Consider the following 136,869-nt stretch of genomic DNA (forward strand, 5'->3'; position numbering starts at 1 on the left):
ACTCTACGGAAAGCGCTCAGGGAACAAAAGCTCCTGAAAGCAAAGCCGAGCGGATTACTCACCCCGGCCCCTGGTAAGGGCGGTGTAATTCCGCCTGGGGCAAAGACACTTGAGAATCACTACACCAGACCCCTCCCCCAGAAGATCAACAAGAAATCCAGCCAAGACCAAGTTCACCTACCAAGGAATGCGGTTTCAATACCAAGGAGAGCAGCAGAATTCCAGAGGAGGAGAAAGCAAAGCACGGAATTCATGGCTTTCTCCCTGTGATTTTTTTTAGTCTTGCAGTTAATTTAATTTTTTTTCTTTTTCATTTTTTGTTTTTTTTTTTTTCTCGCCTTCTGGTAAAATTTTTTTTAACTTTTACCCTTTTCCTTTTTAACGTTTTTTAACTAGTTTATCTAATATATATTTTTTTCTGTTTTATATTTTTCTTTATTCGTTATCTTATTTTTTTAATTCTTTTCTTTTTTTTTTTTCTTTCTCCCTTTTTGAACCTCTTTTTATTCCCTTTCTCCGCCCTCACGATTTGGGATCTCTTCTGATTTGGTTAAAGCATATTTTCCTGGGGTTGTTGCCACCCTTTTAGTATTTTACTTGCTCCTTCATATACTCTTATCTGGATAAAATGACAAGACGGAAAAATTCACCACAAAAAAAAGAACAAGAAGCAGTACCAAAGGCTAAGGACCTAATCAATACAGACATTGGTAATATGTCAGATCTAGAGTTCAGAATGACAATTCTCAAGGTTCTAGCCGGGCTCGAAAAAGGCATGGAAGATATTAGAGAAACCCTCTCGGGAGATATAAAAGCCCTTTCTGGAGAAATAAAAGAACTAAAATCTAACCAAGTTGAAATCAAAAAAGCTATTAATGAGGTGCAATCAAAAGTGGAGGCTCTCACTGCTAGGATAAATGAGGCAGAAGAAAGAATAGTGATATTATTAGTGATATAGAAGACCAAATGACAGAGAATAAAGAAGCTGAGCAAAAGAGGGACAAACAGCTACTGGACCACGAGGGGAGAATTCAAGAGATAAGTGACACCATAAGACGAAACAACATTAGAATAATTGGGATTCCAGAAGAAGAAGAAAGAGAGAGTGGAGCAGAAGGTTTACTGGAGAGAATTATTGGGGAGAATTTCCCCAATATGGAAAAGGGAATGAGCATCAAAATTCAGGAGGTTCAGAGAACGCCCCTCAAAGTCAATAAGAATAGGCCCACACCCCGTCACCTTATAGTAAAATTTACAAGTCTCAGTGACAAAGAGAAAATCCTGAAAGCAGCCAGGGAAAAGAAGTCTGTAACATACAATGGTAAAAATATTAGATTGGCAGCTGACTTATCCACAGAGACCTGGCAGGCCAGAAAGAGCTGGCATGATATTTTCAGAGCACTAAACGAGAAAAACATGCAGCCAAGAATACTATATACAGCTAGGCTATCATTGAAAATAGAAGGAGAGATTAAAAGCTTCCAGGACAAACAAAAACTGAAAGAATTTGCAAACACCAAACCAGCTCTACAGGAAATCTTGAAAAGGGTCCTCTAAGCAAAGAGAGAGCCTACAAGTGTTAGATCAGAAAGGAACAGAGACAATATACAGTAACAGGCACCTTACAGGCAATACAATGGCACTAAATTCATATCTCTCAATAGTTACCCTGAATGTTAATGGGCTAAATGCCCCTGTCAAAAGACACAGGGTACCAGAATGGATAAAAAAACAAAACCCATCTATATGTTGCCTCCAAGAAACGCATTTTAAGCCCAAAGACACCTCCAGATTTAAAGTGAGGGGGTGGAAAAGAATTTACCATGCTAATGGACATCAGAAGAAATCAGGAGTGGCAATCCTTATTTCAGATCAATTAGATTTTAAGCCAAAGGCTATAGTAAGAGATGAGGAAGGACACTATATCATACTCAAAGGGTCTGTCCAACAAGAAGATCTAACAATTTTAAATATCTATGCCCCCAACGTGGGAGCAGCCAACTATATAAACCAATTAATAACAAAATCAAAAAAACATATCAACAACAATACAATAATAGTAGGGGAGTTAACACTCCCCTCACTGAAATGGACAGATCATCCAAGCAAAAGATCAGCAAGGAAATAAAGGCCTTAAACGACACACTGGACCAGATGGACATCACAGATATATTCAGAACTTTTCATCCCAAAGCAACAGAATACACATTCTTCTCTAGTGCACATGGAACATTCTCCAGAATAGATCACATCCTCGGTCCTAAATCAGGACTCAACCGGTATCAAAGATTGGGATCATTCCCTGCATATTTTCAGACCACAATGCTCTGAAGCTAGAACTCAACCACAAAAGGAAGTTTGGAAAGAACCCAAATACATGGAAACTAAACAGCATCCTTATAAAGAATGAATGGGTCCACCGGGAAATTAAAGAAGAATTGAAAAAAATCATGGAAACAAATGATAATGAAAATACAATGGTTCAAAATCTGTGGGACACAACAAAGGCAGTCCTGAGAGGAAAATATATAGCGGCACAAGCCTTTTTCAAGAAACAAGAAAGGTCTCAGGTACACAACCTAACCCTACACCTAAAGGAGCTGGAGAAAGAACAAGAAAGAAACCCTAAGCCCAGCAGGAGAAGAGAAATCATAAAGGTCAGAGCAGAAATCAATGAAATAGAAACCAAAAAGACAGTAGAGCAAATCAATGAAACTAAGAGCTGGTTCTTTGAAAGAATTAATAAAATTGATAAACCCTTGGCCAGACTTATCAAAAAGAAAAGAGAAAGGACCCAAATAAATAAAATCATGAATGAAAGAGGAGAGATCACAACTAACACCAAAGAAATACAAACAATTATAAGAACATACTATGAGCAACTCTATGCCAACAAATTTGACAATCTGGAAGAAATGGATGCATTCCTAGAAACATATAAACTACCACAACTGAACCAGGAAGAAGTAGAAAGCCTGAACAGACCCATAACCAGTAAGGAGATTGAAACAGTCATTCAAAATCTCCAAACAAACAAAAGCCCAGGGCCAGATGGCCTCCCGGGGGAATTCTACCAAACATTTAAAGAAGAACTAATTCCTATTCTCCTGAAACTGTTCCAAAAAATAGAAATGGAAGGAAAACTTCCAAACTCATTTTATGAGGCCAGCATCACCTTGATCCCAAAACCAGACAAGGATCCCATCAAAAAAGAGAGCTATAGACCAATATCCTTGATGAACACAGATGCGAAAATACTCAACAAAATACTAGCCAATAGGATTCAACAGTACATTAAAAGGATTATTCACCACGACCAAGTGGGATTTATTCCAGGGCTGCAAGGTTGGTTCAACATCCGCAAATCAGTCAATGTGATACAACACATCAATAAAAGAAAGAACAAGAAACATATGATACTCTCCATAGATGCTGAAAAAGCATTTGACAAAGTATAGAATCCCTTCCTGACCAAATCTCTTCAAAGTGTAAGGATAGAGGGCACATAACTCAATATTATCAAAGCCATCTATGAAAAACCCACCGCAAATATCATTCTCAATGGAGAAAACCTGAGAGCTTTTCCGCTAAGGTCAGGAACATGGCAGGGATGTCCACTATCACCACTGTTTTTCAACATAGTACTAGAAGTCCTAGCCTCAGCAATCAGACAACAAAAATAAATTAAAGGCATCCAAATAGGCAAAGAAGAAGTCAAACTATCACTCTTCGCAGATGATATGACACTATATGTGGAAAACCCAAAAGACTCCACTCTAAAACTGCTAGAACTTGTACAGGAATTCAGTAAAGTGTCAGGATATAAAATCAATGCACAGAAATCAGTTGCATTTCTCTACACCAACAACAAGACAGAAGAAAGAGAAATTAAGGAGTCAATCCCATTTACAATTGCACCCAAAACTATAAGATACCTAGGAACAAATCTAACCAAAGAGGCACAGAATCTATACTCAGAAAACTATAAAGTACTCATGAAAGTAATTGAGGAAGACACAAAGAAATGGAAAAACATTCCATGCTCCTGGATTGGAAGAACAAATATTGTGAAAATGTCTATGCTACCTAAAGCAATCTACACATTTAATGCAATCCCTATCAAAATCCCACCCATTTTTTCACAGAAATGGAACAAATAATCCTAAAATTTATATGGAACAAGAAAAGACCTCGAATAGCCAAAGGAATATTGAAAAAGAAAGCCAAAGTTGGTGGCATCACAATTCCAGACTTCAAGCTCTATTACATAGCTGTCGTCATCAAGACAATATGGTACTGGCACAAAAACAGACACATAGATCAATGGAACAGAATAGAGAGCCCAGAAATAGGCCCTCAACTCTATGGTCAACTAATCTTCAACAAAACAGGAAAGAATGTCCTATGGAAAAAAGACAGCCTCTTCAATAAACAGTGTTGGGATAATTGGACAGCCACATGCAGAAAAAAAAAAAATTGGACCATTTCCTTACACCACACATGAAAATAGACTCAAAATGGATGAAGGATTCAATGTGAGAAAGGAATCCATCAAAATCCTTGAGGAGAACACAGGCAGCAACCTCTTCCACGTTAGCCTCCGCAAATTCTTCCCAGAAACATCACCAAAGGCAAGGGAAGCAAGGGCAAAAATGAACTTTTGGGACTTCATCAAGTTTAAAAGCTTTCGCACAGCAAAGGAAACAGTTAACAACACCAAAAGACAACTGACAGAATGGGAGAAGACATTTGCAAACGACATATCAGATAAAGGGCTAGTGTCCAAAATCTATAAAGAACTTAGCAAACTCAACACCCAAAGAACAAATAATCCAATCAATAAATGGGCAGAAGACATGAACAGACATTTCATGAAAAAGTGCTCCAGATGGCCAACAGACACATGAAAAAGTGCTCCACATCACTTGGCATCAGGGAAATACAAATCAAAACCACAATGAGATATCACCTCACACTAGTCAGAATGGCTAAAATTAACAAGTCAGGAAATGACAGATGCTGGTGAGGATGTGGAGAAAGGGGAGCCCTCCTACACTATTGGTGGGAATGCTAGCTGGTACAACCGCTCTGGAAAACAACATGGAGTTTCCTCAAAATGTTGAAAATAGAGCTACCCTATGACCCAGCAATTGCACTACTGGGTATTTACCCTAAAGATACAAATGTAGTGATCCGAAGGGGCACATGCACCCGAATGTTTATAGCAGCAATGTCTACAATAGCCAAACTATGGAAAGAACCTAAATGTCCATCAACAGATGAATGGATAAAGAAGTTGTGGTATATATACACAGTGGAATACTATGCAGCCATCAAAAGAAATGAAATCTTGCCATTTGTGATGACGTGGATGGAACTAGAGGGTATCATGCTTAGCAAAATAAGTCGCAGAAAAACAACAATCATATGATCTCCCTGATATGATGAAGTGGAGATGCAACATGGGGGGTTATGGGGGTAGGAAAGCATAAATGAAACAAGATGGGATTGGGAAGGAGACAAACCATAAGTGACTCTTAATCTCACAAAACAAACTGAGGGATGCTGGGGGTGGGGGGTTGGGAGACGGGGATGGGGTTATGGACATTGGGGAGGGTATGTGCTATGGTGAATGCTGTGAAGTGTGTAAACCTGGTGATTCACAGACCTGTACCCCAGGGATAAAAATACATTATATGTTTATTTTAAAAAATAAATAAATAGATATATAAATTTTATTTTTTTTAATTTTTTATTTTTTATTTATTTTCAGCATAACAGTATTCATTATTTTTGCACCACACCCAGTGCTCCATGCAATCCATGACCTCTATAATACCCAGCACCTGGTTCCCCCAACCTCCCATCCCCCACCACTACAAACCCCTCAGATTGTTTTTTCTGAAAAACAATCCATAGTCCATAGTCTCTCATGGTTCACCTCCCCTTCCAATTTCCCCCATCTCCCTTCTCCTCTCTAACTTTCCATGTCCTCCATGCTATTTGTTATGCTCCACAAATAAGTGAAGCCATATGATAATTGACTCTCTCTGCTTGACTTATTTAAAAAAAAATAAAAAAGGAAACTTCTATTAGAAAGCTTTGAACTTAACTTTCTTAACATGTTTGAATTTCTTTTTATAATCTGTATAATGTCTATACATATTTATTAGCTGCATATTGAAAACATATTCTGAAAGGAGTAGATGATCCAAAGAGTTCATTGTTCTACTTGTGTTTCTCCAGTGTTCCCAGCACCATTTCTTGAAGGGACTATCATTTTCATTGGGTGTTACTGGCTTCCTTACCTATTATTGGTTGACCACAAGTGTTGGGATTTAATTCTGGGCTCTCTATTCTGTTGTATTTGTGCATATGTTGCTTTTGGTGCCATTACCACGTTGTATCCTGTTACTATGGCTTTGGGGTATGGTTTGAAATGAGGAAAGAAGCTCCTTCCAGCTTTGCTCTCCTTTTGCAGGAATACTTGGGCTATTTAGAGTCTCCTATGCTCCCACACAAATTTTAGAATTATTTCTTCTATTTCTCTAAAGAACGCCTTTGGTATTTTGATTAAGATCACATTGACTCTGTAAATGGCTTCGTGTAATATAGTCATTTCAACAGTATTAATTCTTCATATCATAAACATGGGATGTATTTCCATTTGTTTGTGTCTTCAACTTCTTTCAGGAAAGTCTTATAGTTTTCATTGTACAGGTCCTTCACTGCCCTGGTTACTTATATTCATATTTTGTTGCTTTTGATGCTATTTTCATGTTCTGATGCTTCAGTATTAGTGTAAAAGGATGCCTCTGATTTTTGTAAGTCAATTTGTAATATGTCACTTCATTGGATCATTGATTACGTTCAACAGATATTTTTATTGACTCCAGATTTTTCTGTATGTAAGATGATATTTGCAAAGAGTGACATTTTCACTTCTTCCTTCCTGATGTGGAAGGCTTTTATTTCTTTCTCTTGCCTAATTGCTCTAGCTAGGACTTCCGCTACTATATTGAATAGAGGTGGGGAGAGTGTCCTTCCTTGTTATGTTCCTGTTCTTAGAGGAAATGCTTTCAATTTTTCTTCATTGAGTAGGATGTTTGCTGTGGGGTTCCTGTAGGTGGCCTTTGTTATGTAGAGGTATGCTCCTTCTATACCCAATCTGTTAAGAGTTTTTGTCATAAAAGAATGGTATATTTTGTCTAATTTCTTTGGGCAACTTTTGAGATGATCATGTGATTTTTATCTTTCATTTTCTTGATGTACTAAATTACACTTTTTGACCTTTGTAGGTTCAACTACCTTTGCATCCCACAGATAAATTCCATTTAGCCATAATTTGTTTAATGTGTGAACTCAGTTTGATAATGTTTTGCTGAGAATTTTTCTATCTGTATTAATCAAGGATACTGGTTTATTGCTTTTTTGTTGTGGTGGTATCCTTTTCCGGTTTGCTATCAAAATAATACTGCCTTTGTAGAATATATTTGAAATTGTTGCCTCTTCCTTAACATTCTGGAAGAGTTTGAGGAGTATTGATATTAGTTTTCCATTGCATGTTCATTAGAATTCACTAGTGAAGCCATTTGACCATGAGATTTTCTTTTGGGAGTTTTTTGATTGCTTACTCCATCTCTTGAGTTACAAGTTTTAAGTGTTAGGCCCTCCTTGAGTTTCACTGGACCCAACCCTTGTGCAGAATTCAGGGGCCACCAGGACAAACCCCTGGCTTTTCCTCATTCTTCAGTACCCTCATTCAGGTTAGAAAGAGGCTCTGTGGGCAGAGTGGAGTCTCTCCTGACCCAGGGGAATGGAGAAAAGGAACAGTGATGGGGCAGGGCCAAGAAGAGGGAGGCTGATGAGGCTCCTCACTGCAGATGCTGACTTTGGAATGAGTCCTCTACAACAGGATCACACAGCAAGCCATAGGGGTCTCTCAGCATGTGGAATCATTCCAGGCCCAGTGATTCCATGTGCAACAACCTCCAGCCCCAACCCCGGCAACAGCCAGGTTGCTGACACCTCAAAGCCAGGCACTCCAGGCAGGGCTGCCAAAATCTCCTTACAATAACTTGGGGAGGACTCTCCTGGGAGGATGATGTTGGGCCCTGAGCCATGGCAGGAACAGAGAGTCAAGTCCTGGTGGTTGAGGGCATGGGGTTCCTGGAGGCCACTAATTGGCCATTTGTCTCCTAAAAATAAAGGCCCCTCAGAAAAGCTGGGGGATCCAACACCAGGCTGGTTGATGGGTTTCCATGCTAAACCGTTCTTGCTGCTGAGACAGAGTGTGTGCATGCCAGGGGACAAACAAGTCCTAGCAGCAGTCATCAAAGAGCACACTGTGAGGAAACAGGTTCCCCAGGCTGAAGTCCCTCACTAGCTGATGGTAAATGTCTTGCTCATGCCCATTGACCTGGGTGGGTATAGTGTCCAACAGTGTGATGGGCTTCCCAGGGGCTGCCCACCTGAAGGTTACATTGGACAGGCCTAAGAGGACATCGCTGGATGCTATAGAGGCTTTGGGGTAGGTGGCTGGGTGGGCAGAACCAAATTTGGGGGGCTGCATGGGTATGGAGGCAGCCTCTGGTCAGTGGACAATTTGCTGGTATCCAGGAGGACACCCTGAGTGATGCAGGACAAGGCATGAGACATTGTTGCCAAAAACTTTTTAGGCAGCTGCTCTTGGGTGTCAGCTGGGCCTTTGGGCAAGCTCAGGAGACTAAGGGGCACATGGTGTTGGCGGGAAGGGATTCCAGGGGAAGAAGTTGGGTAAGGGGGGTACACAGCACAGGAGAGGAAGCAGAGGGGCAGGAATTGGAGGATGGGAGAGCCAGAGCACTGAGTGAGGGGTGGCCCATGGAGGAGGCTAACAGTGAGAGGTGGCTATCAGAGCCTTGAACATAGGGATGGGGACTGCTCCAGGAAGCCTAGGGGTTGGGATTGCTCAGGGAAGACCACAGGATGGGTAGCTGAGCAGGGAGTAAAGTCCTGCCTCATCATAGCCCAGTCCAGGCACTGGCTCCCACTGATCCTGAAGTGGATCATACTGTGTCTTAATTTGGAGGATGCCCTCACTCAGGCTGGGGTAGGCTGTCTCCTTAGGGCCCTGGGGCGTGGGAAGTGCCAGGGAAAGTGCAGGTTGGTGAGATCAGGTAGGGAGCTTCCTGTGTTCGTGGCTGGTGGAAAGGCAGGCACATTGGCAGGCTGGTCAGGGAGCGCATGGTGCTCTAATTAACATCAGATAAGTGATAATTGCAGGGAGTTCACAGGACTAAGATAGGAAGAACATAAGGACAGCTTCCAAGCATGGCATGGCTTCAACAAATCTTTGTCCTCTAACAAGTTCTCTTCAATAACAGGGACTTTGGAGTCCACTTTACCATTCAGAAAACCTCAATGGTGGCTGAGCAGGATGCTAGGAGGGGCGGGGCCTGGATAAATGTCCTGAGGGCTGGGGTTCCTCACACTGGTGTGAAGGCAGAGCCAGTACTTGTCCTATTCAGTTAGATGGTAATAGAAAGACATGCCCCTTCTCTGCAGGGACATTGTCCCAGGGTACATCCTCCACCAGCTGGGCTCTGGGGGAAGAGACAAATAGGCAGGACCACAGGGAGAGTTGTCTTTCTGGAAGGGACAGCAATGGAATGGGGACGCCATTTTTCTGGAATCTCACTGTAACTGTTCCAAAGTTCCTGGTGCCCAGGGCTCCACAATGAATACAGAGGCAAGTTGAGGGGGCTCTTGGAACTCAGCCAGGTCAGAGCTAATCTGGTTATCAGTGGGCAGAGAATAGCCATAAGGAGAGCTCCTTGTGTATGCCAGTCGCAATGTGGGGACCTATAGGCCCCATGTGTTCCTCAACCCCAGGCTCTCTGGTATCTGCGCCTCCTCTACAAGCCTGTCTTCCTGCCCTTCAGCCTCCACCTGTGCCTCTCAGATGACTAGACTGGTCTGTTCAGGTTGTCTACATCTTCCTAAGTCAGTCTTGGTCAGTTGTGCATTTCTAGGAATGGACCCTTTACATATATATGTATATGTTCCTTATATGTATATGTTCCATATATATGTTTCTTTACATATATAATTTGTTGGTATGCAATTATTCATAGTCTTTCATGATTCTACATATTCCTGTCTTATCCATTGTAATAACCCTCTTTTATTTCTTTTTTAATTTTGTATTAGTCACCATACAGTACTATGTCTCTTTTTTTCTTAGACTAGCTAACTTTTTGCCAGTTTGTGTTCATCATCTTCTAGAACCAGCTTTTAGTTTCACTGATCCTTTCTATTGTTTTTCTGGCCTCTATTTCATTTACTTCTGCTTTGATTTTTATTATTTCTTTCCTTTTGTTAACTTTGGGCTTAATTTTTCCTCTTTTTCTAGTTCATTGAAGTATAAAGGTAGATTGTTTGACATCTTTCTAATTTTTTGTTGCTCTAAACTTCCTCTCAGAACTGCTTTTACTGCAACCCACAAAATTTGATATATTGTATTTTCATTTTCACTTGAGACCATTATTTTATTTCTCTTTTGATTTCCTCTTTGACCTATTGATTGTGTTACCAAACTTAGACTAGTTGAGCACCCAATGCCCAGTAAGCCAATGTTTGAGACATGGGTTTTGAGGCAAAGGAAGCTTCCTTATCGCAAGAAAAACCAAGTGAGAAGGCTGGCTATCATTCCCAAAGCTGCATTGCCCTCTGGAGGAAAATGGACAGCCACTACTTGTTTGGGGAAGGAGGTGAATGTATGAGAGGAGGATGAAGTGTTTCTGGAAACCTTGAGAGGGTGGGCCTTGAAACAATCTGGAGCTCTATATTTTTCCAGAAAATAAGGTACCCCATTCAGGACCTGGAAAGATCAGGTATGTCAGATAATTTTGAGACAAATGTTTCTTTCCACTCCCCATTAGGTTTCTATAATCAGTGGGTAAACAGGGAGTAGGGGTAAAAAGCAAAGTAAATGATTGATCATGCATGAGGTTAAGAGATGCAAAAATGTCCTCAGTAGGGAATAAAACGTGACGTGCAGCTAAGGTCATAATGCAACTAATACAATATAGTTCTGCATATGCTTTCAAGACTAGTCCAGGAACCAGGTGTCTGGCCTCAGTTGTTTAAAATTAGAATTAGAATCTTGCTGATTCTGCATCTGGATAATAAAACTATTGTGGACCGTCAGGTATTGAGGTCCCCTGCTATTATTGGATTATTGTCTATCTCTCCCTTAAGATCTGTATTTGTTTAATGTATTTCAATACTCAGGTATTGAGGGCACATGTATTTACAACTGTTATATCTTCTTTTTGGCTTGAAGTCTATCTTGTCTAATACTCACATGACTACACCTTCTTTCTTTTTTGGTACCATTTGCTTGGGTTATCCACATCCATTCCTTCACTATAAACCTACATTTGTCCTTAAAGCTAAAATGAGCCTTCTGAAAGCATCACATAGTTGGGTCTATGTTTTTAATTTATCAAGGCACTATCTGTCATTTGATTGGTAAAGTCAACCCACTTACCTTTAAGTGATTATTGATATGAAAGGACTTACTATTGTCACTTTATCTTTTCTTTTCTGGTTGTTTTATATCTTTATTATTTCTTCTTCTTTGTGTTTCTGTCTACTTTTATCACTTGCTGGTTTTCCATGATGATTCCCTCAGTTTGCCCTTTTTTAAGGTTCTCTCTGCTCTAGATATTGTTTTGTCTTACCATGAGGTTTGTATAAACTGTCTCATAGATTAAATGGTGCTTTTCCTGCTGTTGGCAACTTTTTGTCATTTGCCTACATGGCTGTCCTCTTCCCCTTTTACATTTTTGCTGTCACAAACTCTTTTCCTGGTATGGGTTTGTTACAAACTGTAGTAGCTCTAGTTATTTTTCATAACTTTAGCCATTGCTGTTATCATTAAGTGTTTAATGCCCTATTCTAAAATAAGGTTACAGTTTCTCACTCAGAGTCTCTGTACCTTCATCTTTTCATTGCAGTATTAAAGTTCCGCCCAATATGTCTTGGAGGCAGGACTAGTGCTGGGGAATTCCCTCAAGTTTTTTTGTCTGGGAAAGTCTCTATTCTCCTTCATGTCTGAAAGAGAAATCCTGGATACAGATTTCTTGTCTGGCAATATTTATTTGTCAATGCTATGAGTATGTCATTCCACTCTCTCCTGGCCTACAGAGTTTCTGCTGAGAAATCTGCTCATGATCTCTCCTATGGGAGCTCATTTTTAGGTTACTTTCTTTTATACTTTCAAGATTCCTTCTTTATCATTGACATTTGACAGTGTCTTCGGAAAGTGTCTTGGAGATGGTATTTTGTATTGAGATAATAAGGTTATATATTAACTTCACAGACGTCTATGTCCACTTCTTTCCCCAGAATTGGGAAGTTCTCAGTCAACACTTTTGTAATAACAACTCTGCTTCTCTTCTCCTTTTGGTATACCCACTATTCTTAACTGGCTCTCCTAATGGAGACTGGTAGCTCTTGAAGGATTTCTTCATTTTTTAACCTTGTTTTTCTTTTAAGTAATCTCTACATGCAACGTAGAGCTCCAGGTCACAATCCAAAGATCAAGAGTCGGATGTTCCACTAACTGAAGCAGCCAGGCACCCCAGGGTTTCTTCACTTTGAAATAAAATAATAAACCTTAGTTCTCTTCACTTCCACCTGAATCATTTCTAGATTCCACCTTTCAGACCATGTATTCTCCCTTCCACCTCATCTGCTCTATTTCCAATGTTTCTAATGCATTCTTCATCTCATTTACTGAGTTCAGCTCCAGAATTTTGGTTTGGTGCTTTTTTAGAAATTTGATCTCTTGGGTAAAGTACTCCTTCTATCCTTTTATTTTATTTCTGAGTTCACTGAATTGCCTGATTCTCTTGTATCTTGCTGAATTCTGTTCTGACAATTATTTTGAATTCTCTATTACTTAGATCACAATCTTCTGTAAATGTAGGGTTGGTGGCTGGAGAACTGTCATTTTCTTTTAGCAAAGCCATATTACCATGATTTTTCATACTATTTAATGAGATTTTCCTTAGCTGAATACTTTGAAGTAGCCAACACCTTTTGTAGGTAAAAATGTGTTAACTTTGATTCTAACAGTTCATGGGTAGGAGGTTAGAGGCCCGTCTTTAGTATTACAGCAGGTGACAGAAGAGAACAAGTTTCTGATTTCTCTTACCAGAGTAGCCCTGGTAGCTGTATAGACCAAGTTTAAAGAAAAAAAAAAAAAAAAGTAGGAGGCTGGCACTCTGCAGGGGCCAGTATGTACTAAGCCCTTGGGCTTTCGGTGTGCCCCACACTCCAGGAGGAGGATCCTCAAGTTCAGGATTCCCAGGGACCTGGGAGTTCTCTTGCTGAACTCTCAGGACAGACAGTGCATAAAGTGTTTCTTCTTCTCTGCCTCCCTCCCTTGCCTTTTCCTTCCCCCCACTGTCCCCTCCTGGTCACAGATACCCTACCTCAGAGGACACTGCTCTATGGCTTCATAACTAGGGGGTCCTCCAGCCACAGCTCACAGGACCAAGTAGCCTTTCAGTCACTCCTTTCCAACCCCAGCTCCTCGGCCACAGGAGTCACAAGTGAACATTTCCACCACTGTAGAAGCCAGGATAGCAGGCCCCACCAAGCTGCCTGGGCTCTGGTCTCCATGAGGCCCAATACAGCCTTCTTCAGATGTAAACATGGATGGATCTCTTTGGCATCTGGTGTGCTGTGCAGAGGAAACTTTGTTGGGTTTTGGAATCCTACTAGTTGTAAACAGAAAGGGGGAGACAAATGGAAGGACTCATTCTGCCATGATGCTGACCTCACTCCTCCCAAGAATGATGGTTTTAACCATTCTTTTTGGAATTACATGGGCAACTGGTGCACTTGTTTCAAAAGACTCCTCTTTTTTGTGTGGATAATTCATATCACATCCATACCTTCCTTTCCCCTCCATTTCAAAGGAAATATATCCATAGCCCATCTAAGGAATCCAGTGTCATAAAGCCACAAGCCATATGGAAAGAGGAGATGAACATGTCAGATAATGTATTAACATATAGAGCATTTAAAATATATGTACAGATCCCAAAGAGTATATTTATGGCTTTATTGGTTTGTTGTTGTTGTTGTTGTTTGGTAAATTTGAAAATTCTTCCACTACCCTTTCCTATATACTATGAGAAGTGTAGTGCCCTGTTCCAACATACAGTTCAGTTTAGACATTTGTATCAGCCAGTGTCCAGTCAGGAGGCAGAAGCCACATCAGTCATTTTAACAGGGAAAATCTGATAGAAAGAATTACTAAGAAAGAGGTATTTAATTATGAAAGAGATAAAAGAAAGCTCTATGGAAACCAGAAGTAGAAGATACAGTAAGCAGACATTTCCTCTAGAACTGAGGTAGAGCATCCAAAATATGGAATACATTTTAAAGAATAAGACTGACATTCTGTTTATTGGACCAGGTGGGACCAGAGTCCCCAGAAAGGAAAAAAATTCACCAACATGCTGCAGACCAAGCCTGTTGGGCAGGAAAACCCTCACCAGAGAACTGGCAAGATTCTTGGGAGGCAGCCCTCTAGAACACAACCTGCTACGATGCCATACTCATTCACCCAAAGGCAAGAGAAGCTAAGTCTTCTCCAGGGCACTGTCAGCAGCATTATAAGATCAAGGGGGAAATGACACCAAAACTAGGACACCTACGTGGCTCACTCAGTTACATGTCTTCCTTCAGCTCAGGTCATGATCCCAGGGTCCTGGGATTAAGTCCTGCTTTGGGTTCTCTGCTCCGCAGGGAGTCTGCTTTTCTCTCTCTGCCTGCAACTCTCCCTACTTGTGCTGACTCAATCTCTCTCTGACAAATACATAAACAAAATCTTTTTTAAAAAACACAAAGAGTCCTTCTTGCTGCTGGGCCGTGCATCGAGCCAACATTAAGGCATCCTCATGATTCGACCCGACATGCCCACCCTCGCGACATCAAGGTGGGGTACTGACGACAGGCTGGACTCAGCTACATCCAGTACTCCCAGATCTGTGCAAAAGCAGTGAGAGATGCACTGAAGGTCGAGTTCAAAGCAAATGCTGAGAAGACTTCTGACAGCACTGCAAAAATTGTGAAACTGAAAAAAGAGTAATCTACCCTGGCTAAAGCTTGAAATGCTACATTTTCCAAGGTGAAGATGTGTGGATCCATGTTACAACAGATTGAAAACTATCTCCCGGGGCGCCTGGGTGGATCAGTGGGTTAAAGCCTCTGCCTTTGGCTGGGGTCATGATCCCGGGGTCCTGGGATCGAGCCGCACATCGGGCTCTGCTCGGAGGGGAACCTGCTTCCCCCTCTCTCTCTGCCTGCCTTCCTGCCTGCTTGTGGTCTCTGTCTGTCAAATAAATTAAGAAAAAAAAAAATCTAAAAAAAAAAGAAAGAAAGAAAACTATCTCCCTGCATGAAAAGAAATCCTGTCTTGTTCTCGATTGACAATGCCAATAAATTAAAATATGATTCAAAAAAAAACCCAAAAGAGAAAAGCTTTTACCCCTGCTACATCTTGCTGTGCTCCTTCTGGTGCCCTGTAGGAATTCAGTGTCTGCATTCACAAAATCTGACTTGCATACACCTCCCTGGATGAGTCTAATTGAAAAACAAAGGAAGAATGCCCAGAGAGTTAGGCCTCCATTGAAATTTCTTGGCTGAAAGTGGCCACATTCTTACTGCAGCTCAAGGCTCTCATCTAGGGAGTAAATGTTTAAATTTTGAGGAGAAATAGACCCATGTGGTGCTCATGTACTTCATGAGCTCCTAGCCTCCTTGTCCTTACCACACGCTGCCCCACATATTATTGTCCTGACCATTAAGGCTACACTTTCCTCCTTGCTTTGTGCTTGTGCTTGGTGTATTGATATGACCCCCAATGAAACTAGAGATAAAGCTTGGTTGGAGGCCTTTTGCCACTAGAGTGTCTGGTCCCCAGGCCTCTCCTTTCTCCTATGAAGGTATCTGGAGTAAACTTTTCATTCACCATCTCAGGGTTTGATGGCCAAACCCAACAGTTCACTAACTGACAAAGACTGTGCCAAATGTGCCACATGGCAAAAATGAAACATTTATGGCATCTGGTATCAACAAATATGGCACATACAGGGTAGATTTGAATCAAAAGACAATGATTCGATAATGAGCAGTCTTTACACTTTCAGTTCCTCAACTTCCACATACACCATTTTACTCACATTGGAACTTCCAAATAACAAAACAACTGCACATTTTCACCCATCTACAGGGCTACACTTAAACAAGTGAAAAAGTTCTCACTCTTTCCCCAAAATGGAATAAACAGGCAGTCTCAGGCATTGAATCAGTTATATTTATTCCTTAATCCAGCCACACTCATTTGACTAATCTGTTACCTAGAGATTATATTTGAAATATTACCGTGGACAACTTGCATAAAATCACACTGGCAAGAAGGGAGAAGGAAAATAGATAATTAATACAAAGGACACATCTACGTGACAAGAAAGAAATATGCAACCCTGACTCCAGTCCTTTTCCTATTTTTGGTCACAGGCAGGAACTGAGATCTGTGACCTCCTGCTCCCACTTCCAATTCAGTGTCTTCCTCATCTCTCCCAGAACCACAACAGGTCGGTGTTCTAGTTCAGGAGCCAACAAAACTTTCTTCATTAAGGTCTGAGTCCTCAGCAGTCTGGCTTCCTTGTGTTTCCTGTGGGTTATATCCACCTTTGCAATTGGACTAGAAGTACTCAGAAGCCGTACATAGATTCTGGAACTGTGCTCATGGACAAAGCTTTCTGCAATTCATCCAGGGTCTGAAAACACTCATCTTCATTTACCTCTTTGTTCTGGTAGCAGTTCTGTTCTCTCCAACTGCTGTTGACTCACAAGGAAACCCAAACTCTCATTTCCCATTCCCTGAATTAATGCAGCACCAGTGTTTAAAAAATAACAGATATTTACTAAGGTTCATTAAGATAAGTATTCCAGAATAGGAAGCACATACAATAGAATATTACACTCCAATCTTCTTCAAGTCCATTAGCCATACATTTCTTCAGAAATGTTCAGATGGACAATGTTTTTTAGTCAGAGTGTGCATTTCCTAAAATAGAGCTGGTAACCCAATGTAGCCTCTGGGTTCATCTGCACAACTCAAACCATATAAAATAAACACCATTTAATTTTTCAGAATAATTCAGACATCTTATTTCATATCAAAACAATACAAAGACTCCATGAAATAATGTTCATGATCAAAAGAAACATGACTTCCAATAGCAAAATTCAGCCAACCCCATTACAGCTGAAAAAGTCAATATTTATCTTCCAATACCTGAGCATAAGACATGAACCAACTATTCTCATAAACTCACCCCAGCAGTCTATATCCAGAAAAGAAGGGCAAGCCACCCGGTCATTCAGGACTAACTTCAAAGGCTATTACCCCTGGGAATGCGCAGCTCCAGGAGGAGCCACAATGAGGAATCTGGGACAGGGTTGAAGCATTATGGGGACATAGCTTCAGGACCACAGGGGAGTAATGGAGATTCAGCCTCTGGGAGATCACCATCAACACCACAGCCTGAACTGAACCCCTGTCTTGAGAGGCTCGCAGGATCCTCTGAAGAACAAGGAGGGTTGTTAACAGGTACAGAGGTCTGCACAGGCCCACCCACCCCAGAGCAGATGGTCAGGGACACATCTCCTGACCTCAACCTGAAGTATGGAAACAGAGTCCCAGAGGAGGAAGCAAGAGGGAAGGAGAAAAGGTGGGAACCATCAGTCATGTTGTAGAATGAGACATCCCCTTCCTTCAGGTCCAGGAAAACCCCTACCCTCTGGGGAATTGGCACAAGGAGTTCTGAATTATCAGGGAGGGAAGAGAATGTATATCCATACATCCCCACAACCCAGAACCCCTTTCTTGGGCATTCCTGGTACCAGCCTTTCCTCTCCACATCTCTCCTACAGACCCCCAGGGCCCACTGACTTCTATCTGCATTCCTGATCTCCACCTCCCAGTAACAGCACCCTGATGTGATGCCTTCATGACCCAAGATGCTATAGAACCCAAATTCTGTGTATTTGGTTGAGTCCTTCAAGGTCACAGTAGTCTTGTCATCAGAGACATCAAGGCTGGAATGGGCAGACTCTGGATCCAGACTGACAGACACTGCAGAGACAGTTACCAATCATTCAAGGACTTGCCTTACCACATAACAAGGCACACAACCACCACCCCACCCCCAGACACCTAGCTGCATTCAGGGAGGACCAAAGCTCCTGAGATGAGAGCCTTCTGGCTCAAGCACACAGCCTTCCAACCAGAAGAAGTAAGCATAAGACTGATCTGGGGGTTAGACATGTCACAGGGCCCTTGAGGGCCAGACTGGACTCCAACACTAAAGAATACCCATTTATATCCAGTATCAGTCACACCCAGTATTCCCAGCTTCATGACCTTCACCACCCCATCCCACCCCACCACCATTGATGATGCCAGCATCTGTATCACCACAGCAAGCGGAAGGAGTTGTCAGCAGCCATGGGATAGCAGTAGGAGCAACCAAACAACTGAAGTAACTCACAGGCCTGAAACTTCTCCTTCCGCCAATCTACAAGAAAACCACATTGCACAAATGTGAAAAACAAATCAGATACTTGAGGAGACTGTACAAACCAGTGTTAGTACCTATCTCTGAAATACACTGAACCAAGACTTATAGGGGAAAATGTTTTGGAAGCTTTCACCTGATAAATTTATTTTTCACACACATTAATTCTCTCTCTCTATCTCTCTCTCTCTCTCTTTTTCACACACACACCACATACACACACACACACACACACACATGCACACTCTCTCTATCATACACCCACAGCTGTCATGTTACAATGTTCCCATGAAACCCAAACCATAAAGCTTAACACCACTGAGGGGCTGGATACTGACCTAAAAAGAAGGCTTTTTGCACAGATTTCATTATCAAAATAGGCTTTCTCAATTTCTAGCCACATATCCAATCCTGAAAGCTAAGTTTTCTTGAGAAAGAACCGAAGAGATCAAAATTTATGAGGCCTCCATTTACTTATAAAGAACTGGCTGAACTGAACTTGCAGGTTGACTCAAAGCCATGGTAGAGGCAATAGAACTTGGTGGATCTGCACTTGGAGAATGACTCTCAGCCATGGGTGAGGAGAACTCAGGATATGGCACCAGAGAAATCTTCCCTATCAAGAGGTAATGGAGAAGATTCAAGGAAGGAGAGAGAGAAGTTCAAAGCAAGAAAGACATTCATCTAGTGAAAGAAAGTAATGAATTTTCTTCCCTATATCATGGAGCATTGCAAGGAAAAAACCCCTGCTTCTCCCTATAATCACCTAGAGAGATCAAAAGCAGCAGGAGACACCACACATGATCAGCCCCCAAGTATGGCTGTGTCCTATCCCCAGAAACTGTGAATAAGTTTTGGCAGAGAGGACTTTACAGATGTGAGTAAGATTAAGGAACTGAAGATACAAATGCAGCAGGGGTGGAATAACAGTTTCTCCAAAACCCTAGATGGAACCTCAAACCCAATTATCCTAAGGACCACATCAAGCTACCCTCTATAAAGTGAGGTCCTGAAATGAACAAGAGAAAAATAGAGGGACCCCATCCCTCAGTAACACAAAGCATAAACTCTCCAAACTTCATACTCCCTTTTGGGAAGAAGAAAAGTCAACTGATCACAGCAAATGTGTATCTGTCATTAGACCCTGAAAAGTCCTCACGGTAAAGCTGTTACCTCCGACAGGACAGAGACTCCAGAACAAAATTAGAACAATTATAAAATAAGAACAGGACACTTTCTCTAATATTTGCCGACAACATGGGACCCATATTCTGCAACCCTAGGATCACACTCCTCCCCCGACAACTTTGGAAGAGTGAGATGGTCTCATTATGTGAAGCAAACCCAGTTAGAGAATTAATTCAAAACACATTAAAATAAATATAAGTCTTTTAAGATATCTCTCAAACATGTATCAAGGAGTTTATTACTTTTTGTGCACCCAATAACTTGCATGTCCTCTGTGTACTTCCAACTCTAACCACCATGGCTTTCATTTGTGGTCTCTCTCCTACCCAAAGCCACCCAAACTGTCTCTTCTACTCTCAGTCACCCAAAGTGTCTTTGAGAGGAATCACAGGCTCTCTACTTTCCTTATGTTCTTCTCTCTTCTCCAGTCAGCTTTTTTTCCCTGATTTACTCCCAAATTTTCTCTGGTAAACAATTTTCACTCCTCTGAGCTTCTCCTATTGAAATCCTCACACATTGCCCCTAATAAATCTAACAAGTACTGAGCCCATCAGGTAAATCCAGAATTCTCCTAAAAGGAGTGATAATTGTTGTGAACAATTATAAGTTACTGTCCTTTAAAAAATCAATTTCTTAAAAAAAAAATCAATTTCTTAATGCTATAATACAAACACGTACATAAGATTTTGTATATAATGGTCAGAATCTCACAAACCCATTACCAGAACTCCCTACACATCCTGGAGGCTCTGGATCTGAGAATCAGAACAGCTGACCTAAAGAAAACTACTTCCAAAACAATCATGGAGGTTTAGAGGAAGATACCTGGCTTGGACAAGGAGTCAGAGCATGCAGAAGCAAAATGAAGACCATCACTCCAGAGAAACAGGGGAAAAAAAAAAAAAACAGGAAAACCAAAGCAAGATCCAAAAAGAGGTAGGAATTTCAGGACAAAATGGATTCAGAAACAAGGATCCCTTAAGGAAGACTTGAGTCCTAAGCAGGTAAGCTTGATTTCTGAAATCTTCCAGAGACAGCAAATTCTGAAGTACACCGTCAATGCCATGGTCCAACTGTCCTTACAAATGACCACTCTGTTGTCACTGTACCAACAAAACTATTAGTGAACAAGGTACGTTCAGAGGGTGTTGCTAATTCTAACAGCAACCTACAGTAGAGGATGGGTCAGAATAGAGGCAGATCTGTGTTCCCAAGGACAGTCCCTGCAGTCTTCAGAAGGACACAACACACATAACAAGGAGATCAGGGACACCAACCCCATCCTGTTGTGAGGTCCAATGACAGAGAAGGTGGCACAGTGGAGGCTGGGAAGGTAAAGCCATGGGAAACTGAGTCACTTACCTGCATACAGTTTAGCCTTCTTCAAGGCTGAAAGGGAAGACACCGTGGTGAGACCTAAGCCAGAACAAGTCTGCATAGTAATGATCTACTGGCACTTGCCTCCTCTCTGTGCTACAGGTGACACTATAACAGAGTAAGGAGAGAGGCTAGAGAGAAGATACCCTCCTGACATGGGCAGACAATAGGATGTTCTGGGAAATTCCCTAGACCACAGGTCAGAGAGCCGGCATTGCAGGCTGAGTTCCATGCCTGCCAATTGCTTCTGTGTGACCTTTGCCAAGTTAGTGTCCTGAGTCTTAAAAACCACAACATTAAAATAAAAACTCTGAGAAACAAACGAAGGGTTTTGGAGGGGAGAGGGTTGGAGGTTGGGTGAGCTTGGTGGTGGGTATTATGGAGGGCACATAATACATGGAACACTGGGTTTACTGTATAAACAATGAATTCTGGAACACTGAAAAGAAATTTAAAAAAAAGATACATGTGGTTGAATACTAAAACCATCAAAATGACAATTAAATTAAAAATCAAAAGCACTTTTAACTATTCAACTTCTATTCTCCTACAGACAAGTGGACTCAAGAGTCAACCAAGAAAAACAATTCTAACCAGAAGAGACAAAATTTTAAAAATAAACAGTTAAATTTAGCAGAGTCCAAAGAGACAATGAAAATAACACAGAATTGAACGACTGATTATAACATTAAGAATCTCTAAGGTAGGGGTGCCTGGGTGGCTCAGTGGGTTAAAGCCCCTGTCTTCAGCTCAGGTCATGATCCCAGAATCCTGGGATCGAACCCCAAGTCAGGCTCTCTGCTTGGCGTGGAACCTGCTTCCCTTCCTCTCTCTCTGCCTGCCTCTCTGCCTACTTGTGATCTCTGTCTGTCAAATAAATAAATTAAATCTTTTTTAAAAAATCTCTAAGGTGAAAAAACTCAAGTTATTCATTCAATTTTATGCACAAAAGCATTGCAAGGCCAGTTATCTATATGCATTTAGTTTTCTGAATAGAAGAGACACAGCTTCTGCAGAAACACTAAACCCATAAGAGTCAGGTAGGCCTCCTGGGGCCAGTGGAGAAGAATTTTAATCTCTAAAGAAATTTCATGTTTAAAAAGTTGGTAGCAGTGTGGGAGATACTCAGCATAAATACAGTCAACATCTAAATTTGTTTCTTCTTTTTTTTAAGGGGTGCAGGGGGATTCAACAATAAGTCAAAATGTGCATTTCAAATAAATTTTCAATAGAAAATAGTACTCCTTCAAAGAAAAATACACTGTGTCCAACCATTCTTGATTACCAAAAGAAAATGCCTAATACTAACAAATTTCATCCACAGAATTTTTCTAAAATGAATTCCAATATCAATCGCATCCCAAAATAAAGAAATTTTCACATTAAAAAATGCAAAATTTTTATTCCATCTGCTTTCAATTGCTTTAAAGTTCAAAAATTATGCAATGTATGAAAATGTTTTAGGGAGTAATGTATACATTATTACATGAGTGTAAGAAATCATTATTACATCCAATGATTTCCAGGAAAGAGAGAGATGGGAAATAACACAAAAGAGGAGATTAATTAAGGACCAGGATGTTAGGTGAGCTCTAGCATAAAAGTGGCCAACGTTCTCTGAAAACATATCACTGGATCACTGACAGCTTATCCCACGACATTCCCACCCAAGCTCTGCCCAGTCCTCTACCCAACACTTTGTGATCAGTACCTCCAGGAACAGGAAAGAAAAGACTCTCCCACGATGGTGTTATGTGTAGGGATCACACCCCTAAATTTAATGACCCCATTTATTTATATAGTTTCTCTAAAATGTTCCAGAGTATTCAAGTTGACTGAGAACCAGTTGCATTGAAGACTAAAATCCTACAAAGGAGGCGGGTAGATCAACCCAAGATGCACCACGGACTCCAGTGACCACCATCATTTCAGGTTTCAAAGCATCATGTGCAAACCAATAGCCCAGTTGGGGAAAGCCCATGGAGCAAATTCTGCCTCCCACCAGTTTCCACCTCTGCACCAGGGATGGGTCCACATGTCTCTGCATGAAACGGAGAGGGAAAGCTATGGCTTAGGGGGCAAGAGACCCAAGGACATCCGGACAGTCACTCACCAACCAGGTAAACAGATTTCCTCCAATCTGAAAGGCAACATAGGAAACAAGTGAGCTAAGAACCAGAATGTCTCCTACAAATGTGACACAGAAACTTCTGGGAAAAGGACACAACATACCAAGATCTGCTTGGAGTTCATCTGAAAAAAAGTGAAAAATACACATAAACTCCCATCACTAAGAGCATCAAAGACTGCACCTGGAAAACCCGCAAGAGCATATATATGTCTCCTTGAATATCTAACTCCAGACCCCTCGAGCCTCCACAGCCCCACCTGTCCTCTCTGGTCCTCCTCAACACCCTGCTCCTGGCCAAGGGCCTACTGTCTGCTTCTCCTCTGCACCAGCTTCCACACTTGTCTGCCTTGGCCCTGTCCTGCCTTACCTCTGGCCTTCAGTGCCTCCTCCTTTATCTGCTGGATCTCCTCCTTGTCTCTGTGCAATTTCTTCCATTCCTGTGTCTCCTGGAGCTTTGCAGTATGTTCTCTCATGATGTAAAATGCAGCCCCAAGGATTGGGAGCATCAGAACAGTCAGGATCACCATGAAAACTGGCTTCCAGGGAGAACTCTGAGGGAAGAAAGGTTCTGTGCCCCGCCAGACACCCCATCAGGGCACTGCTCTGACAGCCCAGCCCAGCACACACAGGGACCCCCAATCAGACCATCCCACCCTTGTAGGAGTGGGAAGTAATACTGACCTGGGATGAAAATGGCCATTGCCTTCTCCTGGCCCAGGATGGGGTTGAGGACTGAGCAGGTCACATTCCCTGAAGAGCTGTCCCTCACCACAAGAGTGGTCTCTATGGTGAACAGCCCTTCACCGTCTTGGGCTTGGGTCTCAGAGAACATCAGGAACTTCTCTCCACTGAGAGCTCTCCACTGCACTTGGGGCTTTGGGAACCACCCCGAGGCCATGCACACAACTCGGACCCCGTCCTCCTCTGGCCCTGTGATGTGCACTTGAGGGGCAGAGCCCACACCTAAAGAGAGAAGCTGGAGAGCACAAGGAGGCCACCCAGAGCTCAGGGATTCCAGCAGAACCTTCCTGTACACAATACCATCCACAGCACTGAGTTTTGGGGGCTCCTTGGGGGAGTGGTCCCTACAAGGATTAATGTAAGGGGTCCTGCCATGGAGAACAGAAGGAAGGAACATGGGGACCTGTGGCAGGCACAGAGAGCAGGCTCTTCTCCCCAACCATGAGGGTGGGAATTCCATCACCCAGAGGGATAGAAGGAGAAATTTGGTTCCAGGATCATTCCTTCTCTGCTCTTCTCAACTCACACACTCTCCAGGGCATCTGCAGGCAACCCCACTGCCACTTGGTCATCACTTCCACCAACTACATACCTCCTCATCTCACTCCCTAATATCTACATCTCTGGTTTAGCTGTGCCAGGATTCCTCACAGATGCTTCAGACTCAAATCCTGAGCTAATTCATGTTTGGCCCCAACTTTGATAGGATAATGATGAAAATACCCCCAATCTTTCAGCCTTCTTTACATCCAGCCAGCCCTCTGCCACCTCTTGTGGCCTTCACACTCTGCTTCTGGGCTCCATCCTGTGACTTGACTCAGTCCCTGAAAGCTCAGGGAATGTGACTCTAGCAGAGATTGGAAACTGCTTCCGCCATTGCCTTGTCCTCTGCCACAGGACAGACATCTTCAGGCTAGCACAGCCTTTCCAGCTGAAGCTGTCCTAGATCAATCAATAGCCACCTGGACAACACCAGCTGAGCAAACCCAGCCAAGGTCCACTGTCAGGACAAAATATATTAAAATAAGAGGCGTATTGTCCCTGTTGAAAATAGGGAAAGAGAGCCCCCTCCCAGCCTTTTCTTATAGCATTTACTTGAGGAAACTTGTGGTTCTGGGTGATTTCTCTCCTCTTTGAAATGTATATAAGTACTTTAAAAATAATAATAATTGGGCCTTTTGCCAGCTCTGTGATCCAAGAATGTGTTTCTCAAGGACCTGGGAGCCCTCGCTTTGAACTGCTCACACCAAGGAAGACAGCAGCCCTCTCTCCCCCTTCTCTGCCAGGGTAGGAACCTAACCTCAGTGTACACCACGATCCACATGTAACATCACCGCCTGTCATCATGATGGGAGAATTGGTTAAAAAAAAAAAAAAACACTACTTTAACTTTTATTTGTCTGTAAAACTCTTCATCTCTACTTCTATTCTGAATGATCCCCTTGCTGGATTCTTGGCTGCAGATTTTTTTTTTTCCTTTTAGCACACTGAATATATCATACCACTCCATTCTGGCCCCAGAGTTTCTGTTGAAAATTCCACTGAGTATATGTAAAAATGTTGAATCACTATATTGAACACCTGAAATGAGTATAACACTCTATGTTAACTACACTGGAATTTTTTTTTTTTAAGGTAGGAGAATTTAGTTTTCCTTGGAATAAAGCCAATTAGCTAACTTACGTGATCACCCAATTTCCAAGAAAAAATTAGGTGCCCATCTAGGACAAACAGTGCTGGCAAGTCTACCTACTTGAGAGCTCATAACTGTTGATCCTGAGAACGTGTATGGAATGAGTTCTGTCTGCATATGGAAAAGATGAGATTTCTTCTGTCTTTGCATTTCTGGATAGAATCTCTGTGATGCACAGCACATTGTACTTAATGCTATTTTAATAATAAAAGGACCTTTCTTCCTACTATCTTAGAGACAAGATTCTGAGTTGGAAGATTATGTTTTTAACTATATTTCCCTACGTGACTGAAGGTTTATGAGTAAGACCTAATAAGATTAGCCAAACACAGCCCAGATGAGCAGAACTCCCTGAATGCCAGATTAAATACGTTTGGTGTTATAGACCACTGAGATTTCTATGTCTGTGTTACACAGCATTATGGCAGCAATCTGCAGCTTACACATAAAATCAATATTTCTACCACTAAAAAACCAATTTTAAAAAAATCTGTGAGTACCTGAAGTCCCTTCTCTCCACACCTCTAAACCCTCCTTGTCCCCAAATCTCCTCACTCAGCTGGGTCTACTTTCCAAAACTCTCCAGTGCTGGAGTGGTCCCTTCCCACCACACTGCCCCTACATGAATGCAGGAGGCCTCTCTACCCCATAACTACATCCAGGCCTCCAGCCTTGCTCACCTTCCATACACCTTCCATTACAGCTGCCAAAGCAAACCTGCCCTCACACACCTCGCTCCACTGCTCTGTTGAAAACTCCCTCAGCCCTGAATCTAAATGGCATAAGAGCACACAAAGCCTTTGATGATCTGGTATTACCACTCCCACTACCCCAAAAACAAAACTCCTATCCAATTCCTCCTCATCCCACCATCAGCATCCATCAGGGAGTACACAGTCCAGGCCCGGGACAATTCAGTTGACTGCTCAGACCCACAATCACCATGCTGTGTATGCGCCACACAGATCCATCAACCAAAGGCCATTTCAGAACACTGTCTGCTTCACTCAAATATCTGCTCAAGTGTGTGTTACTCATGGGCTTCTCCTGATAAATCCCATCTCTGGGCACCTGGACCAGGAATACCTCTATATTCCGGAGAGTCACCTCTCACCACCCTCCCATTCACCTCCACACCAATCATGTGGCCTCGCTCTCTGCCCAGACTCACCAGCCACACTCCTCCCTCAGGTGTCTCGTGTGAATGTTCTTCTGCTTGGAAATCTCATCCCTACAATATTAATTTGGCTAAGTCTCTACTCATTACCTTCTAATGTTGTCTATAACCTATTTGGCTATTTATTGTCTGTATAATATAAACTCTACAGGGCAGGGACCTTTATTTGTTACACTGAGATATCCAGGTGCAGACAACAATAGCTATCACGTACCAGAAGTTCTATATATTTAAACTGAATAAATGAAGAGTGAAAGACCACTTTCCCTCTTGTATAAATTGAGGGCTATTAACTTGGACCCTGAGGTGGCTCTGAACGCCAATACTGCAGGTCTCTAAATATCGATCATCAACCCACCTGCCACCTTGAGTTCCACACTGGCCTCTTCATGGAAGATTCCCATTCGGAAGAAGCAGGTATACAGCCCATTGTCAAAAGCCTGGACGTTGTGGATGCGCACTGCAGCCTCCCCCTGGAAGAGGAAATCCCTTCACCAGTGAGGTTCGCCCTCTGTACTGAGCCAACTGCTCTTCTCTCTGCTCCCGCTGGTTTTTGATAGATGAACACTGCTTCTGAGAACTTGGAGCGGAACCCACCGCAGCTCCATATTCCCACATCCATGGCCGGGGACACAAGACATGGCAGTGTGACGTCCGCACCCAGCACTGCCACAATGGGTTTGGAGGGGCCAATCACCATAAACTCCTCTGTGGACACGGACATAGGAGTGAGAAAGCTGGAGAGATGCAGGACAGGGAAGAGAAACACATTGGCAGGAGGGAGGCCCTGACTGAGGACTAAACTGTGACAACTCCTAATGGGACAACTTTATCTTACAACAATTTTTGAAATCACAGAAATGGTGTCAAAGAGTCTCCTCAGAAGCCTGTGCTCCTGACTCCAGGTCCTTCCAGGAAGGACTCTCTAACTTAGTAGGTCCAACCTTCCACAGGCATCACAATCACCAGGAAGGCCTGTGGAACACAGACTGCTGGGCTTTACCCGCAGACCTCCTGGTTCAGTAGATCTGGAGTGAGTCCAAAAACGTGCATTTCTGAGGAGGTGGTGAGAAGCTGATACTGATGTTCCAGGGACCACACTCTGAGAACCACAGCTCTAACATGCCTCCTCTTAGGACAGGACTGAAAACTCACCAAAGAGCACTACTGTGGCCTAGTGGTAACATCCTCCTCATTGCAGCACACCTGAAACTTTCCTACACCTGCTCCTAAAGTTATTGTTTTTGCCCACGTCTTTGTCTTCTACTGAATTATATGTGTGCTAGAAACTAGACCTCACAGCTACTTCCATTAAAACCTGCCTTCAGGGGCACCTGGGTGGCTCAGTGGGTTGGAGCCTCTGCCTTCGGCTTGGGTCGTGGTCCTGGAATCTTGGGATCGAGCCCCGAGTCGGGCTCTCTGCTCGGCGGGGAGCCTGCTTCCTCCTCTCTCTCTGCCTGCCTCTCTGCCTACTTGTGGTCTCTGTCTGTCAAATAAATAAATAAATAGACAAAAACCTGCCTTCACTCTACTGCTCACAGGACCCAAATTACTACCTGTTACCAAAGAGGGTTCATCCCACTGCCCCCAGCCCCTCGCAGGCCTTGGTCTTCTAAGACCTGGTAGATATGTCACACCAGGATACTTCTGCAGGACAAACACCTGACAACCAAACACTGACTTCTCAGTCCTTGTGCTACTCAAATTTGGCTGAGTCACCATCTGTCTCACCTGGGGATGACAATTACTAGTTTCCCTGTGACATCCTCCCTCCAGTCAATGTCTGTGAACCTTTAAACCTGGAACCAAACCAGTCCCTCCTCTACCAAAGCCCTTCAATGATTCTGCAGTTGCCCAAGTGATCCTGAGCCCATTAAGGAAGACCCTCCCTGCTCTCTGATCCCAACTCCTGCTTCTCTCCCCCTCATTCACCCTGCTCCGGCCAACACTCGCCTCCTCTGCTCCTTGAACACCGAGGCACTCTGCCAGCTTTGTCTGGCTGCTCCTCACTGTGGAGAACCTCTTCCCATGGGATCCAGACAGGCTCTTCCCACCTCTTCCATGTATTTGTTCCCATCTCACTACATACAGTGACCACCTTATGAGCACTGCTGCTGCCCACTTGCCATCCTGCAGCCCTGACTGGCCCTCCTGCTCTACGTCCTTGTCCCATGCTCTCCACTCCTCTAACAGACATAGACTGTACGCGGTTCTGGTACAGGACAGGTACTCACTGTCCCTGCCAGAATGTAAGCTCTGTAAAGAAAGAGACTGTCTGCTTTGTACACAGAGTAGCACCTAACATGTACTCAGTGCCTTATAAATATTTGTGAAATAGAAGTACCAGTAAATCCAGGAAAGAAAAAATAAAGACAATTATTTTCACACTTTTCATAGTGCAATTCACATTTTTTACTTTAGAGACTTAAACTCATTAGAGAACTGTCATGCTCCCATGCCCTTATTTTGCAGTTCTGGGATTCTTCTTATGTGTTTAATTTCAAATAGCAATTGGGGGATCTCCAGAATCTGGGTAGAGCCAGGGACTCCACCAATAGCCATCTGTCCTGATGGAGACAGCAGCAGAGCTCTGGGGGCTCTCACCCACCCCAGGGAGACACAGGGAGGGGGAAGGGACACACTCACCTGCAGAGCCCCCAGCAGGCAGCTGCAAGAGGAGAAGCAGGGAGGGGAGATGGGCAAGCAAGGAGTCCCTGCAGCAATCCTCCATTTCCTCAGAGCTGGGGAGACACAGGGCAGGAGGCAGGTGACACATCCAGAGAAGAAGCAAGGCCAGCCCACAGTTCTGGGCCTCAGAGCAGACAGCGTGGCTCAGGGCTGGCGACAGTCCCCAGCAGGAGCACAGCCTTTTCTACTGCTCAGTATGCTGATGGGTGGGGACCCCACAAACCGGATGCCAAAAAAGCCCTCCTAACCCTTTGGAAACTTCCCAACCTGCTCTGCCCACAGGACCAGACCCTTCCCACCTCAGCACAGAGGCCTCCTCCACATCTGCATGAGTCACAGGACACCACAGATGTCTGGGAACAAAAGGCGTAGACTCAGGGCCCTCCCCATGAAGGACACACCAGCTCCTGTGTGCTGTTCTTCTGCTGCCCCCTTATTATGACCAGAGAATGACTGAGAAGCATGAGAAGACTGCGTCCTCCTCAAGGACACTGTGGCTCCCACCACAGGCACGTTGTTCTGGGTCCTTGATAGGTGAGTTCACCCTGATTTCAGCTCTTGTCTCCTGCAGCCCTTTTCTGCTCAGGACCAAGGACGTGGACTTGCTCATAGCTGAAGCCAGACAATTCCCCATGAATGGTTAATCCTCATCTTTTCTATCTTTGAGGAGTTTCTGACTCAGGATAAAGGATCCCAGCAGAGCAGTGGGAAGCACAGGATAAAATGAGACCTGGTCAGAAAGAAGGGCTCAAACCACTGACTTTGAGGGGGGATGGGGGCAGCCAGTGGTCCTGGGAAGGACAGATTCTGGGGCTGACTGCTAAGGTCTCCTCCACACTCAGCCACCTGCTGTGGGAATCACCTGAGGCAAGTTTCTTGACCTGCTCTGCCCCAAGTCCTATCTGCAATGTGGAGAGAGTAATAAGATCTCATCCCACGGTATAAGAAGTATCCTATGAATTTATGTATGGAGAGTCAGTGCACATTAGAACAGTGCCTGTTCCTAGGAATGCTACAGAAATGTCATTAAGTAAATGAGTAAAGTGGAGTCCCCACTGTAGTTGTCCTGGGTCATCTCAGAGCCTCATTATTATTCACTCCAGCTCCCCAGCCCCACCATGATCTTGTCTACCTCTTCCCAAGCATCTGCTCCCCACTTACCTCTTCTTGTCCAGCAAGTATCTTCAGAACCCACTCACCTGCTTGAAAACCTGGGGCTTCTGGAGCGTCTCTAACTCAGTACTGTGAGACCTCAGCCAGCCCCAAATCTGCTCTCAGAGATTGCACATGCAGTTCACTGCTCAAGCCCCAAAGCCTGCTCCTGCTCCAGGTGCCACAGGCTCCTCTTGTCTGAGAGGCAGCTGGTTCCAGGAGAGTGGAGAAGCACAGCCTGGCACAGGTTGCAGAGGTCTCAGCTGAAACAGGGACCTGGGGCACTCAGCACTCCCAGATAGAAGAATCCTGCGCTGACTCCTTCCACCATTTGAAAGTGAAAGCTTACAAAATGCAACCCTAGCAGACTCTGCCCTGCCCTCTGGACGGTGCACCCTAGTTACCAGGAAGGAAACAGTATGATCAGAGCCACAGAAACAGGGCAGGTACAGATACACGGACCCACTCTGCAGGGGGACACAGAGACGGAGACTCCGTAATCCTTTGTTGAACAACTGCCACTCTCCATGTTGGCTAGCTTCTATACCAGAAGTAAGGAGTGTGTGTGGCACAGCCAAGATTAAGAAAGCCCTATGCTTGGGGCTACTTGTACTTTCTGTTCACTACCAAAACTATTCTGTTCATTGGTAAATCCTGTCAGCTGGTGAATGCTATGTGGCGGGAGCCTTTGAAAAGCCCCCAGTGTAGCTGCTTTGCTTTTTATCACCAGGAGGTAATCCAGGTGCTCCCCACAGCGTAGCAACAGAGGGGTTAAACCTGAGCATCACAGAATCTTCCAGGACCAGCTATAGGACCCTGGCCCTGCCCCAGCTGATTGGACAGCACCCTGTGGCTTCTTAATACTGTACTATCACACAAGGCTGAGTACACCACTTTTTTTTTTTTAAGGTTTTATTTATTTATTTGACAGACAGAGATCACAAGTAGGCAGAGAGGCAGGCAGAGGGGCGGGGGCGGGGGCGGGGGGAGCAGGCTCCCTGCTGAGCAGAGATCCCGATTGGGATTCGATCCCAGGACTCTGGGATCATGACCTGAGCAGAAGGCAGAGGCTTTAACCCACTGGGCCACCCAGGTGCCCCACTGTGTACATCATTCAGCCCCTCCCCGCCAGGCCACAGTGTGCAGCAGGAAAGGCAGATTCCGTGGTCTCTGAAGGAACACTGTGGAGCACTAGGGCTTCCTTTCCAGCCCCTCCCTTCCTGCAGTTCCCCATCTCAGTGAAGGACACCTGGGGTCACCCAGTTATGTCTGCCAGAAACTGGAGGGTCATTCCACCACACACTTCACTTTCCCACACACTTCCACTTTCTGCTGTCAGTGCACCAGAAAGTTCAAGACTTTTCTCTAATCCATATCCATGGCTACCTTCTAGCTCCACACCCATCTCACTTCCCCCCTCACCCGGACACGGTGTCCCTGCTTCCCCATGGACTTCTCCGCCCACCTCCAGCCCCACCCTCTCAAGTTCATTTTCCATCCAAGGTTGTAACCTCTCAAAACATCTTGTATCAGCTCTGCTTCACCCCTTCCAGGGATCCTCCTGCTAAACCTCTTGTCTGTGGCTCCCGGGCCCAGCTTCCTCTCTGACTTCATTCCACTGCTCCCAGTGCTCCCTCCTGGCCTGGCAGCACTCCTCCAGTTCACAGAGCTTTCCTAGCCTCAGGCCTTCTCACAAGCCCCGGGATGTCCTGTTCTCTCTCATCCCCCAAACTGGTCACCATTCCAGTCTCACCTAAAGTGACCTCCCTCAGAGGGGCCTTCGTCTACCTGCTCATCCCCATCTGAGCCCCATACACGTGCTTGTTGGGGTTTAGTGGTGCCCTGTCCTACCCCACAGCCCTGACATGTGATCTTCTGTGGAATGTCCGTGGCATCCACAAAGGGAGGCACTGTGTGCCCTGGTCATGTGTCCAGCGCACAGCAAACACTCGGGAAACTTTGCCTGAACTCATGTGCAGAGAAGTCACCACAGCAGCACGTTGGCTTCTCTGTCCAATTTGGAAAACACTTCAGTCCACTGAGAAACAGGAAGACTCTTAACTCTGGTCTGAACAAATCAGCCCCTGCATAGATACAACAACTCGTCTTCTCTGCTCTTTATTTCTTCCTACCTCAAACATATATGCATCCCTGAAACATCACTGGAATAGAACCATCAGACTCAACCGCCTTGTTTGCTCCCTCAAGCCCCCGAGTCCTTGAGTGTTCATGTGCTAAGTGACTGGTGTTAAGACACCAGTTTGATCTAGAGCCTCCCTAGCCCCACTTCTGACAGGTTGTTGTCATTATTGTCTTCATTCTATGGGTGAGGAAACCATTCTCTCAGAGTCCAATCACAATCACACACCCAGCAAAACCTCTCCCAGTCTGTGTTCACTTTCAATTTTTCTGAGTGATCCACTAAATTTTTTTCATGAAGAAATGACTGATGGCCCCACTGATGCATGGGAGTGATTGCTTTATTTCCGAATGTGTGCTCTAAAATCTTAAAAACTCTGGGCAGCAGCGCCTGGGTGGCTCAATTGTTAAGCTTCCAACTCAGCTCAGGTCATGATCTCAGGATCCTTGGAACAAGATCAGTGTTGTACTCCCCACTGGGCGCTGAGTCTGCTTGTCCTTCTCCCTCCCTGTCCACACACTCCCGACTGCCCCGCTCCCCTCCCAAATAAATAAATAAATAAACTTTTTTAAAAAGATTTAATTTTATTATTTATTTGACAGACAGAGTTCACAAGTAGGCAGAGAGGTAGGCAGAGAGAGAGGGGGAAGCAGGCTCCCTGCTGAGCAGAGAGCCCGATGCGAGGCTCAATCCCAGGATCTTGGGACCATGACCTGAGCCAAAGGCAGAAACTTTAACCCACTGAGCCACCCAGGCGCCCCAAATAAATAAACTTTTTAAATGAAATAAAAGATAAAACTCTGGGCAAACCCCAGACATCTAGATATACCTGAACACATCCCCTGCAGTCATCCCCAAAGGTCCATTTCCACTTACACATGGGAATATTGGGGAAATCCATCTTTATTCAAAAATTATGAATGAAAAAGGACCAATATCAGTCTCCAAGTCCTCCCCCCACTGCCACCACCAATCCCTGCCCATGAGGGAGACTCCTCAAGGCCTGAGAATATCAGAGGAATTTTGTGAAAAGTCAGAGGGGAAAAAATCAAATTTATTGAGTACCTAAGTGCCAGAACCTGGCCTACACAATTTGTATTTATGACACTTCATTCTCACACATGGAACAGAGATGAAGGCAGACATGAACCCTGCCATCTAGTAAACTTTCATCCAGGAACTTCCCAGAGAAGGTAGGGCTAGAGCTGCAAGGACAATGCCCTGCACAACTCTACACACCCCAGCCCTCAAGCCCAGCCCAGCCCCCAGCTCCACACAACTCAGCATGAAAGAGGAGCAGAAAGGGGATCTTGGACTCAGCAATGGTCCAGTGTGATATGGCCAGAAAGGTTATTTGCCCTGAATGCAGCCCTAGGATCCCATGTTGGGAGGGAAGGGGAAGGAATGACCAAACACAAGGAATATTTTCCTGAAGGACAGAGGAAGGACACCTGGAAACACTGCAGGAGGGACACTAAACAGCAAACTTCGCTGCCTCCCCCAGCTCATCAGGTTCATGGTCCAGCTGTTTATCTATAAATACTATTAATTGTCCATGAATGATTTTTCTTGCTATGGTATAGCTGGGGTGCCTGGGTGGCTCAGTGGGTTAAAGCCTCTGCCTTTGGCTCAGGTCATGGTCCCAGGATCCTGGGATCAAGCCCTGCCTCAGGCTCTCTGCTCAGTGGGGAGCTTGCTTCCCTTCCTCTCTCTCTCTGCCTGCCTCTCTGCCTACTTGTGATCTCTATCAAGTAAAATTAAAAATTAAAAATTAAAAAATTTAAATTACCCTGATGCTAATCGGGTTAATATTATACTTTCTACTTTAACAACCATGTATTACCTCTTACCTTTGGTTGCTTCAAGTGCTTTTGAAACAGTTTCAGATAAATACTGAAGCCATAAGACAATGGCTAATGTAAAAAGAATTGTAATTTTAGGGACTCCTGGGTGACTCAGTCAGTTTAAGCGTCCTACTCTTGATTTCGGCTCAGGTCATGATCTCGGGGTCCTGGGACTCTCCATGTTCAGTGTGGAGTCTGCTTGAGACTCTCTCTCCCTCTCTTTCTGCCTCTCCCCTACTCTTGTGTACATGTGCACACTCTCTCTCTCAAATAAATAAATAAATCTTTTAAAAAAAGAACTATAGGGGCACCTGGGTGGCTCAGTGGGTTAAGCCTCTCCCTTCAGCTCAGGTCATAATCTCAGGTTCCTGAGATCAAGTCCCACATCAGGGTCTCTGCTCAACAGGGAGCCTGCTTCCCCACTCCCCCACTCTCTGCCTACTTGTGATCTCTCTCTCTGTGTGTCAAATAAATAAATAAAATCTTTTAAAATACATATAAATATAAATAAATAAATAAAATTTTAAAAAGAATTGTAATTTTATTTTTTTTTAAAGATTTTATTTATTTATTTGACAGAGAGAGATCACAAGTAGGCAGAGAGGCAGGCAGAGAGAGAGAGAGGAGGAAGCAGACTCCCTGCCGAGCAGAGAACCCGATGTGGGACTCGATCCCAGGACCCTGAGATCATGACCTGAGCCGAAGGCAGCGGCTTAACCCACTGAGCCACCCAGGCACCCAAGAATTGTAATTTTAAAATGTGATATTTGGTGGAAAGGATTAAACCCCATTTTTAGATACCTACAATCTGATGAATCTTAATTTATTTTGACATTGTAAGATGAAGGTCCATTGGGTTATCCTCTACAGCACAGAAAAGCTTTTTTTTTTAATTTTTATCTTTTTTTTAAATTTTTTATTAACATATAATGTATTATTAGCCCCAGGGGTACAGGTCTGTGGATCACCAGGTTTACATACTTCACAGCACTCAGCATAGCACATACCCTCTCCAATGTCCATAATCCCACCACTCTCTCCCTACCCCCCACCCCCCAGCAACCTTCAGTTTGTTTTGTGAGATTAAGAGTCTCTTATGGTTTGTCTCCCTCCGGATCCCATCTTGTTTCATTTCTTCCTTCCCTACTCCCCAAACCCCGCATGTTGCCTCTCCACTTCCTCATATTACGAAGATCATATGATAGTTGTCTTTCTCTGACTTATTTCACTCAGCATAATACCCTCCAGTTCAATCCACATCGTTGCAAATGGCAAGATTTCATTTCTTTTGATGGTTGCATAGTATTCCATTATATATATATACACACACACATATATATACATATGTATATATGTATATATATGTGTGTGTGTGTATATATATATATATATATATATATATATATATCACTTCTTCTTTATCCATTCATCTGTTGATGGACATCTAGGTTCTTTCCATAGTTTGGCTATTGTGGACACTGCTGCTATAAACATTTGGGTGCATGTGTCCCTTCGGATAACTATATTTGTATCTTTAGGGTAAATACCCAGTAGTGTGATTGCTGGGTCATAGGGTAGCTCTATTTTCAACTTTTTGAAGAACCTCCATGGTGTTTTCCAGAGTGGTTGTACCAGCCTGCATTCTTACCAACAGTGTAGGAGGGTTCCCCTTTCTCTGCAGTCTTGCCAGCACCTGTCATTTCCTGACTTGTTAATTTTAGTCATTCTGACTGGTGTGAGGTGGTATCTCATTGTGGTTTTTATTTGTATTTCCCTGATACCGAGTGGTGTGGAGCACTTTTTCATGTCTGTTGGCCATATGGATGTCTTCTTTGCAGAAATGTCTGTTCACATCCTCTGCCCACTTCTTGATTGGATTATTGGTTCTTTGGGTGTTGAGTTTGAGAAGTTCTTTATAGATTTTATAGATTTTGGATACCAGCCCTTTATCTGATATGTCATTTGCAAATATCTTCTCCCATTCTGTCAGTTGTATTTTGGTTTTCTTGACGGTTTCCTTTGCTGTACAAAAGCTTTTGATCTTGATGAAATCGCAATAGTTCATTTTTGCCCTTGCTTCCCTTGCCTTTGGTGATGTTTCTAGGAAGAAGTTGCTGAGGCTGAGGTCGAAGAGGTTGTTGCCTTTGTTCTCCTCAAGGATTTTGATGGATTCCTTTCTCACATTGAGGTCTTTCATCCATTTGGATTCTATTTTTGTGTGTGGTGTAAGGAAATGGCCCAGTTTCATTTTTCTGCATGTGGCTGTCCAATTTTCCCAGCACCATTTGTTGAACACACTGTCTTTTTTCCATTGGACATTCTTTTCTGCTTTGTCGAAGATTAATTGACCATAGAGTTGAGGGTCTGTTTCTGGGCTCTCTATTCTGTTCCATTGATCTATGTGTCTGTGTCTGTGCCAGTACCATACCGTCTTGATGATCACAGCTTTGTAATAGAGCTTGAAGTCTGGAATGGTGATGCCACCAACTTTGGCTTTCTTTTTCAACATTCCTCTGGCTATTCCTCTGGCTATTTCTGTTTCCATATAAATTTTAGGATTATTTGTTCCATTTCTTTGAAAAAATGGATGGTATTTTGATAGAGATTGCATTAAACGTGTAGATTGCTTTAGGTAGCATAGACATTTTCACCATATTTTTCTTCCAATCCAGGAGCACGGAACATTTTTCCATTTCTTTCTGTCTTCCTCAATTTCTTTCATGAGTACTTTATAGTTTTTTGAGTACAGATTCTTGGCCTCTTTGGTTAGGTTTATTCCTAGGTATCTTATGGTTTTGGGTGCAACTGTAAATGGGATTGACTCCTTCATTTCTCTTTCTTCTGTCTTGTTGTTGGTGTAGAGAAATGCAACTGATTTCTGTGCATTGATTTTATATCCTGACACTTTACTGAATTCCTGTTCAAGTTCTAGCAGATTTAGAGTGGAGTCTCTTGGGTTTTCCACATATAGTATCATATCATCTGTGAAGAGTGATAGTATGACTTCTTCTTTGCCAATTTGGATGCCTTTAATTTCTTTTTGTTGTCTAACTGTACAGCAAAGAAAAGTTTTAAGGGGTATTTTCTGTTTGTTTGGTATCTGGAAAAAAGTGAAAAATAACAGGAAACACACAAACACAGGTACATACACACATGTACACACACATGAGGTGATAGTTTCTGTGTGGACTTGAAAATCTGTCCTTCTAAGTTAAAAATAGAGTTACCCTAAGACTCAAGAATTGCACTACTAGGTATTTATGTAAACAATACAAACATAGTGATTCAAAGGGGCACCTGCACCCCCAATATTTATAGCAGCAATGTCCACAATAGCCAAACTAAGGAAAGAGTCCTGATGGCCGACAACAGATGAATGGATAAAGTAGATGTGGTACATAGAGAGAGAGTGGACTATTTCTCAGCCATCAAAAAGAATGAAATCTTCCCATTTACAAGGATGTGAATGGAACTAGAAGACATTATGCTAAGTGATGTAAGTCAGTCAGAGTAAGACAAACTACATATGATTTCACTCATATGTGGAATTTAAGCAAGAAAACTGATGAGCATAGGGAAAGAGATGGAAAAATAAAATAAGATGAAATCAGAGAGGGAGACAAACCATAAAAGATTCTTAACTCTAGGAAACAAACTGAGGGTTGCTGGAGGGGAGGTGGGAGGGGAATGGGGTAACTGGGCAATGGGCATTAAGTAAGACATATAATATAATGAGCACTGGGTGTTATAAACAACTGATGAATCCCTAAATTCTACCCCTGAAACTAAAATACACTAAAGTAAATTAAATTGATCTTAAATAAAATAAAATAAAATTTTGCCTTTCTCCTCTAACCAGCACGACCCTGGCTAATGGGCTGAGCTCTCCCCTGACAGTCAGCTGAGGACAGGCCAAGGGCTCAGTGGGAATGATCACTATCCTCTGAGCGTGCACATTTGCCCCTCTGGAGAGCACAGCCCCTCCCAGTGGAGACTGTCATCCTATAACTGAAATATCCAACCAAAGGTGCCTCAGAAAATTCCTAAGACCTTACACACTCTCAGGAATGGGGCCTGGCCAGGACCACCCAGAGGTCAGCTGCAAAGCCCACCTGGCCAGGGGCACCTGCCCCAGCACCCTCTGAGTGGACAAGCCAATCTGCTTCCAAAGTCTGAGATTCCAGCAATATGACGAGGCATCACTCCCACCCACATTCTCTGAGCTCTAGGAAAGCAAAGAGTGACAGCAGGGAGAAAAACATTTTACAGGAATTTTAATAAATTTTGGGCACCTGGTGGCTCTGTTGAGCCTTGAGGCAGAGGTCATGATCTTGGGGTCTTGGGATCAAGTCCTGCATCAGGCTCTCCACTCAGCGGGGAGTCTGCTTCTCTCTCTTCTTCTCACTCTCACTCTCTCTCTCAAATAAATGAATAAAAAAATCTTTTAAAAAAACAAAATTTAAAAAAAAATTTTTAATAAATTTTATTACACTCACCAATTAGCAAAAGGTAGATAAGAAATTAAAAGGAAAGGAAGCTGAGAGGAAGATGGTATAAGAATGGAAAGAGCAGGGGGAAAAAGAAAGAATGGAAAGAACAGGAAGGAAGAAGGGAGGGAGGCAGGGAGAGGAGAAAAGGAAGGAACAGCTTCTCTTTGCATTCAGTCCTGATATATCTGGGGACAAGACACAGGCCTGCCCAGAGTGTCTCAAGCAGGTTTCCCAGTCCCTGAGATGTAGTGAATGATTTGCAGAGAGCAAGTGCATGTACTGCGCACATGGGTACCCATGGAGTGACCTGGAAGAATTTACTCCCTCTTCCAATCCCATGTTGGTCAGGCCCATCCAAGGTGAAGGCTGAAGCAGGTAGTCCAGGCGCGGTGGGGGATGGGGGAGTTGTGAATGCCAAGTTATGGAAAAGGGCCTGGAGAACTGGCACTTTGGCCTCTGACCTTGAAAGAATCAGAGAGGCCTGGGGGAGAAAAGGCAGGGAAAGCCCTGACCAACCATGAGAGGCTAATTCTAACAGTCCCCAAGATGCCTGACACCCTGTTCCTCCATGTCAGAAAGACATGTCACCATAAGACATAAGCTGAAGCCCTGGGTCAGGCCCCTGCTCTCTGCTGACCCTCATGTAATATTCAGGCCCACCATTTATCAAGGACCACTTTATTCTGAACATGAGGAATTTTATTTCAATAAATGTACTCTAGGGGCGCCTGGGCGGCTCAGTGGGTTAAAGCCTCTGCCTTCGGCTCAGGTCATGATCCCAGGGTCCTGGGATGGAGCCCCACATCAGGCTCTCTGCTCAGCAGGGAGCCTGCTTCTTCCTCTCTCTTTGCCTGTTTCTCTGCCTACTTGTGATCGCCATCTGTCAAATAAATAAATAATTTTAAATAACTAAATAAATGTACTCTAATCCTCGGAGAAGAACCTTTGTTCATTTTAAAGCTGAGAGACAAGCTGAACAAGAGGAAGGGACCTGCCCAGGGTCATGTGGTTCTGTGACCAAACCCTGGAGGAGCCAAGTCCACCCCAAAGCTCATCTGAGCTCTAAACAGAGAGCAGCAGGCTGGGGCCCAGAAATCAGAGAGGGAAGCAGCAGGACCTAACTGGGAGGCCACCAGACAGGCAGCTGGGAGGGGACGGTCACCCTGAGGCCCTTAGCTCTTTCAAGTTCCATCAGGTTCTGCTGCCCCCTAGTGACCAGAACGCACAACACTGAAGGAGGACTTCCCTGGGGGAGGATAGAGAGATAAAGGGAATGTACTATACAAACAAGGAATCTTAGAAATGTGGATGGAGCACAGGAAACCAGACACAAAAGACCGCCCTCTACAGGATACCTGAAAGATGAAGTTAGAGAACAGGCACAGATCTGTGGTGGGAGAAGTAGATGAGTTTCCCTGACACTGAGGGGGCAGTTAGTACAGGAAGACACTAGAGAGTGTCCTGGGGGGTGCGGCCTAATTCATATACTTACTCACTTCCTGAAGTTAGTTTACTCATTTTATTTATTAGCCCTATTTTATTTCTTTATTTTAATTAAATATTATTCATTTTTTAAGAACACAGGAAAGTGCTAGGACAATGTCAGCATCTCTGTGCCACCAAATCCCCAGACATTGGTCTGTCCCACAATGTTCCCCATTGTCACTGTTCCCCTGAAGCCTAATAGGGTGAGGATGCCCCTTCACAGACACCCCTATAAACACACATACACACACACACACACACACACACACAACTGCACCTTGTCTTTGCAAAAGGCCCACGCACAGCAGCAGACCTTGGCTCTGCCATTACCCCCAAACCGAAAGCTTTCTTCTCCACCTTCCCCCTCCCTTTTCACCCCTTACTGTGCCCCTAGTGAAAGGTTATAGGACACGACGCCCACACTCACTTGTTCAGTGGGCATTTATTGATAGCCAGCTGCATACATCTGGGGAAGAAAAAGAAAGTCTCTTGCCCCAGACAGTCTCACAACGTGGCCACTGACAGAACACATGGTGAAGCGGAGAAAACCCTCAGCAATATGAGCAAGAAGCAGAGACTCTGAGATACACTGAAGGCAAGATAAACCTAAGGGAGGCCCTGGGCAGAGATGCTAGAGAAATGCCCTGGGTTTCCAGCCTTGACTCCCCCGGGGAAAACTCCAGATTCTCTGCACAAAGCTGGAAATGGCTGATCCAAATCTGACATCTCTGAGAAGATAGCTTCCTTGCTGAGGAGACACTGACACAGAGTTGGAAACAGAGGTTTAAGGTAGAGGGAGAAGTTGAAGGCAGAATCCCAAGAGCGTGGGCGATGGAAAAGACGCTGAACACTCTGCCCTATGGTTTGTGGTGAGAAAGCACAGTTGTGAGTGAGGCGAGAGTGTCCTCCACCACATGCAAACTCAGTCCTTATCAGCCCAGCTGAGGGCCAGAGTTAGAAGAAGAGAGGTGGACAGGCCCAGAAGAACGCAGAATTCCATCGAGAGCTCCGACCAGGGCAGTGAGGGAGCAAGGGAAAATACCCCACCTGCTCTCCTTCCACCAAAGCCTCCCTCTAGTGCCTCCCACAGGCCATACTCAGTGAGAAGCTGCCAGCAAGTCCCCTGTGTCCTCCTTCCCCGTGATCAATCCACAGTGGTCAGTCTCCCCAGTTACAGAGCAGGCAGGGGAAAGTGAGAACGGACGAGAAGAGGGGACAGACAGAAAGCAAAGCAACAAAGGACAAAGGAACCCTGGGGGAGAGGTTAACATGAGAACCCCCACACTGATCCATCTCTACCACAAGCCCTTTCCCAGGTGACCCAGTGATTGCTTCTGCCAGATGGCAACCCTCCCCCAACAAAGATAAGGACACAGTGACCAACCAGTGACAAGTTCAGTGAGTGGGGAATCCAGGTGCACGTAGAGGTGGGAGAGCTAGGGAGGCCTGCTAGGGGGCTCTGGAGTGGAAAAAACACAGCTTTTGATGTCTCCAGACCAAAATCCATAGCCCAGACCGCCCTGTGGGGCCAGCAGAGCCCCTGCCACCACTTCTGCTCCATCCCCTACTGCTGGCTTAGCTTCCTGGGAACAGGTGACCTCCTCAGCTGGGAAGGTGGGGGCCTCCCAGCAGGTGTTAAAGCAGACCTCAGGTCTGGGCTGTATGTAAGTTAACCCCCAGGAGACTTCCCCACACACAACCTCCATCCACTCCTGCCACCACCACCACAGAGACCAGGAAGAATCGCCCTCTTTGTTCTTTACTTTACACTCAAGAGGTAGAGATTTTTAGAGAATTTTGCATAGGAAATGCAAATGGGAACACATGCAGTAGGGACACAGAGAAGAAGGGTTTTCAGTGTACATGGCTCTCAGAAAACCAGTCACAGCTGACCTAGGTGCAAAGCATGGTCCCAGCTAAGGACCACCTCCTCTCCCTAAATCTCTCATCCCAGTGAGCTCTGGGGCTCTTCCTCATGACCCTACTTCACTCTGCAAGTATGTCTCCATCCCCTCAGGACTTTCCTGTCCCATCTGCCTGCTCTGGGAAGCCCAGTGCCTCAGCGCCTGATCCCAGCTCACCTTCCCCCATGTTGCTCTCCTGCTCCCACCCACACTGTCCTCATGACCATCCCCCGTCCCTGCCCTCACTGCCGCCCACACAGGCTAGCTTCTGTGGGCAACAACCATCCTCAATTTCCTTCCACTATGACTCTGAACCTTTTTCTGCCAGTCTATTGTGCTCAGTCCCTCCTCAAACTATTCATTGCCGCCTGGGGTCAGACAGGAGACAGAAAGGAGCACCCAAAATGTCTAGTTCATGCAATAGGCTTCACCTGTCCACTAACCCTGCTCACCATTTCCCACTCTATCCCTCTACCTGTGAAGTGACACCTTCTCCTTAACTAAAATGGATGAATGGAGTGGCTCCCAGTGATTGTGACAGGCTGCCCCTTCCCAAGGCTGCCTGCCCTCCCTGGCCCTGGGATTTCCCATTTGCTTCCTCCATTTCAGGGCAAGGGTCCTTTCCTGTCCTGGGACTGCACCCAACAGATAACACAGTTCCTCTTCCAAAGGATCAAGCATGGCCACCGGCTTCTGATGAGGTCTATGGTGCACAGACCACATCAGCGCCTCCCCGGAGACAGGGCTCAACCTGCTCCTCTTCTCCCACAGCCAAGAGTTTGGAGACGCTCAGTGAGCAGAAACCAGGTGCTCACACATCAACGAGGCTTTTCCCCCAGGGAGCAGGTGACAGGTCACATTCATCAAAAGATATGCTGGGGGACGGGAGTGGGAAGTATTCCAGAAACTTCCTAAAGGCCTCCTTATTTCCCCAGTCCCCCAGGCCACAGAAGGGGAGAGATTTCAGTGCTCAACAGCACGCAAGGAATTCCTATGCCCGGAAGGACAGAATCCAGAGCACCTCTGCCCACATCCAGCCCAGAGCACTTCATTGCAGGGAGGGGAATCACGAGTTTGGAGGTAGACATATTTCTGTTGACTTTCCTGTTAGACATCTTGGTGGGGAGTGGAAGACACAATTGAACATGTGGGTCTTGAGCCCATGGAAAGTTCTGGGCTGGAACCATCCATTGTTTGGCTACAGGGCCATTGATGGTGGTCAGAGCTGAGGGCATGGAGAATAGTTGTCTTCTCCCAGAGCTTCCACAAGGGATGTTTGCACCCCTTCCCTTCACATCCACAGTTCTATTTGTTATAACTGTCTGGGATCTCCCATGTAGGTTAGGAACCTCTAGAGGGCAGAGCATGGGAGGCCAAGATCCTTTAGTACAGACAGATCCTCCAACACCTAAAGCTAGGTTAGTTCCAGAAAACCTGGAAGGAAGAGGAAAAGGAAAGTAGACCAAGGCTAGGCAGCCCTTGCCCCATGACTGTTGTCCTGGGCTGGAGCCCAGGTTCCAGAAGAGTCACTCCCAGCTTTGCCATCAACACAGACCATGGACTGGAGAATTTCCTCCAGTCCCAAACACCCAGGGAGGGTGGTTGTGAGAAGAGCAGAGCAGCCCAGGAAGGTGGCCAGCTGCCAGTCTAACCACCTCTAGCTACTTTCACAACACACTGACCTCTTCACTCCCACACCATGCATCTTGGGACCCTCTGCATCTCCACTGAGTCTGCCCCTTCATCCACCACTAAACAGCCCCTGGGATAGGCCCTAAAAACTGCAGCCAAATACCTGTTGCCTCCACTCTGTGTCATACTCCACCTTTATTACCTCCCTAACTCCGCCCCTCCCCATCATACCTTCAGCCATCCCACTCCCTGCCCACCCAGCCCCTCCCCCTTCCTACTCCAAACCACTCCCAACCCAGGCCCTTGTCTAAGGGCTTTCTTCTGCCACTGACAAAGCACTTCCCCTGAAAATACATCTAAGGGCCCTCTCTCCTCAGCAAGTGTTCTGTAAACTTTGGCAAGACAGGCAGGAAAAAAGGAGAAAGTAAATTCCCAAACCCTTTGGGTCCCTGGGGCTTTGAATTTGGGGATATTTACTAAAGATGGATCAGTTGTTTTGTTTCTATTACTTGTCCTGCCACTCATTCTTATACTTGGTAATTTTTGAACTTAAATTTCCTCCATATTGTAATAGATTTGCTCCTCAAAGTAGACCCCAATACAAGACTGTTTTGCTCTTCAGGAAAAAATAAATAAATAATTTGTTGTGCTATCTTTAACTTTGGCCTGTTTATGCAATAGTTTCTAAATTTAATATGGGGGATTTGTGGTGGGGGGGCGCCTGGGTGGCTCAAGTGGTTAAGTGCCCAACTCTTGATCTCAGCTCAGGTCTTGATCTCAGCATCATGAGTTCAAGCCCTGCATTGGGCTCCATGACCAGTATGGAGCCTACTTTAAAAAAAAAAAAAAAAAAGGAGGACTTACTTTTTGAATCGGTCCTTGATCATCTATGTCTAGTAAAAATTTTAGTCTATTTTCAGGGTTTAATTGTTGATCTTTCTGGGAAAGGGATAACCCATGATGCTGCACCTCCCAGTTTAAGGTCTTCTAGGACAGTTTCCGACACTGGCCAAGTACCCATGTATCGCCCTGTCCATCTCCATGCTCCTCATTCAGCACCCACTCACTGACCCTCACCAGCTCCTGGCCTCCACAGCCAAGGTCTGAGGACCCAGGGCCAGTTGTGTGCAGGTGAACGGGTTGCGGGGGTGGGCAGACACAGCTCACTGACTTAGGAAGAACACACCCTATGTTGTGGCAGGAGCCACTCTCAGCCCCTTCCGAATCCCAGCCCTGGAGCAGTGGCCATTTCCTCAGCCCACCACCTCCTCCCAGGTCAGGCTTTTCAGAAGGAACTACTGTGGGCTCTGACATTATGAAAGGATGTCAGCATCATCAGGGTCATCTTCAGAGCCACTGTCCAAAAGTCCCAAGGGCCCTTATCTACATCTTCCATGAATACAGATTAATCACTCACTCCATGTAATGAATTCTCCAGAATATCCAAGATCCCTGTAACGGTCCTTTGTGGGGAGAGGGCCAGGGCAGCTAGGAGATGGATGTGGGGGGAAGCAGTCCCTACAAGGAAGGCAATAAGCCTAATTCACAAAACCCCAGGACCCAGGAAATGGAAAGGCTTCTCTGAAGCTGAAGGGAGGTCATTAGAAAATACTGAATGAATTTTAAGTATCCCACACTGTGCTCAGCACCTCCTGTCCTTGCAAGTCACTGTCTCCCCTGCCCATCCCCCACAATTTTTCCTCTTCCCAGACTTCCAGCCCCTTTGACCCTAACAGTAACAGATTCTGCCCCATTTCAACAATATCCCACTTAAATTTCGTGACCCATTGTTATAACTACCTTGCACACTCAATTTCTATTTTCCTCACTGTCTCCATCATACCAGCCTGGAAAAAATTCAGCTCTGCCTAAATTCAGCTTCCCACCTACTCCACGCCTGCATCCAAGCAGCCAAGTGATTAGATAGAACTATTCAAACATGCTTATAGAATATTTATAATCACACCCTTCAAGTTGGCTGATAAGAAGACCCAGCATTTTCCTGGCTACTCACACAAACTTTCAAAGCAATTATTTCACATTTTCTTCTTAATCGCATACCCTCCCCCCCTTCACCTTCAACTGACAACCAAATCCTTCACCAGAGCACAATAGCCCGGGCCCTCTCATCTACTCAAGGACATTCCTCCAGCAACCCTCCCTCTTCTGCAATGCAAAAGATCACACCCACCAGCGAGCTAATATGGTGTACTTTCTATCTTAAAAAATAAATAAGTAATAACCTTCCCTAGCACCTAAACCGAGGTCTCTTACTACCTTTTTCACTAAAAAGAGGCATATGTGGGTGCCTGGGTGGCTCAGTGGGTTAAAGCCTCTGCCTTTGGCTCAGGTCATGATCCCAGGATCCTGGGATCAAGCCCCACATCGGGCTCTTTGCTCAGCAGGGAGCCTGCTTCCTCCTCTTTCTCTCTGTCTGTCTCTCTGCTTATTGTGATCTCTGTGAAATAAATAAATAAAATCTTTAAAAAAAAAAAAAAAGAGCCATATGTAAGAGATGACCCTGATGACAAGGAGGCCATCAGAGGCACTAGAATCTTGTCAACTTGAGACTCACACTGGCCAAATATGGGACAATCTGAGCATCAATAAAAGGATTCACTGCAAGAGATTAAAATATATTAAAATGTCTTTATTCATAGTTATACTAAATAAAAATTCCTGTGTTACTTTTAGAGGATACTAAAGAATGAACTCTATTCTGAAAAACGAGAAAATAAACAGCAAAGAAAGGTATTAATCTGCCTTTCCTAAGTATATTGTGCTGAAATAGTAAGTATTTCTTTGTATGAATGAAATAAACAAGGACAGAAGGATAGAACTATAATATCACCACTTTACAACCCCTGTAAAATAATGGGTCTAGACAATGTTCATCAATGGCTGCCAATTAGAATTATATGCCTCCTGATGGAAGGTACCACCCAACACTACCTATGACACATCCTTCCCAAAAAAAAAAAAAAAAAAAATCCTGAATAATATCAGGTCTTTAAATGCAACTACCTGTTTACATGAAAAAAAAAAAGTGGAGGAGGCAGACATGATAAATGACTCAGGCATGCAATTAGCAAAATTTAGAATACAGAAAATTCTATAGGAAACAAACCATTTCTTCAACAAATAAATGACAAGAAAAGTCCTGAAAGTTTAAAAGACAATTAAGCTCTCAGCCTAACCATGAGAAAAACACCAAACAAATTCCAAAAGAAGGGAATCTGACAAAATACCTGATTAAAAATTGTCAAGATCAGGGCACCTGGGTGGCTCAGTGGGTTAAAGCCTCTGCCTTCCGACCAGGTCATGATCCCAGGGTCCTGGGATTGAGCCCCACATCGGGCTCTCTGCTCAGCAGGGAACCTGCTTCCCTTCCTCTCTCTCTGCCTACTTGTGATCTGTCAAATAAATAAATTTTTTTAAAAAATTGTCAAGATCATCAAAAACAAGAAAAGTTTGAGAAAATGTCACAGCCAAGAAAGACCAAGAATACATGACAAATACATGTAATGTGGTATCTTGGATGGTATCCTGGCACAGGTAAAGAACATTAGATAAACACTGAGTAAGTCCAAAGAAATAATGAACTTTAATGATAATTTACCAATATTGATTCATAAGTTAGAAGAAATGTACTATATTCACATAAAATATTAGTAATAGGAAGTCACCTAGGTGGCTCAGTTTGTTAAGTATATGACTCTTGATTTCAGCTCAGGTCACAATCCCAGGGTGGTGAGATTAAGCCCCGTGTCCAGCTCTACACTGAGTGTGGAGCCTGCTTGGGATTCTCTCTCTCCCTCTCCCTTTGCCCCTCGCCCCCACCCCATCCCCACCCCCACTCACTCCAGGGCTCTCTTTTCTCTCTTAAAAAAAAAAAAAGGTTAGTAGTAGGAAGCAGCTAGTGCGGGATACATGGAATATACCAACTTCTCAATTTTCTAAAACTAAAACTGTTCTTAAAAATAAAGTGTAGGGCACAGATTGTGGGGAGCACTGGGTGTTATACACAACCAATGAATCATGGAACACTACATCAGAAACTAATGATGTGGGGAACCTGGGTGGTTCAATGGGTTAAAGCCTCTGCCTTCGGCTCAGGTCATGATCCCAGGGTCCTGTGACTGAGCCCCGCATTGGGCTCTCTGCTCAGCAGGGTGTCTACTTCCCTTCCTCTCTCTCTGCCTGCCTCTCTGCCTACTTGTGATCTCTCTCTCTCTCTCTGTGTCAAATAAATAAATAAATAATTTTTTTAAAAAAACTATTAAAAAGAAGAAAAAGAAGAAGAAGACTCTAAAAGATGGAGAGAAGGCAGACTGGCTAGGAATGTCAAGACCAAAATAACAACATGATGAGTTCCCTAGGTTTTCTTTTTGCTTCATATACATGAGACTCGGCGCTAGAAAAGCCAGAACGAAGAAACTCTTAAAGGGCACATACACACACATGCACAGGCCCAAAAGTCTCTAGCCCAAGAGCCAAGAAAGGGACAGCCTAGCTAGACAGAAAACTTTTAGACAATAACAGCTATACTCCAGCCCAAATATTACAGGGGGAAAAAGAAAAAAAAACCTGCCAGCAAAGGTTAAATGGGGAGCCTAGACACTCACATTTACCAACAAGGTGCTCCTCCCTACAGCTGGCATGGTGTCAAAGAAGGCCAAGCGGGAAGCTGGGACTTCCAGCCCTGCCTGCTGGTAACAAGTCCCCTTCCATCACAGTGTCACTGAAAACCTAGTCGGAACAGTAAAAAGGTACTTCACACTCCCCGTCAGGATGTGTCAGCAGAAGTTTCATGGGAGCCCTATGAGATGAGGTTGGGGGAGCCCAACCCCACCTAGCAGTTTTAACATGTCCCCCACAAGTGTCAACGGAGACCAAGTGAGGAATCTGGACTTTGCCCATCTAACAGCAATGAGGCGGCACATCTTTCCCTTACCAGTACAATGTCAGAAGATACCTGTTGAAATAGATTTAACTAAAATCCAGAGTCTTATAACATGATATCTAAAACACCCAGGATACACTTCAAAATCTCTTATCATAATAAGAACCAGGAAAATCTCAAATTGGATAAGAAAAGACAATCAACACTCAAGATGACCTTGATCTTGGAATTATCTGACACATATTTTAAAGAAGGCAAGTTTTTTTTTATTTTTTTTTAATTTTGAGGTTTTTGCATACACTTTTTTTTAAGATTTTATTTATTTATTGAACAGAGGGAGAGAGAGAGATCACAAGTTGGCTGAGCAGCAGGCAGAGAGATGGGGGGAAGCAGGCTCCCCACCCATCAGAGAACCCGATTCGGGGATCCATCTCAGGACCCTGAAATCATGACCTGGGCCGAAGGCAGAGGCTTAACCCATTGAGCCACCCAGGTGCCCCAAGAAGGCAAGTATTTTAAAGTAAGAATTAAAAACGCCTCTAAAAAGATTTATGAACTCTCTTGAAACAAATGAAGAGAGAAGAGGAGATAAAGAAGAACCAAACAGAAATTTTCAAACTTAAAAATACTATAATCAAAATTTTAAACTTAGTGGATTGGCTTAACAGAAGAAACAGCAGAAGAAAGAATCAGTTAAATTAAAGACAGAAAAATAGAAATTACTCAATCTTGACAACAAACAGAAAACAGACTTAAAAAAAAAAAAAAAAGCAGAGTTTCAGAGAGGTATAGGACTATAACAAAAGATCTTTCATGTCATCAAACTCCCAGAAAGAGAGGAGAGAAAAGTTATAGCAGGAAAATATATTCAAAGAAATAATGGCTAAAAGTTCCCAAATTTGGCAAAAGATACAAACCTATGGATCCAACAAGCTGAGTGAATTCCAAAGAGTGTATTTCCGTGTATTTATTGGCCATTGGTGTATCTTTGGTGAAATACCTATTCAAATATTTTGCCCGTTTTCTATTTCTCATGATTGAGTTATAAATTCTTTATATTCTGGATACAAGTTCCTTTGTGATATATTGCAAATATATGATTTGCAGATATTCTGTTGCTTAACTTTTCATTTTCTTGATGTGCTTTATGGAGCACAAAAATTTTTAATTTTGATAAAGTTCAATTTGTCAAAATTGTAATTTGTTGCTTGTGCATTCGGTATCATGTTGATACCACTGCCTAATCCAAGATCATGATATTTATGCTTAGGGTTTCTTCTAACAGTTTTATAGTTTTAACTCTTACATTTAGGTCTATGATTGATTTTGAGTTAAATCTTGTGTATCGCATGAGGTAAGTGTCCAAATTCACTCTTTTTGCATGTAGAGAACCATTGTCCCAGTAAAAAGACTTTTCTTTCTCCCTCTGAATTGTCTGCGCGCCTTTGTTTACAATCAATTGACCATAAATCAATTCTATTGCATTGAACTTTATTTCTAAACTTATGCTAATACCACACTGCCTTGATTACCATAACTTTAGAGTAACTTGTGAAACTGGGTAGTGTAAATCTTCCACTTTGTTGTTGTTCTTCAGAATCATTTTGGCTAGCCTAAGTTCTTCATATTTCCCTATGAATTAAGAGGACTTTTGAGCTGAGGGAGCAAGCCATACAGATAGCTGGGAAAGAAAGCAGTCCGGGCAGTAGGAAGAACAAGTACAAAGGCCCTAAGGTGTGAATATGCCTGTTTAAAGAACAGTTAAGAAGCCAATGTGGCACAGTGGACAGGAAGATGAGGTCAGGGAGGTAAACAAGTCAGGACAGGGAGGGAGTCAATACGTAGGCCCTTGTCTGCCCCATAAGAAATTTGGCTTTACTCTGAGTGCAGGAGTGATAGAAGAGTTTTGAGCAGAACAGTGACATGGTCTGACTCATATTTTAACAGACTCACTGTGGTTACTGCATGGAGAAATTACCAAGGAAGCAGTGACAGCAGCAAGCGGGGGAAGTCAGGAGATGCAAGAGATGATGGTGGCTTGGACTGGAGTGCTACCAGTGGGAAGAGAAGAGATGAGAAGTGGTAAGCCAATAGGATTTAAGACAGAGTGGATGTAGAGTATGAGAGAGAGGAGTCAACAATATCTGAACAAGTGAAAGGAAAGGATGGCAAAGGCCAAGTCCATTGGGAGGGAGAAGGTTTAAAGAAGCAGATCACGTCAGTTCTGGACATGACCAGGTTGAGGCACTCATGAGACACTGGAAGTACATGTTTAGGTTCAAGAGAGTGGACTGATCTAGAAACACAAATTTGGAAGTTATAAACACAAAGATAATCTTCAAAGGTGATATTTAAATCTGGTAGGAGCATGAGACTAGATGAGATCACTTAGGGACAGATAAAAAATAGAAGAGGTCCAAGAGATTGCACAATGGATGCTATAGTGGTAAGAAGCTGGGGAGATGAGATGTCACCAGCAGGGAAGCAGAGGGGAGACTGAGGGAACAAAAGCAGCTCCAAGTCTTCTGAACTATATATTCACAAGTAATCTCTCAGGGTGGGACACTTGTGTATTTCTACATCTACCGTGAACTATTGTCTCTCCTGTGTTTGGTCCCGTTATCAAGGCCCAGCTTAGAGATGGATCCTCTTAAGGCCAAAAGTCTGTAGGACTAAAGTGTGAATGATAGGCAAGCTTATCCTCTTCTGAGATATACGATGTAAGAAAAGTCAGTTGTGTAAAACAAACCTCTATTTGATGGGATATTGTAAGGAATGAGGTCATTTTATACCAGAAAGAACTTTCTTTGTCTTCTGGGATGGAGAAACAAGCTCTTAAGGAAGCATCAATCTTCTTCTGGTCCATAAGATCCTAGAGGCCAGGAGAGTGTCTGGGGCCCAAGCACAGCTCATAATACCTTTAGCAGGTGCATACTACCTTCCTTAGGCAGGGATTAGGCCAGAAGTGGGCCGTGCACCTTGCTGAACACTGTCTTTAAACTCAGGTTCTCCCCTGTCATGCCCCCTGCTTCCCCTTCCACTATCCCTGTCCCTGTTACCATTTCCTCTTCTCTCAAGCTGCAGCCTAGTCCCCCAGCCTCCTTTCTCACAAAAGGGGTAGGGTCAGGAACATAGAAGAAATGGAGAGTTGTTTTTTTCCACTCAGGTCTTCATAGTTCCATGAGGAACCTAGTGTCCTTATTTTCCTTCCCCTTCTCACAAACACCAAATCCCCCTCTACCCACCAGTCAGCAAACCAGAAGGTGGCAAAAGCAGGGACTTTTCACACTAGGTTTTTTCTGCCCAAGACTCCATCCCCACACTGCCACCAATTAAGAAAAATGATAGGAAAGTGACAATGACATGAATAGGACAGAAACGTGGACAGGAAACTCATGAAAAAAACAAGAATAGTCACTCAACAGAAGAAAACAATTTTAGCCCTGCAACAAAGTGCAATTTAAAATAACAATGAGATACCATTTCACCTGGCAGAGACTAAGTATTTGGATCCCCAGGGCTGGAAACACTAAGGGCATGTGTAGACACTACTTGTCCATGTGCAGTCCTGTCTGCTTTCTGGAGACTGGCTCAGTAACACTTAGATACCAAAATCTTGTGAAATAAGTCTGTCCTTTGACCCTTTGAATCAGTGGTTTCACTTCCAGGAATTCAGCCTAAGGAAATAATTTAGACAACCATGCAAATATGTTCAAGAATCTTTATTGCAGCATATAGTGGGGTTTTTTAGCATCTAGGATTTTTAAGGTTTGGGATCCACCTAAATGCCCCCACAATGGTAAAGTGGTTTCAGTGAACTAGGGGTCATCAAATAGTGGGATACTGGCTGACCATTAAGACTGATGTTAGCCCATGTGTCTTCCAGTGGGCTGCACTGAGGATACAGCCTCACTTCAGTGGTATTCCTGGCAGAAACAACAGACATACCTAAATTTAGGAATAGTCTACAAAATAACTGACCTGTCTTCTTCAAAATGTTAATATAATGAAAGGCAAGGAATTGTGCCTATATTAAAGGATGCGGAAAGGACATGACAACTAAATGCAAGACATGATCCTGAACCAAGAAAAAAAAATTCATTACTGAGGACATTATGGGGCAATTGGAAAGTTTGGGATATGGACAGTAGATTGTAGCATTGAGTCTATTTAAGTTTCCTGATTTTGATAGTTGTACTGTGGTTATGTAAAACATGTTGTTGTTCTTAAGATATTCACATCCATGTGTTTATGAGTAAAGAAATACCTTGGGTACAGCTTACTCTCAAATGGCTACGGAAAAAAAAAAAATCCTGTATTTAGGGAAATAATGTCAAGCAACTGTGGTCATGATGTTGATGGGTGATTCTGAGTTTTTCTGAGAATATAATTCTCAGAATATGTAATATAATTCTAAGAATAATATAATTTTGAGAATTATATTCTTGCTCTTTCTCTGTGAGCTTTAAATGATTTTTAAATAAAAAGGTTTTTAAGAAAAAGAAGGTACTCTGGGCACACCAGGCTGCAGCCTTGGGCACCCCAGTGCTGGGGGCTGTGCATGGCTGTGGATGACACCGCCTGTCGCCCAGACTCTCCATTTTCAGTGCTACTAAAGGAACTCAGTGTGTGGTTGACCCCAAAGCTGTCCTGAGTTGACTCACAAAGGTAGGATGAGTCAAGGCAATGAATTTTCTTTTGTCATTTTATTTACTACAATTTTGAATTCAAAATCTGACATTCCTGGGGCACTGTGTGGCTCAGTTAGTTAAGCGAATGACTCCTGATTTTGGCTCAGGTAATGATCTCAGAGTCGTGAGATTCAACCCCACATGGGGCTCCACACTCACCTCAGAGTCTGCTTAAGATTCTTTCTCTCCCTTTCCCTCTGCCCCTACCCCCCCCACACTCTTTCTCAAAATAAATAACTAAAATCTTAAAAGAAAAAAATGGCATTCATTGCATCCCAGGGATCTCTGTGCTAGAGGGAGGGAAGGGGAAGCTACCCAAATGTAGTGTTTGTTGTGGATAATCCAGACTGCAGATTTTCGTATAAACAACGTTCATTTATCGTTGATGATGTTCTTACACGTTCTCCGGCAAAGGCAGGCTGAGATTTCCCCCAGAACCAGCCCAGCATCTTGCCTATTCCCCAAAAGGAGAAAACTAAGTCCCCAGCAAGGGCCAAGGTAAGGACAAGAAAGTACCTTGGGTTCCCTCCACCAAGGTTAGTGGTTTCAACTTATGGAAAGTTGCAGATTGTCCAGGAAGCACAGATACGGACCTGGAAGAGATGTCCCAGCACCTCACACCTCTGTTTCCCGGTCCTGACCCTCCCAAGGCAAAGGGCAGCCACCTTGCCATTCTCATCTCTAGAAAGGGGAGGCAACACAATAAGATTCAGTCCCAGCACCACCCCCAGCCCAGTGCTCCCCTCCCATCACCTGCCCTCCAGCCCACAGTCCCACTACCTCCTCTCCCCGGGGTTGTCAGGGACAGAAGGCCCCTCCCTCATCCTCCTCAATGTTCCTCCCCCTCCCCCTTCCATCACTAGGGTGTCCAGGACATTGTGTGACTCAGGAAACAGCTCAGACGAGAGGCTTGCAGCAGGCAGAGGAGGAGGAAGGGGCCGAGGGAGCAGAGGAGGTGGCTCCGGCCACAGTGAGGGCTCTCAGGGTCCTTGCCTGAGAGGGCGGCGAAGGGCTCAGGGTCTGAGCTGGTGCTCTGGAATGCAGCCGCCTTCACTGCTGCTGCTGTTGCTGTGTCACTCAGTCGTCAAGACCAGAGGTGAGGCATGGGGCAGGGGAAGTGAGGGGACCCATCTTCCTTAAGAGGCAGTCGGTGGGTTGGGGGCAGAGGGCCAAGCCCCGTGCTTTTGAGGGGACACTGGATGGAGGAGAGTTTCACACAGGGAGGGAGGACTCTGCCCCTGGAGTTGCACAAGTCACAGCGATGGTGACTATCAAGGGAATGGGTGGGAAGGTGCCTGCCCCCAGGGAAAACCCAGCTGGCCTTGGAGCCGGGAGACAGCAGGCCCTCACAATCGCATTTAGGAGGTGAAGAGGGGAAAAAAACGGACCACCTGCTAAGGGGAGGCTGCGGCAAGAAAGCAGGAGATGGAGACACAGGAAGGTCAAGGGCTGACCGAGTCCGTTTCCCGGTCCAGCTGTCCCCACCCCCCCGGATGGCTCAATGCTGGGCCCTTCCGGGAGGAAATCCCTTCAACGTCTCAGCCATTCACCTTCCTGGAGTCCCTTGGGCCCCCGTCCTGAGACCGGCTGTCCTGCTTCCCAGGGATGGAGCCTGAGGCTGGACTTGGGAGGCTGGAGAATAAACAGGAAAGGGGGTGGGGATTAAGAGCTGAAAGAATCTAGAGGCCTGGGGGTGGGAGGGGCTGGAGCTGGAGCACCACGTGGGGACCAGGAACAGAGCGGGCGGTGGTTGTGGGTACGTGTGTGGAGCTAGTGCAGGTAGGTCCCTCCAAAGCAGCTAGAGGAGGAAACAGGGAGCACAAATCTCCCGTCTCAAGCCATCCTCATCTCCATCCCTAGTGCTGCACTGTGGGGACTCCCCAGAGCCTTGTGCCAACGGAGGCACCTGCCTGAACTTGTCTCAGGGACAAGGGACCTGCCAGTGAGTGTGCCCCCTGGGAGAGGGAGACTGGGGGTGGGGTGGGGGCGGCGCAGGGCGCAGGGAGGACTGGGAAGGAAGGAGAAAGGGAGGTGGTGAAGGCTCTGAAGGGAAAGGAAAGCAGAGGAGGGAGGTGGGCAAGAAGGCAAAGAGGGCCCAATGACATGAGTCTTCTTCTCCCCCTTCCCCGCCCTCAGATGTGCCCCTGGCTTCTTGGGTGAGACCTGCCAGTTTCCTGACCCCTGCCTGGATGCCCAGCTCTGCCAGAATGGGGGCAGCTGCCAAGCCCTGCTTCCCACCCTCCCAGGCTCCCCCAGCCTTCCCTCTCCCTTGGCCCCCAGCTTCTCCTGCACCTGTCTCTCTGGCTTCACTGGCCAGAGGTGCCAGGCCCAACTCAAGGACCCCTGTTCTTCCTTCTGTTCCAAAATGGGCCGCTGCCACATCCAGGCCTCAGGCCGCCCACAGTGCTTCTGCCTGCCTGGATGGACAGGTGAGCACTGCAGGGGTGAGGGAGAGGGGACAGGCAGGAGCAGGGGCTGGGAAAGATAGAACGGGAGTCTGAGCGACAGGGAGCCCTTCTGAAGCCTGTGAGAATCAAGAAGCTACTCTTGCTGACCGTTTACCAGACACTGACCTTCACCAGCCCAGTGGTACCTATGGTTAAAATGTTGAAACATTTCCAAACCCATCAGTGAATGGTTACTGCCATAGCCCCCTTATTGTACCACCCTAACCCTTCTCCTGGCCCCTCCACCCAGCAGCTCGAGGGTTCTTGCCCAGCACAAGGTGGGGGAAGGGGGAACCTCCAGGATTCTGCCTGATAGACATCCGAATGGCCTCTCTCTGAGAAGTGGGAGCCCATGATAGCGCCTGGAAAAATGTGCTGGTGGAAGGGATCTGGCTCAGAGAGAGGAATGGGTGTCAACCCTGGGAAGAGGGGTGCAGCCCTGGGGCAAGGTGAGGGACCCCGGGCGGCAGGGTGTGCTAGCCTGAGGAAGCAGTCGGGAGTGCAGAACAGCGGAGAGCCCCTGGAGAGGAAGGCCCCTCTGACCTACGAGGATGGAGGGGACTGGACGACTGGATAGGGTAGTGGAGGCCACAGGGGTAGGAAAGTGTGCTGTGAGCAGTGGACTAGAAACCAGGCTTCTCACACTTGGCCATGCTCAGCCCCTAAACATCCCAGAGAGGCTGATTTAGTGGGTCAGGAGTGGGTCCAGGCATGGAGATTTTTTAACTGCCCAGGTAATTCTGAGGAATTGGGGGTGAGAGGCCAGGCTGTGTGACAAGCACCATCAGTGTTAACTTGCCAGGCCCCGTGCTCTGAGCAAGGGCTCTGGGCAGCCATTCTCAGCCCAACCACCAAGGAAGTGTGTGCCCTTGAACTAGCTCTCTATGTCCTTGGTTGTCTGCTGATGTCCACATACAGTTGTTGAGAAGAGGACGGGGGCCATGCTCAGGCGGGGCTGACTTAGCTCAGTGCCAGCCACCCCCTGGCCATTGCCCCTGTGCCAGCAGCTGAGGGGGGCTCTCCTTATCATCTGGAACACTGTACCCACCCAAAGATTAGGGAATCCAGAGGAGAGCGGCCAGAGAACTGCCCGAGGGTGCACAGCCAGCGGTGGGGAGGGGTGGGGGGCAGCAAAATGCTAAGTCTCCTGGGAGTTCTCACCTCCCCACCAAGGAAAGGTGACCCAGAGTTTCTCCGGCAGGGCCAATCAGCCATACTCCCACCAACTACACATGTCATATTTCCAGAATGGCGAGGGGTGGTGGAGCAGGGCAAAGCGGGTATGGGAGGAAACGGAAAGAAACATGAAAATCAGCCACAGAGAGAAGCCAGCCTGAGAGCTGCATTCTCTCAGATGAGCTGGGATTTGTGTAGTGCTACTGACAGCCGTCTCTGTCCTCTGGCTCAGGTGAGCAGTGTCAGCTTCAGGACTTCTGCTCTGCCAACCCCTGCATCAATGGAGGGGTGTGTCTGGCCACACACCCCCAGATCCAGTGCCTCTGCCCACCCGGCTTCGAGGGCCATGCCTGCCAACACGATATCAATGAGTGTTTCCTGGACCCGGCACCTTGCCCCAAGGGCACTTCCTGCCATAACACGCTGGGATCTTTCTGGTGTCTCTGCCCCACTGGGCGAGAGGATCGACACTGTGACCTTCAGCCAGGACCCTGCCCCTCTAGTGGCTGTTCCAATGGGGGCACCTGTCAGCTGTTTCCAGGAAGAGACTCTACCTTCCATCTCTGCCTCTGCCCCCAAGGTGTGTCCTAACCCGCAGCCCCTCTCCCTGAGTAAGGAGGGCACCTTCCCTCAGCTAATCTCATGACCCTGTCAGGTTTCACAGGCCCGGACTGTGAGGAGAACTCAGATGACTGTGCTGGCCACCAGTGTCAGAATGGGGGCACTTGCCAGGATGGGCTGGGCACCTACAGCTGCCTCTGCCCAGAGGCCTGGACAGGTGAGTCATGTAAGCCAAGTCCAGAGCACTTGCGACCCAGGTGGTCAGCCCCTGGCCTTCCCTCCTCGCAGGGCTCCCAGCTCCAGCTTTTGTCCCCTTCCCACCCAACCCTGCAGGTTGGGATTGCTCTGAAGATGTGGACGAATGTGAGGCTCCTGGTCCCCCTCGCTGCAGAAATGGTGGTACGTGCCAGAACTCGGCTGGCAGCTTCCACTGCGTGTGTGTGAGCGGCTGGGGAGGCACAGGCTGTGAAGAGAACCTAGATGACTGTATTGCTGCCACCTGTGCCCCAGGATCCACCTGCATTGACCGCGTGGGCTCCTTCTCCTGCCTCTGCCCACCCGGACGCACAGGTGTGACCGCGGGCCCAGGGAGGGGGCGGTAGAGACGGCAAGTGAGAGAGGCACCAAAAGGACAGCTGGGAGCTTTGAGCGGCCCTGGAGAGCCTCACAGCCACCCTGCCCTCCAGGACTCCTGTGCCACATGGAGGACATGTGCCTGAGCCAGCCGTGCCACGGGGAAGCCCAGTGCAGCACCAATCCCCTGACGGGCTCCACACTCTGCCTGTGTCAGCCCGGCTACTCAGGGCCCACCTGCCACCAGGATCTGGATGAGTGTCAGATGGGTAAGGCACCCCCGCCCACTTCAGAGCCTGTCTGAGCCCCCAAGCAGCCTCAGCAAATTGTTTTTCAAGTGAAAAACACAATCATCTCTTTTTTCCTGATTTTGCCCAGATTTGGCATCTCTTCCCTATATAGTATTCTCACCAATGCTCCGCCCTCCAGACCTCATTTAGTCCCTCTGTGTCTTAAAGACACTGGCTCTCTCTCTAAACAGGCCCTCATGCCTTCCCTGGCAGTCTGGCCTCCTTGCCTTTCCATCCCGGGCCCTTCCGGACTCCTGACTCTTCTCTCCTCCCAGCCCAGCAAGGCCCCAGTCCCTGCGAACACGGCGGCTCTTGCCTCAACACCCCTGGCTCCTTTGACTGCCTCTGTCCCCCTGGCTACACGGGCTCCCGCTGCGAGGCTGATCACAACGAGTGCCTGTCCCAGCCCTGCCACCCCGGCAGCACCTGCCTGGACCTGCTCGCCACCTTCCACTGTCTCTGCCCACCAGGTATGAGATGCATGGAGCCTTGGGTATAGAATCAGGGGACTAATCCTGAACCCCCCAGTCATGACCCCTGCGGAATACAAATGGCCCCAGGCTAGCCAGGCTCAGTTACCAAAGAATGCTTCTCATCTCCCCACCCCAGATAAACGCTCTGGGATACCCGAGGCTCCTAGGAGAAGGGCTGCCACAGATGATAGCGAGCTTCACGCCGCTCAAGTCTGGGTGAGGGAAGAGCATTCATTTCATAGTCATTGTAAAGTGCACAGCATGGTCCACTATACACAGAACCTGCTCAAAAAAGAGCAGAACGGGCGCCTGGGTGGCTCAGTTGGTTGGACGACTGCCTTCGGCTCAGGTCATGATCCCGGAGTCCCGGGATCGAGTCCCGCATCGGGCTCCCAGCTCCATGGGGAGTCTGCTTCTCCCTCTGACCTTCTCCTCGCTCATGCTCTCTCTCACTGTCTCTCTCTCAAATAAATAAATAAAATCTTTAAAAAAAAAAAAAAAAAAAAAAAGAGCAGAACGGCAGCCTCTGCTCATGCCAACTCAGAATGTTCCTCCTAATCACAGAAACTCTCCCCTGTAGAGGCCCTTGAAATCCCAAAGGGCCTGTGTGCTTGGATTTGGTACAACAGAAAAAAGGTGCCACAGGAAATTCTCCTCAGGGACATATAGCCAATACCAGGAAGCTGAATGAAACCAGAAAAATACTAGCTTACTTCATGCCAGGAACCACCTGAGCATCTTACATGCCTTTTGTCATCTTTGCAACAATCCTATGAGGTCAGCATTGTTGCTGTGCCCATTCTATAAATGAAGAAACTGAGGCACAGAGAGGGTAAGTGAGTTGTCCAGCTAGTAAGTGGCAGGGCCGGGATTCAAACCCACGGCTTCTGTAGATTTAACCACTACACAAAACAGCCTTTCTCAGCGGAGCAGCATCCAAGGTCAAAAGCAGAGAAAACCGTCTAGCAATCCAAGGGACAGGGATAGATGCCGAGGATCTTCACAAGCAGACTCCCCAGGCAAGAAGTGGGAGGCAGCTAAGGACTGGAGGCCCATCCAGTTTCAGTTTAGGGTGAGACTGTGGATACCAGGAGAAGTGCGAAGATACAGGACAAATATGGGACAAATAAACTCCCCAAATGCCCTTCAAATACCCGCCTTGGGGATTCCTGGTCTCCCCATTCCAGAGGCCCACTTGGGTAGAACAAGAGGCTTGAAGCTCCTCTAAGTAGATGCCCATTTGTCTCACTTGTACCTTGAGAACCTCCAGGCTCATTAGTCCAGCCGGGTGAGCCCACCTTCTGTGCAGAGAGTGGCCCCAATAGGTACTTCTTGCTGCCCCCACAGATCCCAGCAAGTGCCCCGCTCCCTGAGCTTTCTCATCTGGAGAGGGCAGAGCTACACAGCAGAGCAGCAGGACCGCAGGCTCATCTCCCCAGCCCGCAGGCAGAGCATACCCTGGGAGGGGCTGCCTGATGGGGACACATGCTGGTTCTAGAACCCGGGCCTCCTGGGCAGAAGGGGTGAGTTGTCCAGGCAGGGCTGACCTGGCTGAGCCTCATCCCACACCACACCTCCATGTCCTCAGGCTTAGAAGGGCAGCTCTGTGAGGTGGAGACAGACGAGTGTGCCTCAGCTCCATGCCTGAACCAGGCCGACTGCCATGACCTGCTCAACGGCTTCCGGTGTGAATGCCTGCCCGGTGAGTGCCAATCCCACTCCAGCCCTCTGCCCCACCCTGAACCACAGTGCAGGCCCTGCGATCACCCCAAGCCTCTTGAAGCTCACTCTGGCCTGGCCAAGGAGGCCCCCATTTCTCCAGCTCCTCTGCCCCCAAAACTCTCTTTTACGTTCCCCAGGTCTTCCCTGTATACTCACCCATCTTCATCTCTGTCCTGCCAAATCACCCAAACTACCCTTTCCAGCCCTCCTCCAGAGTCCCCTCTGTGTGCTCTCCCTGCTCATGGGGATCCGGGGCTGGTCCTGGTACCGCTCACCCTGGATGCAGGGAACATTGCCCTGGCCTTCCTCTTCCAGCTCCATCAGACCCCTCTGTTCCCTGCTGTCATGATAATGGATGTTTATTGAATATTTACTCCAGGCCAGGCACTTGGCTGTGTATTTTTCAGACATTCTTCATTTAATCCTTTCAATGACACCATGAGGTATGTTCCCTTTTACAGAGGAGGAAACCGGAACCTAGAGAGTTCGAGTAGCTTGCCCAAAGTCACACAGATAGCGGGTGGCTGAGCATCATTCCCTTGTCATCTCCACCTGCCCAGGTGTTTTCTCTGGGAAGCCCTCCAGGTTCACCTTTCCTGGTGAGGGGAAGGGCTAGGACTTGCATTTATGCTTTTCACACAATATATTTTTAGCCTTGATACAAATATCCAGTTATGGCTTATTTACATGAAGAATGAACTTACCAAGTTACTCTCTGTTATTTTCTCAAACTCAAATCAGTATTTGAGAAGCCCCGAAATTTGTGCCTCATTATATAATGAAACATGTAGACGAACCCCCAAACCAAGCCATCTGAAACAAGAACCTTTCCATTGCCATTTGTAGCAATGTTATTTCTACATATGTAAAGAGAAGACTCTAAGTATTAACTCTAAATTTCTTATTTAAATCCATGAAATCATACCTGTACAGCTTAGTCAGAAATTTTTGTAACAAACTGCCTAATGAATCTAGAGAAAATCACTAAAAAGGAAGGAAGGAAAGAAGGGAGGGAGGAAAGGAGGGAGGGAGGGAAAGAAAAAAAAACATAAGACAACCTTTGCCATCTCTCCGCACTCACTCCCTGCCCCACCAGGATTCACTGGGTCCCAGTGTGAGGAGGACATCAATGAGTGTGGGAGCTCTCCCTGTGCCAATGGGGGGCAGTGCCAGGACCAGCCCGGATCCTTCCATTGCAAGTGTCTCCCAGGTAAACCAGGGCTCAAACACTGGAGGGGAGAGTGGGGCAAAGGACAGACTTCTGGTCAGGCTCCTTACCCTCCTGCTGTGCCACAGGCTTTGAAGGCCCGCGCTGTGAGGCAGAGGTGGACGAGTGCCTGAGTGGCCCATGCCCCGCTGGAACCAGCTGCCTGGATCTCCCCGGAGCCTTCTTTTGCCTCTGCCCCTCTGGCTTCACAGGTCAGCCAGGAAGGCATTAGAAAGGGCTGGCAGGAGAGCTGAGCCCATATGGGGTGGGGCAGAGGTCACAACTGGGCATTCGAGGGCTGGGACGTGAGAAGAGAAGGCGACGGGAACCCCTTGGAGTTATTCCATGCGCAACCTGCACAACCATACGACCTGGGGCTGACGGCAGGTGTCATCCTTAGGGCACATGCTGGGCCCAATTATGAATCATGTGTGATTAGGGTTCCACAGGAAGCCATTCATTTGCTTATTTAGCAAAAACATATTAAGTGTCTCCTCTGCCAGACACAGACACAAGCACAGTAAGAGAGTTGCTCTCCTCAACTGGCTTTAAATCTAGAGCAGAGAGACCATGAAGTCCTGTTGGTTATGGCCCAAAGGTGCTCTGGGAGAGGACTGCACAGGATTCTATAGGAGCAAAGGACCAGCCGACCAGACTAGAGATAAGAGGGCTTCATGGAGGAGGTGATGGCTGAGCTGAATTTTGAAGAATGAGTAGGAGTTTGTCATGATAGAGTGATTGCATGTTTTAGCTGCAGGTTAACTGCATGCACAAAGGTGTGGAAGGAAAACTGAGCAGCTCAGCAGTTACAGGAAAATCATGTCACACAGGGCCCTGTGTGTCATTCTGAAGAAGTTAGACTGTATCCTGAGGCAATAGGGAGCCACTGAAGGACAGCTTCATGGGGTGTGAGCAAGTCATACATAAGAAGTGGCTTTGGCCTCATCAAGGACATGGAGGGACTCTGTTTTCTCCCATCTTCCCACTGCAGGTCATGTCTGTGAGGTTCCCGTGTGTGTCCCCAACCTGTGCCAGCCCACGAGAAAGTGCCAGGATCGGGAGGACAAGGCCCAATGCCTGTGCCCCGACGGGAATCCTGGCTGTGCTCCCATTGAGGGCAACTGCACCTGCCACCATGGGCACTGCCACAGGTAACCTTCCAGGCCTCCCTGCGCCGTCCCCCTGTCCTTCTCAGCGAGGGCAGAGCACAGCCAGTGAGCAGGGAGCCTGCGGGAAATGACAGAGAGAGAAGATGAAGGAGATGGCAAAGTGCTGAGCTCATTGCCAATTTGAGGGCACAACTAGTGAGTGATGTCCCATGGGGGCAGAAGTCATAAATCATGGGGGAAACCAAAGGCTAGGGGGTCAGAGCAGAAAGAAAAGCATTAGATCCCAGGCCCAATTCATCATACATTAGACAAATACTGAGCATCTGCTATGTGTGGGTACTTTCCTAGGGACTGGGGAAACCGCACAGAACAAAAGAGATAATGTGTCTGTTCTATTTTTTTTTTTTTAAGATTTTTATTTATTTATTTGACAGAGAGAGAGCACAAGCAGGGGAGCAGCAGAGGGAGAGGGAGAAGCAGGCTTCCTGACCCTGAGCTCCTGAGCAGGCTCCTAGGCAGGGAACCCGATACAGGGCTCGATCTCAGAACCCTGGGATTATGACCCAAGCCAAAGGCAATGCTTAACCGACTGAGCCACCCAGGTGCCGCAACACTTCTGCTCTCATGGAGCTTTCCTTCTAATTAGGAAAGAGAGACAATAAACAGTTACAGGAGAAATGTAGAGTATGGAAAGGGGACGATGCTGAGAGCAGAGCCACTGAAGAAAGGGGCCAGAGTCTCAGGGCAAAAAAAAAAAAAGAAGAGGTCCTAGGGGTTTGACCATTGAGGGAGGGGATGAAGTGAAAAAACACCAGAAGAAGAAAACCCTCCATTTTCTTTTCATGACCAGATCCTCATGTGTGTGTGACGTGGGCTGGACAGGACCAGAATGTGAAGCAGAGCTGGGGGGCTGCATATCCATGCCCTGTGCCCATGGGGGGACCTGTCAGCCCCAGCCCTCTGGCTACAACTGTACCTGCCCCCCAGGCTACACAGGTGAGGCCCTCCCTAAGCCACAGACATTCTGGGCTGGCCACCCTCTAATCAAGGGCAAGACCAGTAGAGACATGTCCCAAGACTCTGGGTCTGGGTCACCACCCAGGAGAACGGGGCACAGGCTGTAGGGAACACAGGTGATGTGCAAGAGGCAGTAAGAAAAGACAAAAGGTTGGATGGGAGAAAATAGGGATGGGGACGAGGAAAAGGAAGGGGAGGGGAGTGGAGGAAGACAAGAGAGAAGAGGATTCCCTCTCTCAGACCCTACTCACTTCCCTCAGGACCTACCTGCAGTGAGGAGGTGACAGCTTGTTATTCAGGGCCTTGCCTCAATGGTGGCTCCTGTAGCCCCAGGCCGGGGGGCTATTCCTGCACCTGCCCTCTGAGCCACACTGGGCCACGTTGCCAGACCAGCACTGACCACTGTGCCTCTGGTGAGTGCCCACCGCATCCTCCAGCTGGGCCACAAGAGGATAGAGGAACCGGTCAGGGTGGGTGTGTTACATATGAAAACAAATTAACTGGGTGCCATGATGGGGTGCTGTTTTGATGGGGACAGGAGGGAGGGCGTGTGTGTCCTGTGTGTGGTGTGACTAAGGCTACAGGTCAGGTTACAGGCAAGGAACCCAAACCCTCACAGCCTCCTCTCTCCAGCCCCGTGCCTCAATGGGGGTACCTGTGTGAACAGGCCTGGCACCTTCTCCTGCCTCTGTGCTGCGGGCTTCCAGGGTCCACATTGTGAGGAAAGGACCCGTCCCAGCTGCGCCGACAAGTGAGCGAAGACCCCCAAGAGGAAGGGAGGGGGCCCCCTCAGCCTTCCCACCCTTCCTCTCCATCTCCTCTGGGGCTCCAGACTGCCTTGAATTCCATATCGCAGATCCTTTCACTCTGCTTCCCTTTCTGGTTCCCCATCTCACCATCACGTCCCACCCTCCCTCCCCTTTGATTGCCCGGACTTCCTCCCACTGTGCCCTGTGTCCGTCCTGTTCCAGCCCCTGTAGGAACAGGGCAACCTGCCAAGATGGCCCCCAGGGCCCCCACTGCCTCTGCTCCCCTGGCTACACAGGAGGCAGCTGCCAGGTGAGCGGTGCTGAGCCAAGTTGCTGAGGAGGGTAGTGGCTGGAAGGCTCTGGTGGAAGGGTCTCTGGGACTAAAAGACAGAGCAGGGAGCTGGGGAGAGGTATCCACAGGTCTGGAATCTGGGAGTGGAGTGAGGTTTGCATGGAATAGAAAGAATGAAAGGATTTCTGATGCCAGGGATGCTCTGGGATGTGGGTATGAGAGGAAACCAGGGTGGGAGGGGGGCTATCACCGGGCCCCAGACCATTCAGGAGAGAGTCTGAGAAGTAAGGATTTTGAGGAGCTAGCTGAAAACCTTCTCTGGGTCTAAACACATGATATTCTGTCCTGACTCTTGCTCCCTCCCAAACTTCAGAGTCTGATGGACTTATGTGCCCTGAAGCCCTGTCCACATAATTCCCACTGCCTCCAGACTGGGCCCTCCTTCCAGTGCTTGTGCCTCCAAGGATGGACCGGCCCTCTCTGCAACCTGCCACTGTCCTGTCAGAAGGCTGCTCTGAGCCAAGGTACTGACCCAAGGACCAAAGGGGAACAGATGAAGAGAGTAAGGGTGTCCCCTCTACCTGATCCCTGATGGCATCCACACACAACATTTGTCCAAAACAACCAACTGAGAGTCAAAGTAACACAAACCAAACACTATTACTGATGCTACAGCTCTTGAGGCAGCCTACCTCCACTTAGCTTCTATCCCCACGCTCAACACAACTCAAGCAACACCAACCCGTCCAGCCAACAAGACTCCAGCTTAACACAACCCCTGGGACACAGCTCACTGCGAAGCAACCCAACTGTGTCATGACCAATCATAACTCACCTAGAGTGGACCACACTTCACATAACTCAACGGCTGCTTCCCACTCACTAGGGGCCAAGCCCCTTGTAAAAGAACATACCCCTCATTCATATGAGGCTTACTATGAACAGAACTCAAGCAGGAGCCTCTTGTGGGCTTAAAGGGTAGAAATCACAGTGAGGGAACATCAGAGAATGCAAATTCAGGAGACAGACTTAGCCCATTAGTTAACCCCCCTCCCAAAGTTTCCTTTGAGTTCTTTCTTCCTTGAGACTTGTTTTAAACGAAGAATACAGTTGCTTATAATGATCTAAAAAGCTTAACAGGAGGTATCTCTCCCCATTCTGGCACAACAGGCAGGAGGGGGATCTTGATGTTATAACCTTTTCAGCACCAGAAGTTACTGACTCCTCGGGCTCCAAGTGGCCTCCCCCCACCCCAGGAACGTCAGTGATCCCCAAAAGCCTCTCTGCTCTAGGTCTGGGGCCCCACTTAGCTACATCCATCCCTGTTTGCCTCTCTCCTCAGGCACAGAAGTGTCTTCCCTGTGCCAGAATGGAGGCGTCTGCCTTGACAGAGGCTCCTCTTACTTCTGCCGCTGCCCTCCCGGATTCCAAGGCAGCATATGCCAGGACAGGGTGGACCCATGTGAATCCAGGCCCTGCCAGCATGGGGCCACCTGCATAGCCCAGCCCAGCGGCTATCTCTGCCAGGTGAGCAGGCCTAGAGGAGAATGGGGAGGGGAGACAAGGGCGGGCTGCACATGGGAAAAGCCGCTGGGCAGGGCACTAATGCATTCATCTGCTTTTCCTTTCCTTACCCCACACAGCCAACCTACCCCCAAATCATGTCCTTTTGCCTCCTAAATCTTTATCAACTCTGGCCTTCCTCCTTCACCCTTTGTCCCACTGCCTCCGTCCAGGCCTCTGCTGCAGGCTACCTGGGCACCTGGAGCTCCCTGTCCCTGCCCTAGAGGCTCAGCCTTTACTCCACCACCAGGTGCTCTGTTGAAAATGTTAAGCTGGCCTGTCACTCCCCTACTTAAACCCCTTCAGTGGCTGCCCACCTCTTTGACAGTGAAGTCCGAGGCCCTGGTGACCGGCCTGCCACCCGGGTCTCATCTCACGCCACCCCCACCCTCCTGCTCTCTGCTCCAGCAGCTGCTCGCTTCCCTGCACACCCCGTTTACTGGCTCTTCCATGCTCTTCCCCACCCCTCTTCCACTGATGGTGCCCAAGAGGTACCTCCTCAGGAAAACTTCCCTAACTTCTCTCCAGACTGGGTTTGGGCCTCTCTTTGGTGGTTCCAGTCACTGAGCAGCAGAGACAAAGCTGGGACTCAAGTCAGAGCAGCCTAATGCCTGTACTCCAAACTCCCAGCTTTGGGGGCGCCTGAGTGACTCAGTCAGTTAAGCATCTGTCCTTGATTTCAGCACAGGTCATGATCTCAGGGTCATAAAATCCAGCCCTGCATTGGGCTCCAGGCTGGGTATGGAACCAGTTTTAAGATTCTCTCCCTCTTCTTCTGTGACACACACACACACACACACACACACACACACACACACAAAAAAAAGGGGCACCTGGGTGGCTCAGTCGTTAGGTATCTGCCTTTAGGCTTGGGTCATGATCTCAGGGTCCTGGGATCAAGCCCTGCATCAGGCCCCCTGCTTGTGTTCCCTCTCTCTGTCATTTCTGTCAAATAAATAGATAAAATCTTAAAAAAAAAAAAAAAAAAAAAAAGAACCCTGACTTTGAATAAAAGACATGATGCAGATCCCCTAAACATTTTCTTTGACTTTTTAAATTTTTTATTCAAACACACATGAAAGCAATGTACTAATTAGTAGTGAACAGCCCTGCACCCATGACTCAGCTTTACCTCCCCTTTCCTGAGACTCCTTCTCTCAGACATCCCCAAAACACCCCACTCACCTGCTTCTCTCAACCCTCTGGCCACTCCCCAGATTCTCTGTTAACTCCCTCTTTTCTCCACCTTTCGGAAGCCTTGCTGGTACTGTGTTCTTACATGCTCTCCTTGCTCTTGCAAGAACTCAGCCCATGGTACAGAACCTCAGCAATGACCCTGCTCCTACTAGCAGAATGGCATGAAGCAAGCCCCAAATGCTTAAGGGCACTGGTTGGACATCACAGACTTGCACTGAATCCCAGCTCTGCCACCAGTTAGAAGTGTGACGTGTGCAAGTCACTCAGCATTTCCAGGCATCAGTTGCCTTTTCTGTAAAGTGAGAATCAAATGAGATAACACATCTGCAGGGTTTGGGGGAGAGTTTTGTGAGGTTATGTATAGAAACCATGTAATAAATGCTCTCTCTCTCTTCTGGTTGAATGAGAATTTAACAGAAGTGGGGAGGAGTTCTAATTCTCTTCATATTCCTAGTCCTTAAAACAATGCCCGGCACAAAGTCTGAACTCAATAAATGCTGAACTCAATAAATTAATCAACAAAGGATGCCTGGGTGGCTGAGTCATTAAGCGTTAAGCGTTTACCTTCAACTCAGGTCACGATCCCAGGTTCCTGGGATTGAGCCCTGCACTGGACTCCTTGCTTGCCCTGGAGGGGGTGGGGGGTTAGGAGGCCAGGGATGGGGGCTGCTTCTCCATCCCCCACTCCCTCTGCTTGTGTTCCCTCTCTGGCTGTTTCTGTCAAATAAATAAAATATTTTTTTTTAAATGATAAAGCATGACAGAGCCTGGTGGAGGTGTGGTGGGGGAAGGAGGTCTTACCAAAAATGGACCTATTGCTTAGTGGTCCTAAGATGCTTTGGGACTGCTGGAGGGGCTAAGTTGCAAGCCACTGAACGAAGGTGTGTCATGGAGTTGAGACAGAAGGGTTGGACTACACAGGGCTGCGATTGACAGTAAACTGAATGATGCTTTGAACTGGAAGGTGGGGAGAAGGCTGGGCAGATGATCTTGAGCTGGGTCCCCTGTAGTGCTGGGATGGGTGGTACGACTGCTTCCCTGTCTGACCCTCTTTGCCTACAGTGTGCCCCAGGCTACAGTGGACAGAACTGCTCAAAGGAATCCAACGCTTGTCAATCCCAGCCCTGTCACAACCATGGGACCTGCACCCCCAAAGCTGGAGGCTTCTACTGCACCTGCCCTCCAGGCTTTGTGGGGCTGCGCTGTGAGGGGGACGTAGACGAGTGTCTGGACCGGCCCTGCCACCCCACAGGCACAGCAGCCTGCCACTCTCTGGCCAATGCCTTCTACTGTCAGTGTCTGCCTGGATACACTGGTGAGGCCTGGGAGGGTGTGTGCAGGCACACCTGGGGCACAGCTGAGCTCCCAATCCCCACCCACAAGGCAACCTAGTCATTGTGCTTATCCCCCTGCCTCCACACCACACCCTAGAGACTATGCCCAGGATTTCCCTGCCTGAGCAGGTAGGGCTGGGTTAATTCCCAGGAATGAGCTAGGGGGGAGGCAGTGACAGAAGCAGGGTGTGACATCTGATCCCACCCCATCGCAGGCCAGTGGTGTGAAGTGGAGACAGACCCCTGTCAGAGCCAGCCCTGCTCCCATGGAGGGTCCTGTGAGACTATAGTAGGACCACCCCTGAGTTTCACCTGCCACTGCCCCCAGGTGAGTGAACGCAAAGCGGTCTTCTCTGTTGCCCCCAACACTGATGCAAGGTGAGAATGCCTGAACTGGGATCCTAGAGGGGAGCCCAGGGAGCACCAGAGGTCTATTACTGTGAAAGCTAGCCCATGTTACAGTGGTAAATTATTCAGAACCAATTCAGGGGGAAAGGCAGGATCAGGTGGTAGCATGAATAGAATTTTCAGAAATCACAGGCACTGCCTAACACAAGACCCCAAAGTCAAGCTGGGTGAGACCTTGGATAAGTTCTTTTACCTCTGTGTGTGTGTGTGTGTGTGTGTGTGAGTGTGTGTGTGTTTATGGACTTCAGATGCATGAAATCAGGTTAATTGTAAGCCTTGGTTCATGATACACTAACATCATTGATTTGTGCATGTCTTTCTTTGATTTCTTCTTATAACATAACACCCATAAACCGATAAACGATAACTCACATGTGCTTATGTCTTCCTCTATCCCATTCCCCTTCCAGAGAAGGAAAAGCATATAACCCTATGTACAGGGATAAAGATATTAATTACTACCACTCTCTAGGTGGTTAGTCTCCTAGGTTGTTGCACACAGCTGTGGTTCATCCATTTTCACCACTGCGCAATATGTCATTGTGTGAAAGTACCACGGACCATGGTTTCAACATCTATAAAATGATGAACTTGATGTTCTCTGAGGCCCCTTCCAGATATGAGACTATAAGACCCACTGAGAGTCTGCTTGTCTGGGGGAGGGTTGAAAGAATAATAAAGGGCCTCCCCCAATATCTCTCTCCTCTTCACAGGGCTTTGAGGGCCCCACCTGCAGCCACAGAGCCCCCTCCTGTGGCCTCCATCACTGTCACCATGGTGGCCTGTGTCTGCCCTCCCCCAAGCCTGGCTTCCCACCCCGCTGTGCCTGCCTCAGTGGCTACGGGGGCCCTGACTGCCTGACCCCTCCGGCTCCTCACGGCTGTGGCCCTCCTTCTCCATGCCTACACAACGGCAGTTGCTCAGAGATCCCTGGACTTGGGACCCCAGGCTTCCGATGCTCCTGCCCTCCCAGCTCCCCAGGGCCCCGGTGTCAGAGGCCTGGAGCAAAGGAATGTGAGGGCAGAGGTGGAGATGGGGCCTGTGACGCTGGCTGCAGCGGCCCTGAAGGAAATTGGGATGGGGGGGACTGCTCTCTGGGGGTCCCGGACCCCTGGAAAGGCTGCCCTTCCCACTCCCAGTGTTGGCTTCTCTTCCGGGATGGGCAGTGCCACCCGCAGTGTGACTCTGCTGAGTGTTTGTTTGATGGCTACGACTGTGAGACTCCTCCGGCCTGCACGTGAGCCTGAAACCCTGACTTGGGGGTGAGGTGTGGAGGAGGGCAGAGTGAGGCAGGAGGAAGGACATAGATGCCTCTGGGTTGCCGTGTGACTACAGCCTCAAGCTCCGGGGAGTTTCCACCCTAATAACCGTTGCTAAGTAGGGGTAGAAGACACTGGGTTCCAGTCCAAGGGAGTAGGGCAGCATCAATATTTAACATGGGGACCAGGAAGGAGGGCACCACCTCTGTCTGGCCTCCTCTCAGAGTTGTGGGACCTCTGACCTCAAGCCTCTTTCTCTGTGCCCATTGCCATGGAATATCTACCCTAGCAACCAGCACCCCTGGTTGGGCCTTGGACTCTCCTTCAGGGAGACAGGAGTGCTTGGGAGGGTAGGGAGAGGGGACAGTCTTAGGAGACAAGGGTGTGACAGACATTAGAGGGTCTGGACTACCTGCCCTCCAGGACCTGACTAAGCCCGTTGCTCCGGAGCTCTCCCCACTTAGCAATCAGTACCTAGAGGCGGTGGAATATCAGACATCTCTCTGGAATGAAAAAGGGGGTCGGGTTTCTTTGGAAATCCTGAGTCCCCCTCTCCTCACCCCACAGTCCAGCCTATGACCAGTACTGCCACGATCACTTCCACAATGGGCACTGCGAGAAAGGCTGCAACACTGCAGAATGTGGCTGGGATGGAGGTGACTGCAGGCCTAAAGATGGGGATTCAGAATGGGGGCCCTCCCTGGCCCTGTTGGTGGTGCTGAGCCCCCCAGCCCTGGACCAGCAGCTGCTTGCCCTGGCCCGGGTGCTATCCCTGACTCTGAGAGTGGGGCTCTGGGTAAGGAAAGATAGTGATGGCAAGGACATGGTGTACCCCTATCCTGGGCCCCAGGCCGAAGAGGAGCTGGGAGGAACCCTGGACATCTCCCATCAGGAGAGAGCAACCCTTCACACACAGCCTGTGGGCAAGGAGACCGACTCTCTCAGCACTGGGTAAGAAGGCGGGGCCAGGGGAGCGGTGCGCCAGACACCAGCTTTTTAGTGGGTGGAGGGAAGGGAGCCAGGGACCAACACAGGGGTCTCTGGGGCACCTCCCCTACAGGTTTGTGGTGGTGATGGGTGTGGATTTGTCCCGCTGTGGCCCTGACCACCCTGCATCCCGCTGTCCCTGGGATCCTGGGCTCCTGCTCCACTTCCTCGCCGCCACAGCGGCAGTGGGGGCCCTGGAGCACCTGCTGCCAGGACCCCTACTGGCTGCCCATCCTCGTGCTGGCACCGGTAGGTGACCCCCATCATCTCCCCTGACATTGCTCCCGACCCACTTCCAGCAATGGAGGCCAAATGACACAGGATTGCAGGGACCGCAGATGGTAGGTGTAGAGACTGACCCTTGTGAACCTCATTCTCTAACTGGATCTCCTCATGGCCCCTTTGCTCTTCAGTCTCCTTCCTCATTTCCCTAAGTACTTTATCCTAACCTTTATCATCTGCTCCATCCTCTACTAAGTGCAATCATCCGTCTGTCAAACAGCTCACAGTACAGGAAAGAATCATAGCCCATACAGCACTTCCTACAGGCCGGGCCTTGCTCTAAGGGCTTTTATAGTATCAACTCATTTAATCCTCCCAACAACACCATAAGGCAGGTACTATTATGATTCCCTTTTCCACTTTGCATGAGGAAACTGATGAAAGAAGTTACTGCACTTGCCCAGAGGTCTCACAGTTAGTACCCAGCCTCACGAGAAATGGTCTCTTTTTGTGACTGTGTCTCTCCCGCCAGCACCACCCACCAACCAGCTTCCCTGGCCTGTACTGTGCTCACCCGCAGCCGGGGTGCTTCTCCTGGCCCTTGGGGCTCTTCTGGTTCTTCAGCTCATCCGGAGGCGGCGCCGAGAGCATGGGGCCCTCTGGCTGCCCCCTGGATTCATTCGAAGGCCTCGAACTCAGCCGGCTCACCGCAGACGCCGGCCTCCCCTGGGTGAAGACAGCATTGGCCTCAAGTAAGAGTGAGGAGGAAAGGGGCTCAGGGAGGGAACCCTTTCCTGTGGAGACATTTATGATCAGAATTTGATGACAGAGGAAGGGGAGACGGGGAGGAAGGCTGCTGGAAGTCCTGGGGACCCTGAAGGTCCTCTACCCAAACACCCCCTTCCAGGGCACTGAAGCCAGAGGCAGAAGTTGATGAGGATGGAGTTGTGATGTGCTCAGGCCCCGAGGAAGGAGAGGAGGTGGGCCACGTGATAGTACTGGGGCAGGAATGGTCCTGAGGTAATGGCAGAGTTGAAGGGAAGAGTCAGCCTTCCTTCACTGATCCTTGTTCTGATCCCCAAGGCTGAAGAAACGGCCTCACCCTCCAAGTGCCAGCTCTGGCCTCTGAGCAGTGACTGTCAGGAGCTCCCCCAGGCAGCCATGCTGACTCCTCCCCAGGAATCAGAGATGGATGTCCCTGACGTGGACACACGTGGACCTGGTGAGTTAACCCAGACCAAGAAAAGGAAAATTCCCGTTGACTCTTTTAGAATCAGAAAGTATTTTGATATTAGAATTGAGAAAATTAAGCTTAGAGTTAGTGCTTTAGAATAGTGATTCTTAAAGTGTGGTCCCGGGACAGAAGAATCAGGCATCATCAGGGCAATTGTTAGAAATACAAATAGAAATACAAATTCTCAGGCTCCACTCCAGAGCTACTGACTCAGAAATCCTCAGTCTGCTGTCTTACTGCTTTACAGACTCCTGTCAGTCACTGAGGTACACATTAGGTGAGTGAGAGGAAACCAGAACACTTGTTCATAGCTGAGGGTTTTTTCTTTTTTAAAAGGAATTTACTCACTGTAATACTAGGGACTGTGTATTTTAACCAGCCCTCCAGGTAAGTCCGATCCAGACTCAAGTTTGAGAACCACTGCCTGGAATGTCTAAGAATTAAGGCACACCGGCTCCCTTTACAGACAAGGAAACCGAAGCACAGAAAAAAGTAATAAAGTCATGACTAAAGACACACAAAATCAAGAGCCAGAGCTGGGCTTCCTGACACCTCAGGCTATGATTCTCCCGGAACCACCATGTTCTCCTCCCGCAGTCCCGTCCTTTTGACTAACTTGTCTCCCATTCTTCATGTCTCCCACCCACAGATGGGGTAACACCCCTGATGTCGGCAGTTTGCTGTGGGGGAGTGGAGTCCAGGACCTTCCAGGGAGCATGGTTGGGAAGCCCTGAGCCCTGGGAACCCCTGTTAGGTGGAGGGGCCTGTCCCCAGGCTCACACTGTGGGCACTGGGGAGACACCCCTGCACCTGGCTGCCCGATTCTCCCGGCCAACGGCTGCCCGCCGCCTCCTTGAGGCTGGAGCCAACCCCAACCAACCAGATCGAGCAGGGCGCACCCCTCTGCACACTGCTGTGGCTGCTGATGCTCGGGAGGTTTGCCAGGTCAGTGCACACTGGGGTCCCTAAAAGGAACAAGGGGCAAGGCAAAAGCATCCCCTAGGGTTTGGCAGAGAGGAAGGTGATGTGAGATTGGGGGTCTGAAAGAGAAACAACAGATGGCCAAATATGGATTGGGAGCTGGTTAAGAGTGTGAGGGGCCTGAGCGAGCAGTCCAGGACAAACAGGGTTCACTGGCCCTCTCTGGACCCCCAGCTCCTACTCCGCAGCAGACAGACTGCAGTGGATGCACGGACAGAGGACGGGACCACAGCCCTGATGCTGGCCGCCAGGCTGGCAGTGGAGGACCTGGTTGAAGAACTGATTGCAGCCCAAGCAGATGTGGGGGCCAGAGATAAATGGGGTACGGATCTGGAGAGGTTGGTGCTGTGCTGTGGAGAAGTGGCACAGATGGAGTGTGAGATAAGATGCAAAAAAAGGAAACAGCAGAGAGACCAACTGCAGACGGGGGATCCCCTCCCACCTAGCCATGAGGGTGGTAAATGTGCAGTGCGACGTCAGTATGGAATCCTACCCCTGTCATCCTCAACAACATACCCACACTGCCCTAGCCCACTGGAAACTAGGCTGAGGAAGGAGTGTCTGTGAGAAGGGGGAGAGGTCTAGTGGGGGTAGGTCTCCCGGTCCCACCGAGCCCAGAACAATGCCCCATTGTCCCTCCCGCGCGCCGGTGACGTTAAGAGAAGCAGGGCTTCCTGCCGGCCGGCGGTCACCCGGGTAACGCTTCCACCTTTGAGGTAACCCCCGCGGGCCCAAATAAGTCCTTCCCCCAAAACCAGAATCCGTGAGAAACAGGAACCCAGACGTCTGTTTCCCAGCCTCGGAGTATCAACCACCCACGTCGTCCCCTAGGAAAAACCGCGCTGCACTGGGCCGCCGCCGTGAACAACGCCCGGGCCGCCCGCTCCCTTCTCCAGGCCGGAGCCGACAAAGACGCCCAGGACAGCAGGGTTAGACCAGGAGCGGGATCTACTAAAACAAAGCAAAACAGGGCGTGGGAAAGGCGGAAAGCGCGGGAAGCCACCCGACCTGAAGGGGGAAGGGCCGGTGCCCAAGTGGGTGGAGTCCGGAAGGACCACTCTGTGGGCGTGGCCCCCCTGACCTCGCCCCCTGGCGGTTTCCTCTGGCACAGGAGCAGACGCCGCTGTTCCTCGCGGCCCGAGAAGGGGCGGTGGAAGTGGCCCAGCTGCTGCTTGGGCTGGGAGCGGCCCGAGGACTGCGGGACCAGGCCGGGCTAGCGCCCGGGGACATCGCCCGACAGCGCAATCACTGGGATCTGCTGACGCTGCTGGAAGGGGCGGGGTCACTGGAGGCGCGTCACAAAACCACGCCGGGCCGCGGGGCGGGCCCCTTCCCGCGCTCGCGGACAGCGTCCGGCAGCTTGCCCCCGCGGGGGGGCGGGGCCCCATCGCGCTGCCGGACTCTGTCGGCCGGAGCACCCCCGCGCGGGGTCGGAGCATGTCTGCAGGCCCAGACTTTGTCCGTAGAATGGGCGGCGCGCGGGGGCGGAGCCTACTCGCATTGCCAGGGTCTTTCGAAAGGAGGAGCTGGAGGAAGCCTGCGCCCCGGAGCCCGTAGGTTTTCTGCAGGCATGCGCGGGCCTCGGCCCAACCCTACAATAGTGCAAGGAAGATCCGGGGTCGCTTCCGGAAGCGGGGGTGGGGCCTCAGCTGACGACTGGCCCTGCGATTGGGTTACCCTAGGGCCCTGCGGCCCCACCTCCAACACTCCCATTCCGCCTCTTTGCCTTACGCCGTCCCCCGAGCAAGGATCCCCTCAAGTTGCCTGGGGTCCCCCAACCCACCAAGTAATACCTTTAAGCGCGGAAAGCGAGGGTCAAGAGTAGGACGCTACATGACAGGGAGGGATTCTAAAAATGGGCAGCCATTCTGGGATAATCCGGAAAGACTCCAGATTTTAAGATCCCAGAGCCCCAAAAGTGAGGGGTCATGAGTATGCTGTCCTTTCCCAGATGAGTGTATGCCCACTCCGTCTTCCACGTGGAGAAGCTGCAGCCCTAGAAAAAGGGTTTGGGGTGCTGGAATGACGGGGGCCTAGCCCTTCTCCCAGGGCATAAGGGTGAGGGGCTACCCAAGGGTGGAGTGGAACTGGGGATGTACCTCTGAACTGGAACCAGTAACTGCAGACATATAAGATGTAAGATGTTCTTTCCTGTATATTGTATCCAAAGGAAGCCTCTTATCACCCATCACACCCACCACCTACAAATGGCTGACAAATATTTATTGAGTGCCCACTATGTGCCAGGCACTGTAGGTGCTGAAGTGGGGGGCCAACGCCACTCCAGCTGATGATTCCTTGCACTCTCACCACTTGCCTTTGCGGGGATGAGGCGCCATTCTTCTCACCTCTATCTCTATTTAAGAACCTTTAACCTGTCACCCCATAATAAAGCTTATTTGAAATGTTAACCCTTTTTTTTGGAAGAGTTGAGTGGGATGGGAAAAAATATTAAATGACTGCATAATGTTTTCAGAATGTTGTGCCCCAAGATCAAAGTCATCCCTTTGGATGGAGGCTTTTAGTACAGTTCAAGAGCAAGAGTAAGTAGATTTGGGGTATTATGTTAATTTAGAGTATCATCTGAAAGCAGGAATCTCTCATAGCCCAGGGAGAAACCAGACACACAAACATACACACACTAAACCATGCATATCCTTTGTCCTCTTCCAAAGGCATTTAGTTATTCCTAAAAGCATCAAGTTGGAGAGAGCACCTCAAACATTATCCACCTTTCAGGAACATGGTTACACCTCTTTAATGGTGATGGGCCTGAGACATGGAAGCATGAGGCATTTTGAAAGCTAATAGTAGGGTGCCTGGCTGGTTCAGTCATTAAGCAACTGCCTTCAGCTTGGGTCATGATCCTAGGGTCCTGGGATCGATTGGGCCCCAACACCTTTCTCCCCCCACCCCTCGCCATTCCGCTTCCTCCTCAGCGGGAAGCCTGTTTCTCCCTCTCCCACTCCCATGCTTGTGTTTCCTCCCTGGCTGTATCTCTCTCTGTCAAATAACTAAAGTATTTTTTTTTTAAAGCTAATAGTGACTACCGTTTATTGAGCATTCACTATATGCCAAATTCTTTTATCACATTTAATCCTCACATCAATTCTACAAGGCAGGTGCTATTAAAACTCCATTTTACTCTTTGAGAAACTGAGGCACAGAGATTTTATTTGCCCAAGGTCGCAAGGCATTAAATGGTAGAACCCGATCTCATCACATTTCATGCTCTAAGCCACTCAGCTGTAAACATAATAGGGCAGGTTGCCATTTAGAGGTACTAAAATATCCCTACCCTGCTCCTACCCTGGTGCCAACCAGCCTGACCAGCACTGAGACCACGCCAGGGAGGTGGTTGTCTCCCTTTTCCATTTCTGTATCCTTCATTCATGAGTAGAGGAAAGTTACCCCTGACCCTCATCTCACATTTGGTACATATCTTGTACCCTGACTGTAAGCACCTGGAGGGCCGGGATAACTATTCAACACACATTCATCAAATAGGTACTGTGGTGTTAAAGTCACTCCTAGAGGTATATGTTTGAGGGCCCAACATCCCTGGGCCTGAGTCCTCTGCTTCCCACTGGAACCATGCCCCTCCCAGTCCCCATAAGTCTTTGGGAAGTTGGGACACAGGGGAGGGTCAAAGCCTATATCGGGGTCCTCTTAGGAAAGGGGCCTGGGGGCGGGAGGGGGGTTCTGAGGAGTAAAACCACTTCCTGTGTAGCTAGTTCCTGTGTTGACAGAAAGAGCTGAAGGGGAGGAGGGGAGTAGAGAGAACAGAGCCTGGGGTTGGGGGGTCAACTGAGACCCAAGATGAAAAGGCCAAGAGTCCTTCCCCATCATGAACACCCTCCACTACTGCAGCTGGAGGAGCTTTTCCCAGTCTCTGTGCTCCCCTGGGGCAAGAGAGGTCGAGCAAGCAGTTTGGGTGGGAAAACAGAACTGGAGGAAGTTGACAGGGATGGGCGGGGCCCGTGGGGGGGGGGCTGACCAGGAACCCAGCTTCCTGCTCAGTACCCAGGCATCCAGCCCCTGGCTCACCCCCACCCCTTCCAGCCCCCACTCCCCTCAGGAACCTAGGGTTCCAGCCCTCCTCCCAAATCCCAGCTACCCTTCCCCCTTCAGTTTCTCCCCCTCAGGGGATGGAGGCCGAGAGACCCCAGGAAGAAGAGGAAGATGACCAGGTGAGCTGCGCACCGGGTTGGGGAGGCTGACACTGGGAGAAAGGGAGGTGAGAGGACCTGGGACAGCAACGTAGTGACAGGGGTTTCAGGGGACTTAGAAGGGTTTGAACAAACTGAGGCAGGAACAGAGAGACACAGAGAGAAGAGATGGGCTGTTGGCCTAGCCCCCTGCCCACCACACCCAAGCTTGATTGGACCGGGTGTCTCTCAGCATCAGGGACCCCATCAGGATGAGCATGACTGGCCCCCTATGAACACCAGCACTCGGCCTTGGCGATCTGCTCCTCCGTCCCCTCCTCCTTCAGGGACCCGTCACACAGGTACCCTCATCCGCCCCGGGAGCTCCCTGACCTTGATGCCCACATCCTTCCTGATCCCATTACCAAGGCCCACTCCATCCTGGGCCCTCTCCCCACCTCCTCCTGACTCCCCATTACAGCCCCTCAGCTCTGACCCCAAGTGCCTAAACACCTTGCACCACCAAAGCTCCTTTCTGCCAATTTCTCTGGGTCTCTGAACCCTACCTCTCCTTTTCCCAGACCTGGGGCCCCGCTCCGCCTCCCTGCTCTCCCTACAGACTGAGCTCCTTCTGGATTTGGTGGCAGAGGCCCAGTCCCGCCGCCTAGAGGAGCAGAGAGCCACCTTCCACATCCCCCAGAATCCCCCAAACAGAGCCCCAGCCACACACCGGCCTCTTGAGGACAGAGAACAGCTCTACAGCACTATCCTCAGTCACCAGGTGAGACACCTACCCAAAAGGCAAGATCCAAGGTTCCTGGTCTCTTGGTCCTCCCTCTCCCTAGCATCTGCCCCCTTGCCTAGCCTAGTCCCCACCATGCCCATCACAGGTATCCCCTATACCCCTTCCACCAGCCTTGGCTCCTTTCAAGGCCTGTTCCTCTTAAAACCTCACCAACACCCTCCCTTCCCTCCACTCCTCCAGTGCCAGCGGATGGAAGCCCAGCGGTCAGAGCCTCCCCTACCCCCAGGGGGACAGGAGCTCCTGGAGTTGCTGCTGAGAGTTCAGGGTGGGGGTCGAATGGAGGAGCAAAGGTCCCGGCCCCCAACACATACCTGCTGAGATCTGAGCCACCCCACCAGCCACTCCGCACTCTGGGGCTCAAAGCTGGCCAGCCCTCAACTACTGCGTGGCAGGGACACCAGAGACTGGAGGACCCAGGAGAAATCTCAATATTCATCACCCTCATCCACCTTTCCTGGGAATGGAGGGGGTGAAAGTCCTCAAAACGTGAGCATAGTCAAAGTAGGATGGTCATTTAACTCCCTCCCCTAGTGTGTGGGAGCTTGAAGCAATGAAGGAATCCCAGCCACTGAGGGACACCCTACCCCCTCCTCTGATCACAGGGAGTGGTTCTAAGTCCTGAGTTGTGGAGACATCCCCAGGGGGCAGAATCTGAGGGCTCAGGCCTCCCTATCTCCCAAGAAAAGGCAAATCTCTCAAGGTTAGGGCCTGACAGACAGTCCCACCCTCCTTCTCAGTAAGAAGACAGAGAGGGCACTGTAAAGAGACCATTCTCCCACCCACCACCAGCACCCCCAGCCCCAGGATGCGGGGCCTACAGGCTGTGAATGGACACTTAGTACTCCGCCCCCTGCCTCCCCACGGCTGCTCTGAGTCTGATGTTTTGGTTGTATGAATAAATGTAATTCTCCCAACTGAAGAAGACTGGTGTTTCGGGCTGCGGTGGGGAGGGAGGGGCAGTGGGGGGGGCGGGGGAGAGGAAGGTGAGGCCGGAGGCCGCCTCTCTCCCTAGTCTGGCGAGAGGCCAGCTCCCCTCCCTGGCTGGTTAATTACTGGCTCATTAAGCAGCGGCGGGAGACCTCCCTAATTATGCTCCCCCAACCCCCCCTCTCCTGGTTTTAATTAAGTAGAACAGGGAGGGGAATCATTAGGACAAGAAATATGAACTGAGCTGTCTGTGAACCCAGGCATTCTAGCGGCCAAAGGCCACAAAACCTAGATCCCTGATTCGGAACCCAGGCGGCGGTCCCCTAGCCCCAACAAGCCCCGCTTTCCAGGCCGACGACTTGCAGCCCGGTTGCCTTCGCATATTTTCCCCGTAGGTCCAGTCTCCTCCCCTCGCCCCCTCTTCCCTCTCCCCTCCTCCACTCGGTCCCAGTTCTTCTGCTTCTGTGTGTCTCTCTCCGCCCCCAGCTCCTCCCTGTTCCTCCTCTCTTCTCCCCTCCTCTTCCTCCCCGGCTCCCCTCCCCCAGCCTCCCTCCCTCGCTCCCCCCTCTCCTCCCTCCTCCCTCCTCCCTCTCTCTCTCACACACACCCCCGCTTGGGCCTCCTCTCTCTCCGGCTCCATTTTCTCCGCCGCCGGGGGCCGGGGTCTCCTGTGGGGGGCCCAGCCGGTACCCCAGGTCTCCCTTCAGGCCGGGGGTGAACCTCCGAGGGAGCCGGGAGGGGAGAAACGGGTGGGGGTTGGGGCGGAGGGAGCAGCGGCCCCACCGAGTTTGGGGGGGGGAAGTAACCAGGCGGGGGGAGGGCGGAGCAGGGAGGGGGCCTCAGGGCCCCCCCCCAACTATGGACGAGCGGCTGCTGGGGCCGCCCCCTCCAGGCGGGGGCCGGGGGGGCCTGGGATTGGTGGGTGGGGAGCCTGGGGGCCCTGGCGAGCCTCCCGGCGGCGGAGACCCCGGTGGGGGTAACGGGGGGGTCCCGGGAGGCCGAGGGAAGCAAGACATCGGGGACATTCTGCAGCAGATAATGACCATCACCGACCAGAGCCTGGATGAGGCCCAGGCCAAGTGAGTGCCCCCACCCCGGGACCCTACACAGACCCAGCAGAAGCCCCATTCACAAGCTCTGAATCTTTTGGGAATCCCCACCCCCACCCCCCACTCCAGGACCCTCTCCAGGATCCTACAGCTCTCTTCTCTCCTTACTCCTGTTAGTCCTGAGATAAGGCATCCCTCTCAAACCTCCCTTCACCACCAGACCCTGAAACCTTCAAAGAGGGGAGCCCAGGGTGGTCTCACTGCCCACCCACCCCCCACCTCTCACTGACCCCTGTACCGCCCTGGAACATCCTTCTACCTCCAGAACCCTGCTCTGGCTTTGAGACTAAGAAACTGCTATGCTGTCTGTGTTCCTAACTCTCCACCCAGCCCACCCCCATCTTCTCCAGACCTGGGTCCATCCCAGAGCTCCTACCACTCCTCTCCACCACTTGCCCACCTTCCCAAGGGTCCTCATCCAGCCCTTAGCCCTTGCTCAGCCAGACACTAGGAGCATCAGAGCTTCCTGCCTTGGTCAGTCCCAGGACCCCCCATACGCATCTGTATTGAAATCCCCAGCCCTGTCTCTGGCACCTCAAACTCTGACTCTTCTCACAGTCTCCATCTCCTTTCATCTGAAATCTACCTAGTCACTCTCAAGTTGGCAGTCACCCCAAAATTTCCTTTGTCCCCTTCTAGGCCCATTTCCCATAGCCCCGTGTGTGCTTGTGGTGCCTTTATCTTGCTGCCTGCACCTTCCCCCCCATCTTCCTAAAGCCAACTTCCCCACATCTCCACATTCCAGGAGCTGTCTCCCCGCTCAACTCCGTCATGTCCCCACCCCCACCTTCTACCTCCCTTCTTGTTCCCAGGCTCCCCCTCACCCTCATGGTACCCCCATCCCGCCCCACCGCTGTTCTTGTAGCTTCTCAACTATTCTTTCCCTTTCCTCCCAAGGAAACACGCCCTTAACTGCCACCGCATGAAGCCTGCTCTCTTTAGTGTCCTGTGCGAAATCAAGGAGAAAACCGGTATGTGAGTCCCCCTCTGATTCCTCACCTCTGGGGACTGAACTCTGTTCTTTAGAGGGCTCAGGCCAAGAGTTTGACATTTCGGGGCACTGAGGACAGTAGGGGTTAGGGAAGTTGCTAAGGGAAAATGGGGAGGGAACCAAAGCCTAGAAACGTGGGTCTCCAGGAGACACCAGGAGGGCTACGAGCTGGCTGTGGGTTCCCTGGGTCCCTAAGTTCACTCGCCTGCATGCTAGGCCTCAGCATTCGAAGCTCCCAAGAGGAGGAGCCAGTGGACCCACAGCTGATGCGCCTGGACAACATGCTTCTGGCAGAGGGTGTGGCTGGGCCTGAGAAAGGGGGGGGCTCTGCTGCAGCAGCTGCAGCCGCCGCAGCCTCGGGGGGCGGCGTGTCCCCTGACAACTCCATCGAACACTCCGACTATCGTAGCAAACTTGCCCAAATCCGCCACATCTACCACTCGGAGCTGGAGAAGTATGAGCAGGTGAGGAGACCAGGCTGGCGTGGGTGAGAGGACAGGGCATCCCAAGACCAGAGGGCCCCTCCTCACAGCCCCTGGCGCCCACTGCAGGCATGTAACGAGTTCACGACGCACGTCATGAACCTGCTGAGGGAACAGAGCCGCACGCGGCCTGTGGCTCCCAAGGAGATGGAGCGCATGGTGAGCATCATCCACCGAAAGTTCAGTGCCATCCAGATGCAGCTCAAGCAGAGCACCTGTGAGGCTGTCATGATCCTGCGTTCCCGCTTCTTGGATGCCAGGTGGGGCTCCTTCCCCCCACTTTTCCCAGCCTCAGGGCCACTGGCTCACACACAACACGGTGCTTCATGGCAGTGGCGCCCTCTAGAGTGGTGCAAGACAGACGCCCTGCTGGGAGAGCAGCCGCCTCACCACCATTCTCCATCTTCTGTAGACGCAAACGCCGCAACTTCAGCAAACAGGCCACTGAGGTCCTCAACGAGTACTTCTACTCCCACCTGAGTAACCCGTATCCTAGTGAGGAGGCTAAGGAGGAGCTTGCCAAGAAGTGTGGGATCACTGTTTCTCAGGTATGGGGTGGGACTCAGGGCCGGGATGTGGTGTTCAGGTTAAAAGCTCTCTGATCTGACTGAGGCGGTTACGGGGGGCGGGGGGCTGCGGGAGGAAGGTCTGCACCTGACCCTCCTTTCTGCTCCATGCCTCACAGGTCTCCAACTGGTTTGGCAACAAGCGGATCCGCTATAAGAAAAATATTGGAAAGTTCCAAGAGGAGGCCAACATCTATGCCGTCAAGACTGCCGTGTCAGTCACCCAGGGGGGCCACAGCCGCACCAGCTCCCCGACACCCCCTTCCTCTGCAGGTGGACCCCGCTGCCATCCTGGCTGGTTCTCTTGCACACTTCCGGCCTTTGTTCCCACTTCCTATCTAGACAGGATCCCAGCAGAGAGGGGGCCTTTTGGGATGAGAGGGAACTAGCTGAGATGGGGTGGAGATGTCAGGGGACAAAGGCCAGTCCAGCGAAGTTACTGTCTTCCAGCAAGTGGCCAGGGAGGGAGGGGGAGGCTCAGACACAGCCTGCCCCTGAGTGTTGCTGTGTCTTAGGGATAAGTTGTGTATAGCAGCACACTCCCAGAACTAGTTCAGAGGGCTTTTTGGAAACACAGGACTGTGGTGAGTCTCAGGCTCTGTTAGACTCTTCCCTAATACCCTCTCTGCTCCCTTAAGGCTCTGGCGGCTCTTTCAATCTCTCAGGATCTGGAGACATGTTTCTGGGGATGCCCGGGCTCAACGGAGATTCCTATTCTGCTTCCCAGGTCAGGTGGCCCGTCTCCCCTCGACCAGGGCTTGCCCAAACTCAGTTTCCTGCTCTCCAGGGTATGAGACTCCTCACCATGTCCTGCCCTTCTTTGCTGCCTGCAGGTGGAATCACTCCGACACTCAATGGGGCCAGGGGGCTACGGGGATAACCTTGGGGGAGGCCAGATGTACAGCCCTCGGGAAATGAGGGTGAGTGAACACCTGACGCTCCCTTTGTCCACGTCTCACCTGGACAGGACGGCTTTCCTCTGGCCGTGTTGTCTCCCACACTGGATTTCCCTGCCCTAACCTCTCTCTTTTTCTAGGCAAATGGTGGCTGGCAGGAGGCTGTAACCCCATCCTCAGTGACATCTCCAACAGAGGGACCAGGGAGCGTTCACTCTGACACTTCCAACTGATCTTGCCCCTTAGGGCCACAGGGGTGGGGGCTCACAAGGCGACTCTTGAAGAGGACGCAGGCATCCAGAGGACAAACCCCAGACACAGGAGAAGCACAAGACAGAGAAGGGCAAATGGGGTCATCCCTTCCCTGACCAGACTCTCCAGTGCTGGGGGTACTGACTACATGGCAGGGAAAATGGGGTCCCCTAAGGGGAAAGTGGGGTCTCAACCCCTTTTTTCCTTTGTCTTTCTTCTCTCCCTTTCTCTCACACATACACCACACACTCAGAATTCTGTTGTTCAGATTGCTTTCCCTTTGCTCTACCTGCCATACTATATTTCATTTCTGTATCTTTCTCTGGGCTCCCCCACTCTTCCCTCCTCTACCCCACTTAACCTGCTCTGGGATCTGTGGAGAAGCCAGCCCTGCCTGACCAGAGATGCCAAAACTGGGGACACTCCTGGACAGAGGACATGGGCCATGAACTCTGTGCCTCCCCACCCCTGCCCCTCCAGATGGCTTTATTACCTCATACGCAGCTCATCTTAAACCAATAGAATCGCTCGGTGGACGAGAGTGTCTGACTCAGATATCTACCTCGGAGGGAGTTTCTGCTACTTTAGGGAATTGTTGACTGGGCTTTGGGGTTTTGTTTTTGTTTTGTTTTGTTTTTTTTCTTAAAGGAAAGAAACGAAACCCTGGGATCCATCTGTACTATCTGAATTTTTTGTTTTGTTATTGGTTCTTAATTTTTAGTTTGGGGAAGTAGATGTTTTTATAAATATATTGGTTTTTGGTTTTGTTTTTGTTTTAATTTCTTACTTCCCCACGTTAGGGGTGATAGCCAAAGGGGTCATAAGAGAAAGGGGAACAAATAGAACTTGTAAAGAGGCCCACCTGGCTCCAGTCCTATCCATCAGAAAGTATGCTTAGCAGGGCCCCAAGCCTGCCCCCCTAAAATGACTTAGGTATTTTTGCTTGTACGATCACTTAAGTGTTCTTTGCTTATGCAGGCAGCTCTCTGCTGCATTTGATGTGGAGGTAGTCAGGGGCTTGTTCTGCTGACCTATCCCCTTCTCCCCCCACATACAAACACACGGCACCCCTGGGCAGGGCTGGACTCAGTAGTTTTGAGGAAGAGCCACCTTCCCCTGTGAGTGACACGTCTTTAAATCTTTTTAAACTACTCTTTGCAGACTGGAGGGGAAAGAATGGGGAAGGGGTTATTGCCAAATATGGTGAATGTGGGTTGGGGTACCTGTATGTGTATCTCCCTCAACTTCCCCAGAAATGAGGCATTTTTTTTTCTCAGTTCAAAATCAAGAGGGTGGGGAGAGAGAAGAGGGAGATTACAAAAAGCCAAGTATGGGGGAAAGTAAAATCACCCATGTCCTATTCTTGGCCAGAAACCTACCAGCTGAGCCCCTCAAACATCCTCAGGATTTTACAAGACTGTCCTAGTGAGGAAACCTCTCCTGTCTAAGATCCAGGCAGGACTGGAAGGGAGCAGATTGGATGGGTGTATGATGGGTGGTGGGCAGGATGAACGGGTTGGGGGCAGTTCTCTCCTCACTTGTAAACTTGTAGTTTCACAGAAAAGGAAAAAAAAAACCACGCAGTTTTAAATAAAGAAATTTCTTTTTTCCCTGGGTTTAGTTGAGCATTATTTTCAAAAACATAAGAAACCCCAGAACAAAATCTCTCATAAAACCCCACACAGGTGTTTCCCCCAACTCCTCCCAGCCTTCCCCTCGCCACCCAGGTCCCACAGTTCACCTTCAACCCTCCCCAAGGGCAACAGCCAGGCCTGAACCCTGTCGTCCAGCAACCTTACCTAAGCCATATGGGCTCCAGTTCGTCCACCAGGCAAGCCCTCAGTAGACAGAGTTGGGGTCCTGAATAATGAGAAATTCTAGGAGGCCCACCCCCCCCCCTCCCACCGTGGATATGGCTGTGCCTGGAGACCGGCAGTGCCTAAGGGTGGGGTGATCATTGTTTCTCCTCCTACCTGAAGGACTCTTGTCCAAGCAGCATGAATTCCTAGCATTCCCTGTGGCGGGACAGGACGGGAAGATGGGGGTAGAGGAGAGGGTGCAAGCCCCACCTAGGGCAGTGGCCACAGCAGTGAGGGGCAGACAGAGCCAGGAGCCTGGGAAGGAAGCAGGATGGCAGCAGGGGCAGCAGCAGGAGCCTGGGTGCTGGTCCTCAGTCTGTGGGGTGAGCCATTCCCCCCCCTCACACCAATCCTCCCCGTAGAAAGCATTTCATCCCACTCCCCAAATCTGCCCAGAACTTTGTGGGAACCTGGCATTGCTTTTCAAGCTCCCTCACCCATCTTGACCTCCCCTAGTTTTGTTAGCCTCTCCCTTCCTTCCTACCCCTCCACCATTGTACTGTCTCCCAGGGGCAGTAGTAGGCGATCGAAACATCACGGCCCGGATTGGGAAGCCACTGGTGCTGAACTGTAGGGGAGCCCCCAAGAAACCACCCCAACAGCTAGAATGGAAACTGGTAAGCAGGTCTCCTGCCACAGTTTCCCTGCTTCCAGAGACCAGGAATGATTCCCTTCCCCACCTCCTGTCTCATGAGTCCTTTCCCAAAGGACTCGCACTGTTCAGGCCCCTCTCCTCTGTCCTCAGAACACAGGTCGCACAGAAGCTTGGAAGGTCCTGTCTCCCGAGGGAGACTCCTGGGATAGCGTGGCTCGAGTGCTCCCCAATGGTTCCCTCCTCCTGCCAGCAGTAGGGATCCAGGATGAGGGGACTTTCCGGTGTCAGGCAACAAGCAGGAATGGAAAAGAGATGAGGTCCGCCTACCAAGTCCGAGTCTACCGTAAGAGTTCCAGGACCTTCTCCATGGCCCACCTCTCATCTAAGGAAAAGCCTTTAACCCCAGCCCTTGATTCCTTGGCCCTGGTGTGGAAGAACCTGTGACTTCAGCTGCCCTAGATCCTACACCCGCGTGTGAGTCTTCAAAGCTGCAGCCTCTGACTGAAATTTTCCTTCCTTCAGAGATTCCTGGGAAGCCAGAAATTGTCTCTCCTGCCTCTGAACTCATGCCTGGTGTCCCCAATAAGGTAGCAGAAGGTCGGGGAGGGGGGAGTAGAAAGCAGTCCTAAGAAGAGGAAGGGGAGTGTAAGTTCTGTGTGTGTGTGTGTGTGTGTGTGTGTGTGTTGTGTGTAGTCTCTTATTTTCAAAGATAATGAAGGTCACTCTTTCCCCAGGTGGGGACATGTGTGTCCGAGGGGGGCTATCCTGCAGGGACTCTTAATTGGCATTCAGACGGGAAACTCCTCATACCTGATGGCAAAGGTAAGTCCCAAAGTCTCCCCTCCCAGCTGCTTTCTTTCTGATCCCTCTCCCACACCCACCCTGGGATATCTTGCCTTACCCTCCCCTCCCTGCACAGGAGTGTCTGTGCTGGAAGAGACCACGAGACACCCTCAGACAGGGCTTTTCACACTCCAGTCGGCGCTGATGGTGACCCCAGCCTGGGGAGGAGCTCCCCACCTCACCTTCTCCTGTAGCTTCAGCCCTGGACTTCCCCGGCGTCGAGCCCTACACACAGCCTCCATCCAGCTCAGAGTCTGGGGTGAGTAGAGACCCTCAGGGAAGAGGAAAGCCCACGGCCACTAGGACCACACAGGTATAACTCTCAACTTCATGCCCTCTGCCCCAGAGCCTGTGCCTCCAGAGGTCCGAGTGATGATACAGCCAGAAGGTGGAAAACTAGTTCGTGGTGGTACTGTGACCCTGACCTGTGAAACCCCTGCCCAGTCCTCCCTTCAGATCCACTGGATCAAGGATGTGAGTGACTTGGGGAGGGGGCTGGGAAGTAGAGAGACACATCACTGGCAATGAGAATAGGAGGCTCACGGAGAGGCTGGCAAGGAGTTGGGAAAGACAACCGAGTACTTGAGGATGTAAAGACAAAGACAGAAGTATGGGATGTGTGGAGATTTTATAAGTCTCCTGTCCCCCTTCCACCCCCAGGGCATACCCCTGCACTTTGCCCCCAGCCCTGTGCTGCTTCTCAGTGATGTGGAGTTTGACGATGAGGGAAGCTACAGCTGTGTGGCCACCTATCCCAGCCATGGGCCCCAGGAAAGCCCGGCTGTCCGTGTCGTCATCGGTGAGAAAAACCTCTCTCCAAGCCCCAGGGATCCTGGGGCTGGGCTAAGGGACAGTGCAGATACCAGTTCCCTAGCCCAACCTGGCACTGTCTCCAAGAACCACACCACTCCTCCTTGGTTCACCCACATCCAGGCCTCCTCTGCCCCACCCAAACTCTCCTGAGAAAGCAGCCCAGCTGTTCCCTCTCTCCTCTCAAGAAAGGGGAAGACTCAATCAGGGCTCCCACTAATAGCCTTCTCTCAAATTTAGACCTTCCCTTCTAAATTGCTCTGACTTTGCCTTTCAGAAGCAGAGGAGGAGCCCATCGCAGGTGAGGGGTTGGAAGCAGATGGCCCCAACGGGACTTGGGGATGGGTGGTCAACAAGAAAGGAATGGTGAGTGGTGGGGGCCCTCACTTCTGCCCATCTCTCTACAGGCTCTGTGGAAGGGCAGGGACTGGGAACTGTAGCCCTGGCCCTGGGGATCCTGGGAGGCCTGGGGGTCGCTGCCCTGCTCATTGGGGCCATCATGTGGCGAAGACAGCGACGCCGAAGAGAGGAAAGGTGAGTGAGAAAGCCAAACAGCTCAGACTTGGGACCACCAGGCAGCAAGGAGGGGTGTGGGGGCAGGAATGACGGAGCGCTAGAAACCATGTGCAGAATTCTCCCCAATCCCCCTCCCCAGGAAGGCCCCAGAAAACCAGGAGGAGGAGGAGGAGCGCGCAGAGCTGAATCAGTCAGAGGAGCCAGAGGCAGCTGAGAGCGGTGCAGCCGGGCCCTGAGGGGTGACAGCTAGACCCCATCTGTCAGCCCCCTTTTCTCCCCCCGCCCCCAGCTGCTCTGTCCTGGCCTCAGAGCACTTTCCCCCTATATAACCTGTACCCCACCTCACCAAACTTGCTTCCACAACCAGAGCCTCCCATAGTGATAAGTAAACACCTCGCCTATTTGCTCTCGTGCACATGTCTGTCTGTGTGTGTGTGAGAGAGACAGTGAGTGTGTGTGAGACACCCTCACCCCCTGAATCCTTGAGAGTCTTGAAGAAGAGGGGCTCACCCTCACACCTCCCCATACCACACAGATATTTACTCAGTTGGGGATAAGATGCTCCTGTCCTGGAAGGAAGGAGGAAAGGACAAAAGTGGGCAGAGCTCCCATCAATACATCTCACCTTGTTTATTGAATTTATAATAAAGGAGGTAGTGAGGGGAAGAAAGCACTTAGAGGCAGAAACCATATTAGACAATAGGGAGAGAAAAATTAAGTTAAATCAACAGGGGGAAGGTAGGGGAGAGTCAGAGGGAGCCTTGTTCATCTTTCAACATCAAATCAGTAAAAGTGGGGGAAAGCAAAGGATCAGGAGAGAGAAGAAACAGACATCCTCTTCTGTCTGTCCTCCTGTCCCAGAGGTGGGAGTCATGATGCTACTCAGTGAGTTCAGAGCAGAAGGTTCTCCCATACTCTGCACAGATGTCACTCCTCCTACCCACAGCCTCCTAGAAAGTAGCCGTGGCCTTAGCCAATAGAAAGGGAGGAGCTGGGGAAGGAGGGGCCAGGAGTAAGGAAGGGTCAGCAAGGACCCCCAATACTGATTCTCCTCTGGCTGGAGGTGGGCAGGAAGGAGACAAAGCTCAAATACTGAGCAGCCAGAAAAAGAAGAAGATGGCGAGAAACAGGAAGAGGGAGTCCTGCCAGCTGGAGGCCGGGTGACCCTGTCCCAGATCCACACCTGTAGGAGAGAGGAAAGCTGTGGAAGAAGCATCCACTCCTAGGTTGGGAAGGGGCCTGAGCTGAGGGAAGGCTCTTACCTGTACCCCGATGGAATGGCTCATGAGAGTTGAAGACGGTGGTGAAAAAGCCAAAAGGAAAAGCACCAACACCAAATGAGAAGTGAAAGCCCCCGGTATCTCCAAATGACTGGAATCCCTACGGAGGTGGACAAAGTCAGAGGAGAACTGGGCAGGTCTTTGGCAGGGAAGGAACACAATTAGACAAGACTCACCCCTCTGCTTTCCGGGGCTGGTCGCTGGCCCTGGGGGCGGGGTGGAGTTTTCAATCTGAAGGACGGGAGAGGGGCTAGCAATGAGAAACCATCTCCTCCCTTCCACACCCCACTCCCAGGGCAGAAGCCCTCCATCTTCCCTCAGTAACACCCCCTCTCTCTCACCTGGGGTCCTGGGACTTCTGGCTCCCTCGCCCATAAAGAGGAACAACCTTTTCTCTGCTGATCCCAGCTTTACACACTGGGCACTCCTGCCGCTCTGGCCGCGTCTCCAGCCACTGAGGGAGAAAATGAAGTGGTTTCCAGTTCACAGCAGGGTCTTTCAACTCCTCAGACCTCCCCATTTCCCTCTTCATCTCCTCTGAGTACGCACCTGATGAAGACAGGGCCAACTGGATGGGGGGAAAAAAAGAAGGTCAAACTAGCTACAGAAAAGACAGACACAGACCCAACCTCACAAGAGTCTGATCTCACCCCCTCTTCCCAGGTATTCCCTGTTTCTTTTCCTTTTTTTTTTTTTTACAGTTTCTACCATGCCAGCTAGTCTGGCTTTCCTGCTTCTCTGATTTCTCTGATCTTACAACATGTAAAGTAATATCCATCCTCAACATGCTCAACCCTCTCCTCTCCCCCGCCCACACACACACGCTTGCACTCACGCACCCATCTCCTCCTCCCTTCTCTGCCTTTTGACTTAAGTTTTCAGGTGTCTTCAAACAAGGCTTTCCAGATCTCCTCTTTCAGCCCCCAGCCCCATCCTTGTCCCTATCACTCCCAAACCATTTTTTCCTCTCTTCGAGGCTCAATAATGTCCCTATTTCCACCATCCTTTAACTTCTCAAGATTGCCCCTTCAGTGCCCTTGTTCTCGGGTTTGTCATACCACTCCCTATCAACATCTCGCCTGAATGTGATCCCACATTCCCTAGGTGTCCCCTACCCAACTAATAAGGCATGTCACCCCTAACCTTTGAGTCTAATCTATTAACACCTGTACAGCTTAGACCTCTCACATTCTCGGGTCTCACCTGTTACAGATGTGCTGTGACGCCCACCCCGCCCCAAATCCTCTTAACACACCATACATACCCCTCAGCTCCTAGTTCCTATGACTCTCCGTCCCACGAGTCTCCTCTGTACAGATATGACTCTCTGGCCCACACAGACCCAAAGAGACCTAAGTCCCCTCCTCGGGCCTCACCGATGTGAATGTGCCCTCCGATTATCTGTATAATTGTATGCCACCCCGCCCACAACCCCACCCCCCTAGTAAGGAGGTGAGCCCTTCTTTTCTCCCCCTCCCGGATCCTCACCAGTACAGGTGGCCACACACACTGACCACAGCTTCCCGAGCAGTCTCCAAACATATATTACATTCGAAGGTCGCGCCCGCCCCGCCCCGCTCGCGGTTTGGCCCTTCGGGGCCCCCGTCCTCATCCTCTGCTGCTGCCATGGCCAGTTCTGTTTAGCCTTCACGTACCCCTTAATCCCCCAAAAACACACACACACGCCCCAACAACGAGAAACCGCCTCCAACCCACGGTCGTTGGGCGGGCTCCAAGGCTTTCTTAAGCACTATTGGCTTGAGTGACTGACAATCACACAGTTCAAAAGAAAGGATTGGTCCAAAGTGTAGGGGCGAGGTTTGCGCCGTCCTGCCCTTGCACAATGCTCATTGGCTAATACAGTCTCAGTCAGTGTGCAACGCGAACGGATTGGTAACAATTCGACACGTGCCGTCGCACGACCAGGGGAGCTTTATTCGTCTGATTAGCTGCCAATCATAACCAAAGACCAAAAGCAATTGGTTCGGGGCTACACAGGCCTCGCCTACTCTAAGTTGCCTTTCTTTCCTTCACGTCCCCTTTCAGAGAATGTCTGGAATCCTATTGGACTTTGGAGTGTAGGGCTCCAGAGCACTTGATTGGCTGGAACTCGATGGAAAATGGTGGTTAGGTAAAATGCGCGTGCGTAGCAGCCGGCGGGAAGGGGTGGGCCAATCCCGTGAGGGTTGAGCCTTCTCTGGTCCCACCCCCTTCTCCACTGTCTTGTCGCCATGGTGACTGCTCTACGATTGGCGGGGTTTAGGGTTCAAAGGCCTTGGCTCGGCCTCATCCGGGTCCTCCGGCTGTGGTCTCTCTAGGCTGATTGGTCAGTTTCTTTCACCCCTGATTGGCCGAGATCGAGAAAGACGGCGAAAAGCTCGGCGGGAGACCAAATGCTCGGGTCGCAAGGTTCAAAATGGCTCCGGCCTCCTTCGGAGGTGACGTAGAGAGCAGAACTTGTGTTCGCCCCTCCCTTTTAGTGAAGAAGGGAGCAGAACGGGGACCAGCTCGTTTGGAGGGTGCGAGCATCGATCTGGGGCGCTGGTGTTAACCCATCTCCCTCGGCTGGAGGACTCAGCCCGCTCCTCCTTAGGTGATTTGCAGAACAGAACTAAGGGCCCAGACCTTTCTAATGTGACACAGTATGACAGAGTTGATCCCGACTGCTTTTTAAATCTTAAAAGCAGATAAAGGTCTAGCTCCACCCCTTTCCGAGTAGGGGCCGAAGGGGCGAGGCCCGCCCCTTTTTGGGCGACCGCGACCGAGTGGGGTTAGGCCCGCCCCTTCCGTCCTGTAATGTGTCCCCCAGAACTGGGGTCTTTCTCCTGGGTTGGACCCCCGGAACTTGGGAAAGCCAGAGCTTGGCCTTTTTGTACGAGTTTGGGCCTTTTCTGCAGTCAGTAACCCTCACTGTGGCCCAAGGAGCGGAACTAGATAACAGTCTTCCCACTACCAGTGTTTTTTACATCTTCTATCTCAGGGTGTGTACACTGAAGCAGGGCGAAGCTGTGTCTGGCAGCGGGGACAGAGGCTGAGGGCAGTTCCACACCCAGATACAAGGTCCCACGTGACTCAAGTGAGGCAAGGTGAGAGGTTGGGAGTTGCCTAGAGGAGAGGCGGGAGGTGAAGGTGCAGGATGCCTGTATGGGTTTAGGAGAAGAGTTACTGAGAAAGAGGTGGAAACCAAGGAGAGGAGTAATGGAATGAATGATCCTGGTAAAGGGATAATGGAAGTATGGGGAAGAGGAAATCAGGGGCTGAAGAGGGAAGAGATACAGGAGTACACAATTAAGGAGGCATGCTCCTCCCAGAGTAATCTAGCGTTCTTTCTCATTTTTTTTTTTAAGCAACCTAATGCCCAGTTTCTATTGGAAAAGATGCGCCTAGATTCTATGTTGGGGAGAAGGGCTGTCTCAGCTTCAGTGACTAAGGAGACCGATAGGAAGGAACTAGAAAAGCAAAAGTACTGAGGCTAAAGAGCGTGGGAGGACAGGGGCAGGGAGAGGGCCTGAGAGTATCCCTTCTCTTTAAAGACCCGAGAGAGGGTTGAAGGAGGGAGATGGGGACGGGGGGAGGAGGGCGAAAGTCAGAGACCAGCCAGAGGGCCAGGGAGATGGAGCCGTGGAGAGAAGACGACAGGTGGAGAACTCAGTGACTGGCATATAGTAGGTGCTTGAAAATACCTGGAGTTGAATGGGGGGGGGGGGCAAGAAAGAGATTTTTGGAGAACAGTTGGAGTTGGAGGGAATAAACAGCGGATAAGGGAGTTAAGGAGAATGAAAGAAACCAAGTGAAATTTCCAGGAAGAGGAGAGCTGATGAAGAAGGAATGGGCCAAAGAAGGAATACAGCACCAAAGGACACACAAGCCATATGTGCTGAAAGGGAGTTGGAGGAAAAAAAACATGCAGCTGGAGCCAGAGAGAAGGCCAGAGACGGAGGCCGAGCCCAGCCGAGCTCTCGCGGGGCGGAGCTACCAAGAGGAGACTGGCCGATGCGGGGAGGAGACGCCTGGGTCCCTGGGAGGCGATTGGCAAAACAGGCCGCCCGTCACCGCCCCCTACTTCCTGGCCAGCCCCGGAAACCAGCAGGCGTTGGGGAGGGGTGGGGGGGGATAGCGGCAACAGCAGCCCCAGCCCTCAGAGAGACAGCAGGAAGGGAGGGAGGGAGCTGGGGGGACAACCCCCCCCACCATTCCTACCGCAATGGGCCCAGCCTCCCACTCTCACCTCCCCTCCATCGGCCGGGGCTAGGACACCCCCAAATCCTGTGGCCCCCTTGGCACCGACACCCCGACCGAGGCAGAGACACAGCCACCCGCCACCACCGCTGCCGCAGCCTGGCTGGGGAGGGGGCCAGCCCCCCGGCCCCCCCACCCCACTGAGGTGGGGGCGGGAAAGGGATGGGAGGAAGCGGGAGGAGGGTGCTGAGAGGGACTTGGAGGAGGGGATGGGGGAGAGATTGGGTCTGGGAGGCGGACTGGGGAGAGGGTTGCTGGGGAAAGGAGAGGGTCCCCGAGAGGGAGGAGACCCGGTGACCCTGTGAATCTGGGATGGGGGTGTGGATAGAGAGTCCTGAAGAGGGAATTCCTGACATCTTCCCCAATTCCTTTTCCTGCCCTTTGGCCCCACGTGACTCTTAGGGGGCTGTGGCCGGGAGAAGGAGGTTTATTGCCCTCCTTCCCCCAGCAGAATCTGCTTCCTAGGAATGCCCTCAGACACCTCTGTTTCCATCTAGGCACAGGACTTTCTCAGTGGCCATCCACTCTGGGCTAGATCCTTACTGACACACAGATGCTTTGTGGGGGGCCATGTTTTCTACATGGAGTCTGTGCCTTTGACATGTTTAATGGCTTATGTGCAGCTAGCTTCTCCCTATACTATCCATGGTTTGTGGAGAAACAATGTGTTATTTTCCATCAGAATTGCCCATTCTCCTCTTATGTCCATGTCTCATGTCCAGTCTTGACATTGTTCAGGTGTGTGAGTTTTTGTATACTGCATCCATTATGTGGTTTCATGTTTCTTGCACATTTTATGCTTTTGCATGTTTACTTCTGCATGTAAAGATCAAGCCTTGTTTTGGTTCATATCTCATATATTATGTCCATGATGCTGTCGTATGCGATAATCCTCATGTGTGGGATCCTGTGGTTTAGTGAACTAGTGTACACTCCTGTTGTGATCAGGTTGGCCTGTTTGCTGCCTGTGTTTTCCTAGTCAGAATACACACGACATCTATGCGTGATCCTTTACTTATTTATCATACTTACGCTGATGTGACATGTCCACAGCATCTGTGCTTTTGGTTATACATACTACATAAATTTCATAATTTTATTGGCAGTATATTTTTGTGAGTCATATATATGCACATTAACCCATTTGGCACTCCGTGGTGCTTATTAATCTTGGATATTTCTGCTCCGGAGAGGGTCACTTAGGGTCATGTATTAGAGAAAAAGGCGACAAGCCTACATGTCCCCAGAAAACCATCCCCAGATGCCTTACCTTGCTGACCTTCCTGGCCTGTGTCTCTTCACATTTCTCTCTCCAGTGGCTATGGACAGTCTGTCTTCATGGAGCTCAATGCATCCCATGGGGTCAGCCCTGCTGTGCACATTATCTGTTCCCCACTCTTTTTGCACAGTTGGCATCTTTTTGATGACAGCAGCATCTCTCCCCTGTGGCATGTTAATCCTCATGCTGTATGTTTCTCTTCTGTATGAGATGGAATGCTCCATCTTGATTGTTGGTACTTTCCCTTCAATGTGATGGTATATTGTATGTGCATATTTCAGAATAGGTTATGGTTAGGCTTCTTATGTTCATTGTTTTCTTGGTGACTTATCTTTTCACAGTTAATAGTTCTCGAGAGTGTAGCTATCTGATTCCTGATCATCTCTGTCATTAATTATGGCTGTGTGGGTGTGCACTCAGCATTATAATCTGTTCCACAGATGTTTATTGAGCCACCTCTCTGACTCCTCCTGTCCGGGTTTTGGGAGTGCCTACCCTCAAGCTGCTTACAGACTGGGAAAGGAACAGAAATGCCAGTGAGCAGTTACATACACAGTGGTGTCAAAATCAGTGGTTCTCAGACGTGTGTGTGCACCAGACTCACTTGGAGGGCTTGTTAAAATACAGATTGTTGGGCCCAATGCCCAGAATTTCTGATTCGGGAGATCTGGGATGAGGTCCAAAAATCCGTGTGTCTCTACACTTTGAAATCCAGTGATCAAGATAAAAGTGTAATGAAAACTTAGGCCAGGTGGGGTTCAAGAAGGCTTCCAAAGTGTGATGCTGAGCTGTGTGAGGCAAGTGAAGAAGCCGAAGGGCATTCCAGCCAATGGAGCAGCCTGTTCACAGCACAGAAGCATGGAGGATTGTGGTGTGTCTGAGGAACTAGAGTTGAAATGAAAAAGGCCTTTGTGGGGGTGTGGCCGAAAATGGAAAGAGAGGTCAACTTGCCTAAAGGGCCTGTAAACAAGACAGGGAAATGCTCAGATTTGTGTCACAGGAGGATCCCTGATTGCATTTGGATGACAAATTGGAAAAGCAGAGTTAGGATCCTGTTGCAAATACTCCACGGGAGAAATGCTGGTCCATACTTAACAGGGGCAGTGGGATAGAACAGCTCAGAGCCTACAGCTGTAGAGTTGGCAGATTTTCCTGTTTTTCTAGGGTCTATTAGCCTTCACTGATTGGCAATGGACTTACCTTTGAACATAGACTTTCTTGGCATTGGAAGGGAGTGCCTGTAGTCTTGCTGGGAGTGACAGGTTAACACCATTTCGTGATTTCTGACCCTGCCCCCAACAGTGGGGCAGAGTGGAGGAAGGAGGAAGAGCCTAGAAGGCAGGTTCTGTGTGCCTGCCTACACCTCTTCCTCCTGAACTCTGTCCTCTCCCAGAGAAGGTGATATGATGTGTCTTTTACTCTCTGCCCTCCTTTTTTTTCCCCCACTTAGTCAGGAATTAAATATTGTATCTGCCTGACCAGGTTGCCTGCAGTGTCCCAGGAAGAGGGGGGAAGAGGGCAGAAGGATTTGTTTGCCTGACTGTGGAGGGAGGATTGATAGATGGTAGCTACTCCTGGTATGTCCATGGGTTTATCTGGGAATGGGAAGGGGGGATGGGGGTGGCTGCCTTAGCGGAGAGGGGATTTTCTAGTTATGCATTTACTACATTCCTTCATCTGTTACTGGGCGTGACTTGAAGTTAGCCTTCTGGTGTGAGCGGGTCAGTCTTGTGTTTGCATTAGTGACAGAGCCTTTATGCTTGCCAGTGCGCTCTGGAGAATGTCTGTGGGTGTTTTGTCCCGTAACCGTATCTGCTGTGTGTACACCTATGTGTGTACATACGAGCAGCAGCGTAACTGTGTTGGGAATACAAGCTGCTTGGGTTTAAACTAGGAAGTGCTTCTTAGGAGCCGTATCATCTCAGGTAAGTTATTTAACCTCTCCTATAAAATGTAAATTGTGTGGTTCATATTTAAGGGTTTAACGTAGTCTGTAGTTCAGTGCTAATCCAACAGAGAAATATAATGCAAGCAACATGTAATTTTTAATTTTCTGGTAGATACATGAAAAAAGTGAAAAAGTAACAAGGGGAATTTAATTTTAATAGTATGTTTTTTTTTTTTTTTAAGATTTTATTTATTTATTTGACAGACAGAGATCACAAGTAGGCAGAGAGGCAGGCAGGGAGAGAGAGAGAGAGAGAGAGGGAAGCAGTATGTTCTACTGAACCCAGTATTCTGAAAGGTTAAAATTTCAAAGTGTAATCACTACAAAAGATTATTATGGGATATTTTACATTCTGATTTTTATTCAAAGTCTTTGAAATCTAATGTATATTTTACACTTGAGCACATCTCAGTTCAAACGAGGCTATTTCAAGTGCTCAGCAGCCGTATGTGGCTGGTGGCTACCCTATCAGTTAGCCCTAAAACCTTACCAACTACAGGTGTTAGTTACTGCTGTTATTAATGTCCTCTTATATATCTGAGTTGTGGATGTCCGTGTCTCATGTCTCTTGTCCTTGTGAATATTTCTGGAGCCTTCCAGGAGAGGGGTGGGAGAGCAGTCTTGAGCTCCTGTCCTCCCCACCCCCATCGTAGAGCGGCTTCCCTCGGCAGGTTTTGATTGGAGCCCTGACCCCATCCTATGTCTCTGGCCTTTGTCCTCATAGCTCCCCAAACCCTGCCTTCTGTGCCCTACACGCCTCACTCCCCTCCAGGACCAGGCCCACTGTCCCTTGCCCTGTCCCCTGCAGGTGGCCAGAATGGAGCTGTGGCCGGGGGTATGGACTGTGCTGCTGCTGCTGCTCCTGCTGCTGCTCTTCCTGCTGCCCGCCCTGTGGTTCTGCAGCCCCAGTGCCAAATACTTCTTCAAGATGGCCTTCTACAATGGCTGGATCCTCTTCCTGGCTGTGCTCGCCATCCCTGTGTGTGCTGTGCGAGGACGCAACGTTGAGAACATGAAGTGAGGGCCAGGGGATTTGGGGTGATGAGAGAACCTAAGAGTCAGAAGTGAGCAGTGGATGGGGAGGATGTTGGGTGTGTAGGGAAAGCAGAGAGCGCCCAGGGACAGGGAAGGGGAGAACACTGCAAAGATGCCCTGAAAGACAGGGGGTGGGATGGGGGAACTGAGGCATGCAGACGGGTATCAGTGGTTCCTGCTAGAACCCCTTGCCATGACCCCACAGGATCTTGCGCCTGATGCTGCTCCACATCAAATACCTGTATGGGATCCGAGTGGAGGTGCGTGGGGCTCACCACTTCCCTCCCTCAGAGCCCTACGTCGTGGTCTCCAACCACCAGAGCTCACTCGACCTGCTTGGTGAGATCCTTCTCAGGGCACACCTCCCCCAGCCATGCCCTTCCTCCTTCCCCAGAATCTCCTCCTCTAGGGGTCCTCACCTCCCCTGCATCTGAACTTTGCCCCCTGGCTCCCTTCTCCCCTTACCCCCGCACAAACAGGCTAATATATGTTTAATCACCTCTTCCTCCACTCAGGTCTTCCTGGCCCATCCCCTCAGTCTCCTTTTCCCTTTATCTCCAGTCCTTAGTAGCTAAGACCTGCTTTCCATGACACTTTGCCTCCTTTGGCCTTCACCCTTCATCTTTTACCCTAGGGATGATGGAGGTACTGCCAGGCCGCTGTGTGCCCATTGCCAAGCGTGAGCTGCTGTGGGCTGGCTCTGCTGGGCTGGCTTGCTGGCTGGCAGGAGTCATCTTCATTGACCGGAAGCGCACAGGGGATGCCATCAGTGTCATGTCTGAAGTTGCCCAGACCCTGCTCACCCAGGATGTGAGTCCCCCTGTGGAAAAGGAGGGCCGGGGGCATTGTGGAGCAGAGCAGTTGTAAATAAGCTGAGACGCAGGGCCATGGGGCCTCGGAGGTCTCATTACAGCGTCACAACCATATTCTGACCCCTCTGTGTATGTCTTCTTGACCCTCTATCTTCCCCAGGTGCGGGTCTGGGTTTTTCCTGAGGGCACAAGAAACCACAATGGCTCCATGCTGCCCTTCAAACGTGGCGCCTTCCACCTTGCAGTCCAAGCCCAGGTAATTACTACTTCCCCTTCTGCTATGGAGCCCCCAGCTTCCACCATCCCTTTCTTTGTTGGCAGTGGCTTGTCATGGGGCTTTGAAAGGAACTGTGGGCTGTCTGCTTTTCCCTTTCCCCAGGTTCCCATTGTCCCCATAGTCATGTCCTCCTATCAAGACTTCTATTGCAAGAAGGAGCGCCGCTTCACTTCGGGTGAGGGCCCTGAGTAGACGTGGGGCTGGGGGTGGCCAGAAGGGCCATGGATGAGAGAGGCTAGAAGAGTGTCCCCACCAGGGAGGAAGATGGGTTGGTGTCAGAACTGAGATGTCCAAAGGATCATCCAGTGTGACCACACATCAACCAATAAATATTTAAGCACCCACCATACCCTGCTACATGGGTAACACTTGGTCCCTCCTAGAGGGGCTGTTACTGTCCAGTGGGAGAAATAGGCCTGTGTGTGCGAGGCTGTAGTAACACTTGGCAGTAAAGGCTAAACTGAGACAATGGGGGCTGAAAGGGTGCTGTTGAGGTGTCTGGACCCCAGGGGGTTGGAAAAGGCTTTGTGCAGGAGGGTCTCAGAGCACCAAGTAGCTGGCAAGCAGAGGGGCAGTTGTCCAGGGTAGGGAGAACTGAACTGAAAAGTTGGGGAGGGAGTAGCAGGAGAGCTCAGAAACTGTGCCCCACCTGTGGGCAAAGGCCTAGGTATACAGGCCATGATGGTGCTCACCCCCTCCCAGGGCGATGTCAGGTACGGGTGCTGCCCCCAGTGCCCACAGAAGGGCTGACACCAGACGACGTCCCAGCTCTGGCTGACAGAGTCCGACACTCCATGCTCACCGTTTTCCGGGAAATCTCCACTGATGGCCGGGGCGGTGGTGACTATCTGAAGAAGTCTGGAGGGGTGGGCGAGGCCCGGCTCTGAACTCCCCTCCCATCTCCCCCTACCTTGCTCCCACACCTACCAGCCCACTGTGCCCTGAAGCAGGGCCAAGCCCTCTTCCTTGTTTCTCCTCTCCCCACTGTTCCCCTCTTTGGAATCTTCAACTTCTGAAGTGAATGTGGATACAGCACCACTCCTTGCCCCTTCCCAGCTCCCCACTCCCATAGACTCTCCTGCCTTGGTGCATTCTCCACTCTGACCCCCCACCCACCTCCTGTGCCATTTTGTCTGTGGGATGGTTGCCTCCCCATCTCTAGTGGCTCACCTACACGAGGGTGTGAACACACCATCCTTTCCCCAGTGGACATTTTTCCTTTGTGATCTTCTCTCCCTCTCCACCCCACATTGGCCAGTGGACTCATCCATTCTGTTGACCAGTACCCTCCCACAGGTCCACAGATTCAGTGGACTTCTCCATTTGTGTGGACTCCTCACACTGTGGCTGGAAGCAATGCCTGGAACATTCCTGGCTTATCCTGGGAACACTCTTCAGCACCCTCACACTCCCTCCCATGGAGCCTCCTGTCAGTGGAGGCTGGACTTTTCTCACATAGAGGCCTCATCCTGCCCATACCCAGGTGCCCAGGGGTGAGCCTACTCCTAGATGCCAGTTTGGTCTCCACATTTCTGCTTCCCCCTGTCCCTGTGGTACGGTTCTTTAGTGGTCCTGGCCCCAATCCAGTCCCCTGCAGCCCTGCTGTACCATTCTAACCACACACAAGGGAAGAGGCAGACATCAGGTGCTGCATTCACTTCTGCTCCCTGGGGAGTTGGGGAAAGGAACTGAACCCTGGCTGGAGGGGCTGGGAGGGCTTTTAATTTATTTCTCTTTCTTTTGAGGCTTCCCCTCTCTGAGCCAGTTTTCATTTCCTCCCGTGGCATTAACCACTCCTACCTCCCACCCCAGACCTGTGCCCACAGACTGGAGAGGTGGGCTGGGAGCAAAAGGAGAGGGCGGGACCCAGTTTTGCGTGGTTGGTTTTTATTATCTGGATAACAGCAAGAAACCGAGAATAAAGACTGAGAGAGAGAGAGATCTGGGCACTTTCTGGCTGCATTTGTGAAGGCATTAAAGTGGTTCTCACCCAAGCAACCTTACCCCAGCCAGAAGACTCGGGTGGGCCCAAGGCATCCATCATCCCCCACTTCCTCAGCTCTGGAAGTTTCCATCACTCACTGCTCCTTAGTGGCAGATAACCTTATCTGCACTTCCCCACCTGGCCATCCCAGATGATTAGTGGGGCCAGTTTCTGTATAAATTAGGGGACCCGGGCTCTGGAGAGGTTCCTTTTCAGCCGTCTGAGGCCTGGGCCCAGGCTGTTGTCCTCACAGGAGCCTGATGAATGACAAGGAAGCAAGCAGACACACTGGCTGCAGCTGGGGCTGCCAGAGCACTGGAGAGACTCTCACCCAACAATAAGTCGTTTGGGGACAGGGTACCAAAAAGGGTCAAGTATGGCTATCTAGGGACAGTGTGGGGAGACTTAAGTGTTGGGAAAGGGCTTGGGGAAAAGAGAAAGTTGAACTACAGAAAGGTATCTGGGACAGCTGGGGGCATCTACTGGGTGATGGGGGTTCAAGCAGAGAGGGGCAGGAGGACTCACAGGCGCCCAGCCTCTCCTCCAGCAGCAGCACCTGGTCACTCAGAGACTCTATCCTGTCACTGCGGCCCCACAGCTCTGCCACCTTTTCCGGCTGTAGCTCTTCAGGGGGCATGGGCAGCACAGCCCGGACCCAGGCCCCCGCCTGACCAGCCCACTACAAAGGAAGGGACACCTCAAGTGTTGGGGGCGGGGTGGGGTGCACCCTGCTGCGAGGGCCTGGCCCACACCACCACTCACCTGCTCCAGCCGCTCCAGGCGCCCTCGCAGCTCCCGAATCTCCTGCCTCAAGTCATGCTTGTCATGTTCAGCTTCCCGAACTGAAAATAAACAGTGTCACCTACAGCCCAGTTGAGCCTGGGCCCTTGCTGCCACCTCTACTCCCACTCACCCGCCACGCTGAGGATGCTGGCACCGGTTGGCGGCTCCAGGACACCCTCTGCGCAAGTGCGCCGGTCCTGGCCCAGCACCAGACCTTGGGGACAGCCGCAGGTGAAGCTGCCTGCCGTGTTGACACAGTGGTGCGAGCAGAGGGTGACGCCAGTCCTACATTCATCCACGTCTAGTTAAGGGAAAGAGAGGGCTAAAGGATGGGGGCAAGCTGGCGCCTTGAGGGTGGTGAGGTCCTGACACCACTGGGGGGTGGGGGTGGGGAGGGACCACTCACCCACATGACAGTGCTTCCCACCCCAGCCTGGGGCGCACTCGCACTGCTCTGGCCTGACACAGATGCCTCGGTTCAGACAGGGCTTGGCGCAGATGGCTGTGGGTGCAGAAGGGTGGTTCAAAACAGGACAGCCCGCCTCTCCAGCCCCCCAGCTCGCTCCGTCCCCATGCCTGGGAATACCCAGTCTCACCTTCGTCACAGGTGAGCGCCCCCGGATGTCGCTTCTTCCAGCCCTGGCAGCACACAACGTGGGTCTGCTGCACCTCTCTCCTCACCTCCCTCCATGCCACTTGGTATGTGGTCCTAGAACACAGGCCTGGCTCTGAACATTGGTTTATGGGCTTTGGTCTGGGTTCCTGAAGTTCCGGGAAGACCAGCAGGGTCCAGGCTCCCCAGCCCTCACCTGTAGGTGCTGCAGATGCGCCGTCCATTGCACACAGTCAGGTAGGGCTTATACACTGGCTGGCTGTAGGACTCGTTGTAGTGGAGGGGGACCACCAGCATCTGCTTGGAGCAGACGCCCTGACTGCACCCAGGCCAGGGAAGGTGAGAATACTGAGTGGGCCAGGCCCTAGGGGGCCAGGAATCCCACTCCCCTCAAGACTCCACTGAGCACCCCCCCAGAGGACTGCCTCACCCCCCGCTTCTCCCCTTCTAAATGTCACTGTTTTGCCCCCTGTTGAAGTGCCACCACCACCACCACCACCACCACCCCCCCCCGCCCGCTGCTGAAGTGCCACTCGCAAGTTTCCTGAAGACCTCACACCTGCCCTGTGCCATCTGTCATCACCTCTCTTTGAGGGATCCGCCCTTGGCCCCCTGGGCTGACATCAGTAGCAGGAGGAATGACAGTCCGCCGAAGACAATGTACAGCTCATTCCTGGACCCCATGGTTCTCCTTGACTCCAAACTGCAGGCTGTGGGCAAGAAGAGGTTAATGGAGGCACTTTCCCTCTCCTATAAGCACTCCAGCTCCAGCCCCTCTGGGAGCAGAGAGCAGACTGCCGGTGCCCTCTAAGGGAGTCAGCACGTTCATCTGTACATACTTGCACTAGCCATCAGGATTGTCACTTTTAACATGAGCCCTACGTTCAGGACACCTGGTCCCCGAAGCATCATGCAAGGGTACACCCCGACACACTCCCTCCACCCCCTCTACACTACAGTTAACTCTCCCCGAGGACCCTCCTATCTGTAACAGGCCCTCTTGTACATTTTTCTATCTTCGAAGCCTCAGAGAGGCACCATTACATCCTCTCACCCTGTACCCAAAACCAGGCACCTAGAAATTGCACCTTAAATACATCCCTACTACCTCCCACACCATCATCCCTCATACAACACTCCCCAACTCACACTCATTCTAAGGCTATTCCCCATTACAGTCTCCCCACCTGTCTTTCCCACTCTCCCGGAGACTTCAAGCAGACCAGCCTCAGCAGCAGCAGCTCAGACTGGTGGGCGGGTTAGGCAGGCTGGGAAGGAGAGGAGGGGCCAGGCCAGACAGAATGCTCCCATTCTTGCCCCCTCCCACAAGCCTTCAGAGTTCCTGCTTCATCTGCTCAGTGGTATCCAAGTCCCACTACCCTCACCACCATCCCAGCAAAGGGGCCCCTAGAAGTAAATTTCCAACCCTTTGAGACCTTATTTCTGGACTTCCCAAATCAGCAGAGGGTACTGGCTCTGTACCACCACCAGTACCTCTGGTCCTTGCCACATCCTTCAACCCAACACAGACTTGGGGAGAACTGAGGGGGGCAGGGAGAGAGAACGGGCAGAGAAAAGCAACGGTCAGGTCATGGGAGAAGAGGCAAGAACAGCTGAAGAAAGAAAGGAGGGCAAGTCATTACAAAAGGCCAAGGGGGGGTGGACAGCCCAGGGCACTAAGGGGAAATTGCCTCCCGTTTCTTGATGACATTTGTTAGGGCCTGGTGGGGGAGCAGAATTGAGTCAGCCACCGCCCCCCATGCAAGACTAGACAGGGCCCTATTGTCGCCACCAAAATTCCTTCTTTCAAGGAAGAGGCGGCTCATTGTCCAGCCCCTCACCCAACTGTGGCCTACAAAGGTCGAAAAGGGGCGCAACAAATGCCCACCCTGACCCTTAGCCCCCTTGTCTAGCCTGGGGGTGGCAGGCGCATTCCACCCATGAGGCTGGGGCACAAACCACTGGAGCTCTGGGCTCAGCCCCCCCAAGCTTAGGCTGGGACAGGAAGAGAATTGTGATCTGCAGGAAAGAACCCACAGAGAATCAGGAACCCACACAGAATGGACATTTAGAGAGCGGAAACACCCAGGGGGGTCCCACCCCAGACCAGGCATCCGGGCACCCAGACCTCAGGCCCTCCATCCCCACCCTCCTTGGGGAGCCAGGTCCCCCTTACCTGGAAATGAGCCAAGCCACACTGAGGAAATGGAACTTTATTTCCATTAATACAGGGTTAACACCCATTCAATGGTAGCTAAAAGAGGGGCTGGGGCCTCAAAGAAACTAGGCTCCCAGGGGGTACCCCAACACTGAACGTAGGGACTGGGGGATCCCCAAACCTGAGATGGGCCTCACAGGCCATAGATATTCCCCAACACTGACATTTCAAGAACAGAACTGTCCCCATAGGGGAGCCTCAGAACCCCACTCTCATGGGTAGTCCTTCCTGGGAGTTGGGAGAGCTGAGGAAAAGGGAACATGGGGAGAAGAGAAGCTAAAAATGACCTGAGTGGCCTAGAAGGAGACCCCTGTAGCAGGCAGGGGCTGGGTTCTCCTTCGGTAACAGCCAGAGACGGAGGGTCGGCGGCGGCAGCAGCAACAACAGCAGGAGCAGCCACAAGTTAAAAACCTGGTTTCTCTCTTCCCAACCTTGGGCTTGGGAAGCTGAGAGAGCACGGAGCAAACCCCAGACATCAGCTGGGGGAACACCAGGATTTTTCATGTACAGAGAAGAGGAGGAAGGGGTCGTGGGAGCCCTGGTTGGTGCGGGCAGTGTGGGAACAATGGGGTGGTCCCAGGCACATCAGAGCCTGACATTTGCCTTCCAAGGCCACCGCTTGGTTTCTGGGCTGGGGAGTTCCTGGGGCATCTCTGAGGACATCCTCAGGAGAGCCAGGGTTCAATGCAGGTCTCATAAAGCGTACGGTTGGAGTGCCAGGCCGTGTGGGCGATCCCAGCCATCGGACACCTCACTATGGCTCCCCGGGCCAAGAGTGTCTTCAACCCAAAAGAATCCCGCAGATAAACCTTCAAGGTGGGCAAAGGGTCACAGCAGACAGACAGATGAAGAAACAAAATGAGTTCCTGCTGGTGTCCTGGGTCCCCTCTCCCCACAGGGTGAACCCTTCCACACTCAGGGGTCGGTGGGCAGGGAGGGCTACAGACTGAGGTGGGACAGAGCATGAAGAAAGGGGACACAATCCCGGGGGCTCACCGGTTGCTCCTCCATCTCCAAGACCGTCTCATTGGCGTCATAGAAACCAAAGAAGCTACAAAGAGATTGAGGGTGGGCAGAGGAGGTTATTAGGAATGCTGGAGAAAATCAAGATAGGCTAGGGGACTTCAGGAACTCATGGCCACAAGACACTCAAAATACTTAACTGGGTATCATGTGCCTCACGAGGTGATACACTGAAACTATAGCAAGGCTTCTGCAGAGTCCCATCAAAAATGTGTGACCTGAACCTACTCCTGAAGAAACAGCCAACAAACCCTGAGGGACATTCTACAAAATGTCTGGACCACACTCCTCAAAAATTTCGATGTCAGAGACAAAGACTGAGGAAGTAGTCCAGAGGAAAAAAAAAAGAGAGAGACTAAAGAGCTATGCAAGTAAATGCGACTTGTGATCCCAGGATGGATCTTGCAATGAATTTTTCCCCCCCATAAGGACAACTGGAAAATACCTGAACCAGGTCTATAGAGTAGCCTAGCCATGTTAAGTTCCTGACTTTGATCACGGTATTGTGGCTACGTAAGGAATGTCCTGTGCATTGCAGACAGACAGACATACTGCAGTGTTAGGGATAAAGAGACCTCATGTCTACAACCTATTCTCAAACAGTTCACAAACATAACTATACCCTGTATCTGTATAGAGAACAGAGGAGGGCAGAAACATGGTAAAATGTTAACATTTAGAAAATCTAAATGAAGAATACATTAAGATTGCTTTTGTAATACTTTATTAAGTATAAAATTATTCCCAAATATAAAGAATAAAAAGGTCTTAAGATTCTCAGAAGCAGTATTTAACTGGCATGGGCCGTGAAAGGGCACTGGCCATGACAAACAAAGGATGATAGTATTTAAAGTCCAATAGGTTACAGGAGCAAAGAGAGGCCACTCGCCTGGTTCTAGAGCACCAACAAAGGCTTCCAAGTGAGGACTCTCCCCTAGGGAAGGCTGTTCCCCAGGCAAATAAAGAGCATTAGCCAAGGTACAGAAGTGAGGCCCAGCTGGGTGCTGTGGGGAGCTGGGCTGGAGGCCGAGAGGCCATGCTGAGTTGGGCTGGAGGCCCGGAGGCCATATATTTCACCAGGTGTAGGAGAACAGCAGGGGCACACAGACCTGGGTTTGAACTCCAGCTCTGCAGCACACTCCCAAGTATGTGTGCCTGAGCGTATTATTCTCTTTGTCCCATATAAGAATACTTCCTTTGCAGAGAGGAAGTGAAACCCCGTGGTTAGATCAGATAGCCTGACTTCACAAGTTACTGACTCTATGAGGATTAAGTAAGGTTTATTTGAGAAGTACTTGGAATAGTGCCTTGACATGTAAAACATGCCATGTAATTGTGAACTATTACTATCTTCACAGGGTTGTGGAGGTAAAATGAGAAAAAACAAATCCCATCCCATGGGAGTCCCATGACTCCTTCACTTAAAACCCTCCAAGGCCTTCCCATCTCACTCAAAATAAAAAGTCAAGGGCCATGGTTGCCAAGAGCTGGGGCGGGGGGTGGGGGAAAGCAGGGATAGGGAGTTCATGTTTAATGGCTATGGAGTTAGAGTTTGGGGAAAAAAAAGTTTTAGAGATGGATGGTGGTGATGGTTACACAAGAATGTCAATGTGCTTAATGCCACTGAAGTGTACTTAAAACAGTAACTTTTATGTTATGTATATTTTAGGGGGGAAAAAAATCAAGGCCTGACTGCCCTACAAAGGCTGAACATCACTGGATCCCTACTACCCCTTTCATCTCCTCTCCCGCCCTCCCCAGCTCCCTGCACTCTAACCACATGACCTCCTTATTCCTCACACCTGCCCCAGGACCTCTATAGATGCTACTCCTTTCCCTGAGTCATCCCCCCTCCCCACACACCACCACCAGATTTTTCCACAGCTCCTTCCTTCACTTCAAGTTTCTACTCAAATTGCAACTTTTCCAGGACCTGTCTGGCCATCATCTGACACAGGCTCCAGTTATCTTCTAATCCCTTCCCCTGCCTTGTCTTATTACCACCTGACATTTACATTTATTACGTCTCCTACACTACCAGATCGTAAGCTACGTAATAGCAGGGACTTCTCTCTCATTTACCCCTGCATCCCAGTGGTCCAGAACAGTGCCTGGGCATACATACAGTGCTCAATAAATATTCATTAAGGACTAAGTAGCTTAGGTGACATTTTAGATCACTCATGATGGGCAAGAGGTCCATACATAGCACAATGGAGCCCCAGATTTTCCTGAGGTACAGGATGGAGGGGACGGGGCTGAAGGCTATTACAGAAGTCCAGATATGTAAAACAGGTGGGAGAAAACATAAAATCGCATGGAACTATACACATCCTACCAATGACAACTTCCTGGTTTTGATACTGCGCTAGAGTTACATAGGATGCAATCGTGGGGGGAAGCGGGCGAAGGATACATACCCAGGACCTCTCTACACTATCTTTGCAGCTTTCTATGAATCTGCAATTATCTGAAAGCTAAAAGTTTTTACAAGGCAAGGGTTTAGAGATGGAGAGGAAGCATAGTCTGGAGGATGTAGCGACTGGCTGGATACAAGTTGAGGGATGATGATTCCCCGTTTTGGTCTCCAGTGACAAGATATGTGGAGGGTGAGGCATGCAGGCCTGAGATAAATATTACTGGGGCCTGGGGGATGTCCTTAGCCAATCTTCAGGCCACACAGTCCCTTATTACCTAGACTGCCAGGGGGTAATAACACCATCATCAGGACCCCCAATCAGCACCAGGCGGCCCACACGAAGAAAGTTCTTCCTCCATGCTGAAGAGTGGGAAGAAAAGAGCTTGCATCAGTCACAGGGGTCAGCCCTGTTGGAGAGGCAAACATAGGGGGTCAGAGAGGCAGAAAACGGGACCCAGGTAGGAGCCTAGGGTCTCACCAGTGGCATTGGGATGATCTCTTTCCCCATTAATCAGGGCCAGGAAGCTGCTGGCATTGAGGTATAAGTCATCATGGTGGGGGTCTAGGTACAAAGAGCAGTTAGAAAGACAGTCAGAGAAGCAGGGAAAAGAGGCAAGACCAGATGCTGAAAGGCCAATCAGGGGACTACAATGATAGACAAGGTGACTACTAAGAGTAGCAATAATAGTAATTGTGAACAAGAGAGCAAACACCTTTATCCAGCACCTAGGATGCCAGGTACTGTTCAAAGTATATTACGTATATTACATGTTAATTTCTTTAATCTTTACAACCCCCTATAGGGTAGATACTATATTAATATTTTACAGATACAGAAAACAGTCACAACCAAATATTTACTATCTGGCCCTTTAGAGAAAAAGTTTACTGACCCCTGCCCCAGACTAACTCTGAAGCAGTAAGTTAATACACAGAAAGTGTTCTCAATAGCGCCTAGTCACACAGTTATCTTCAGCATCGCTGAAGTTATCTTCAGCATTACTGTTGGTTATGGTACAAGGGGGAGCAGCAGACCCTACCCCCCCAGGGTGCCCCTCCATGCAGACCCCAGTTTGGCATCCCCTATTCACCGTGCCAGTAGTTGCAGATGGAGAATTCTTGGCCCCAGGGGCTGTAGCAGATCCGGTAGAGGTTAGACCTCATGGAGGTAGGGAAGAGCCACTTCAAATAGTCCGTATCTGGCAAGAGAACAGCAGAATCCAGTGGCCCCAAACTTCTGTGTTCCCCAAAACTCAGAGCCCTCTCAGGAGCCCACCATCCCCACTCACCTCCATACTGTCCCATTTGTGGAGAGGAGAGAGAGATGAAAGAATCCACGTTGTGCTCCTCCATGACGGACAGCAGTGCCCGGCACACCAGGCCCCCTGGAGGCAGAATGCCACGAGGCTGGGACTTAGGTACAGCCAGGCCAACAGCCTCCCCACATGCCCCTGCCCCCAGCGTGTCCATAAGAAGAGTGAAGCCCAGAGAAAGCAGGCACACCTTGTAGCAAAAAGTTGTATGTCGTGAGAGTAACAGAGCCAGAATTAGATTTCTGGGTCACCCAACTCTACCTGTAGGGTGCTTTTTACTCTTTCCTTATCCCTTATGTCCAAGAACCATGGGTAATGGCAAAAGGGGGCAGCAGCATGGGGAGCCTCCCTCCCACTGAGGACACAGAGATAAGACCCAGGTGCTGAGGGAAGTCAGAAAAGTAGGGCTCAGGTACTAGGGCTCTGGCTAGGAACAACCAGGTTCAGAAAAGGGGACACCAGGAAGTGTCCCTCAGGTAAGGATCAAGCCTCAGATAGGGCTTAGAAGTTGGGAGGGGGAGGGCGCCTACCCTGCGAGTAGCAGATGAGATGCACCCCTTCAGGGGCCTCTGCCATGATGGGGGCCACAGCCTCTCCGAACCCTTGCACCTGTTCCCACAAGGGTCGCAAGCTCTCTCTTCCATCGAAGAGATCGAGCACAGTCACCACAGTCCCAGGGTGTGTCTGTGGGAAGGGGGCAATGCTGCAACAGGGGATGGATTATGAAGCCCCTCCACACCGCCCCCTGGCCAGCGTCCACATGCCTATGGCGCCCTGCAATGAGAACCAGGGATCTCGTCCTCCGACTCTCCCAACGCCAGCACCAGCTCCTCTAGGAACTGAGCAGGCCCGGAAGCGCAGCTTTCAGTTCCCCATTCTCCTTCCCCCGTCACTACAGTCGCCTCCAGCGCCCCACAACCGAGTGTCCCTTGCCAGACCTCGTTGATGTATTCCAGCAGGTGGCGGAAGCTGTATGAGCTGTCAAAGAGCCCGTGTACCACGATGACCGGTTTGTAGGAAGCGCGATGGGGCGCAGGGGCTGCTGGCAGCAGCAGCGGCGGCAGGAACGGCAACAGGAGCAGGATCCCCGCCGGGGGGAGCCGCAGCCCTCTGAGGCCCAGCATGCTCCCGCCTGAGAATGGGGCGATGAGGGCCTGTGAGAGAGATGACAACACGCTCTCCCCTCGGAGCAGACGCCCGGCCATCAAGATCCCCCCCGACCGTGCTCACACTAGGTTCAGGTCACAAAATAGCCTACTTTGAACTTACTTCAGGACTGTAGGGAAACACACCCCCCTAACACGCACCGACGCACACCCGAAACCCCGCCCCCAATTCAGCCGGGACTCAGTCCCTAGGCCCAGGGTCTTCCTAACGCATCATGCCAGCCATGCACGACCCTGGCTTTTGCAAGACCCCTGAGCAGCAGCGCAGGCTCCTGGAGAATGCAAGCTCCCACCTGGCCTACGTCCGTGAGCCTGGCTCCGCCTGCTGTTTACTTCCCCCTAGACTGGAACCCGCGGGGGGGGGGGGTGAGGGGAAGGGTGTAAGGACAGCGCGCGCTGGGGAATGACGGATGGGAGAGGGGAGGCTGCTAGGGGTCGCGCTTTGCCGTCACGTCCGGGGCTTTCCCTGGCAACCGTGTCGGCGTCCCCTGAAACGCAAGCCCGGACCGGAGGGGCAATGGAACATTCCACTGCATTCCGGGAGCGGGGGATGAAGTAGGCAGACCGATCCATTTAGGCCGGTGGGGAGAGGAAGAAGCGGCAAACATATCCTGGGAATCTAGAGAAGGCCGGTCCAGGCCCTGCTGCACCAGCGAGCCGAGGGTCCGATTTCTTGCCCTTGATTCGCCCCACTTCCCAATTCAGGCGTCCTGCTCCGCTGCGGAACATGAAGTTCTCCCTCCCCCAGGGTGGGGGTGCGGGAGAGGGCGCTGGGGAACAGACTGGGGAAAGGCAGTCCTCCGCATTTCGACCTACGCCGGATCCGGGCTGAAGCCAGCCCAGGCGGACCCCTCCCCACCCCTGCCCGCCAGCCGCCGGCCCCAGGTCAGCGCCTTACAACTGTTCATTATGAAGTGCGTGTAGTGCCCTTGTCTCCAGGGACGCGAAGAGTCCTCGAGGCCCCTCGAGCTAAAAGTGCTGGCTGGCCCAGTTTCTCCCGGCCTACTCTACTCCGCTCCCGGTATACGACCCACCTCCAAGGGGCGGAGGGCCCCTGGGGCAGCGCTGACTCACGCTAGCGTGGTTCCCTTGTCTTTCAACTTGAGGGACCCCCCCCCCCCATCTGCCCCTGGCTGGGAGCTCTAGTGGGCGGCTTGCGACGCAGACCCTCGCACCGCATCCGGACTTCCACGCTCCAGGTGTCCTGCACCTCCGCCCGCGACCCCTTCCCGATACCTAGGTGGGCTTTTACTTAGCATTTAAAAGCGTTCCCCTTCAGGAAAAAGGATTTCGAAGCTTGTCTGAGTCCCTCCCTCTAGTCACAAGGTCTTTGCAAGTCTAAAGTTTCTCAATAAAACTGACGTGTGCCGAGAGGTGTGTGATGTGAGGACGGGGTGGCGGTAGGGGGTCAGGAGCTCACGCGAACGCGAAACCAGAACGACCAGTTCGGGGCCCTGACCTAAATGTGAGGAGCCTGGGACTGGTCCAAGCGAGGGCTTCAGCTCTGTAGCCTCGGCTTGGACGCGGAGGGGAAGGACACAGCCGGAGAAGGCGACTGCCTCAGTGGGGGGATGGGGAATACCAATCTGAAGGTGGAGGCAGGGGAGGGTTAATGATTCCCCGACTGTGCTTTTGCAAAAAGCCCAAGTCCTATAAATCCCGGTAGACTGCCTACCTTCACCTTCCCTCCCCTTGTAAGCGCTCACAAGATACAATGAAGAAATAAAAGCCCGCAATTACAGCTGTGCTCCAACCTCCCCCCGCCCCCCACCACATACACTCCTGTCGATTCAGGAGGTGGCTTTGCATCTTGGCAGGGGTGGTGGGTGGGTGGGATCTGAACACTGATGTGCCCAGAAACTCTAAGAAGCCCAATTATCGAAGAGGGAAAGGGAAACCAAACACATACTCCCAAAATGGAGTTGCCAGAAATGAGCTGATCCATCCCCTCCTCCCAAAGTGCTGAGCTCCTTCACTCTGGAGAAAAAGGTGTCTCTGCATCCCCCCAGCTTCCTCTCTGTCTGCCAACCCTCAGTCCCCCAGCCACAGGCCCAGCGGCTGCTGAACCACTGTAGACCCAAGCCCCCCACTTTACCCGCAGTTCACCCCAGGCCATAACCCTGGGAACTCTTCAAGCCATCGCAGGTCTCAACTCTGCAGTTCTCTCTCATATACAATTACCCTTCCTAAAGTGGGGGAAAGTAGAGCTAAGGATTTGGAGGAAGATCCTCAGAATTTGTGGGGACTCTGAGGGAAGCTGAGGAGGGGGGCCCCTGACTAGGGTGAACGAGATCCGGTGGGGACTGGGGTACTGAATCCACTGAGCACCTGCTCACTTCCTCCCAAAATATAATCACTACAGCCAGTCTTAGATGGGAAGACTCTAGAGAGTTCTCCCTCCCTCCTTCCTTCCCTTAGTCCCACCCGCCTCGCCTGGTCTTGCTTGCCTCCCGGTTTCCATGACAACTCCAAGGGAGCCCAAACTGGGGGCTTGAATACCAGGGTGAGAGGAGGAGAGACGGAGTGAGGGTACCTCGGAAACTGTCCCCCTCCCTCTTCTCGGTCCCTTTAAGCTCCCCCCCCCCCCCCCGCTCTCCCTCCGCCCCCCGCCGCTGTCTTCATCTCTCCATCTCTGTGCCGCTGCCGGCTGCGCAATCTGCACACCGAGACTCCGACGCCAGCCAGGGACCCCACTCCCGCTACAGGGACCCTGTCCCAGTGAGACCACAGGCATGTCATCGGAAAAGTCAGGTAAAAAACAACAAAACCTGCCCTTTCCACCATCTCCAGACTCTTCTCCCCCCCACCATCCTTGGCCCCAACCCTCTACCTCCCTTACCCCGGGGGGGGGGGGGGTATTCTGTTTCATTCCCCTTCTGTCCAGCTCTCAACCACCATCCCCCTTCTCCTTCTATATCCCTCCCTTCTCTTCCTTTCCTCCCTCCAATCTCAGCCTTGTCCCCTTGCCAACATGGAAAGGGGACAGGTTGAAAGGGTGAGGGAAGTAGAAGAGTGGCCTAGCATCAGCCAGGTACTGCAGGGACAGCAGTATTGGGAGTGACAGATGGACAGATGACACTGGCTTGCATGGGGACATGCAGTGGAGATATATAAAGATATGATCAGATAGAGGTTGTTAGGGGAGTAAAACCCAGAAGACCCTTCTTTATCTGCCCTAAAAGAGGTACTGGAATTCCCAGAGGCTAGGCCCCCTTCCCCAGGGCAAAAAGGCAGAGTGGAATATGTCGTCCTCCATGTGTTTATACAACTGTTGAATTAAGCACATGTTAACACTGTGTTGCATGTCTACACATGTGCACACACAGGACTAGCTCAGATGGGCAAGTCGGAGGCAGCCATAGCTTTGCTGGCAAGTGAAAGCTCTGGGCACATTACTGAAGACAGAGAAGAGTGGAGGAGAGTTGCGACCTCAAAATCAGATTGAAAAAAGGAAGGGGGGAGGGTAGATGGCCTAGATCCAATCCCTTTCCTGCCCCAAGACCAAGAGATGCCTTCTCACCCATCTCCTCTGTCTCTCCCATTATCTTTCTCCATCCCTGGCCCTCTGTGTCTCCCCCTTATCCCCTTCCTTATCTCTTCTTTGCCTGTCTTGCCTCTGTCCCATACCCTCTCCTCCGATCACCACCCCCAGGCCTCTCAGACTCAGTCCCTCACACCTCTCCACCACCCTATAATGCCCCCCAGCCCCCAGCCGAACCCCCCGCCCCACCCCCACAGGCAGCCCCCTCCTCTCACCACCACCACCACCACCACTACCACCAGTCCGGGACTGCCACCCTCCCGCGCTTGGGGGCAGGCGGCCTGGCCTCTTCCGCGGCCACTGGTCAGCGCGGTCCCTCATCTTCCGCCACTCTGCCGCGGCCACCACACCACGCCCCGCCCGGCCCGGCCGCTGGGGCGCCCCCACCCGGCTGCGCTACCTTGCCCCGCATGCCACCCGACCCTTACCTGCAGGAGACTCGCTTCGAGGGCCCACTGCCCCCGCCGCCGCCAGCCGCCGCCGCTCCGCCCCCGCCGGCGCCCTCTCATACTGCCCAGGCTCCGGGCTTCGTGGTGCCCACGCACACGGGGGCGGTAGGCACGCTGCCACTGGGGGGCTACGTAGCCCCTGGCTACCCCTTACAGCTGCAGCCTTGCACTGCCTATGTGCCGGTCTACCCGGTGGGCACGGTGAGTACAGGGTGGACAGGAGCCCGGGAGGAAGGTTTGGGGACACATTGCGGGGGTAGGGGTGGGGGCTGGTGGGATAGAGAAACAGAGCCAGGGGACGGGGCAGGTTCCTAAGACAAGCCCTAGAGAGAGGAAGGACTGAGGAAAGCCTTGGGAATGTGTGTGTGTGGTGTATGTGGGTTGCAGGTGGGGGCGGGGGGTGGGTGTCTGGCAGTCAGTTGGGGTCAGAGATCAGGGTCTGGGAAGGGGAACGGAGCACAGAAGTCCAGAGGAGGTTCGAAAGAGTGAAAGGAGAGAGGGGGAGAAGAAATGGAATCCCAGGACCAAGGAGGAGAAGGGAAAAGAAACCTGGAACTGACTGATTAAGGAAGGCCAGGCAGATATTTGGGGAGAAGAAACAAGGTCTGGAGTGAGCCAAGACAGCACTGGTATGGCCATTCCTTATGGGGAGGGAATGTGGAGACCACTAAGAACATAGGGCAATCACAGCAATGACGAAAAAAGGAGCCTACAAGGAATTTATGGGTGTCATGGAAGGGTAGTGGATGATAAGTTCTTTTGAGAATCAACGTCCAAGAATGGTGCTTTAAAAACCACTCTGCCAGACGCAGAATGTTGGTGGGCTGGGAGAGGATGGGAATGACGTCCTGTCCTCTCCCTGCAACCTTCCTTCCACAGCCCTATGCAGGCGGGACCCCGGGGGGAACAGGAGTAACCTCCACGCTCCCCCCGCCGCCCCAGGGCCCAGGGTTGGCCCTGCTGGAGCCGAGGCGCCCCCCGCACGACTACATGCCCATCGCCGTGCTGACCACCATCTGCTGCTTCTGGCCTACGGGCATCATCGCCATCTTCAAGGCAGTGCAGGTGGAAGGGGAGTCGAGGGCGGCATCTGGGAAAGACGGCCTCACTCGGGTTTTCCTATTCTAACGGAGTGCGGGATGTTCAGGGGAGCATCTCAGAAGGAACAGCAGCTCTGATCCTCTTCCTTCCGCCCTTCCCCCGCAGGTACGCACGGCCTTGGCCCGCGGAGACATGGTGTCTGCCGAGATCGCTTCACGCGAGGCCCGGAACTTCTCCTTCATCTCCCTGGCGGTGGGCATTGCAGCCATGGTGCTCTGTACTATCCTCACCGTAGTCATCATCATCGCCGCGCAGCACCACGAGAACTACTGGGATCCGTAAGGGCTCACCCGGCCCGTCCCCACCCCGCGCCCCTCAACTTCCCGAGCGCGTTCTGCAGCCACGCCGCGGATCCAGTGGGTGCCCCGCACACCTGCCTCTGGGGCCACCAAATTTCGATACAACCTAAACTCGGCCTCCACGGAACTTCTCGCCTTGAGGGCACGCTCCGAATCCAGTTCCTCAGGAACCCCGGAAAAAAACCCACCCCCAGAAATGCCACTTCCCGGGATCCCCGCCAGATGCCCGGCCCTCAGTCACTCCAGTCCCCCGCCTCTAAATGCAGCGCCCCCAGCCGAGCTCCCTCGGTCTCCGCTCCCCAGCCCGAGACAGGTCCCCAAAGCCCCGCCTCCTCTATAGGCTCCGCCCCGGCTCTGACAAAACCCCGCCTCCAGGTCGGCAGGCTCCGCCTTCTTTTCCGTCCCCGCGGGGTGATTCAGTCCAGTGATTGGGTTGTGGCGCTAGGTCTCCCCGACAGACTGACAGACTCTTCCCCTTCTCCCCGCGCAGGGGGCCTAGCCCGGGGTAGCCACGCCCCCACGCTCTCTCATCTTTTCGTAGTACAGTTTTGTCTCCTCCATCCCGGTCTCTTGCTATTTTCTTGCTAATCCCAGCACCTCTACTTTTGGTATTTTTGGAATGAGATTTGGGAGGTTCCCAGTTTAGGACCTTTCACCCCGGGATGACGAAAGTCCCCGTTCTCTGTAAATATTCCCTTCCACCTATCCCAACCAGTGGGCAGCTGGGCAGAAGGTAACCCAGGGTACGTACTTCGTACTTCCCAACGTCCGGAGGAGCCAGTCTGCTCCCCGCTCCCCTTGGCAGTCCCCACGTTGTTCTGATTTGTGTGTGAGTGTGTGTGTGAATTTCTGAAAGAATATTAAAGAGACTAAGTGGATTCATCACCCGCACTTCCGAAGACTGCAGCCTTGCAAAGGCCCTCCTCTTTTGTTTGCCCCTTTTACCTCCCCTTAGCTTCCCTTCCAAGGGAAAGAAAGATAAAAGAAAACTGACAGAGACAAAAGTGGAACGGGTCTCCAAGACACCGGAAAGGCACAAATGTGGGGGCTGGGAGCAGGGGGACATCTCCTTAGGAATCCCACCAGGGTGATCTGGTATGAGGTCCATTCTTGGTGGGGATTTCTTTCCCTAGCATATATTTTCCACTTCCTACTAGACTGGGCTTAGGGCTTTGAAGAGAGAGGATTTACAAGTAGACCCAACTATCTATCCCCACAACTCCAGGAAATCAGGAGAACAGGACAGACTATTCTGAAGAAGTTGGTCAGGGATTGGTTGACAGGGAAAACATGCCAAATGCCTACAGCTGTTCCTGCCTTCAGGCCAGAGGGTGGCAAACAGCCTGGATTGGAGCCCTGCATGGTTTGTTGTACCTGTATAGGCGAAGGGAGCAGAGTGCTATGGGAGGAGGTTATCCAATATTACTGACTGCGTGACTTAAAAGCAACAGAAATTTATTTCTCACAGTTCTGGAGACTGCAAGTCTGAGCATAGCATAGTTGGGTGAGGGCCCTCTTCTGAGTTACAGACTTGTCATTGTATCCTTACTTGTTGGAAGGGGCAAGAGAGCGCTATAGCGTTTCTTTTATAAGAACACTAATCCTGTTCATGAAAGCGCCACCCTCTTGATCCAAGCACCTCCCAAAGACCCCACCTCCTAATACCATTAACTTGTGCAGTATGATTTCAACATGCAAGTTTTGGAGGGACCACAAACATTCAGATCAGAGCAGAGCCCCAGGGAGGAGGTCACTAGGCTCTCAAAGTCCAGCTGGACCTAGTTGCCCTCTCCCACCCTGAGGTCAACCAGGAGGCCTCTGGTGGGGGTGGGGCAGTGCATAAACAGTGGACTTGATATCTTCAGCTGTACACCTGCGGCCCAGAGTTCTATGCTGAATTCATGCATTCATACAACGTGCGTCTGCAGGATGCCACAAGATATCTGCTAAAACAACGGATGTGAACACTGACCTCACGGGGTTTATGATCTAGAAGGAAAGCCATTTGTTGAGACAGGAGACACGGAGGAGGATGGGATGGAGTATGGAAGTCATGGGCTCTCCTTTGGACTTTTCAGATTTTATGTTTTGCTCACCAAACAGCTTGAAAAAAGAATTCTTTGCACATTGTTTCCACTTCCTCACCACCTACTCACTACCCCCCTTAAATAAGTATTGTCAGGGATGTGTCTCTGTCTCTCTTTCATACCCACTATTTCTTCACCCTTTTTAAAAAAATTTTAAAGCTTTAAAATGTGCTCTCATTCCCTACTCTACTCAAACCGCTCTCTCATATGTACCCAATGACCAGAAGTTATCAGGAACCCAAATCAGCGGTATTTGCCTAGTATATGCACACTGCCTCTCTGAACCCTCCTATGTCTGTCCCTTGACCCTAGATTCTCCACTTCCCTGATTTAGGGACATGTAATCCCCCCCACCAACTTCCACATATATTTCTAATCATCCCTTCACCTCTCCTTTTTTTCTCCTCCCTTCCCCTAAATGTCCATCTCCAGATTTTTTCTTTTTCTGAAATCTTCCCCTGAAAATCCCATCTGCTCCAAATTCAGATATCATTTCTAACTAAATGTTTCTCTGCTATAGACAGAACAATTGTATTCTCCCCTCAAATTCATATGTTGAAATCTAATCCTTATGTGATGGTGGGGACTTTGAGAGGTGATTAGGTCATGAGGACAGACCCTCACAAATGAGATTAGTGTCCTTATAAAAGAGACCCTGGAGAGTTCTCTTCCCCCTTCTACCACATAAGGACACAGTGAGAAGACAACCTTATTTGTACCAGAGGGGGCTCTCATCTTTTACTTTTTCTTCTTTTTTTTTTTTTTAATTTATTTGACAGAGATCACAAGTAGGCAGAGAGGCAGGCAGAGGGAGAGGAAGGAAAGTAGGCTCCCTGCTGAGCAGAGAGCCCGATGCGGGGCTCCATCCCAGGACCTTGGGATCATGACCTGAGCCGAAAGCAGAGGCTTTAACCCACTGAGCCACCCAGGTGCCCGAGGGGGCTCTCATCTTATACCAAATCTGCCAGCACCTGGATCTTGGACTTCCCATTCTCCAGAACTGTGAGAAATTTCTATTTATAAGTCATGCAGTTTATGGTATTTTGTTACAGTCGTCTGTGTTGACTGAGACATTCTCCAACCTATATTCATGCAGGCACTCTTTCAGTGCCAGGGCAATACGGCCACAGGGACCATGCTGCTTGCTGATCCTCTAAATTCAAATTGTTTCAAACAAAATGATGAAACGCCACGGAAAACCTGTTTTCCTGTTCCTGTTAACGGCACCATTTCCCTATCCCCTTATCTGAAAACCTGATGCTTCCTCCGTCTCCCTCCCGCCTTTACTTTCGGTGGGCTGTGAACCCAAATCAATTCCATCATCGTAATATCTTTTGAATCTGTAACTTTTCCCCAGCCCTTGTTGGAAAAAATGACCTCATCTAGGATTGCTGCAACAGCGCCTCTAAAAAAATCTCCCTATTTCTTACCTCTTGTAGCTCCCAGTCTCCTTCAACAGTGCTATCCCTAAACACATTTCTTTTATAACTCTGCTGCTCAAAAGCCCTTCAAGATTCCCTATTGCTTACTCAATTATTTATAAAACTGTAATCTGGCCTTCAACCACTTCCATAATTTAAAAACATCCAGCCTTCTCCCTTCAACCTAATCTCTAACCAAACTGAATGACTCATCATTCCCACCCCCAGGTCCTTGCCCAGCTGTTCTCAAATCTTAGACCTCTTTCTCTAAACTCTGTCTCTTACAAACCAAACTGTTGGCTGCTTGTCATGTGTTTCAGACCATATCTGAGCTGGTGCTCATGATGTTCTTCTCCTTCACGTCTGCATCTCCATTTGGCCAAATTTTACCTATCCTTCAGGGTTCAGATCAATTCACCCCCTGACTAAAGCCAGAAGGGATTTCTCTCCTATGGGTTGGACTGAAGCAGGGGTTTCTAAACAGAGCTCCAGACATTCCCTGGAGCACTGATTCTCACCCCTGGCTCTACATTAGAGTCATCTGGGAGCATTTAAAAATCCCAAAGCCCAGGACACATCCCGAACCAATTAAATCACAGTCTCTCAGGCATTAGTACTTTTTTAGCCATCCCCAGGTAATTCCAAAAGACAGTTAAGGTTGGGAATTACAGGCTTAGAGGCAGTTGAGGGACCACAAAGGGAGAAGGGGGAAGCCCAAAAGGTATGGCTTCAACTAGAGCAACTTTCTTTAATAGAAAGGTATGCAGGTCTAACACCCATACATTGTTTACTTTATCTGCATTTTCCCATCTCTTCCCACCTGAGATCTTGATGTACATGTTTTACTTTGAGAGCTGCTTGAAGGCAGGAGCCAAATTTGGCTTATCTCTGGTTTTTAGTTCCTCCTCAGGTAAAACATCTTGTACCCATCTTTGAACTCAATTGAATGGAAAAGAATTAGGCAGAGGAAGAAATGAATCACAATGGCTTCTTCCAAATCATTTCCCCCAGCCTCCTGGAGTGAAGTGAAGGTATATTCCTTTGATTGTGGAGTGAAGTGAAGGCATATTCCAATTTGATTCTCCACCCACTTTACCTCAATTCCCTCCCTGCATGGTGCCCTTGGCTCTTGCACCACGGTGGACAGAGATTCCATCCTCTGGGAGAGGCTCTGGCCCCTTCTAACATCTACTTGGGAGATATAATTCCCCCATGATTTGATTCTGGGTCATCATTCCCCCTCATTCATTGAAAATTTAGTGCCTAGGTTACTGCCTTCCTCTCTATTCATTATTTTTGGTGGCTTTGATATCCCTGTAGATCACCATCTAGCATACTGGTCAGTTCCTGGCCTTCCACACTTCCACTGAGGTTTTCCCCCACTCCCCACTGTCATACCTTCAACTTGGTTACCATCAATAACTGCCACCTCTCCCAGATCTGTTCAGTCTTTGCATGTTACCTTTCCGGGCTAGATCCTCCGCAGCTCCTCCATTCAACACCCTATTCCAAAAATTCCTCAATCCCACCCAGATCTTCCATCCATCAACTCTCTCACTCCTCACTGATATTTGATCCCCTCAATTCTTCATTCCCCTCAGTACACAGTGTAGATCCCAAGGTTCAAAACTATCATTACGTCTCAGCCCTTGTCCTTATATTCTTGGCCTCTCTCCTTCAGACACATTTGAGTCCCGTTTCAATCCAACTTTGTCTGTTCCACACCTGCACCCAACAGCTAAATATGTTTGAGGCAAAACACACAGTCATATTGTCTGGTCTCACTTCCTTTCAGCCCTCAGTATGGCCTGCTCACGTTATCCCAGGCAGTTCACATTCCCCAAATCTGAGACCACAGTTTCACAAAATGATGACCTTTCTTCCTATTCAGTGACAAAACAGAAATTTTCAGGAGAACTTCCTCCTGGTTTCACTCCCAAATCTACTAGGCCACCTGCGTCTCAGCTGTATTTATTGTCTTCTCCTTGTTACTGCAAGAGAAGCTGACCTGCCCCCAGACTCCATCTCATCTGTGTAATGGGATCCTGTCCCTTCTTACCTCTCAGAAACAGAACTTTTGAAATTAACTCCTCTCTCTCCTGCACAGTTTTCCCCCTTTAATGAAACATCCCCACCATTATACAAAGATGTATGAAAATATAGTTCCTCTTTGAGAAGGGAAAAAAAAACCCTTATTTTCTATTCACCTGTGCAGTGAAAGCACAACATTCAGAAGAGTGGATACTGGGGTCCCTGGGTGGCTCAGTTGTTAAGCGTCTGCCTTCAGCTCAGGTCATGATCCCAGGGAGCTGAGGTCCAGCCCCACATTGGGCTCCCCGCTCGGCAGGAGGCCTGCTTCTCCCTCTCCCTCTGCTGTTCCCCTGCTTGTGTTCCCTCTCTCAATGTGTCTCTCTCTGTCAAATAAATAAATAAAATCTTTAAAAAAAAAAAAAAAAAAAAAGAATGGATACCCCTTGGCAGGAAAGGAATTCCAATCAGAGGGGAATATACACAGGAAACTTTAACAATAACAGGAAATTTTTTTTCTTTTCTTTTAAGATTTTATTTATTTATTTGACAGGCAGAGAACACAAGTAGGCAGAGAAGTAGGCAGGGTGGGGGGCGGGGAGGGCTGCTGAGCAGAGAGCCCGATGTGGGGCTTGATCCCAGGACCCTGGGATCATGACCCAAGCCGAAGGCAGAGGCTTTAACCCACTGAGCCACCCAGGCACCCCTCTTTTCTTTTCTTTCTTTTTTCTTTTTCTTTCTTTCTTTTTTTTTTTTTTAAGATTTATTTATTTATTTTAGACAGAGAATCTCCAGCAGACTTCTGCTGAGCAAAGAGCATGACACACGGCTTGCTCCTAGGACCCTGAAATCGTGACCTGAGCAGAAATCAAGAGTCAGATGCTTAACTGAGTCAGCCACTCAGGCACCCCAGGATGACTTTATTTCTTAAGCTGCATTATGTTCCTTAAATTACTTTGTAATGTATATGCACCAAGATTGAGAAACTTGGGCTAGACCATCTACAACTTTTGACACAGTTGAATGCTCCTTCCTCCTTGAAATGCTTTCTTCACTTAAATACTCTTTCTGGATCCAACTAAAGAAAGTATTATATTCCCTAGTTCCTTCTTTGCTGCTCCTTCTGTCTTCATTGACAGCTCCTACTTCTCTTCCAGACTCCCACATATTAGATGGCCTAGGGACTCTTCCCTTGATCCTCTCCCTAACCCAAGCTCCTATGCTACCATTGTCCCCTGACTAGCCCCTTAAATGGATTTTCTCCTTCTATTTGTGACTGATACAGTCCTTCCTCCATGCAGAAATCAGAATGATCTTTTAAATTACCAGATGATATCGCTCATCTTGCTCAAACCTTCTGATGGCTACCATGTATACACTTAGAACAAAATCTAAAATACTTACATTGACCTATGAAGCCTACCTGACCATGTTCTTCCCTACCTCTTTGACTTCATCTCCTCCCACCTTTTCCCTTGCTCCACCCACTCTGGCCTCCTTGCTGTTTTCTTAGATGCTATAAATTTAACATAAAAGTCCTATTCCCTCCTACCTCAGGGCCTTTGCACTCCTGTTTTTCTCTTCCTGGACACTCTTCCTCCAATTGTCTGCACGCCTGTTCCTTTACATCATTTTTGTCTTTGCACAAATATCACCACCACAAGGAGGCTTTCCCCTCATCACTTGATTAAAAACAGCACAGTGCCCGATATTGTGGTCATAATGTAAGGTCATGACTCAGTAAAGAGCAGCTCTCATCATTAAATGTTTCACTGTGGAAAAGCCTGCCTTTCACAGCTTCATCCTGCCTCAAAACACTGCTCATAAAGGATATGCAAGCAAAATGCTTTGGGAGCAAAGAGGAGGGAGGAACAATTTTGATATAAATCCCAGAACAACTAAAACCACAGAAACCACCAAAGCTATACAGAAGGGGAAATTTATTTAGCCTTTGGAAAGCTAGAGTTTTTGTCTCTCATGCTGATGATAAATGGCAGAGAGTAAGTGCAGCATATGGTTCCATGTGGTGAGTATGGAATGCAGGGGAATGTGCGGGTATAAAAAATTCCAACCAGCTTGATGCCTGGTGACAGGACAGCCTGCATGGAGTATTGAAATAGTCTGGGAAAGCTGAGATTGACAACCCAGAGATGAATATTACTGAATGCAAAGTGGCTTTCACTTCCGTATCCCTCCTGCATTGTATTGCTTCCCTCACCTGCAATAAATCCTTTCAATCTTTGCAGATCAAAACTATGGCCATCCTCCAAAGCTCAAACCTCTGGACTCCTTTTCAGATCACACCCCAGTTGGGAATAACTTCCCCGACACTTATCACTTTCACCTTTGCATCTGGAGCTTTTGTTAACTATGACACCTTACTCTTTATTAGACTGTTGGTGGGGATCTCTGTATTTATCTCCATTTTTCTTATTTATTTATTATTATTTTAATTAACATATAATGTATTATTGGTTTCAAAGGTACAGGTCTGTGATTCATCAGCCTTATATAATACCAAGTGGTCATTACAGCACATGCCCTCCTTAACTTCCATCACCCTGTTACCCCCTCCTTCCACCCCCTCCCCTTCAGCAACCCTCAGTTGGTTTCCCATGATTAAGAGTCCTTTATGGTTTATTTCCCTCTCTGGATTCATCTTGTTTTATTTTTTTCCTCTCTCTCCGGATGATCCTCTATTTTCTTTCTTAAATTCCACATATCAGTGAGATCATATAATTGTCTCTCTCTGATTGACTTATTTTGCTTAACATAATACCCTCTAGTTCCATCCACATCATTGCAAATGGCAAGATTTCAATTTTTGATGGCTGCATAATAGTCCTGTGTGTGTGTGTGTGTGTGTGTGTGTGTGTGTGTACGACATCGTCCTTATCCATTCATCTGTTGATGGACATCTGAGCTCTTTCTATAGTTTGGCTATTGTGGGCATTGCTGCTATGAACACTGGGGTGCAGGTGCCCCTTCGGATCATTACATTTGTGTGTTTTTTAAAAAATTTTTTGAAAGATTTTATTTGAGAGAAAGAGGCAGGGATACTGACAGAGCATGAGCAGGGAGAAGAGGGAGATGGAGACTCCCCGCTGAATGGGGAGTCAGATATGGGGCTCAATCCCAGAACCCCAGGACCATGACCTGAACTGAAGGCACTCACTTAATTGACTGAGCCAGCCAGGAACCTCTTCATTTGTGTCTTGTAGATATCCAGTAGTGCAATTGCTGGGTCATAGGGTAGCTCTATTTTCAACTTTTTGTATCTCCATGTTTCACTGATAAATTCTGAGTACTCAGTAAAGATTAGTGAATGAATAAGAATCTTACTTTACCCATTTAAAGGACAGGTGTCACATGCTTTGTGTGTGTAGAGACAAGAAGTAACAACCACCAGCTCACAAATTATCTTGCACCAGGTCCTAAACCTCTTCTCAATTTGTGCCATCAGGTTAGATCTTTGATAAAGGCAAAACAATGCCCCCATAGAGCAGACACAGACCCATAACAAACTGATGGTTGCCAGAGGGGAGGGGGCCAGGAGATGGGCAAAGCTTATGAAGGACAGCAGGGCATACAAGCATCCGGTTATGGAATGAATAAGTCACAGGGATAAAAGGAGATATGGTCAGCCTTATTTTAATAGTTGTATGAGAGACAGATGGTCTCTACACTTGTGGTGAGCATGGCATAGCATTTAGACCTGTCCAACCATTACATCAAATACCTGAAACTAATGTAACATTGTGTGTCAACTATACTTCAATTAAAAAACCCACACACAAAATGCCCTTTTCGGATAGGGCAAGGAGAGTAGCAGAATATGGCCAGATCCTCTGAGCCATCTTGGAAGGAGGTGACTCAGAAAGAAGGACGGATGGATGGAAATGACTCCAGGTGAGATTTTAAAACATTTATAGGTAAATCCTTAGAAACTTGTCAAATATGGGGATTTGCCTCAGAATGATCAACAGCATTAAATGCCTCCTACAATGACTTGGATGAAGGGAGAATTGTTCCTGCATAGGGTTTATTGTCCATTTTCACATAGGGTTTATTGTCCATAATCACATAGCAGAGGCAGTGACACCCACCCCCAAGTCCTTCCATTATCCCAGATGTCTCTTTGACTTTGACTTTCTTAACACAGAGTCTTCCTTAATCACATTCCCTTTCCAGAGGTTCCTGTGTGTTGCTCCCCACCCCTCATCCCTCTCACCTGAGGCAGGGGAAATGTCTTAAACAGGCACAGGGCTAAGTCCTGTCCCAAAGCATCCATAGAATTAGGTGTTGGAGAGGCTTTGTCCTTGCAACACCAAAAGAAGAGAGAGAACAGAGGTCACTAGTATTAGGAGGTTGGGATTGAATCTAGTCACTTGGATAAGAAGGTTCCCTAACTCTAACCCTAACCCTAATCTCCTTCCCTCAAGGCTGCTCTTCTTCCACTTCATTCTCATATCTTTAGGGGAAAGAGAAAGGAAACATTGCTCCTTCCTCACTCCCCCATCCAAGGTTCTACCCTAACAGGTAAGCAAATTTTCACTTGTCATCCTCTTTTTATGTCCTCCTCAGATCCCATGTTCTCTACTCAGGCCTGGGAATATAATCCTCCTAGCTTGCTTCCCTGCTTCTTCCTGATTCCTCGGTGACTATCCCTAAAGAGCTGAGCCCCAGCAGAATGAGGCTCAAGGGGCAGGGAACCAGAAGAGAGCAGGCAGTGAGTCAGTTAATATTTATGCAGCAACACTTTTGTTTTGCTTTGTTTGTTTTGCTTTTTAATTTTTAAATAAACATATAATGTATTATTAGCCCCAGGGGTACAGGTCTGTGAATCACCAGGTTTACACACTTCACAGCACTGACCATAGCACATACCTTCCCCAATGTCCATAACCCCAACCCCCTCTCTCGAACCCCCTCCTCCCAGCAATCCTCAGTTTGTTTTGTGAGATTAAGAGTCTCTTATGGTTTGTCTCCCTCCCGATCCCATCTTGTTTCATTTATTCTTTTCCTAACCCCCAATCTCCCCACGTTGCATCTCCACTTCCTCATAGCAGGGAGATCATACAATAGTTGTCTTTCACCGATTATTTCACTAAGCATAATACCCTCTAGTTCCATCCACATCGTCGCAAATGGCAGGATTCCATTTCTTTTGATGGCTGCATAGTATTCCATTGTGTATATATACCACATCTTCTTTATCCATTCATCTGTTTATGGACATCTAGGTTCTTTCCATAGTTTGGCTATTGTGAACATTGTATGCAGCAACACTTTGTGGAAGAACCAATTCCCTGCCTTATTTCTGAGTCTCCATATCTTGGTCCCTTCCTGTTTCTCAATTTGAAACCTGGGGTAATCTAAAGATCTATGGATTTCTCCTCTGATGAGTCTGAGTCCTCTTTCATAAAACCTAAAACCTAAACTCTGTGTTTTCATTGTGATGAAATTCAAATTTTATTTATTTAAAAAATAAAAACATTTTCATTTTGGGTGGTTTGGATTACTTTTTTTAGGAGTTTATGTGCTTATGTTTGTATGTGTTTTTATTGTCAGGTGACAAGTGATCACCTGAAGAGACACAGTCAACCACTTAATTCAGTGGTTTTCAGTACGGGGTCTATATAGAACTGAGATTCAATTCTAACTCATTCTTTGAATAGTAGCAAAAATGTCTCACCCCCAAGGAATATCCCTTAATCCTTCATCCACTCTCATAGCATCTCAGGCTTCTTCATGCCACCGTAATTAGTATTTCCTTGACCAGACTCGAAGTTTCCTGAGAGCAGGGACTGTGTCAGTCTCATTCCTATATGTATTCCCACTTCCTAGCGTGCTGCCTGGAACAGAGCAGGTCCTCAATAAGTATTTGTTGAATGAATGAATGAGATGACACAAACGAAACTGAGAAAAGGCCTCTGCCCTGCAGAGTCTTTTGGAACTGAAGCATACACACAAAAAATAAGAGAACATTACAAAGCACAGAGTACAGTAACAGAGTTAACAGAGTACAGATTCTTCTCATTGAGAGAAGCTGAACTTTGAAGGGTCATCAGAGTGGCCCTCTCAGTTAAGGCACACCATACAAATTAGCAAACTTTGTCCAGGGATTAGGGTCCAATCAAAGATTTTGTGACTCATTCTAGATGTCCTGCCTTTTCAAAAAATCCTTGAAATGGAAAGGGGAAAGGAGAGGGAAAAAAGGTAGATTAATTTTCCGTAGGAGATCAGGGATTATAAGAATCACAGTATTTAGCCATAAGGGAAGAGGTAGTAGTGTGGACTAAGGTTATTCTGACACAGAAACTAGAAATAAAACTTGAGGAAAAGTCTAGGTTAGTGACTTGAGTCTCAGTACAAAAGAGGAAGAGGGCTATTTTGACATAATTCTGTTTGTACTGATGAAACTACCTCCCCTTCCAGCTGTCCTGACATGGTCCTTGTAGTCTGGGGCACAATGGCAGGTAATTAGAGAGCCAACTGAAGAAGGAGCCAAAGTGATGTACTAAGAACAGTATTCTCATTTCCTGAAGAGCTCAGCCTGTGCTGGGAGCTAGTCAAGCAAGGCTGAATCACAAAAGGGACCTACATCTTTTAGAGGAGTAGAAGGACCAGTTTTCCACTGACACACCTAGTGGGGCAGGTTTTACCAGTTATATATGTAAAATATAGTACAAACTGAAGGGGCACAGAGCAAAGGTGACAAGAATGGGATGAGTTATTCTAGAATCTACTATTCAAAGTGTTGTCCGTGGATCAGCAGCACCACCATCCAAGAGCTTGTTAGAAATGCAGAATCAGCACAAATGAACTATTGGGACTTCATCAAGGTAAAAAGGTTGTGCACAGCAAAGGAAACAGTCAACAAAACTAAGAGGCAACCTACAGAATGGGAAAAGATATTTGCAAATGTCCTATCGGATAAAGGGCTAGTATCCAAAATCCATAAAGAACTTACCAAACTCTACAACCAGAAAACAATCAGTCAAGAAATGGGCAGAGGACATGACCAGACATTTCTCTAAAGGAGACAAACAAATGGCCCACAGACACATGAAAAAAATCCTCAACATCTCTTGGCATCAGGGAAGTACAAATCAAATGAGATGCCATATCACACCAGTCAGAATGGCTAAAGTTAATAACTCAGGTTAGCAAGGTTGTGGAGAAAGGGAAACCCTCTTACACTGTTGGTAGGAATGCAAACTAGTGCACCCACTCTGGAAAACAGTATGGAGGTTCCTTAAAAAGTTGAAAACAGATCTACCCTAGAACCAGCAATTGCACTACTAAGTATTTATCTAAAGGACACAAACATAGTGATTCAAAGGGGCACTCGCACCCCAATGTTTATAGCAGCAATGTCCACAATAGCCAAACTATGGAAAGATCCCAGATGTGTACTGACAAATGAATGTATAAAGAAATTATACACACACACACACACACACACACACTGGAATACTACTCAGACATCAAAAGGAACAAAATCTTGTCATTTGCAACAATGTGGATGAAACTAGAGGGTATTGTGTTAAGCCAAATAAGTCAGTCAGAAAAAGACAATTATCATATGAATTCACTCATGTGGAATTTAAAAAACAGAACAGACTAATATAGGGAAAGGGAAGGAAAAATAAAATAAGATGAAAACAGAGAGGGAGGCAATCATGAGAGACTCTTAACTGTAGGAAACAAACTGAGGAGGAGAGCTGGAGGAGAGGGAGTGGGAGGAGGGGGTAATTGGGTGATGGGCATTAAGGAGGGCAAGTGATGTAATGAGCACTGGGTATTATATGCAACTAATGGATCACTAAATTCTACCCTTGAAACTGGTAATACAGTAAATGTTGGCTAACTTGAACTTAAATAAAGAATTTTAAAAAGGTTTTGAGTAAAAGAGCATCTCTTGAGAAGTACAAAAGTTTGGAAAAATAGGGCAGACAAAACTCAAAGTCAAGAAGAGCTAAGGAAACATGATTAAATGGCATGTGGTATCCTGGGATCCTGGGACATAAAAAGGTCATTGGACAGAAAGTAAGAAATCTGAATAAAGTAGACTTTAGAGAAGGGAGGGAGGGAGGAAGGAAGGAAAGGAGGGAGGGAGGCAGGAAGGGAGGGAATGCAAAATTATAGACCCCACTCCAGACTTCCTAAATCAGAACCTGAGATTTAAATTTCCCCAGGTGATATGAATGCACATAAAAGTTTGAAAAGCACTAAGACTTCCTGAGGAAAAAGACGTGAGAGCCAGTGATGAATATGAGGGAACAGGTAAGGAGAAGCTTCAGGGACCCCAGGAGCAGAGGCAGCTGGGGAGAAAGAGGCTTGAGGGTTTCTCTTGCAGCACCCGGGACTGAACCGGCGAAAGAGCAGGCTGGATGGCTCTGGCGGGGAGCCCGGAACACAGGGATAAGGAGTAGCACAGGTGGGCCTGTGGGTCTTCAGAAATAAAGACTGCTACCGCCTCTTTGTTTTCTTGACTGTTTACTTTGCTCTGCAGAAGGTTTTGATTTTGATGAAGTCCCAAAAGATCATTTTCGCTTTTGTTTCCTTTGCCTTTGGAGACATATCTTGAAAGAAGTTGCTGTGGCTGATATCGAAGAGATTACTGCCTATGTTCTCCTCTAGGAGTCTGATGGATTCCTGTCTCACGTTGAGGTCCTTTATCCATTTTGAGTTTATCTTTGTGTACGGTGTAAGAGAATGGTCCACTTTCATTCTTCTACATATAGCTGCCCAGTTTCCCCAGCACCATTTATTGAAGAGACTTTTTTCCACTGTATATTTTTTCCTGTTTTGTCGAAGATTATTGGACCATAGAGTTGAGGGTCCATATCTGGGCTCTCTACTCCATTCCACTGGTCTATGTATCTGTTTTTATGCCAGTACCATGCTGTCTTGGTGATCACAGCTTTGTAGTTAAGCTTGAAATCAGGTAACGTGATGCCCCCAGCTTTATTTTTGTTTTTCAACATTTCCTTAGCGATTCGGGGTCTCTTCTGATTCCATACAAATTTTAGGATAATTTGCTCCAGCTCTTTGAAGAATACCAGTGGAATTTTGATCGGAATAGCATTAAAAGTATAGATTGCTCTAGGCAGTATAGACATTTTAACAATGTTTATTCTTCCGATCCAAGAGCATGGAATGGTCTTCCATCTTTTTGTGTCTTCTTCAATTTCTTTCATGAAATGGGAGAAGATATTTGCAAATGACAGTACAGACAAAAGGTTGATATCCAGGATCTATAAAGAACTTCTCAAACTCAACACACACAAAACAGACAATCATATCAAAAAATGGGCAGAAGATATGGACAGACACTTCTCCAGTGAAGACATACAAATGGCTATCAGACACATGAAAAAATGTTCATCACTAGCCATCAGGGAGATTCAAATTAAAACCACATTGAGATATCACCTTACACCAGTTAGAATGGCCAAATTTAGCAAGACAGGAAACAACATGTGTTGGAGGGGATGTGGAGAAAGGGGAACCCTCTTCCACTGTTGGTGGGAATGCAAGTTGGTGCATCCTCTTTGGAGAACAGTGTGGAGATTCCTCAAGAAATTAAAAATAGAACTTCCCTATGACCCTGCCATTGTACTACTGGGTATTTACCCCAAAGATACAGATGTCGTGAAAAGAAGGGCCATCTGTACCCCAATGTTTATAGCAGCAATGGCCACGGTCGCCAAACTGTGGAAGGAACCAAGATGCCCTTCAACGGATGAATGGATAAGGAAGATGTGGTATACACTATGGAGTATTATGCCTCCATCAGAAAGATGAATACCCAACTTTTGTAGCAACATGGACGGGACTGGAAGAGATTATGCTGAGTAATAAATCAAACAGAGAGTCAATTATCATATGGTTTCACTTATTTGTGGAGCATAACAAATAGCATGGAGGACACAGGGAGATAGAGAGGAGAAGGGAGCTGGGGGAAGTTCGAAGGGGAGGTGAACCACGAGACACTATGGACTCTGAAAAATCTGAGGGTTTTGAAGGGGCGGGGCGGGGGGGGGGTGGTCGGGGTACCAGGTGGTGGGTATTATAGAGGGCACGGATTGCATGGAGCACTGGGTGTGGTACAAAAACAATGAATACTGTTATGCTGAAAATAAATTAAAAAAAAAAAAAAGACTGCTACCGCTGTCATTCGCCACCAGCTCCGCCATCCGCTCACTCGCCCTCATGAACCCCAATCCCATTCATTCCAGGACTTTTCCAGACTTTTAGTCTCAATAACGGGGCCGGTCGGACCCCGCCTAGCTCGGTTTGATTCGGCCAGGATCGGTTACTAAGGCCTAGAGCTTCCCGGTTGCGGGGGGGGGGGTGGCGACGGGGGGGGGGGAAGTGATGTCAAGTCCAGAAGGCGGGCCAACCAGCCCTCTCCATCCTCCGGATTGGCTGACAGGAATTTGATTAGATTCGCAGCCTGGCGGGCTCCTGCGTTAGCTGTCATTGTCCCCAGATGCCCCTCGGCCGTCCTCTCTGCCTGGGGCAAGACTCTGAGGACTGTACTTAGGAAGCACTTAGCTTCGGAAGGAGAGGTGATTCGAATGGTCCATCTATTGCCACCAGGCTAGGAGTTGACTGCCTAGGTATTTTTTGACTCGATCCGGTTCCCGTAGTTGGGGCGGCTACCCGAGCCGCAGGGATTTGTGGAATTTATAGTTCTGGATTAGGTCTGGATTAGTTCGTGGGTGGACCGGAGAAGGCTCGAGCCCGACAGAGATTTTTGGAGGAAAAAAAAAAAAAAAGACTGAGGACTGGGGGCCTGGGTCCCAGAAGGACGGGAGAGGAAGAAGAGGGAATCTAAATAAGAATACGGCTATTAGCATTGTTTTGGTTTTCTTTTCAGGTGCTGATCTGAAACTGATCTTCCCATTCGGCCAAAACTGTTCACCCCGGGTGGAAAGGACCAGGCAGCCAAATGGAGACGCCACCAGTCAATCCAATGGGAGAGAAGGACACCTCGCGACCCCAACAACAATGGGAAAAGAAACCCCAGGAGAACCTTGATTCAACTACTCCGATTAGCCAGCAGCCCCAAGGCCCTCCTACTGAAATCCTTGAGCTGAGAGTGAGCCCAAATCCAGCCAGCCAAATTCTAAAGAAACCTCAAGGGACTGAAAAACTGGCAGCTGGACTTCAAGGAGACTCTGCTAAGTCTTATGGATCAACCAGTGAGATACCAGAGCCCCTTCAAGCTTCCGATCTCTGGTACTGCCCCGATGGGAGCTTTGTTAAGAAGATCTTAATCCGTGGCCATGGCTTGGACAAACCCAAGCTAGGCTCCTGCTGCCGGGTACTGGCTTTTGGGTTTCCTTTTGGGTCAGGCCTGCCAGAGGGCTGGACAGAAATAACTGTGGGATTGGGCCCGTGGAGGGAGGGGACTTGGGGGGAACTCATAGAGAAATGCTTGGAGTCCATGTGTCAAGGTGAGGAGGCAGAGCTTCAGCTCTCTGAGCACTCTGAATCTCCTTTCAGGCTCACACTGGCCTCCTTCACTCAGGGCAGGGACTCCTGGGAGCTGGATGCCAGTGAGAAGGAAGCCCTGGCCAGGGAAGAACGTGCAAGGGGCACAGAATTATTTCGAGCTGGGAACCCTGAAGGGGCTGCCAGATGCTATGGACGGGCTCTTCGGCTGCTGCTGACTTTACCTCCACCTGGCCCTCCAGAACGAACTGTTCTTCATGCCAACCTGGCCGCCTGTCAGTTGTTGCTAGGGCAGCCCCAGTTGGCAGCCCAGAGCTGTGACAGAGCACTGGAGCGGGAACCTGACCATTTAAAGGCCTTGTACCGAAGAGGGGTTGCCCAGGCTGCCCTTGGGAACCTTGAAAAAGCAACTGCTGACCTCAGGAAGGTGCTGGAGGTAGACCCAAAAAACCGAGCAGCCCAGGAAGAGCTGGGAAAGGTGATCATTCAGGGGAAAAAACAAGATGCAGGTCTGGCTCAGGGTCTGCGCAAGATGTTTGGCTGATTAAAAGTAAAATTTTAAAAGAGACAGGAACCTTTGAATTGTGGTTTATGCTGTGAGATTTTGAGGAGACCCAGATGGAGGGTTTCAGCCCATGTCCCATTCCCAGCTTTAGCCTTCCTAGGGAGGTAGCAGTGGTTTCAGTGCACCTCTTTCACTTCTTCACCAATAAAAAAAAACCATATGATCACGTGTGCTACTTTGGGGCGGGGGAGGGCGCTTATCCATATCCGAAGATAATGCAAGATCCATAAACTACTAAAGTTAGGACTGACTAGGGAGATGGCGGGCCTTTAAATCCCGGGAACTACACTTCCCAGGCTTTCTCACTGGCTCCCGTTCGGCGCATGCGCAAACTCTACGGCCCGGTTGAGTGTGACAGCTCCCCTCCTGCCGCGCTCCCATTGGCCGGGCCTGTCCAGCCTCCTCATGTACTCAGCACGCAGGTCTCTTACTGGTCGGTAGAGCTTCCGGGACGACCCCCCTTTTTTTAAAGAGTCAACCCATTAGTTGGTGATGGGGAGAGGCGGGCCTTGGGAACGGTCTCATGGTTGGGGGGCGGGCGCGAAAGATGGCGGAACTGATGCTCCTCAGCGAGATTGCGGACCCAACACGTTTTTTCACGGACAACTTGCTGAGCCCGGAGGACTGGGGTCTGCGTAGTGAGGCCTCGGGGAGGGAGGAGGGCTGTGGCATGCTGTGCTCCTGAGGCACGCAGGGAGGAAGCGGAGGTCCACGGAAGAAGGCTGGGCAAATACTGAATCCATTACCCGAAGGAGGGCGGAGCAGAGGGCCGCGTTGTGCTTTCGGGGGATGCGGGAGTTGGGAAAGACCTCTACTCCCCGCGGAAACGTCGAGTTGTTCCGGGGTGGGGGAAGGAGGGGCTGAAGTTCTCCGGCTGTATCACGTTTCAAGTGGGCGGGCTGTAGGTCTGGCTGAGCCGAGCCAATGAGGGATGGGCCCAGGGCTGTGTGTGGATCTGTAGGCTGGGCCGACAGACGACCCCCTTGACACTTTGCGTTGCAGACAGCACCTTGTACACTGGCCTGGATGATGTGGCCGAGGAGCAGACGCAGCTCTTCCGCTGCCCAGAGCAGGATGTCCCGGTATTGCTACCCCGGTCTTGTCTTAGACCTTTGGCGGGTGGTAGTTGCCCTGGAGCCAGGACTTAGCCCCAGACCAGAGATTATGGAGCTATTAAATTCTTCACATTCTTGCTGTCTAATGCCCTCCTTTATTCAGTTTGGCAGCAGCTCCCTGGATGTGGGGATGGATGTCAGTCCCCCTGAGCCACCTTGGGACCCCCTGCCTATCTTCCCAGGTAAGATGTCCTTTCTGAGGGGCGCCTGGGTGGCTCAATTGGTTGAATGTCTACCTTTGGCTCAGGTCATGATCGTTAGGGTCCTGGGATCCAGCCTGCATCGGGCACCCTGCTCAGCGGGGAGTCCACTTCTTCCTCTGCCCCACCCCCATTCTCTCTCTCTCTCAGATAAACAATTGGAATCTATATCTGTATCTATATCTATCTCCTTTGTGATTCCCTCATCCTTCCAAAACCCTCTTTCCACTGTTCCACAGGAACTACAGAACTCCCTGTATCTTTATATCTTCTCTTCATAAGTGCCTGTGCACTCGTCTCTCCTTCAGTCCTTTATGTGTTCTTTCCCCTTTGCCCCAGATGAGGGGATCCTGGACACTTTTTGGACATTAGACACTTTTTGGACTACTCAGGCTCTGCTTCCTGATGATTCCCTAACCCTTTTCTTCCAGATCTTCAGGTGAAGTCTGAGCCATCTTCCCCCTGCTCCTCTTCCTCCCTCAGTTCTGAATCATCCCGTCTTTCCACAGAGCCCTCCAGCCAGGTGAGAGCCATCTCCTTCCTTCTACTGTTTGTGACAGGGACTGTGTTCCATTCCCTTCACACATAGATGCTGAGAAATTTTGTGTGCTATAGGTCATGGAGTAGTTGTGGTGCCTTTGAATTCTTTAGTATCCTCCTTTTATGTGTGTCTCTGCTGTGGTTGTCTAAAAAAAAAACAAGGAGTCTTTTAATATACAGAG

The 136,869-nt window shown here is 49.2% G+C and overlaps 11 protein-coding genes, 1 long non-coding RNA gene and 1 pseudogene across 38 annotated transcripts in view; 9 read left to right on the plus strand and 4 right to left on the minus strand.

Annotated features, from left to right (window-relative positions):
* Positions 1 to 7,874: 7,874 nt before the first annotated feature.
* Positions 7,875 to 9,663, minus strand: LOC116588969 (annotated as a pseudogene).
* A 7,788-nt stretch (positions 9,664 to 17,451) lies between these two features.
* LOC116588966 (butyrophilin-like protein 1) lies at positions 17,452 to 29,583 on the minus strand. Its single transcript, XM_032340747.1, is given in 11 exon segments — positions 17,452 to 18,205; positions 18,621 to 18,647; positions 21,198 to 21,224; positions 23,326 to 23,352; positions 23,445 to 23,465; positions 23,711 to 23,911; positions 24,025 to 24,306; positions 27,313 to 27,442; positions 27,444 to 27,506; positions 27,508 to 27,662; positions 28,908 to 29,583. Coding segments are annotated over 11 exon segments (1,845 nt in total). The 5' UTR covers positions 29,152 to 29,583; the 3' UTR covers positions 17,452 to 17,537.
* Positions 21,669 to 25,462, plus strand: LOC116588976. Its single transcript, XR_004285136.1, has 2 exons — positions 21,669 to 21,915; positions 23,034 to 25,462. It is a non-coding gene; the product is annotated as an uncharacterized LOC116588976 (long non-coding RNA).
* A 25,173-nt stretch (positions 29,584 to 54,756) lies between the features above and the next one.
* Positions 54,757 to 77,095, plus strand: NOTCH4 (notch receptor 4). The gene is made up of 30 exons (XM_032340752.1): positions 54,757 to 54,979; positions 55,744 to 55,825; positions 56,020 to 56,312; positions 57,739 to 58,086; positions 58,162 to 58,284; positions 58,401 to 58,637; positions 58,754 to 58,909; positions 59,206 to 59,400; positions 60,992 to 61,105; positions 62,222 to 62,335; positions 62,422 to 62,544; positions 63,324 to 63,483; positions 64,292 to 64,437; positions 64,719 to 64,871; positions 65,092 to 65,209; positions 65,430 to 65,517; positions 65,873 to 66,023; positions 66,842 to 67,026; positions 69,322 to 69,574; positions 69,809 to 69,921; positions 70,715 to 71,238; positions 71,828 to 72,211; positions 72,321 to 72,496; positions 73,002 to 73,221; positions 73,377 to 73,449; positions 73,553 to 73,691; positions 74,353 to 74,648; positions 74,859 to 75,006; positions 75,516 to 75,613; positions 75,796 to 77,095. The coding sequence occupies exons 1-30, from the start codon at positions 54,922 to 54,924 to the stop codon at positions 76,507 to 76,509; spliced, it is 5,982 nt and encodes a 1,993-aa protein (XP_032196643.1). The 5' UTR covers positions 54,757 to 54,921; the 3' UTR covers positions 76,510 to 77,095.
* A 1,642-nt stretch (positions 77,096 to 78,737) lies between these two features.
* GPSM3 (G protein signaling modulator 3) lies at positions 78,738 to 80,556 on the plus strand. The gene is made up of 4 exons (XM_032340783.1): positions 78,738 to 78,874; positions 79,086 to 79,194; positions 79,414 to 79,613; positions 79,818 to 80,556. Exons 1-4 carry the CDS (start codon positions 78,833 to 78,835, stop codon positions 79,953 to 79,955), a joined length of 489 nt encoding a protein of 162 aa, XP_032196674.1. The 5' UTR covers positions 78,738 to 78,832; the 3' UTR covers positions 79,956 to 80,556.
* On the plus strand, positions 79,531 to 86,476 carry PBX2 (PBX homeobox 2). 2 transcript variants are annotated; one of them, XM_032340775.1, is made up of 9 exons: positions 79,531 to 79,613; positions 82,571 to 82,644; positions 82,881 to 83,128; positions 83,216 to 83,406; positions 83,559 to 83,694; positions 83,832 to 83,985; positions 84,351 to 84,439; positions 84,546 to 84,632; positions 84,749 to 86,476. In XM_032340775.1, the coding sequence occupies exons 2-9, from the start codon at positions 82,596 to 82,598 to the stop codon at positions 84,839 to 84,841; spliced, it is 1,047 nt and encodes a 348-aa protein (XP_032196666.1). In that variant the 5' UTR covers positions 79,531 to 79,613; positions 82,571 to 82,595; the 3' UTR covers positions 84,842 to 86,476. The 2 variants fall into 2 exon arrangements, with proteins under 2 accessions (XP_032196666.1, XP_032196665.1); XM_032340774.1 differs by lacking the exon at positions 79,531 to 79,613 and adding an exon at positions 81,139 to 81,643.
* A 408-nt stretch (positions 86,477 to 86,884) lies between these two features.
* Positions 86,885 to 89,898, plus strand: AGER (advanced glycosylation end-product specific receptor). 5 transcript variants are annotated; one of them, XM_032340769.1, is made up of 11 exons: positions 86,976 to 87,042; positions 87,230 to 87,336; positions 87,465 to 87,657; positions 87,837 to 87,901; positions 88,049 to 88,136; positions 88,234 to 88,416; positions 88,504 to 88,631; positions 88,818 to 88,956; positions 89,245 to 89,268; positions 89,375 to 89,501; positions 89,598 to 89,898. In XM_032340769.1, exons 1-11 carry the CDS (start codon positions 86,991 to 86,993, stop codon positions 89,695 to 89,697), a joined length of 1,206 nt encoding a protein of 401 aa, XP_032196660.1. In that variant the 5' UTR covers positions 86,976 to 86,990; the 3' UTR covers positions 89,698 to 89,898. The 5 variants fall into 5 exon arrangements, with proteins under 5 accessions (XP_032196664.1, XP_032196660.1, XP_032196661.1 ...); XM_032340770.1 differs by having other exon boundaries at positions 89,623 to 89,898; XM_032340773.1 differs by lacking the exon at positions 89,245 to 89,268 and having other exon boundaries at positions 86,885 to 87,042; positions 88,504 to 88,635; positions 88,934 to 88,949; positions 89,408 to 89,501; positions 89,623 to 89,898.
* Positions 89,899 to 90,094: 196 nt separating this feature from the next.
* RNF5 (ring finger protein 5) lies at positions 90,095 to 92,502 on the minus strand. The gene is made up of 6 exons (XM_032340782.1): positions 92,252 to 92,502; positions 91,313 to 91,331; positions 91,105 to 91,217; positions 90,940 to 90,994; positions 90,746 to 90,863; positions 90,095 to 90,666 (listed from the first exon to the last, which is right to left on the minus strand). The coding sequence occupies exons 1-6, from the start codon at positions 92,389 to 92,391 to the stop codon at positions 90,569 to 90,571; spliced, it is 543 nt and encodes a 180-aa protein (XP_032196673.1). The 5' UTR covers positions 92,392 to 92,502; the 3' UTR covers positions 90,095 to 90,568.
* A 657-nt stretch (positions 92,503 to 93,159) lies between these two features.
* Positions 93,160 to 102,292, plus strand: AGPAT1 (1-acylglycerol-3-phosphate O-acyltransferase 1). 5 transcript variants are annotated; one of them, XM_032340777.1, is made up of 9 exons: positions 93,162 to 93,356; positions 93,744 to 93,849; positions 94,567 to 95,147; positions 99,038 to 99,246; positions 99,470 to 99,603; positions 99,899 to 100,074; positions 100,237 to 100,332; positions 100,456 to 100,528; positions 101,056 to 102,292. In XM_032340777.1, the coding sequence occupies exons 4-9, from the start codon at positions 99,047 to 99,049 to the stop codon at positions 101,238 to 101,240; spliced, it is 864 nt and encodes a 287-aa protein (XP_032196668.1). In that variant the 5' UTR covers positions 93,162 to 93,356; positions 93,744 to 93,849; positions 94,567 to 95,147; positions 99,038 to 99,046; the 3' UTR covers positions 101,241 to 102,292. The 5 variants fall into 5 exon arrangements, with proteins under 5 accessions (XP_032196671.1, XP_032196668.1, XP_032196672.1 ...); XM_032340780.1 differs by lacking the exon at positions 94,567 to 95,147 and having other exon boundaries at positions 93,160 to 93,356; XM_032340781.1 differs by lacking the exons at positions 93,162 to 93,356; positions 93,744 to 93,849; positions 94,567 to 95,147 and adding an exon at positions 94,298 to 94,428.
* On the minus strand, positions 102,221 to 115,925 carry PPT2 (palmitoyl-protein thioesterase 2). 15 transcript variants are annotated; one of them, XM_032340754.1, is made up of 17 exons: positions 115,842 to 115,925; positions 113,968 to 114,058; positions 111,645 to 111,860; positions 111,237 to 111,390; positions 110,683 to 110,778; positions 110,485 to 110,592; positions 109,872 to 109,955; positions 109,669 to 109,753; positions 106,948 to 107,002; positions 106,658 to 106,760; positions 104,317 to 104,443; positions 103,930 to 104,052; positions 103,717 to 103,829; positions 103,527 to 103,622; positions 103,251 to 103,421; positions 103,100 to 103,179; positions 102,221 to 103,016 (listed from the first exon to the last, which is right to left on the minus strand). In XM_032340754.1, the coding sequence occupies exons 2-17, from the start codon at positions 113,986 to 113,988 to the stop codon at positions 102,708 to 102,710; spliced, it is 1,941 nt and encodes a 646-aa protein (XP_032196645.1). In that variant the 5' UTR covers positions 113,989 to 114,058; positions 115,842 to 115,925; the 3' UTR covers positions 102,221 to 102,707. The 15 variants fall into 15 exon arrangements, with proteins under 15 accessions (XP_032196645.1, XP_032196651.1, XP_032196652.1 ...); XM_032340760.1 differs by lacking the exons at positions 113,968 to 114,058; positions 115,842 to 115,925 and adding exons at positions 112,166 to 112,216; positions 112,771 to 113,953 and having other exon boundaries at positions 111,645 to 111,838; XM_032340761.1 differs by lacking the exons at positions 113,968 to 114,058; positions 115,842 to 115,925 and adding exons at positions 112,166 to 112,216; positions 112,771 to 113,953.
* PRRT1 (proline rich transmembrane protein 1) lies at positions 114,505 to 118,179 on the plus strand. Its single transcript, XM_032340776.1, has 4 exons — positions 114,505 to 114,623; positions 115,525 to 116,063; positions 116,742 to 116,927; positions 117,069 to 118,179. Exons 1-4 carry the CDS (start codon positions 114,605 to 114,607, stop codon positions 117,243 to 117,245), a joined length of 921 nt encoding a protein of 306 aa, XP_032196667.1. The 5' UTR covers positions 114,505 to 114,604; the 3' UTR covers positions 117,246 to 118,179.
* Positions 118,180 to 133,238: 15,059 nt separating this feature from the next.
* Positions 133,239 to 134,992, plus strand: FKBPL (FKBP prolyl isomerase like). Its single transcript, XM_032340816.1, has 2 exons — positions 133,239 to 133,429; positions 133,690 to 134,992. Exon 2 carries the CDS (start codon positions 133,762 to 133,764, stop codon positions 134,809 to 134,811), a length of 1,050 nt encoding a protein of 349 aa, XP_032196707.1. The 5' UTR covers positions 133,239 to 133,429; positions 133,690 to 133,761; the 3' UTR covers positions 134,812 to 134,992.
* Positions 134,993 to 135,222: 230 nt separating this feature from the next.
* ATF6B (activating transcription factor 6 beta) overlaps positions 135,223 to 136,869 on the plus strand; it is an 8,419-nt gene continuing 6,772 nt past the window's right edge. For 2 of the 4 annotated variants that reach the window (XM_032340804.1, XM_032340805.1), the window contains exons 1-4: positions 135,287 to 135,461; positions 135,835 to 135,914; positions 136,051 to 136,129; positions 136,579 to 136,670. In XM_032340804.1, the coding sequence (XP_032196695.1) occupies positions 135,356 to 135,461; positions 135,835 to 135,914; positions 136,051 to 136,129; positions 136,579 to 136,670 (357 nt within the window). In that variant the 5' untranslated portion in view covers positions 135,287 to 135,355. Of the gene's footprint in view, positions 135,266 to 135,285; positions 135,462 to 135,834; positions 135,915 to 136,050; positions 136,130 to 136,578; positions 136,671 to 136,869 lie in introns of those variants that run through there. The other 2 variants (XM_032340806.1, XM_032340807.1) reach the window with 2 other exon arrangements.

This window comes from Mustela erminea, chromosome 4 (assembly GCF_009829155.1).
Source record: "Mustela erminea isolate mMusErm1 chromosome 4, mMusErm1.Pri, whole genome shotgun sequence".
Taxonomy (NCBI): Eukaryota; Metazoa; Chordata; class Mammalia; order Carnivora; family Mustelidae; genus Mustela; species Mustela erminea.

Bases quoted from the DNA above. Each gene is read 5' to 3' on its own strand.
- GPSM3 (XM_032340783.1), top strand. From the start codon at position 78,833: ATGGAGGCCGAGAGACCCCAGGAAGAAGAGGAAGATGACCAG. The intron at 78,875-79,085 runs GTGAGCTGCGCA...GGTGTCTCTCAG, and splicing joins AAGAAGAGGAAGATGACCAG to CATCAGGGACCCCATCAGGA. The intron at 79,614-79,817 runs GTGAGACACCTA...CCACTCCTCCAG, and splicing joins GCACTATCCTCAGTCACCAG to TGCCAGCGGATGGAAGCCCA.
- AGER (XM_032340769.1), top strand. From the start codon at position 86,991: ATGGCAGCAGGGGCAGCAGCAGGAGCCTGGGTGCTGGTCCTCAGTCTG. The intron at 87,902-88,048 runs GTAGCAGAAGGT...CTCTTTCCCCAG, and splicing joins TGCCTGGTGTCCCCAATAAG to GTGGGGACATGTGTGTCCGA. The intron at 88,137-88,233 runs GTAAGTCCCAAA...CTCCCTGCACAG, and splicing joins CCTCATACCTGATGGCAAAG to GAGTGTCTGTGCTGGAAGAG.
- AGPAT1 (XM_032340780.1), top strand. From the start codon at position 99,047: ATGGAGCTGTGGCCGGGGGTATGGACTGTGCTGCTGCTGCTGCTCCTG. The intron at 99,247-99,469 runs GTGAGGGCCAGG...ATGACCCCACAG, and splicing joins CGCAACGTTGAGAACATGAA to GATCTTGCGCCTGATGCTGC. The intron at 99,604-99,898 runs GTGAGATCCTTC...CTTTTACCCTAG, and splicing joins GAGCTCACTCGACCTGCTTG to GGATGATGGAGGTACTGCCA.
- PBX2 (XM_032340774.1), top strand. From the start codon at position 81,423: ATGGACGAGCGGCTGCTGGGGCCGCCCCCTCCAGGCGGGGGCCGGGGG. The intron at 83,695-83,831 runs GTATGGGGTGGG...CATGCCTCACAG, and splicing joins GTGGGATCACTGTTTCTCAG to GTCTCCAACTGGTTTGGCAA. The intron at 83,986-84,350 runs GTGGACCCCGCT...TGCTCCCTTAAG, and splicing joins GACACCCCCTTCCTCTGCAG to GCTCTGGCGGCTCTTTCAAT.
- RNF5 (XM_032340782.1), bottom strand. From the start codon at position 92,391: ATGGCAGCAGCAGAGGATGAGGACGGGGGCCCCGAAGGGCCAAACCGC. The intron at 90,864-90,939 runs GTGAGTCTTGTC...CCACCTCCGTAG, and splicing joins CAGCCCCGGAAAGCAGAGGG to GGATTCCAGTCATTTGGAGA. The intron at 90,667-90,745 runs GTAAGAGCCTTC...TCTCTCCTACAG, and splicing joins GCCATTCCATCGGGGTACAG to GTGTGGATCTGGGACAGGGT.
- PPT2 (XM_032340753.1), bottom strand. From the start codon at position 111,911: ATGGCCGGGCGTCTGCTCCGAGGGGAGAGCGTGTTGTCATCTCTCTCA. The intron at 104,053-104,316 runs GTGATGACAGAT...GCCTGGGTGCAG, and splicing joins GGCGGATCCCTCAAAGAGAG to TCAGGGCGTCTGCTCCAAGC. The intron at 103,017-103,099 runs GTGAGTGGTGGT...CTTCCTTTGTAG, and splicing joins GCCTGGAGCGGCTGGAGCAG to TGGGCTGGTCAGGCGGGGGC.
- PRRT1 (XM_032340776.1), top strand. The intron at 116,064-116,741 runs GTGAGTACAGGG...TTCCTTCCACAG, and splicing joins CGGTCTACCCGGTGGGCACG to CCCTATGCAGGCGGGACCCC. The intron at 116,928-117,068 runs GTGGAAGGGGAG...CTTCCCCCGCAG, and splicing joins CCATCTTCAAGGCAGTGCAG to GTACGCACGGCCTTGGCCCG.
- NOTCH4 (XM_032340752.1), top strand. From the start codon at position 54,922: ATGCAGCCGCCTTCACTGCTGCTGCTGTTGCTGTGTCACTCAGTCGTC. The intron at 58,910-59,205 runs GTAAGGCACCCC...CTCTCCTCCCAG, and splicing joins TCTGGATGAGTGTCAGATGG to CCCAGCAAGGCCCCAGTCCC. The intron at 73,692-74,352 runs GTGAGTTAACCC...TCCCACCCACAG, and splicing joins CGTGGACACACGTGGACCTG to ATGGGGTAACACCCCTGATG.
- FKBPL (XM_032340816.1), top strand. From the start codon at position 133,762: ATGGAGACGCCACCAGTCAATCCAATGGGAGAGAAGGACACCTCGCGA.